Source organism: Pinus tabuliformis, chromosome 1_2 (assembly GCF_031772625.1).
Source record: "Pinus tabuliformis cultivar Carrire ecotype Pingquan chromosome 1_2, CPIR1, whole genome shotgun sequence".
NCBI classification, from domain to species: Eukaryota; Viridiplantae; Streptophyta; class Pinopsida; order Pinales; family Pinaceae; genus Pinus; species Pinus tabuliformis.
The window spans coordinates 210,071,903-210,216,081 of record NC_142298.1 but is presented as its reverse complement, the minus strand read 5'-3'; positions in this window follow the sequence as shown (position 1 = coordinate 210,216,081).

Sequence of the window (144,179 nt, the reverse complement as noted above, 5' to 3'; positions counted from 1 at the left end):
AGACTGCTGAAAAGCTTGGAGGAAAGACTGTCTGCTCTATGTCTAATGGTTTGAAGAAGTGAATTTGGAATTCTTGTGCTGCAACATGACTCAATAAGTTTTCCTATCTCTGTTTTTTCATTAATTTACCATCTAAGTAGCAGAAAGAAAGAATAGTCTAGAACTGGTTTAACTGCCCTCTATGCTCATTTTCTGCTGTTTCTTTATGTTTTCCTCTGGATCAGTCATGAATATGAATTCCCTTCGGCTCATATTTCCCCTAATCCATTCATCTTTGACAATTGTCTAGGAATTCTTAATTGCTCCTAGATAGAGCTCATTCACTTTCCCCCTTTTAAGCTTAATGAGAGATTCTTTGTTGCCTCTCATTCCTTATCCCTCATCCCATCCTTGAAAGCTTTAAGTGTTGTTTCATGAGCAGCTACCTTGCTCCTTATTTCTCTTGTGACCAAGAAAACGCACCAGTAGTCCCAATCCTTGACTCCACGCCCAATGGTTTGAAAACTTACCAGACTATGTCTTGCCTCTCTACTTGAAACATCTTCCTTCCCACCAAAAACAATATAAAACCCCTGTGCATCATACCTAGCCTAAAATCCTTTCAAACAAAGCTAAATCTAAAAGAGAGAGCCCTCTCTGACTGCAGGTAGGCTAGAACCTGCAGTCCAAAGTTGGTTTGTGGTTACCTCGGCCGTATCCTTTTCCAGAGCTTAAAGGACAACCTGAGTGATAACAGAGAGCACAAGCATTGTCCTCAAAGAAAAAGATGCACTCATCAGGGAGCTCCAGATCAACTTAGAGAGATCAAAATACATCATCTCATATTATGAGCAGGAGAATAAGCAACTTCAAGCCAAACATGATGTCACAGAGATTAAGCTCATCAAGGAAAAAAGAGAAGAAATGAAAGCCAAGGCATTACTAGACGAGGCCTATGACAGGTATGGTGAACCTAAAGAAGAGAAAGAACCTAGAAAAATACCTATCACTAGAGGGTTGAAAAGAGCTCTAGAAATAGAGAAACAAAAGGAGGCTGAGCTTGCTAATGAGCTCACATGGAATGAGAAATTTTCCATCTTGATCAATGAGAACCGAGAGCATTGTCTTGATAAGTTCAATCAACATGTAGAGAAGATTCTAGACAAATCTAACCAAAAAAATGAAACTCACAAGAATATGGCAAAACACTACGCCAACAGAGAAAGGAATGCCAGGGAAAAACTCAAGGCTGCAAAGGCAAAAATGGAAGCCCTAACTCACCAAAAAGAGAAGGAGAAGCTTGACATACTTGCAGAGGCTTCACTCCAAGCCTAGCTACACCAAACATCAGCTCCTTGACCAATTTTGAAGTTTCTTAGCATATTTTTGGCAACGATGTGTTTTCTGTGTTTTTTAGGCAAATTGAATATTAGCTGCATGGTCAAATGCCCAGTGCCTAGGGCACTGCGCACTTTTTTGGGACACGTTTTAGAGGAATGGGAGCCATAAATGGATGCATAAGGACTAATAAATCTAGGAAAACCATGTTTCTAGCCCTAGATTGCAAAATTGGCAGATGAAAAGGGCAAAAAATAGCAAAAAATCATGTTTCTGCCCTCTTTTTCAGCTAGGCGCTGCACACTTGACCAGTATTGGAAGAATGAAGTTTTGGAGGGTCAAATCAATCCCATTTTGTAAACTAAAGGCATATTTGGAAACTAGATAGGATAAGGTTTCCAATGAGCTATCCCGGGCTCAATTTTGACATCAGGAAGGTAGGAAAAAGTGGGTCTGACGATGGCATTGCGCACTTGCCACAGACACTGCGCACTTGACAGTTGGCCTAATTTTTCACTGTTCTTCTCCATATTTGATTTTCACCTATGGGAAATCAACATTTTATTGATGTAATTTATATGATAGATGTAATTATGGTTTTTCACTATTACCTAGGGGTAAATGCATTAGGTTAATAGTCTTCATCAAGTCAGATGAATGAGTTTCAATGTAATTAGAAATGAGTCACTTTGACCACCCTACACTCTAGCTATCAGTTTAGATTTTGGTGGAATTGCTCCTCTTCTCATGGATTCGACCCTTGAGGTTGGGAGGATTTTTTTTTGAGGTCTATATCTTCCCTTTCTTCACTTTTCTGAGAGGTTGGACTCCACTGGATGTTGTACTAGTGTTTCAGACTTTCGCATGGAATATATTGGATGAGTTATAGCTATTTTGGTGGGATTCCTGTGGCATGGTATTTTGACATTGTTTCTTCTTCAATTTCATGTGTATGAATGTTTTGTGTTTTCCATGACCCATTTCACTTCTAAATATGTTTGATTTTCAAAGTGTGATAAGCATAATACATCTTCTATGCTCTGTTTTGGGAAAATCATCATAATTTGTTTCATTTCTTCAGTTTAAAAAGAATTCATGATTTCCATGCTCTTTTTATCACCTCATCAGTCTTAACCACTCCATAAATATACTACAAAGTGTTAAAGTACTTGCCTACGTTACCCCATCATATGTCTGCAATTCTGATTTTATTTTTCCCTCACCTAGTTCACTCTCTGACCTAATTCACTCATCCAATGACAACCCCAAATAAATCAAATCAAAGACCTGAGCTACTATATCTATCCTAAAACCCTAATCCATCTAGCCCTCTTGGATGTGATCCTTGGAGAGAGACCTCTCTGGCCTGGTAGGGCTAGCTACCAAGTCAAAATATCGGTCTGTTGTAATTACCTTAGTTGTACTCTTCCTTGGCCTTGGAGATCCGGAGGAGTGATAACATACTGGCGTCATTGCAAGGGAACGAAAGATTCATTTTCCCTGGGTGTACGACAAGTTTTCATTGGAATTTGGTCCTTTGGATGATGGTACTAATTCTCAAAAAGGTTGATTCCATAACTACAGTGTCAAGATTGTAGAGCTGGCTTCAAGGAGACAAATAAGATCCAATTCCACATCTTGATCTAGGTGATTCATTCGAAGATATTCAGAGCTTGTTCAAAAATAAAATAAGTTTATAAATCACAAGTTCAATCAAACCTTATTCCGTTGGCAGTCTCTTGATTGTTACCTGTTAAATTTTTCTATTGAAAGAAACTCCTCGGTGGTGATGTTTGAAGCTTTCTTTGTTCCGCTCAGGTTTGAAATCTTTTACCTTACATAGTCTTTGACCCTGTTAAGATTCTAGCCCCGAAAAGATATACCAAGTCAAAACTTGACCCGAACCCTCCTTCTCATGTTGATGATCTTGAAATATTGTTAAGAAAACCTAAAGTCCCTTTCCCCAAGACTGTAAGCACAAAGTTGGAAAGGACCACTTCCTTGCCAGATCAGATACTGAGTATTGAGGATATTCCTTTTGATATTAAATTCGAGCTATCCCTATTTCGTTCGAAGTTTGAGTCTTGTCTTATAGAGGTAGTGTTTGATCCCATAAAGTTTGATTCATACTTACCCGCCTCAAAATCTTTGTTTAATCAACCTTCTGCTACATCACAGTCTTCAAAACTTGAGCATGAGGTTTGGTCTAATTTTGAGAAACTTCAAAGCCTAGCCGATCAATTACAAATTACTACGGAAAAATCCTATATCCAGTATCAACTTGAAAGATTACCTTCTCCCAAACCCTCTACTACACCTCCAAAAACAACCGTATCATGACCTCCATCTTCATCCCAACCAACTCAACCCCTTGTAATCCCAATATGCCCTCCCCCAGTAGTCATGACGAGATTTGCTCCCTTACAATTACTTGGTCAGTTGGCAGCTTTACCTCAAACCTATGGCCAGAGACTTCCTCTTTTTGATGGCAGCCCGAGAATCACAGCACAACAACATATTGACAAGATGGCTGATTTCATTGATTTAGAGGAGGTTGATGAAGACGATGCCAAAATGAGACTAATGGCTCAAAGTTTTTCTGGAGATGTGAAAAAATGGTTTCGTGGTTTGGCAGCTTGCTCCATTGATACTCCTCAGAGGTTAAATGAGTTTTTCTTAGCCAGGTGGCGGCAAAAGAAGAATCCATTGCAAAACTTAGCAGAATACAATACATTGAAAAGGAATCCTAATGAGATGGTTTAGGACTTCACTATAAGGTTCAATCAGATCTATAATTCCATTCCAGATAACATGAAACCTCCACCTGATTTAGCACTTCAACATTATCTGGATTCTTTTGATCCAGAGATGGCTTATCAACTAAGGGAAAGAGATCTTGCCACTCTGGAAGAAATGCAAAATAATGCAGTAAGTGTGGAAGAAAACTTGATGATTAAAAAGTCTCAATTGAAACATGAGAAACCAGAGAAGAAAGTAACAATCAAATAATAACCCTCTTCTTCCATCAATCTCAAAATAGATGCTCTGATCAGAACCATGGAGAGGATGGTTAACCGAATGATAAATTTGGATAGACAACAGGAGCCATAAGTCAGGAATTCGAATTTTAGAAATCAGCAGTAACCTCAGCACAAGATAAAACAAAGAGAGCAGAAATCTCCTGAGGCATCAACATCTCAGCAGTAAATTCGAACACCCTTGCAGCAAAATTATGCTCAAGGAGAATCAGAGGATGAAACAGACCCAATTGTTGAAGAAAACCACTTCTTTAGGGAAGATTACCATCCCATTTTCTTGACTAAAAATAAGAAGTATGTTGAGAAGACGGAGGAACCTAAATATGAAGACTATATACTAGCAAATGAATATGCATTGGAAACTCAATCAGATGAGTATAAAAGAGGATACTTGAATGCACGCATCTCTCAGCAGAAGCAATATTACTTGAGAAATAGAGATGTCCCTATCACTCCCATCCAGAAAAGGACATCGCAGTAGAAAGATACTCAATGAAAGACAATTCCTCAAGGTAATCAAAGTAAAGGCAAAGAGCTAGCATCAACTACCCAAAACAAAGTAAATCATCCTTCTACAAGCAATCCAAACAAGGACCATGAGAGTCAAAAGAAAGATCAGACATCAAAATATCTGCCCCAGAAAAGAGACATCATCCAAAAAGAGGTAGATAAATCCAGCTCATTCAATTTAGAAACTGAAATTTCAAAGTCGAAAGTGTCAATACCTCTTATTGAACTTGTCAAAAATAGCCATTACAAGTCTGATATAGTTAAAATGATGAAATTTAACCCTATGTCTGACATGGTTAATGTTGAATATGACCAGCCTGAATTGATTTTTGGTCCAACCATAGATGGTCAGTCAGAAGATAGTGAGGTTCCTCTATTTTACCTGATTCTAAGAATCCATCAATACAATCTTCATAACTCCATGCTTGACTCCAGAGCCTCACATAATTTAATGCCAAGTCCATCATGGAAAATTTGGGTCTAGATATAACTCGTGAATACCATGACTTGTATTCTTTTGATTCTGGTAAGGTCCGTTGTCTTGGTCTAATAAAAGATTTAGTAGTATCCCTCGACCAAACCTCAGAAAAGAATGTTTTAATGGATGTGATGGTAGCTGATATACCACCACGGTTTGATATTTTATTTTCAAGGTCCTGGGGAGTGAAACTAAGAGGCACAATGCAGTTAGACTTCTCCTATGCCACTATTTCGGTTTTCGAGCAATTGAGGAAATTGTACCGAGAAACCAAAATGAAATTCATGATAACTAGCAAGGAGAAACCCAATAATCATCTTATAAATGTTGTACATACAGATTTAGAGTCATTTATTTTATATAATGATAGTGGAATGAATGAAGTAGATAGTCAACTTGTGGAAATTAAAGATGTACTAGAGATTTCCAATTATATAAGGACAGTTTCGATCAGGAAAAAGAAAAGCTGCCAAGTTCATATGAACAACCATCAGACAAGGTAGAGAAAGGCTCAGAAAAGCAATCAAAGAAGGTAATGGAAAATTCAGAACAACCTGAAGAGAAAGTTCATAAAATTGACCCAAAGTAGAGACCAGATTTACAACCCTTGGAAGAGGAGCACGGTCTTTGGACCATGGACTTTGATGGTTCTCTCGAGAAAGATGGGGTAGGCATTGGCATTTGGACCTGAAGTCCACATCATCAGCAAGGTGAGGTCCCTCAAAATGTTTGATTATGCTCATACAAGTTAGCTTTTGATTGCACTAACCATGAGGTGGAGTACGAAGTGCTGATCAGAGGCTTAAATATCTTGAAAAGGTTGGGTGCACAAAGAATCTCTGTGTATGGTGATTCAGAACTTGTGATCAATCAAGTTAAAGGTGAATATCAAGCTCACCATCCGTATATGAGACAACATATAAATTTTGTTTCAAATATTTTGAGAATGTTTCCGGAATATACACTTTCAGTTGTACCAAGGAGTCATAATCTTATGGCATATTCTTTGGCTACAACTGCAAGCAATTTCAAAATCCCCATCTTCTCAAACATGAAATTTGAGATTCATGTAAAGCATCGACCCTCTGTTCCTGACAACTTGCAATATTGGCAAGTATTCTGGGATGACAAGCAGGTAAATAAATTTCTCCAGAGTGAATGAGAGTTTGAGAATTGTTCCATGGATTAAGTTTACGATAAGGATGATCAAGTCATCGAGGTAACCCAAGTTGATATAGTACAACTGAAGGAAAACAATATTCCGAAAGGTATTGTACCTTTGGAAGACTTGTTTGATTAAGATGATGTAGCAAGGAAGCCTACATTAGTTCCTATGGAGAAAGGTATCGAAGACGTAAACATTCGAAAAACAGACAAGCCAAAAATGATCAAGCTATCCAAAACATTATCTACAGAGGTAAAAGAAAAATATATTCATTTATTGTCTAAATTTTCTGATGTTTTCGCGTGGGATGATGCAGATTTAAAGGAGTATGACAAGAAAATAATTTAGCATACCATTCCAAATAAACTGGATCAAAATCCCTTTAGAAAAAAGCTAAGAAGTATTAACCCAAGGTTGCTTCCATCCATAGAGAAAGAAATTAATAGACTTTTCAAGGCAGGCATCATTGTTCCCATCAGAGTTTCTGATTGGATATCAAATCTAGTCCTGACAAGAAAGAAGACCGGAGAAATTAGGCTGTGCGTAGACTTCAAAACTTAAACAAAGTATCTCTGGAATATAATTATCCTCTTCCCAAAATGGACCATATCCTTTAGAGAGTTGTTGGCACTACCTGGATGTCACTACTCGATGGCTATTCCGGTTACAATCAGATTTTAGTGCACGAGGATGATCAGGACAAGACAATGTTCACCACACCTTGGGGCACATTCAAATATGCAAAAATGCCATTCAGTCTCAAAAATGCAAGGGCCACTTTTCAGCGTGCCATGGAAATAGCCTTTTCCAATGAAAAATATGTTTTCTTGGTTGTATATTTAGATGATGTAATGATATTTTCACAATCAGATGATGAGAATTTGCATCATTTAAGAGTTATTTTCCAGAGATGTAGAAAGTTCATAATATATCTCAATCCGAAGAAAATTTTGTTTTCTATGGAGGAAGGTGTTGAGGGCCTCGAAATCGGGTCAACAACAAGGGGGATACCCACCCGGTCGGGAACATGGTTGGCGGCTCCTTGCCCGTTTGGTGTAGCGGGTCCGACTGGGGATGATGGGACCAGCTTCCCAATCTAAAAGATGTGTGTGTGTGTGTGTAGATTTTGAAGATACTAATCTAAAGGTAATTTTAAACTAATTTAATTCTAGACTCTAAACTGACTCTATGCTACTGTAATCTAACAAAAACAGCACATCTAATCTATACTAACCCAGGGTAAAATTCTTTCATTATGCGATCTAAAAAGATTTCATACAACAACTGGTAATAAAGATCATTCAACTATCATAAGAATATAAATCAATTAAGATGAACCGTTCTGCATAAAAAGTTAGGCAAAACAGTTGTGAACAGCATATCGCATAATCAGTTATTCATATGTCAAGCACAAACAAATGATTCCACCATACAAAAGTGCCAAATGGTAATCCAGACATTCATACATTAACATATAAACAAATCAGCTGTATATCACTCTAAGAATATGAGCAGAAATTAATCAAGAGATAAAAGTACCATTTATGACTGATTTCACTCACAAACTTCAAGCAATAACGATTTATCTCTACTTACTTCTAACATCTACTAAGAGTACAGAAGTGCAACATTAGTAGCAGACATTAAAATGTAAACATAAATAAATCTCGATCCATCCATTCATCAAAAACCCCCTCCGAGGGTGCAAAAGTGCATGTTCTGAGGACAAGTTTTTTGACAAATTTCCGGACCCCTCTCCAAATGCCATGAGAAGGGTTAAACACTACTAACTAACTAATCTTAATTACACAAATTTAGGGAACGGCTTCAAATGACCGCCCTTTTACTAAAGCAAATTTATTTCTAAAAATTGAATCTAATTTCTAACCGTTTCTGTATCTGCTCCTTAGTGCTGTAAGCAATGTGAGGTTCGCCTGGAAAGAGTCGGCTGGTTGTCTTTTCCTTTTGCTTGGGCGATGAAAGTAGAAATAACAAAAGCTGGCACCTCTTTCTGACAACCTAGAAGATATTTTTGAAAATCTTCCTCTGGTTGGGTGTTTTTTGCTGTGTGTATACTTAGTATAACCCGGATTTCTTTCAAACTGATTGTGCTATTGCTATTTCGGTTTCCGGCCATGTGAATGACTCAATGAGTTAGGGATTTCGTTGCCTGAACCATTTTACGTATTGAAAATTGCTTCCATTCTTTGTTCCAGGCTTTTCTGAAGCATCATCCCTTTTTCAGCGTTTTTCTTTTTGCTTTACCCAATCTGAGCTTCAGGATCTTTTGCAAACATGCTGCTTTTGTGCGCCTTTGACTCTGAGTCTTGGATAGTCTATTTTCATCAGTGTCTGTGGAGTGATACTCTGGACTCCGCGGCTCTGCTGCATGCGGCATTCATTTGCGAAGGCATCTCCTCTCTGTTCTTCAAGTATTGGCGCTTTCCCCTTTTCCTTAGATGTTTCCTGCATATAGATTTATATCAGTTACTACCTTACAGTTTATGCAAAGGAAAAGAAACATGACAAAAATATTGACATAAAAGCTTTAAACTCTAAATGAATGCATAATCATGACACTCATAATGACTTGACTCTTCGAAAAATGCAACACGATCATCTTTGGATACTCAGGCGTGCAATCATTAATTTCCCTTAAGGTGAGCGCTCGATTTTGGGTTTACAGATCATGCCGAAGAAACTTTGTGATGAGTGGTTTCTGCGATTCGTATCGCAGCAATTAATAGTTTCATTCGTCGCAGATCGCAAATCGCAAAATCGCAGTTTGTAGGATCGCAGATCGCAAATCGCAATATCGCAATTTTCATTTGCTCGTTGTGTGCTGCTTTTGCGACGTTTGCGATATGCGACGTCGCATATCGGCCGTCGGCGATTCCTTTTTATTTTCTTTTAAGGGCGCTTTCAAAATATGCGATGCGATGAATTTCGCATCGCTTTCTTTGCAGCTTATTTATGCGCATAGGAAAACTCTTCACTCTCTCTTTGCGATGCGATATAGCTTTTAGGGAGTTAAAATACAAAAATTTGGATAAAAATATTTTTGGGATTTCTTGTTAAGGGTCCCCCTTTGCTTGATATTATTGCTAATACTAAGCAAAGAGGGGGGTTGTTGGTGACCACAACAATGGCGATTCACTGTGAAGAACCAGTTATCTCTGCTTTTCTATTGACATTTCCACTTCCGAAACAGAAAAATTTTCATATGTCTAAATTTTGTTATGGACAGATAGAGTAGATTACCCCTCATCCTGTCAATGATACTTTGTTTCAACCTTTCTTTTATTCCAATTGTCTGCTTCCCTAGGCTTAGTTCTTGCATTCATACCAGACATTACTCGGTCCTTTTTAAAAGATAAAATAAGGTCTTCTCTGCGTGCTGGCTTTAAAATATGCTCATTTGTCGTAGGTAGAGCCTCTGCTGCCTGCAAGCGTCCATAGCCTCGACAGGGTTACCATGTTATCCAGCAATGATCCTTTTTCCTGCTTGAGGTTATTTACAACATTTCAGAGAAAAATCCCTTTTGGCACTTTTTCCTTTTTTACTCTCTAAAGAACAATGTCTTGGTTTGGTGGCCAAATTATGACACAGTCATTCACTTGATTTACACTTTTGCTGAACAAGCTGGCTCGTGATGAGACCCCTTGTCTTTTGATTGCAACAATCTTGAGTCATTGCCCTGTTTTGATAGACAGTATTGGCAAAGTCAGCAAGTTATAATATCTGTGATCATGATAAGCCGGCTCGTGATGAGACCTCTTATTCTTTGGGATATAGTGCTTTCTCGGATTGTTTCTCTGAATGCTGCGGTTTCCTTTGGCAGGGAGGAAGTCATTGTCTTTCCTTAAGAAAGCTCTGGATGGCAATAATAGAGCTTTGAAAATAACAGCTTTGCAGAGAATATTTATTTTATTATTGATGATACCTTTCTTTGTGCCGGGATAAAACAATTTTTAACCAAAGGTTGATTTCATCAAAGTCTTTTTGAAAGGTTGAAACTAATATCATTATTCAGGCTAAAGTTAACTCTATTTGTCAATAATATAAATCAGTTTATTCAAAAAGTTTTTCTATTTGTACAAGTGAAATCAAAATCTGATAGAGAGTTAGTGTGCTCTTTCATGAATCTTATTCAATAATCATTTACAACCGGTTTTATTTTAAAAGAAAAACAAAATAAAAGAAACTAAAACTATCCTACAAAAAATAGAAGAGTGATCTTCTATGGAAAATACATTTTAAGAATCTGTCCATTCACAGGCAAAGAATCTCTTCTGCCTGCCAAATCCTGCAACACAAACGTCGATGGGCCTATGACTTCTACAATCTGAAAAGGACCAAGCCACAGCTTCTAAAATTTTGTATGTTTGCCCTTTTCTTCATGAGCCTTATCCCATTTCAAAACTAAATCTCCCATCTGAATGTTCTTTCTGGTTATGATGGCTGAGTCAAAAGAGGATTTTATTAGCGCTTGGTGGTGAGCATGGGTTTTCTTAGCTTGTTCTCGGCGTTCTTCTAGTTTGATTATTTCCATTTGTCTTAATTGCAAAGAGGAAGTAGATACTTCATCGATGTGTTGTACTAAAGACAAAGAGGGAATGACTAAGTGAGTTGGAAGAACCACTTCTTTCCCATAAACTAAATTAAAGGGAGAAGTGCCGATTGAAGCTTTCTTCGTGATTCTATCTGCCCATAAAGCATTTATCAGCGCTTTATGCCAATTCTTTTGGTTTTGGTCGACTGTTCTTTTGATAATCCTGATTAGGTTTTTGTTCATTGATTCAGCCAACCCATTACCTTGCGGATAGTAATTGGCAGAATATTTCAATTTGAACCCTCTTTTCAATGCAAACTCAGTCATTGCATTTCCAGAAAAGTATGATGCATTATCAAACATTAAGGCCGTTGGCAATCCAAACCTAGTGATGATAAATTGATCTATGAATTCAATAATGTTTTCAGAATTAACTGTCTTGAGAGGAACTGCTTCTACCCATTTAGTAAAATAATCTGTTGCCGTGAGGATATACCTATGCTGCTTAGAAGAGTGAGGAACGATCTCACCTATTATGTCCAAGCCCCATTGGTTGAATGGTTGCTCGATGTTGACCGACTGTAGTGGCATGGATGATTTCCTTTGTTTCCCTGCAGCAGTCTGGCAGATTTGGCATTTCCTTACGTAATTGTATGAGTCTTTGAACAGCATGGGCCAATAATATCCTGTACGTAAGATCTTATGTGCAGTATTCTCTCCAGCATAGTGTCCACCCGCTGGTCCATCGTGGAGTTCCTGCAAAACCTTTTCGGCTTCAGTTTTCTCAAGACACCTAAGAAGTACAGAATCATAATTCCTTTTAAACAGAACATCATTTATGAGCTGGTATTGTTTAGCTTTCAACCTTAGAGCTCTTTTCTTGGTGTGATCCAGGTGTGATGGAGCATACCCATTCTTAAGATAATAAATGGTGTCCGCATATAATGATTCTGCGTCGTTTAGGCTTACCTCATACGTGTGTACCTCTTCAGATGAGTTCTCTGGAATTTGCGATGCTCCAGCTAACATTTTGTAGAAGCCTTGACCTCTTACGATGTTTGCTGGTTTGATCTCAAGATCGTATTCTTGTAGAGCGGTAATCCAATTTGTTCTCTTTTCGCCCACATCCTTCTGTACCAAAAGGTTCCTTACCGCTGGAAATGGTACTATGACTTTGGTATGGGCTTTAAGTAAGAAAGGTCTGAAATATTTGATCGCTTTGAAAACAACATAAGCCTGTTTCTCCATGTCTGAGTAATTGAGTTCAACACCTTGTAAGTTCGAGCTAAAGAATGCGATTGGAGCTTCCGCCTTCTCTTGATTTACTTGAGTCAAAATCGCAGCATAAGATTTCTCTGAGGCAAAAGTGTATAAGATGAAGGATTCTGAAAAATTTGGGGTAGCTAAGGATGGAGCGTTGATGATAGCTTGTTTGATCAAGTTGAATGCTTCGTGCTCATCTATGCCCCATTTAAAATTTGAATTCTTTTTTATCATATTTTGTAAAGGAGAAATAATACGTGAAAAATCGGGGACAAACCTTTTTACAAAATTGATTTGTCCAAGGAAAGATTGCATGGCCTTTTTGTTATGGGGTATGGATATTTCGGAAATTTCTTTGATTCTGTCAGGTTCAATGTGAATACCAGATTTCGACACTATGAATCCGAGCAATTTCCCTTCACTTAATGCGAAAAAAGATTTCTTTGGGTTAAGTGAAATTCCATACCTTAAGCATCTTTGAAAGATCTGTTTCAAATCTTTGAGATGGTCGCTTTGCTTCTTGGAGTACACTGTTATATCATCCAGGTAAATCACTACCGATTTATTGACCAAACCTTTAAACGCGATGTCCATGGCTCTCTGAAAGGTAGCGCCGGCATTGATCAGACCAAATGGCATCTTCCGATATGCGTATGTGCCCCAATTGGTTCGGAATGTGGTTTTCAACTGATCATCGGGATGCACCAGCACTTGATTGTATCCTGAAAATCCATCTAGGAAAGACATTAATTCTGAGCCTGCTACTGCCTGTAGTATTTGCTCCATAGGTGGGAGGGGAAAATTATCCTTCTGACAGGCTTTGTTGAGATTCCGGAAATCAATACAGATTCTAATATCTCCGTTTTTCTTCCTAACAGGCACCATATTGGATACCCATTTGGAGTGTCTGACGGGGAAAATTATTCTGGCTCTCAACAATTTATTTAACTCAGTCTTTATCTGATTTTCTAAGTTGGGGTGAATTTTTCTGAGCTTCTGCTGGACAGGTTTTTCATTGTCAATCATAGGGATAGTGTGTTGAATGATAGAAGTGTTGTATGTTTTCAGCTCATCGTAATTCCACGCAAAAACGTTTTTGAATTGTCTCAGAAGACGGATATATGCTGATTTTTCTTCAGGGGCCAGGCCGTGGCCTAGATTAACGTTTTGCAGCTTCTGATCGGTTCCTAGGTTCACTAATTCATATTTCAGAGTTGAACTGTAGAGTTTAGAATTGGCAGACCTTTTAAACCGACTTTTCAAATCATACAAATCTTCTAACTTAACCACCGATTTAGGTATAGCGTTATCAGTGCTATTTTGCTTAATTTGGTGATCATGATGGTCTTCGTCAATTATTTGATTTGAGTAGGATCCTTCAGAAGTGAGGAAATTTACAATGTCTGGATCGTCGTTGAATACTCTCCAGTTGGTGATGTTGTCAGGGATGGATGGTTTAAAGATTAATTCTATTGAAAACCTATCGGGACTAAAATCTTCGGAGGGAATCATTCTAGAGGCTACGTTAGCTAACAGGTCTGCACTTGCATTTTGGAGTCTTGGGATTGATGAAATATTGAATGCTATGAAATGTGAAGTCAGATCTTGTACTAAAGATTGATAGTGCTTTAAATGACTTGACAGGCAATGTATGGTGTTACGTACCTGTTTGACGACAATTTCGGAATCTCCAAAGACTTGAAGATACTTAACATTCAAGCCGATTGCTTTGTATAGGCCTTGCACCAAGGCTTCGTATTCCGCTGTATTGTTTGTGCAATCGAACTCAAGTCTGCATGTAAGCATGGTCTTGTTCCCATCTGGGTTAACTAGAACGCATCCTGCTCCTGCTCCCTCGTTAGATTTAGAGCCATCAAAATATAATTTCCAAAATAAAGATGTATTTACAGAACTATCTAAAAAATTAAAACACCTTGAATCATCAGTTTGGGAAAAGTTTTCAACTTGGGACACAACTGAATTTTCTAAGTAAGGTGAAGTGTGAGCATTGAAATTGCCGAGGAAAGAATCTACCGAGTAATTGCCTATGATACTGCTGTTGTATGCTATTGCTTCATTCTCTCCTTCCAATTCTGTCACTATGTACTTTTGGTGCAATTCTCGTTCAACCTTTATTTGATTGGGTTTGCCGTTGTAGGTGTTATAGACATTTTTGTGCCTTGCAGCATGAAGCATAAAATGTCCATAATCTAAGGGATCCAAAGTCCCTAAACATGTTGTTCCTACCCCTAGAGGAACAAGGCCAGCAAACCACAGCACTCAACAAAAGTTCTCCACCTGAAAACACTCAAAAACAAGGCAATTCTGGATCATGTCAACTGCTCCACTGAGCATCTGCGCTGAATGTCAACTGCTCCACTGTCTACCTGCGTTGAATGTCAACTGCAAAGAAGGCTACCTGTGCTGGGCGAGTTTGGACATGTGGCACAGTCATTCCTCAAGGTGTCAATGCCCAGGAAGCTTCCAAAATGACACTTGGATCAGGGAATTCGACTGGTGATGAGTAAGAGGTTCTAAATCTCCAAGTGGAAGCAAGAACCTCCAAGTGGACTTAAGAACTGAAGTGGGAGAGGACACTAGTCAGCTTCATGCCAGCCTCAAGCTGACTCATCCTTTCTCCAAAACTCCTATATATAGATCTCTCTCATGAGGTCTAGGGAGGCTGGAATCTTGTGAATGTAAGGAAGTGCTGTTGGTTTGAGTATAGAACTATTGGGTGATTTGCTTTGAAGGAGGTGAAGAGGAGATTTCTTTCTGCTGGGAAGGTGATGCTGGATTGGGCCTCTTATGGTTGTATCACTTCCTGAACTTTACTTCTTCCATTAATAAAGCATTTGAGGTTCTTCTATATGCATGTGTCTCAATGGTGTATTGTTATACTTGTGTATTTGATTTATTCTAATCCTTGAATCAATTATGAATGTATGCTTCTTGTAGTTTCCCTCTCTTGCCATTTTGCAGGATCTTGGTGTAGCTGGGCCAGTGAAAGAGCAAGGAGCTGGGAGCAAGCAGCAAGGAGAGAAGATTGGATCAACCATTAGCGGAAGACATCGGTTAGTGGACCTCTTTCTCCCCTATTTTACTTTCATAAAGAAGAAATCTTAGATAGCTTTGCTTCGATTGTTGCTGAGGTACTATCACCCTTAGAGTGGGATAGGGTCATTCCGTATTGGATACTTTTCCCAACAACAAATTGGCGACTCCACTGGGGATCATATCTTGTTGGTTGTTTGTGTTTTTGCTATTCATTTCCTAAACACAGGGAGTATCGAATCGAACTGCATTTGGATCTTTCAAATGCAAAGTAGAGGGTAGCTACTCTAGCTCAGCTTTTGGGCATGTTTATGATTTGAAGAGCTGATCCACAAGGACTCTGAACAGCTCTTAGTGATAGCTTTTCATCCTCCTTTGAATCATCCTTTAGTGTGTACTAGATTGATAGCTTTGATTTGGCCAAAAACCGTTGATTTTTGAGCAATCTGTAACCCGGAAACCAAGAGAAACGAGAGTTTCTCTCTTCATTGCAGGCACTGTGAAGGCAGCCTGCATTTCATCACAGGTCCCGAAGGGGCTACCTATGCTGAATGTCAAACTGACAGTGTTCTACCTGCGCTGAACCAGTTAGGCCTTGTGCAACTGGGGTTCTCTGCTTTCTGTTGCCCTGTTTTCATCCCTGTTTTTGCAGCCTGTTATCAGTCAATGTACCTATCTGAAACCACCTTTCTTTGCCACTATTACGCCTCGGTTGTATAAAGAAACTGTATTTTTTCTTTGTGTATTTCTTACATCATTTGCAGTTTCCCATAACGAAAGTGAACTAGTCTTGCTGTGGCCTCTTAGATCTAGACCTGTGATAAGTGTCATTCTGATCTTAAGAGTTAGTTTGTTTGCTGTTCATAGCCGATTGAGCTTTTGCTTTCGTCATATGGTTTGAATTTATGTATTTCTAGTGTTGAAACAAGTAAATCTTAATGTGTCTTTTGATTTTGGACAAAAGCTTGTTTGCTTTCACTTGAAATCGAATTCAAAGTTATACAACAGCTTTCTTTTTGTAGTACATCAACATTAAGAAAGAAGAAAAGAAATACCTGCATTGTGCATGTGCATTTTGACAGCTTGCATGTTGATTTAGGAAAAAGTGCATTAGTGTGTGCTCTATGATCTGTGTGAAAAGATGATGTCTTTCTTTTCCCTCAGTAGTTAAGATTTTCATAAGTTGAAAAGATTGAAAAAGCTTGCTTCTCATCTTTAGACTGCATTTAGGAGTTGTACCATACATCTCGTGGTGATCCATAAAGGCAAACTGCTAAACAAGATCAACCTAAAATAAATTGAATTTACATAACAACGCTTTGAAACATAACGCAAACACATAGAGGTCTAAGCTAGAGACGTGTTCTGGCGTCGTTAAACGTGATATCTTAGCGTTGAGTGGTTGGGTGATTCCTCCACGGTGAAGCGATAAGTATCAATACGGACTTGTGCTCCCACGTACCATCGCGTATATATTGGGAGACCCCTATAGGAACAAAGCCTTTATCCATAGGAAACCGTGTCGGCCGCCCTACTGATCGCAATGCAGTGAACACAACATTCACGAAGATCGAACACCTGTACCGTAAAACATATTCTGTGGTTTTGCGAAAAGTTTGGCACACCCTCTGCCTAGAACTCCAGAGTAGTTTCTTTTGGCCTTTTTCAAACTCTATAACTGAAAAAGTCCATCCGAGCATTTGTCACTTCGAGCTCGTTAAAACATCGAAGGAGACTAGAGTCATCTTTAGCTTTTTCTCGACTCTTTAAAAGTGAAAAAGCAAGTTGTGTCTAAGCGTCGTTAAAATTTATTTTAAACGGGATAATCATCACCATTCCCTCGTTGATCTTTGAAGTTAGTCTTTTGGCATCGTAAGTTCTTGTAGAATCGCTACGAAATCTTTTGGATAGACTAGATATGTCTGAACAACCGTCGACATCTAGGACTGTGTCGTCCGACACAGCGGCGGCAAAGCCTCCTGCTGCTACTCCAACGATGTTCGCTGGTATACCATCTGTCCCGGCAAATTGTCAACAACAAGCCGGAGTCCAATCAGGGACGACGACATGGTTAGTTCCTATTTCTTCATCCGGATTATCATCTGGTATTTCTTATGTTGAAACTCAACAAATTGATCCAATGTGTCTTCAAAGGCCAATTTACCCTTTAAGTACTGGATTTCCACCATATGGAGGGCAGTATGCTCTTTCATTGTTCCCTCCCAGAGAACAACCATATGGGAGTTTACAACAAAGTTCAGGTCAAACTGGAATTACATCCAGTGGTTGGGTACCAATACTGCCTCAACAACCAGGGGTTATATATTCAATGCAACCAGTACACCCTATGTCGAATATTCCCACCATACCTGCTATAGTGAATGTGTCGCAAGTACAAGCTCCACCTGTTGTATGTCAACCCCAAGTTTCTCAGGTTGCAATACAACAACCTCTTGTCTCAACGACTCAATCACAATCTCAGGGTAGTGCCTCCTTATCTGGAGCGACTCAGGCTCAAACAAGTACTGTGACTTCTCATCCTGGTCAATCATCCAGTATTGGTCAACAGCAAATGGTCCAACAACCAGAGCTGGTTCAATCTCAACAACCGCCATTCCAGCAATCATATCAAGGACCTGAGCAACAAGTCTTTGTAAGTAATGGGCAACCATACTATAATGGTTATGCCCATCAACCTTGTCAAAGTTGCCAGCATTATGCTGGTTTGCAAAGACCCATTTCTCAGGCGATCCCATCTTATCCTGGGTATGCTTCACCTAACCTGAATCAACAGTTTCCCTTTGTAGCAACTCTAGAATTACCAGATCTAAACCGGCTGACGAATGATCCAATTGCTTATGCCCCTTGGTGGCCAGCGATTCCATATAAACTTCCGTCAGATATTCCTAAATTTAATGGAAATCCGGGTGAAGACCCGTCGAATCATGTGATGACATTCCATCTATGGTGTTCATCGAACACCCTGAATGATGATTCGATAAGACTTCGCCTCTTTTAGAGGACGTTAACGGGTCCAGCGGGAAAATGGTACATTGAATTGCCTAGAGCTTCGTTAGACAACTTCAGTACCTTAGCCACAACCTTTTTAACCCATTTTCAATTACCAATAAGGTATGAAACGGGAACAGAACTCCTTACCAACTTCAAACAGACGACTGCCACCCACATATCTGATCATATACATGAGTGGCGACGTCGTCGTAGGATGGTAAAAACGTACGTTCCCGATCAGCTATTAGCTGAATGGTTTATCAAGTCATTACTTCCTGCCATCACGGAAGATGTGGCAAAGGGGGGAGTCGTAACGGAAGAGCAGGTTATCGCTCGTGCGCAATATCTGGACTTGGTCTATACTCAGTCCGGCATGCTCTACGACAAAATACCTGACGCCCCTAGACCGGAATTCTTAATTCCTCCTCCTCCTAAATCAAACAATGACTCTCACGCCGGCGATGGCGTGATTAGAAAACACAAAATTTCTAGTCAAAATGCAAATGAAGAACTTCTTGCCTCAGAAGTAAATGCCATGTCGACTGACAAGGGCAAACAACTGAAGCAACCAGAGGGCAAGAAGAAAAAGAAAGGGAGAAAAAGGAAACCTCCGGCAGGGTGTCATATATGCGATGAGGATCATTGGACGAAAGATTGTCCACATATAGCTGAAGTTAAGAAACTCTTTAAGAGTTCAAAAACCCCAGCAGTATTGACGGATCCGTTTCCCAACCCGGGTCAAAATCTGGTTGCTAATCAAAATGCTTCTCGATCCCATGTGCTTATGTTGTCTGTCTCGAAGCAGCAAAATGATGCTTTGAAAAGGAATAAAGATTATGGGAATCCACGGCTGTCGAATAACAAGGCTAATGAACAACCTAGAAGTTCAACGACAACTTTAACCAAAGTTGTGGCACCCAACATTCCTGAGCCAATGATAAAGTCGCCAAAGGGAGTAGTACACAAATCGACATTTAATCCTCGTGCCAAAATAGCACAGAATTATAATATAATAGAGGACCTGGCTCAATCGTTGTCCGCTATGTCGACACTTGAGGTACCGCAAAATTGCCCCTCCCAAGAGCAAGCTTTATTATCAGCAATAGGTGGGATTGGCCCAATGGATTCCAATCTTGTGGCCTTTGATCATAAAGGATATGACCCTCAGTTACCAGCTCAACTAGCTTTCCTTATTCAAGTGAAAGCCCTCAACAAAACTGTTCATCGAACAATTATTGATGAGGGGGCATCCACATGTCTTATGTCGATGAGTTGCTGGAAAAATTTAGGCTCACCACCCTTGTCGAAATCATCAACTACATTAAAAGCATTTGATGGACGATCATACACTCCATACGGGATTTTAAGTAACTTGCTAGTTGAACTGGGGGGCAAAACAGTAGGAATTGATGTTGAAGTAATTGATGGAAACCTCGATTACAACATCCTACTGGGAAGGCCCTGGATATATGCCATGGCCGCAGTTGTGTTGACCTACTTCAGGAAAATTGCATTTCCCTTTCAAGGAAAAATTACAGTCGTCGACCAACAAACTTTCCTCCCCGACAGTTCACAAGTTACGGGAAGCATTCCAATGATCCATGGAAGCGATCATTCGCTTCAAAATATTGGGGTAGGCCTCCTAAAAGACCCTTCCTTAATGGGTACTTTCGCCCTACTGCCTCCAAGTAATCTGGCGGGAGTGGCCACGGTGGAAACCTACAAAATGAAATCTTCTTTATCTAATGGATTCAGAAGATTCCTAAATATTTTGTCGGCATGGATCATCGCCCTAATAGAAATACTGTAAATACAGCGGGCTCCGAGGACGGTTCTTACCACGTGTCAACCTCGTTAAAAAATGAAACAAGGAGTCTTGAGGATGGTTCTTTTATTGTGTCAACCTCATTAAAAAATGAAACAAATCCCCTTTCACAAAGGTAAACCTTCATTCCAACCACCGAGTTGAATGCAATGAAGCTTGGGGGGCATGCACCTCGATTTGTGTTATGATGCTGGGGGCATGCAAACTTATCAACCGAGCAGTTTTAGCACATAGTTCATGCTCGTTAAAAAATAAACATAAGATTGAGCAGTGTTTTGGCGCATTCAAGCTCTTTAAAAAAATGAACCCAGTACCGGTAGATAACCATTTGAGACCGTAAATTCATCAGCCATAAAAGCCTTGGTCGTGTTTGCACCGTCACCTCCACTTTTCATTTGGCCGATCATTCACCTCCATATGATTGTTTACCCATTTTCAGGAACAGCTGTGAAGAGTGATTTCACCTAGCCATCCTTGTGACACTGCCATGATTGGAAAATTCCAACCTGTACCTGGAATCAGTTGCTATCACTGTTTATCACTCGTTCCTCAAAATACGAGTCTTCTTTAAGCTCTTTTCAACTGACTCGTAAAATATGAAAAGATTGCCGAGTTTTGGCCTTCCAGCTCGTTAAAATGACCAGAAGAGCTATCCCTCCTCTAGATTTTAATCTTTTTGGACCTGAGGGATTATTGCACAAAAAGATCGAGTGCTTGTCTCGTTCGGATCGATAAAACTATCGAACATTCATCCCTTCTGTATTGTTTTATACTTTTTTGGACTTAAGGGATTAGATGACGAAAAAGGACCTTTGGAGTTAACTTTAAGTACCTTTTCAGACTCTCTAAAAATGAAAAGGGCCGAGTTGTCTTTGTCGCTAGACTCGTTAAAATGCATTAAATAGCAACAAACTTGTCTTTAGACGAGAACGAGTTTCCCTATCGCTAGGCTCGTTAAAACATAGCGATGGGCTTGCCCGAAGGGCAGGTTATAGAACAAGCATATGTTATCCTCCTCAAGCTTGACAAAAATAAAGAGGTACTGGTCAGAAATGACTGGGGAAAATTGGGAGAACCTCAAAGCTTTAATGGTAGCAAGTCGCTCTTGAACATGACACTTTTCCTCCGTACCACATCGGGTTGGGTTGCTTCATTCACCGGTCTCATCACCATGGTCTCGCCAAACCATCCACATTTGGGGTAATGCTACCGATCCATCGAATCAGTGTCGTTATATGTTCAAGAGATGTTGTTCAGAAAGAGTCAACCGTGTCCCATCCACTACCATACATCATCTTTCATCCTTTCATGACCGCCACCCTGAATCATATTTCACAGATCGTTTTCACCTTCATCACAATCATTAGCTCCGTTCCGTGTCACTGATGTGGGATTCATTAAGGCCCTCCTTTGACGGATCGCTTCTTGTCGACTTCAGCTCATTATCCAAGAAGTTGATCTAGGAACACCCCCCTCAGTACTTTGAAGCTTGCATGCCTCAATGGCAAGTTTCTCACTTCCGGCGACAGGTATACATCAATGACCTTCGACCGAAAGATTTTGCGTGGTGTTCGACGCCAAGTCCTTTATTCACACCACGTGAATTGTACTGCCGTACCTTGAGGGTCATCATCATTATCGGTGATTCCTCTCGCGCTTGTTAACAGTTTACATCATTGACTGGTAATCAAGCGATGTCTTTCCATGTTCGACTCCAAGAAATTCTCACATGGATCGACTTGTACTTAGAGTGAAGATCGGACGAGTTTGAAGACCTCGGATCTAGTTTCATCCATCCGGGCTGCGATATATATTCAGGAAATAAAGATATTGACATGTGCAGCAGATGATCATCCTACTCAAAGGATGATAATTTCAGCAGAGAATTATCAGTCTATCATCAGACGATTGTCTGTTCTATGTACAGAAAAATGTATTTATAAAGCTGAGCATGGGAATGCCCGCCTCAGCTAGATCATGAAAGCAGTATGAAAAATAATGTATTGTATTGTATCTTATTACAGGTCACCTCTCAACGATTGAATGAACTTCGGATCCTCCTGATAAAGCATTTCACCCGATAAACGACCTCATACTTTAGGGGGCAACTGTTATAGACATTTTTGTGCCTTACAGCATGAAGCATAAAATTTCCACAATCTAAGGGATCCAAAGTCCCTAAACATGTTGTTCCTACCCCTAGAGGAACAAGGCCAGCAAACCACAGCACTCAACAAAAGTTCTCCACCTGAAAACACTCAAAAACAAGGCAATTCTGGATCATGTCAACTGCTCCACTGAGCATCTGCGCTAAATGTCAACTGCTCCACTGTCTACCTGCGTTGAATGTCAACTGCAAAGAAGGCTACCTACGCTGGGTGAGTTTGGACATGTGGCACAGTCATTCCTCAAGGTGTCAATGCCCAGGAAGCTTCCAAAATGACACTTGGATCAGGGAATTCGACTGGTGATGAGTAAGAGGTTCTAAATCTCCAAGTGGAAGCAAGAACCTCCAAGTGGACTTAAGAACTGAAGTGGGAGAGGACACTAGTCAGCTTCATGCCAGCCTCAAGATGACTCATCCTTTCTCCAAAACTCCTATATATAGATCTCTCTCATGAGGTCTAGGGAGGCTGGAATCTTGTGAATGTAAGGAAGTGCTGTTGGTTTGAGTATAGAACTATTGGGTGATTTGCTTTGAAGGAGGTGAAGAGGAGATTTCTTTCTGCTGGGAAGGTGATGCTGGATTGGGCCTCTTATGGTTGTATCACTTCCTGAACTTTACTTCTTCCATTAATAAAGCATTTGAGGTTCTTCTATATGCATGTGTCTCAATGGTGTATTGTTATACTTGTGTATTTGATTTATTCTAATCCTTGAATCAATTATGAATGTATGCTTCTTGTAGTTTCCCTCTCTTGCCATTTTGCAGGATCTTGGTGTAGCTGGGCCAGTGAAAGAGCAAGGAGCTGGGAGCAAGCAGCAAGGAGAGAAGATTGGATCAACCATTAGCGGAAGACATCGGTTAGTGGACCTCTTTCTCCCCTATTTTACTTTCATAAAGAAGAAATCTTAGATAGCTTTGCTTCGATTGTTGCTGAGGTACTATCACCCTTAGAGTGGGATAGGGTCATTCCGTATTGGATACTTTTCCCAACAACAGTAGGGTAACCACATGTGTGACCAGTCGGTTGAGAAATATCCGTGGAGTTTCTCGGACCAATCCCTGCTAAGAATTAAACCATAGAATTCAGGGATATCAGCTACTAGAATGTCGATAACCTGACATACTTTCGGGTTAGACGACAATCTTATGGTCACCTGGTTCAGTTCACCAATCACTTCGACTTGAGATCGATCAAGTTGAACTATGCGCACTGCAGATTTCTGAGGCTGAACATTCAATTTGGCACATATTGATCTGGGTAGAATATTCGTTGAAGCACCAGAATCAATCAGGCAATTGTGTACGTTTTATTGAAAATTTCATAAGTGAGGAGAAAAGGAGGAGTATGGGATCTTGACCTTCCTCCAATCAAGGCAATGTCATTCGGATCAATCTTATTGATCATGTTGGTTGGAGGTCTTCCCATGTTGTGGGAAGCTACAGCTGTAGGTAAAGATGTAGTAGGCACGGCATGTAATTCCTTCATCATTATTTTCTGTTGATGTTTTAGTTTGCTCAATTCGTAAAGAGTGATATTAGCCCTAGTCTTTTTCATGTCATTGATAATTTTATACTCCATTTCATCCGACACTATCAGTGTTCTTGATGGAGGTGCTTGATCTGATTGGACTGGGCTAAATTGGGTCGCTCTAGCGGTTGTTTTCTTTGTTGCGACCTTATCTTTTGTTGCAGGGCTTGTGCCCTTTTGTTTAGGGGTAGTTCGGGGAGGATCAAGTTGATTTTTGCTTCGTGTGCTAACCGGAAATGCTTCTTGATCCTCTTCTTGTGGGAGGATGAAATCCCACATTCCTTGTAGTTCCACAACTTCTTCATCATCGGTCTGCCCTTCAGTGGTATTCTCTTCTTCTTCTTCTTCTTCTTCAGATTCGACGTTTGAGACAGCATTGGGTGGTTTCACCTCCATGGGAAGGTTTCTTTTAAAAGATCTGTAGGGATTTTTTGAAGAAGTTTCTGCTACTTGCTTTCTTATATCAATCATCTCGTTGGACATGGCCTTTAACACCTTTTGTAATCCTTCCATATCGAAAGGATCTTTCGTTTGCTTCTTCTTGGTGTCTTCTTTGAAAGAGATCTTCTTAGATTTGCGTTCTTCTATTGCAGATCTCTTTTCTAGGGCAACTACGCGTTTTTCTACTGCTAGCGCCTCATTTAAGTTTTCCACTAAGGTCGTCTTTCTTGCCCTATCTACGAAGATAGCCAAGTTAGATGGTAAGGCCGTGATGTACCATTCACATCTTACTTCCTCGCTGGGTTGAGAAGCAGTGGGAATCTTGTTGAGGATCTTATTGAACCGTAAGTTGAAATCTTTAATGGGTTCTCTAGCCTTAGCTTTAAGATTAGATAGGTCATTGATCAATGTCGCTGTTGATCTGTCATCGCCAAACTTGGTGAGGAATTGACTTTGAAAAATGTCCCAACTTGTGATGGACCCGGAAGGTAACGAAAAGTACCATGACCCGACTGTTCCTTGCATTGTGTAAGGAAAAAGTCAGACGACAGCATCTTCGTTGGTAACTCCGTTGAGATTAACAGAAAGCATGAAATTATTGATATGCTCTTCAGCTAGCATGCCTGTTTCTGGATTGAATTTAGGTAGCCACTTCTCAGGATGGGCCGATATTGGGCTCAGGGGTGGAGGCATTAAAACCGCCCCAGGATTGTTCCATGGAGATTGGGCCATTGTTGAGCCGCTAGTTAATGAGAGTGCAGAAGACGGTCCCTGATGCTGAGAAGATGAAGGTATTATGATCGTTGATGATTGAAGAGGAAGTGTGGAAGATGGATGAGTGATTTGGGATGAGGATGTGGGTGGTTGACTTCGCGGTGAGGGTGTTGAAATGGACGAAGTGGATGAAAGAGTCTCATGGTCAGACTCTGGTGGTGCTTTCCTTGCTCTTTTCCTAGTAGGAAGAGGGAGTTCACTTGGTTGAATACCAAATTTTTCACTCTTCAATCTGGTCAGAGGGTGAGCAGGATTGTACTGCGAAGTCACGCTGCTGTTAGATTTATCAAAACTATGAGAAAAGATGGAGAATCCCTGGAGTTTACGAATCAAAGTTTGAATTTCAGGGGGTTCAATAATGAGTTGGTCTGATATATTGGAGTAGGTAGCAGCGGTGGATACTCAAGCGACTTGTAACTCTGGGTTTAACCGTAGTGGAGAAGTCGGGGGAGTTGATGAGGGTGATTTACTCTCAAAATGGCATTTAGATTTTGACTTAGTTGCCATTCATAGTTCGTGCCCTCCTTCTAGCGCCAAATATGTTGAGGGCCCCGAAATCGGGTCAACAACAAGGGGGATACCCACCCGGTCGGGAACCTGGTTGGCAGCTCCTTGCGTGTTTGGTGTAGCGGGTCCGATTGGGGATGATGGGACCAGCTTCCCAATCTAAAAGATGTGTGTGTGTGTGTAGATTTTGAAGATACTAATCTAAAGGTAATTTTAAACTAATTTAATTCTAGACTCTAAACTGACTCTATGCTAATGTAATCTAACAAAAACAGCACATCTAATCTATACTAACCCGGGGTAAAATTCTTTCATTATGCGATCTAAAAAGATTTCATACAACAACTGGTAATAAAGATCATTCAGCTATCATAATAATATAAATCAATTAAGATGAACCGTTCTGCATAAAAAGTTAGGCAAAACAGTTGTGAACAGCATATCGCGTAATCAGTTATTCATATGTCGAGCACAAACAAATGATTCCACCGTACAAAAGTGCCAAATGGTAATCCAGACATTCATACATTAACATATAAACAAATCAGCTGTATATCACTCTAAGAATATGAGCAGAAATTAATCAAGAGATAAAATTACCATTTATGACTGATTTCACTTACAAACTTCAAGCAATAACGATTTATCTCTACTTACTTCTAACATCTACTAAGAGTACAGAAGTGCAACATCAGTAGCAGACATTAAAATGTAAACATAAATAAATCTCGATCCATCCATTCATCAAAAACCCCCTCCGAGGGTGCAAAAGTGCATGTTCTGAGGACAAGTTTTTTGACAAATTTCCGGACCCCTCTCCAAATGCCATGAGAAGGGTTAAATACTACTAACTAACTAATCTTAATTACACAAATTTAGGGAACGGCTTCAAATGACCGCCCTTTTACTAAAGCAAATTTATTTCTAAAAATTGAATCTAATTTCTAACCGTTTCTGTATCTGCTCCTTAGTGCTGTAAGCAATGTGAGGTTCGCCTGGAAAGAGTCGGCTGGTTGTCTTTTCCTTTTGCTCGGGCGATGAAAGTAGAAATAACAAAAGCTGGCACCTATTTCTGACAACCTAGAAGATATTTTTGAAAATCTTCCTCTGGCTGGGTGTTTTTTGCTGTGTGTATACTTAGTATAACCCAGATTTCTTTCAAACTGATTGTGCTGTTGCTATTTCGGTTTCCGGCTATGTGAATGACTCAATGAGTTAGGGATTTTGTTGCCTGAACCATCTTACGTATTGAAAATTGCTTCCATTCTTTGTTCCAGGCTTTTCTGAAGCATCATCCCTTTTCAGTGTTTTTCTTTTTGCTTTACCCAATCTGAGCTTCAGGATCTTTTGCAAACATGCTGCTTTTGTGCGCCTTTGACTCTGAGTCTTGGATAGTCTATTTTCATCAGTGTCTGTGGAGTGATACTCTGGACTCCGCGGCTCTGCTGCATGCGGCATTCATTTGCGAAGGCATCTCCTCTCTGTTCTTCAAGTATTGGCGCTTTCCCCTTTTCCTTAGATGTTTCCTGCATATAGATTTATATCAGTTACTGCCTTACAGTTTACGCAAAGGAAAAGAAACATGACGAAAAGATTGACATGAAAGCTTTAAACTCTAAATGAATGCATAATCATGACACTCATAATGACTTGACTCTTCGAAAAACGCAACACGATCATCTTTGGATACTCAGGCGTGCAATCATTAATTTCCCTTAAGGTGAGCGCTCGATTTTGGGTTTACAGATCATGTCGAAGAAACTTTGCGATGAGTGGTTTCTGCGATTCGTATCGCAACAATTAATAGTTTCATTCGTCGCAGATCGCAAATCACAGTTTGTAGGATCGCAGATCACAAATCACAATATCGCAATTTTCATTTGCTCGTTGTGTGCTGCTTTTGCGACGTTTGCGATATGCGACGTCGCATATCGGCCGTCGGCGATTCCTTTTTATTTTCTTTTAAGGGCGCTTTCAAAATATGCGATGCGATGAATTTCGCATCGCTTTCTTTGCAGCTTATTTATGCGCATAGGAAAACTCTTCACTCTCTCTTTGCAATGCGATATAGCTTTTAGGGAGTTAAAATACAAAAATTTGGATAAAAATATTTTTGTGATTTCTTGTTAAGGGTCCCCCTCTGCTTGATATTATTGCTAATACTAAGCAAAGAGGGGGGTTGTTGGTGACCAAAAAAGAAGGCAAACTTCTTAGCCACATCATCTCAAAGGACGTCATCTGGATAGACCCTTCATGGGTAGAAGCTATTCAACAAATTTATTTCCCTCACAGCAAGAAAGAAATCCAAGCATTCAATGGTAAGATGAATTTCTTACGCAAATTTATTCCTAATTTCGCTGAACATCTTACAGAGATGAAAAATATGTTGAGAAAAGAGAATGATGTAAAGTGGAATGAAGAAGCCTACAAGTCCTTTCATGCAGTAAAACTTGCCCTCACCATTGCCCCTATTTTAATCAGTCCCGATTACTCCAATGATTTTATTATATTCTCTTTTTCTTCGGAACATACCATGGCAACAATATTAATGCAAAAAAAGAGATAAAACCGAGCTGCCAATAGCATTTTTCAGTTGCAATATCAAAGATGCATCCCTTAAGTACAACATCATTGAGAAACAGGCCTTGGATTTGGTAAAGGCGGCGAAAGATTTTAGAGTTTACATTTTACATTCACATACTCTTGCTTATGTGCCTAATGCAGCGGTAAAAGAAGTTCTTGTGCAAAATGAATCGGAAGGTAGAAGAGGTAGATGGATAGCATCATTATTAGAATATGATCTTGAGATCAAGCCTACCAAGCTAATCAAGGGTCAAGTCTTAGCCAAACTTATTGCTGAGTCAAATCTCCATGCTCTAGATATCAACCTTGTAGCAGCATTATCTGACAATCAAGAAGAAGTAGATCTCATTAAGGTATCTGATATATTTTTATCATCTCCATGATATTCTAATATTATTTATGTTTTGAAACATCTAAATCCCCCTCCAGGAATGTATAAATCTAAGAGTAGGTCATTAGAGTTGAAGGCTTCTAAATATTGCGTTATGGACAATGCACTTTATTTGGAAAGATTCTGGAGGTGTGTTGTTTAATTGCTTGACAGAAGATGAGTCTAAAGAAGTAATAAATGACTTCCACAAAGGAGATTGTGGGGGGCACTTGTACTAGAAGACCATGACCGACAAAGTACTGAGAGCGGGTTACTATTGGCCTACACTTTTTGCAGATATCTACAAGGCAGTGATGAGTTGTCACGAGTGTAAAGTTTTCCAAGGTAAAAAAAAAACTTCTTCCTTTGCCTCTACAACCTATATCAGTTCATGCACCTTTTCAGCAGTGGGGCCTAGATTTCATAGGCGAGATTAACCCATCATCATCCACACAACACAAGTGGATATTGACAGCTACAGACTACTTTACTAAGTGGATCGAAGCGATTCCAACCAGGCAAGCAATAGATTTAGTCATCATTTAGTTTTTAGAAACTAATATCCTGTCATGTTTTGGTTGTCCTAATAAGATCATCACAGAAAACGTGGCAACATTCAAGTCTAAAAAGATGACTGAGTTTTGTGACAAATACAACATTAAGTTGGGACATTATATATCATACTATCCACAAGGAAATGATATGGCAGATTCCTCCAATAAATCCTTAATCAACATCATCAAGAAAATGTTGGAGGCCAACAAAAAGAATTGGCACAAAAATATGATCAATGCATTGTGGGAAAATCGAGTGAGTAGTAAGAAATCTCTTGGACTTTCTCCTTTTCAAATTGTGTATGGAGTAGATACTGTTTTTCCTTCATCATTAGCAGTCTCAGTCATGAAATTGTTACAAGAAGCAGGAAGTGAAGAGAATGAGATACATCGTTGGATCAATCAAATGATTCACCTACAACGAACACAGGATGAGGTATTTCAAAACACCTCTAAGTGCCATGAGAGGATAAAGAAAATCTATGACCGGAAAACAAAGGAGGATGATTTCAAAATTGGATATGTGGTGCTTCATTGGGATGAAAACAACGAAGACAAGGGTAAGCATGGTAAATTTGAAAATCCATGGAAAGGCCCTTATCAGATTTCAGCATTCTAAGGACAACATGATTTCTTATTGGATAAGATGAATGGAGAACCATGCTTAGGAGGACCAGTCAATTGTAGGCTCCTTAAGCACTATCTTTTCTGAATTGTCCCGGTTTCATTGTACATAACAATTTAACTTTTTGCAAGTGTGAAGTAGAGAACCACTGGAGTTCGGAGCCCGAAGTGAAGGCCATGGAGCTTCACTGATTTTCTGCCATTTTCAATGTTCAATCGTCAGTTAAGTAAGTCAATTTTGAGTCAGTTTGTGGTATTCAAGTCGTTAGAGTTTAGTCAAGCATTTAAGTTTAAGTTTTGACCATATTGGCCCATATGGTTAAAGCACTTGGTTTACGGTGTTCTTGACACCTCCAAGGAGTTGTCATCCCCAAATAAGGCCGATGTTAGAGTCAGTATTTGCATACTACCATCAGTGATCAAAACTCCTCTTTTATATCATATTAGGGTCCCATTCTGAAATTTTGGTCATTCCACCTTGGTCCTCATTTAAAAATTTACTCACTGATGGTAGCCATATGTCAAAAGCCCTACTCTCTCTCAAAAATAAATATTTTCTGGCCCACCTTCATGTGTCTTACTGAGAATACTTTGAGCATAAAGGCTCATTTCATCATGTTTTGTGTTAGTAAAGTCCATATGGAGTCTTCTCATTCAAGGTCCCATTAAGTCACTAGGTTTCATTCTTTCAAGGTCCAATAATACTCCATTTCACTACATAAAGCTAGCAAAAAGGTATGAGAGTGAGAAAAATAATATCCTTTTGTCATTTGAAAAGGATTGGTAAACATGTGACTATGTTTTCCCAAGTTCTAGTTTTTATTCCAAGTATCAGTTCTATTTTAGAGTATAATTTTATTTCAAAAACAGTTGTAATATTTTTTCTAATTCATGCAATTTTATGTTTATTATATGTAATAAGTTACCTTTCCTAAAGCTGTCAAGTCAAAGAACTATGTGCCAACTTCATCCAAGCAAATTCAAATGTGAAGAGTGCCAAAACTCCATGCATCATCAACCTGCAAAAAGAAAATCAAAGAGTAAAGGGAAATTTGTTAGGTCCCTATACTACTAGTGTAACCCCTTATTGTTATTAGTACAACCCGCTTATTATATTTTTGTGTCCATGTATTCCCCATATTGTTATTATTGTGCCCCATAGAAGCCCACTATTGTTATTATTGTGCCCTTACATTATTATTGTTATGTCGGCTCTAGTTATATTATGACCCCTTAGACTCCTATATATAGAAAGGAGGTCTTGTCATTTGTATCATCCAAGAATTGTTCATTTATGTAATGTAAAGGAGGTTGCCCCCTAAAAGAGGCTTATTTCTAAGACGTTCATCTATATTTTCTATCTTTTTGTGAGCTTGTTTCATAACATTTGGTATCAGAGCTTTGGATTCTAGGGTTTCACTGCTCCAAACAGGTCATCGTGGTATTTTCGCTATAACTTTTTTTTCTACGACATTTCTGAAGCTAAAAAAAAAAATCCATTTGAGAAGAAACTTGCTAAACCATGTGTCCGAATTTAAGATCTTGTCTCGCTATATTTTCGGAGATATGATCTGAGGAAGTTAGGGTTTTTGCAAGCTCCAAAATTTCATCTAAAACAGGTCATCATGGTATTTTCGCTATAACCTTTTTTCTATGAAGTTTCATAAGCTAAAGAAAAAACCCATTTGCAAAGAAATCGTTCTGAATCTTGGGGCCTAATTTTAGATCTTTCCTCACTATATTTTTGGATATATGATCTAAGGAAGTTAGGGATGTTGCAGACTCCCGAATTACATCCTAAATAGGTGAACTTGGGAAAATTGTCTTAACTTTCTATCTGAGCAACAAATTGAAATTTCGTAAGAAGTTACAGAAAGAGGACGGACTGTAGTTTTTTGTGCATAGTTTTCAGATCCAAAGGTTAAAACAGTGACATGTGGCACATTGTACAAGTTCGATCTACTGAAACATTAAATAAGCAGGTCATCTTAGGAGATTGGGCATAACTCTTTCTTGAAAAATCAAATTCTGACCAGACTTACAGGGTTAGAAAGAGGACTCAAAGAGATACTACAGGAGACAATTTCAAAACTTGAGATCTGAAAGTACAAAGTTACAGTCATTTCAAGATCGAGCTCCTGAAATCAAGAAAAGGTGATATGAGGAAGTTTGATGGAAAGGATCCAGTAAATTGGATACTATAGATGGAGAAATATTTTGATCTACACGGTGTACCATTGTTACAAAAGGTATGTATTGCATCTTCATATTTAGAAACGGATCAATTTTTATGGTATAAAGGGCTTTGTTCTCGTAAACAACTTGTTACATGGTCAATTTTCACGGAGGAAATGATAGCACATTATGAGGATACAAAGAGCAAGACCTTCTTTAGAGTAACACCACAATAATTGGAAGAAAAAAGAGAAAAAGGGCTTTGTTACAAAGTGGAAAGAAAAATTATGGCAACAAGGAAGTCTACCCCTCACAACTATAAAGATGGAAGTGTTGTTTCTCATAGCCTTCCACAACCTACAAGGGTTACACCACAACAATTAGAAGAAAAAAGGGAAAAAGGGCTTTGTTACAATTGTGATAACAAATACATTAAAGGTCATAAGTGTGTTGAGAAGAAATGATTTTACATTGATTGTGGAGAGGAGGAAGAAAAGGATCAAGAAACGTCAAAAGAATAGTATATACACCAAGAACCAACACCAGAGAAAGAAGAAATGAATCTGACCATATCTTGTAAAGCATTGGAAATAATTACCACTCCTAAAACTCCCAAGATAGAAGGACATATCAAGAAGAAAAAGGTTCAAGAAGTTGAAGATCACATCGAGAAAGAAGAAATGAATCCGACCATATCTTGTAATGCATTGGACGGAATTACCACTCCTCAAACTATCAATATAGAAGGACATATCAAGAAGAAAAATGTTCAAGAATTGAAAGATCACATCAAGTCTCAAGAATTCAATCCGACCATATCTTGTAATGCATTGGAAGAAATTACCACTCCTCAAACTATCAAGATAGAAGGACATATCAAGAAGAAAAAGGTAAGAGTGTTGATTGATTCAGGCAGTACCCATAATTTTATTGATTGTAAGATAGCCAAGGAATTGAATTGCTTCCTATATCCAGCACCGGAGTGTCAAGTGATGGTTGCAAGTGGAGGAACCATAAATTGCTCTGGAAAGTGCCATAATATCAAGCTATCCATGGGAGAATATGTATTGAATAGCCCAATGCTTTCCATTCCAATGGGTGGTGTTGATGTTTTACTAGGAGTCCAATGGCTACAATCTTTAGGTACGATAGCTTTTAATTTTCAAGAACTTTTCTTGAAATTTTTTTGGGAAGGAAAGGAAGTTGAATTGAGGGGTATCGAAGGAAAACCTGGAAAGATAATCAACTCTAACAACATGACAAAGCTTCTAAATAAAGAACAACGGGGTGTAATTGCACAATTATGTTCACTAGAGGATCCCACATCGAAATCATGTATTTCTCCAGATCTCCAAAACGTTTTGGAAAATCATTCCAAGGTATTTGAGACTCCCAAAGGCCTCCCACCTATTTGTGATCATGATCATGCTATTCATTTGATTCCACGAAGTGTTCCTCCAAACATTAGGCCTTACATATATCCATATGCCCAAAGGAGTGGGAACTCATTCAAAATTTTTAGAAGATACCAGTTCAAACAGTATTGCGAGAACTTGACAAGGAAGGAAAAACCATATTGGAACCTGAAGCAGTCACAGAATCGAGAAATCGAAAGCTACGAAATAGATCAATTTCATAGTATCTCATCAAGAGGAAGAACTTACTCGCTAAAGATTCCACGTGGCAGGACAAGAATATATACAGAAGCATCAAGAACTACTCAAGCATTGAGGACAACACTTTTTGAAGGAGAGGGGCATGTTAGGTCCCTATACTACTAGTGTAACCCCTTATTGTTATTAGTACAACCCCTTTATTATATTTTTGTGCCGATGTAGTCCCCATATTGTTATTATTGTGCCCCATAGAAGCCCACTATTGTTATTATTGTGCCCTTACATTATTATTGTTATGGCGACTCTGATTATATTATGACCCCTTAGACTCCTATATATAGAAAGGAGGTCTTGTCATTTGTATCATCCAAGAATTGTTCATTTGTGTAATGTAAAGGAGGTTTCCCCCTCGAAGAGGCTTATTTCTAAGACGTTCATCTATCTTTTCTATCTTTTTGTGAGCTTGTTTCATAACAAAATTAGCAAGATTTTCAAAAAGAAGAAATGAACCATTAGAAAGTGGGTTTTAAAGCTAAAATATCAAATTAGTTTGAGTATAAAGGCCTTCCTAGAATATAACTCAACTCCATTTTCCTCTTATCATTTCTTGACCAAACCCCAAGAGACAATTTTTCACAATTTTGGGAAAAAATCAGCAAAAACAGAGCAAGCACTATGTGTTCTCTTCTGGTGCTACGCATTCTATTCAGGCACTGTGCCCTTTCCCAACATTGCTCACTTTCCATAGGCACTGCACATTACCTTCAAGCACTGGCACTTGCCAGAGGTGCTTCGCACTTGCCACAAGTGCTGCATGTTTGTCTAGGAGAGCTAAAATTGCTTCCTCAGCTCCACCAAAGTTACATTCAGCCTCCCACAAGTAAGTAACCACTAAATATTACATGTTTCTTCCTCCTAAAATCATTCTCATGGTGTTTTGAAATTTTTTTGAAGACTTGGTGTTATTTTCACATCTAAACCCTAGTATATCCCTAAAAACTACCCTTGCACTCTCAATTCCTAAATTTTAACTTCCGGACACTTTCATACACCCCCTACACCTTCATTCCCTTTCCCTAAACCCTTTTATCCCAAATACTCTCTAAACCTTTGTACCTAAACCATAATTCCTAGGTGCTATAACTACCTAGGCTCCCAAACCCCCTACATTTCAAACAATTTCCCCATCCCAAAAATCTATCATATTATTACCCCATATCCTCCTCCATTACATGCATCCCTTCACCCATCTCCTTCATATTTCCCCTTTCCCATTTCCTATTCCCAAAAAACCACATTCCAACTACCTTATACCTCCCTGGGGTTTTATATTACAACACTATGGAAGAAGAGGAATATAAACCATACAGTGAGGAAGAAGAAATAGAGGGAGAAGAAACAGAGGTCAAGAAAACACACAAAGGAGGCAGGATACTCAGATTTGAGCCAACGGATCTCAGAGAAGTCTTGGCATCTCCTATCGCTGTGACATCCTTCAAATATCTAGGTTGTTATGATTTCTGTGAGCAAGTTTAGGCAATCCAACACCATCCTATGTTAACTAGACTCTTCATATCCAAACTCCAAGACAACCAAGTCACTTTAGCAGGTGTCACTTTTACTTTATCCTCTGCCATTATATCAGCTACCACAAGAACCCCAGATGTTGGGGAGAAATGGTTTAAACAAGGTGAGTTGGAGAGACATTATTATGAGCCTTTCATAAAACAAAGGTATAGAAATGAAATAAAGGGCAATTCTCCTTTTTATCACCTACTAGACAAATATGCTCCCATGATGAAAATTATCATGGAATACTTTTCATGTGAAGGTAGATTTTCTAGGATTTATTCCTATCACATCTAGATTCTAATGCATTTCACTAGGGTAAGAATGCTCAACATACCCTACTTTCTTTTCCAAAGCATTGATAAGATGACCTACATTGTCCAGAAAAGGGAGTATGAACATCAAATGAAAAGTCTCTTTCATCATTCCCTCATTAAAATCATAGTCCTTTATCATCTCAAAGAGCTCAACATTGCATGGAGTACCTTCATATCTAATCCCATATTTTCTTATTCATCTACTCAATATGTTCAAAGTATCCCTTCATCATCTCACCCTTCCACCTCCATTCCTCCATCTCAGCCCATAGATCATTCATCCTCATCTGATCAGTCACCCTCACCATCACCTCCTTCATCACCATTTCATGAGCATATTCATTCACCTAACAGGGATTAAATCATAGAGCAGGAGAAGATTGGACAGGTTGAGGTCATCAAGCCTAAAGGGGTTGATTTGGGCACTTTGACACACATTTATCGAAGAGGCCATAGATAGATTTTTGCCCCACAAATTGTGGGAGGGACCTTGCCTTCTTCATCAGAAAAGAAGGTACAAAAGGGCAAGGAAAAGATGACATAGACAAAGATTTAGCATGAGGAGGAGGACCTCCATGAGACAGAGCAGGATTTTGACTTGGTTGACCTATGTGAGCATGATGACAATGAGAGCACAAGCATTGTCCTCAAAGAAAAAGATGCACTTATCAGGGAGCTCCAGATCAACCTAGAGAGATCAAAATACATCATCTCATATTATGAGCAGGAGGATAAGCAGCTTCAAGACAAACAAGATGTCATGTAGATTAAGCTCATCAAGGAAAAAAGGGAAGTAATGAAAGCCAAGGAATTTCTAGATGAGGCCTATGATAGGTATGGTGAACTTGAAGAAGAGCAAGAACCTAGAAAAAGACCTAGAATTAGAGGGTTGAAAAGAGCTCTAGAACTAGAGAAACAAAAGGAGGCTGAGCTTGCTAATGGGCTCACATGGAATGAGCAATTTTCCACCTTGGTCATTGAGAACAGCATTGGCTTGATAAGGTCAATCATCATCTAGAGAAGCTCCTAGACAAAGCTAACCAACGAAATTAAATTCATAAGAAGATGGAAAAAAATATGCTAATAGAGAAAGGAATGTCAGGGCAAAACTCAAGGCTGCAAAGGCAAAAATTGAAGCCCTAACTCACCAAAAAGAGAAGGAAACACTTGACATACTTGCAAAGGCTTCACTCCAAGCCTAGCTACACCAAACATCATCTCCTTGACCAATTTTGAAGTCTCTTAGCATATTTTGGCAAAGACATGTTTTCTGTGTTTTTTAAGCAAATTAAATATCAGTTGCATGGTCAAACGCGCAGCGCCTAGGGCCCTGTACACTTTTTTTGGGACACTTTTTGGAGGAATGGGAGCCACCAATGGATCCAGAAGGACCAATACATCTAGGAAATCCATGTTTCCAACCCTGGATTGCAAAACTGGCAGGTGAAAAGGGAAAAATACTAGCAAAAAATAATATTTCTACTCTCCTCTTCAGCTAGGTGCTGTGCACTTGACCAGTATTGGGAGACTGAAGTTTTTGAGGGTCAAATCAAGCCAATTTTGAAATCTAAAGAGATTTGGAACTAGGCAGGATAATCTTTCCAATGAGCTATCCCAGACTTAATTTGGACACCGGGAAGGCAAGCAAAAGTGGGTCTGAAGATGGTGCTGCGCACTTGATAGTTGGCCTAATTTTTCATTGTTCTTCTCCAGATTTGATTTTCACCTATGGGAAATCAAAATTTTACTGGCATAATTGATATGATAGATTTAATTATGGTTTTTTACTATTACCTAGGGGTAAATACATTAGGTTAATAGTCTTCATCAAGTCAAATGAATCAATTGCAATGTAATTAGGGACGAGTCACTTTGACCACCCTACACTCTAGCTATAAATTTAGATTTTGGTGGAATTGCTCCTCTTCTCATGGATTCGACCCCTGAGGTTGGGAGGAGTTTGTTTTGAGGTCTATATCTTCCCTTTCTTCACTTTTTTTAGAGGTTGGACTCCATTGGATGTTGTACTATTGTTTCAAACTTTGGCATGGAATATTTTGGGTGAGTTGCAACTATTTTGGTGGGATTCTCGTGGCATGGTAATTTTACATTATTTCTTCTTCAATTACACGTGTATGAATGTTTTGTATTTTCCATGATCCATTTCACTTCTTTATATGTGTGATTTTCAAAGTGTGATAAGCAGAATACATCTTCTATGCTCTGTTTTGGGAAAATCGTCATAATTTGTTTCATTTCTTCAGTTTAAAAAGAACTCATGATTTCCATGCTCTTTTTAGCACATCTTCTGTCTAAAACACTCCATCAATATAATACAAAGTGTTAAAGTAATTTCCTACCTTGCGCCATCAAATGTATGCAATTCTGATTTTCTTTTGCCCTGACCTAGTTCACTCTCCGACCTAATTCACTCATCCAGTGACTACCCCAATCAAATCAAATCAAAACCTCGAGCTACTATATCTAGCATAAAACCCTAATCCATCCAGCCCTCTTGGCTGTGATCCTTTGGAGAGGTCCCTCTCCGACTTGGTAGGGCTAGCTACCAAGTGAAAAGATTCGTTTGTGGTTACCTCAGCTGGACTCTTCCTCATCGTTTGAGATCCGGAGGAGTGATAACACTTTGTAAAACTTATATATGCAGAGCTTGTGCTACATATGAGACTAGATTACACTAGCACCAGATCTAAGTTTTATGGACCCGACTTGGGATGTATCTATGATCGTGTTGGGGCTCATAGGGACCCTACTCATGTAGAATCACTTTCAAGATTATTTCCACGACTGTCTTGGAGTGTGGTATTGTCGACGTAGCTAGAGAAGTCATCATAGCTTGGAATTGAGACCAAGCATACCATTTCATATAACATGTAGAGGACATTGGCCAATGTGCATGTCACATTGCATGGAGAGATGAGCATACCACCTATATTGCCTCGTGACCCACCAATTCCATTAAGATGATTCATATTTTGAGAGTCTAAGGCTTGACCAAATTTTTTCATATGCACATACGTGTCGTGATACCATCCATGACACTTGGAGGGTGGATTATCTATGGGACAAAGACTAGGTACACATATATAGAAATTTTGACTCTTATCGTCAAATTATACATTATTTATATTAATAAGTTTGTATCAGATTTCATTTATATTAATAAGTTCATGATAACTTGTATACACATCCAAGCTACATGGATGACATGTCGAGGTCATCCAAGGGGGAAGTTGATAATCTAGAGCAACCTCCTTCATTGCATGTTTCCATGGCTCAGTCTCCTCCAACTTCAACTCCACCTCCACCACATAACACTCATGTGGAGGAGAGTCACTATGTACAACCACATGTACCAACAATTGAGGTAAACTTTTTTATTCCTAATATTTCAACATTTTTTTTTAATTTACATGTATGCATGCTAATTAATTCATAGACTAATTGTAATTTGTCTTTGCCTTTGTGTACACAACCTCGGATGCAGACAATCATGTAGATGCATGAGTGGGATGTTGGGTATGGAGGCATTGACGATGTGGGTCCATCGACACAAGCCCCAGTCGTTGAGCCACAAGAAGGGGAGAACCAAACCTAGATTGATCAGACCCCCATCCCACCTGACTTCCATTTGCACTTGGTTGAGCCATAGGCAGGGGAGAACTAAACCCAGATTGATCAGACCCCCATCCCACTTGATTTCCATTTGCATTTGACTGAGCCATAGGTAGGGGATTAATTAAATGCACAATTCAAAATCATTTATTTCCATATATTTTTTATTTTTTATTTTGTACAAATATTGTTCTAATTAATTTGAATTTGAATGTGTTATATTACAATATCATATTATGAATGCTTGCTTTGTGCAACGAAACTCACATAAGAGTTTTAGAAGTGATACTTTCTAGAGTCGATCATAGATAATTTGTATATTTTCAGGCCCATTTCATAGGGAACATTCACATGTGATACAAACTTTATATATTTTCATACATGGGCAGTTTAAGGATGCACGAACATTATTTCAGTTTATGGATGCTTATTGTTTTAGATTATGGATGTTCATGCAATGCACATGCAATGTAATCTGTATATATTTTCATGTGAACAATTTATTGATACATTCATTATTTCAACTTATGGATGTTTATTAATTTGTTTATGGATGTTCATTAAATTTTAGTTTATGGATTTGTTAATTACTTCACTAGTTTAAAAAAATATCTATAGTATAACTTTTATTAAAAATATAACAATTTTGATTTATATTTTCATAGACTAAGAAAATAAGTACAATATTAAGCTATGATGCAAGTCATTTTGATACTTGAAATGAACTAAAATATATCATGGTTAAATTAAAAAACAAATAGGATTGAAGTAAGTTTTAAATTCAAATTTCTTCTTTTGAAGTCATCTACAATAGCTTAGTCATAACATGATATAAATCATATGTATTGGAATTTAATATAGCAATAAACAATTAATGATATGTTTCTAGATAACTTTATGTCATTTTATGAACTTTCCTAAATTTACTTGGTTATCCAAATATTTCAATTAATTCCTTATCTTAAGACCTTGAATTAATAACATTCAAGATGCAAAATTTTACAAAATAGCAATTTTGATTTCTAGTTTCATAGACTAAGAAAATAAGTACAATCTTACTATGATGCACTTTGATACTTAAAATGAACTAAAATATATATTGTACATCAATTTAATATTGAACTTATCGAAAGTGTATTTTAGTGCAATCAATGTATGTTAATTTAAACAATTAATGATATGTTTCTCTCTCTCTCTCTCTCTCTCTCTCTCTCTCTCTCTCTATATATATATATATATATATATATATATATATATATAGAGATATATGAACTTTCCTTAAGTTTACTTGGCTATCCAAGTATTTCAAACAATTCCTTATCTCAAGACCTTCAATTAAGAACATTCAAGAAGTAAAATTCTATAAAACTTAACAATTTTGATATTTCTAGTTTCATAGACTAACAAAACAAGTACAATCTTGCTATGATGCAACTCACTTGATACTTAAATGAACTAAAATATATCATGTATCAATTTAATAGTGAACATGGAAAGAATTACAGAAAGCGCCTTTTAGTGCAATCATTGTATGTTAAATTACAATTATTTTAAAAGATGTCAAGATGTAAAATACAAATAAGTTTTATTCGATTTTATTTCTTTTCAGGTTATCTACAAGAGCTTAATAGTCATAACATGATATGTGTGTGTGTGTGTGTGTGTTTCACTTTTTACAATCCAATATGAAGCATGTGTGTAACTCTTTCCATGCTTTATATCAAACTAACACATGGCATTTATTAATAACATAAAAATATTTCAATGTTGTTCATAACCTAGATAGTTGAATTTCCATTTTAAGTAAAATAATATTATATCAACTTGGTTGTTAGATATTGAAATGGATTTTCTAGAACCCATTATGATGTATATCTAGAAGATTTCTTCCATGCTCAACATGAATACTATACATGACATTTAAAAAAAATATATCAAAATTTTTAATTAAATCTCAGCCTAAATCCCTCTTGATTCTAAATTTTAATTAAATTTCAGAACTACAAGGTTCACATAAGGATCCTATCCCTAAAAATAAAACCTCCTTGAAATTTAGAAAACTTTAGAAACTTAAGCACCTCAAGGAAACTAAAGCTTATATATATACACCATTATGAATCCATCCTAGACCAGAGGGAAACATTTATCTATTCAAAATTGCAAGCATTACAAAAGTATTCAGCTTTCACATTTCTAAATCAAAAAAATTGTATGTTGATATCTTATACTAGATTAGATTATGCTTGACTGCTATAGACTTGGCTTTAGGTCTTTCCATTTGCATCATCTATTTATCTGGCCAATGGGTGATATGAATGCAAGTCTCCATAATACGTTCATGGTCAAATTTTATCATCTTCCATCTCCTTGGTTCACCTATCTTTGTTTTGATTTCTATGAGACTGATCTGAGTTGTTATGACTAGATGGTTGTATTGGCAAGATATATATTCAAGCCTAAAATCTCTATAAATGATGTTACCACCCTGTTTTTTAACCTTTACAAAGAAATGACACATCACAACCATGTCACCAATTTGGTATGTGATTTTTCCATTTTCATATGATTGCACCAACCTACTTTTCACCAGTGTGCATATCATCAAGTAGTAGGCTACATTCTCTTCATTTCCCTTGGGGGTGGTGACAACAAAAACATCTTCTACAACCAAAATAAAAAATATATATTAGTTATACACTCAAGTTTTAAATTTAATGATGAAATTGTTAATGATAGAAGCAACATACCTTCCCTTACAACATCAGAGACTCGATCACCTCTCCAACGTGCATTTATTTCCATGTCGAAATTGGATGAGTTCCCTTTGGAATAAGAGGGACATATTTCCATCCTTTCATGTACCCATGTTTTTCACATTGATAAAGTCCATATCGATCAACACCAATGCAAAAATCACAAAAACATGCTAGTTTTCTCATCTTAGTGGCAAATATTTCTCCCATGTCTTTAATTTGCAATGAGTGTAATTCCCTTGTTCCTTCTATAGTATTACAATACAAAGGAATGGATCTATTCACATTTCCAAGTTCAACATTCCAAAAGAACTTATGCACATGCTTAATAGATTCATGGCCTTCTTGTCCTAAATGGGAAATGTGCTATTTGACCACCTCTAGTGATGATTTGAGTCGATCAAATCATGGCTCATTTTCTACCTCCTAAGTGCTCGTTTCACACAAGCACCTACACCATCATTCTCACCATTTCCATGTCCTATTTAAAAATATCTCCAAGTATGCTGAATCTTTTTCTTCTTTTTTCTCCCGAGAAAAAAACGTAATTTTGTATGTAGTCGGCTCAACCAATAAAAACTGTGCGCTGACTTGAACTACCCTACACAACCATCTGACCATATCCAATTCTTTTTGAATGATATGTCATTTTTTTGAATGATTCATAAATCAGGTCAAAGTAATGTAGCATGAACAATGTGTCATTCTCACTATCATCGTTGATATAGAAGTGATACTCCTTAATCACATCACATGACTCGTCAGAGTTATACCTACCATCAACATTCAATTTCTCATGTCTGTACATAACATGTATGAATATGGACACTTGGTCTGAGTGATAGTACTCACTTTGGATCTTTATCTGAGGAGAAAATGTGTAATTCTCGATAAAGTATACCATTGATAAGATTGTTCCTGGCTTGAATAATTCATTAGAATGCTTAAATTTAGAATCTTTCCACCTAGACCTATGCGAGTGTTTGACATATTTATAAATTTGGTTATGAAATTCCCCCATGAATTGTGAAATACGAATCTCGTTCTCAACATAATTGATCCTCTTATGCGCCAAAGTTAAAAAATATGGTTGATTTTCCACGTCATAGCTTCCATGTGATAGTGACATATGACATCCTAGACTGGTTTGGATCAAAAGGAAAGTTCCTATGGAACAATGCCCAATCACCACATTCAGTGCATCTTCTCCCACCTATACATCTTTTCTTGTAAAAAAACTCTTTTGGATCCCTTATGCACAATATCGATGAAACAAAATCACGCAATGTAGGAGGAGGGGGGTCATCTAGATAACTCTTCTTTCAAAATTCCCAAAAATTGTCATAAAGGACCTAGAATTTAACATGATTTTGCAACAACATGTGTCATTTATTGTATTAGGCCTAATAAACCATGGTTTCAATTTCTGAAACATCCTTATGGATATCTTCACATGGTGAATTCTTTCTTGAAATTCCTCAAACGATGCAATTTTTTTCGTTTCTACAATATGCTTACTGTGATATACATACTCAACTTTAGCTATGTGATGTGATACAATATTCTTTCTATCTAGAATATCATGAGAATGGATCTCCCAAAACTCTACCACAAGTGCCCTAATTCCTGTTGTAAGAATGTCTTAGTAGGGTTTCCAGGTGATAAGAGCCCAACAAGCACCTTCATCATTTTCATTTACTCAAACTTTGAATTTGTATGCTTATGCAACGTTTTTCTCGAGACATGGAGAAATTTGACATTGTTTCCAACTTTTATTGTCTTGATGTACTTGGTGCAACAATAGCAGTTGTAATTTCCCTACGAGCAAATCAAACATAAGGTTATGATTTTCCAAACAAAGAGAATGCCTTGGATATATTTTCAGTGACATTGAAAGGTGTCTTCCTACTTTTAGCATCTTGGATACCCAAAATATTTGTGGTATGTTTTAGTTTCTTATGTTTGATTAACCTATGCAATATTTGAGCTTGTGCAACAACTGTTTCTAAAAATATTGTCGAATGATGTTACTGACACGCTCTCTAACAATGCGAGGAGGGATAGGCTCCCCAAGGTCCTTTATTATGCTTGCATCCAAATTTTCTGCAAATCTTCCACCCCTTTTCAAACCACTATAGCTCCTTGTTATCCTGTCAACTTGAGAGGGCGTAGCCCGTTCTTTTGGTGGTTGATCAACTTGATAGGGAACACTTTGTTCCTATAGCAGTTGATCAGCTTGATAGGGCATAACTTGTTCATTGTGTGATTGATCATCTTGATAGGGCACATCTTGTTCCTCATGTGGCTAATTAATTTCCATCCCTCCACAGTGGAATACAAAATATACTTGTAAGTCAAGTGAATCATAAGCATTTAATAGTAGATATACACATGTTTATTTAAGAAATCACTATCGGTGGAAGGTCATGATATTATTAGAAGGGTCTTCCCTTTGTTTATATTTGAATTTAGGGATATTTGATGGCAACTTGGTTAGGTTTGGGGGGGGGGGGAATTGTTGATTATGGGTGATGGGATCATTTGTGAATTTTGTCAAATCTGGTATATTTAAAGAAGTGACAAATTGTATCTTATTGTCCATTTTCCATGATGTAATGATCTTGTGTCTTGGTGTTGGTATTGGTATTGGTGTACCCTGTGGGGTAGTAATGGTTGGGATACCCTGCAGGGTGGGGTTAATTGGAGTATTGCAGGGTAGTGTTTGTAGTTTCCTGAGGGATGGTGGTGGTGGTGCCTTGAGAGGAGCTAGATCCCAAATAAGGGGGCTCCAAGAATGGATGTGCCAAACATGGTGTCTTGGTCCTATCTTCTACGCCAAAATGGTGATAGACCAAGCACTCCTCTCAGTAATGGTGGGAGATCTGATAGGTGCCTAAAGTGACTGGTAACCCTTGGGACCCCTATGGTTCCCTAGTGAGTTTGTGGGAAAATTTAGTGAGGAGGATTTTGTTTAGGAAAACCAAATGAATCATGTACATAAGACAAAGCAAAAAACAAATGGTCAATTTTCCCTTGAATTCTAATTTGCGAAACAATTAAAAAAAATGTTTTGTGAGGTTTTGTGTATGATAAAAATTCTTAAAAATAGCTCGCGTCCTTTTTCTCAAGTAGTAACTGGGCCTTGTTAAGATTTTATAGTAGGGTAATGGGGCAACAACATGAATGTCGTTAGAGACACTTCCAGTGGCAAAAAAAAAACCAAGGTATGGAGATGGTTATAGTGGGGGGTACTAGGGCTACATCTCGAAAGAGTTGGTGATGCTTCTAACAACATGACCATGATCAACTCAAGTTTAACTACTCCTACACCTCAACCTATAGGGAAATATGCCCTAAGATTTGGCCACCAAGTTACCTACATCCAGTGGGAATGGATGAATCTAAGCTTCTAGTTGTCAGCTTTGGACCCAAAACCCTACCACGTGTCAGGGGACAACATGAAGGGTCATGAGAATATGTCACCTAAGCCTTGCCCCCTTCATGGTTTTTTTTCCATGTACCATATTTGTCACTAGATGATGCAGTATTTTAAGCTCCCTAAAAGACAATTTTTTATGTTTCAATATGAAAAACAACTATGATGGCTTATGTGTTTCCTACCCCCATGGTCCTAACTTGAAATATAAAATATCTGGTGGCCCATGTGGGAAATTTAGTTTGTTAAGGTTAAGGTTGTTTTTATAGAGGCTTTACTTCACTTAGGGTGTGCAACGAAATAAAATCTCAAAGAAACTAAGTACAAATATTCCGGAAAGATGATACCATTTATACAAAGTTTAAGTGAGCTTAGTGTGTGGGGGTGAATGTGTGTGAAAGTGAAATTATGAGCATACAAAGTGTGAATTGATGTGGATATATGATGATCCTTTACAATTCTGCTAATTACACTATATATTATGCTTGTTCCTTACAAGAAAAGAAATGATGTGTGGATGATGGGCTACTTACTTCTTTTGTAATTATAATATGTGAGCATATAGGGAGATGAAAGATTTAATGCTTTGAGAAAGGGTTTATATGTCACCACAGGTTCGCCACAAGGATGCAAGGGAGGCAGGGCCTACTTTCTTTCTTTACTAACAACAAGTCTTGGTGATCCAGGTCCGGGTGTGGCGAAGGACCCTTCCAAGACCTTTTACTTTCGTGATGTGTTAAATTTCATTTTTAAAAGAACATAAATCAATACATGTGCATGTTGTAAAGAAGAGGAACATATCAATCATCAACACATAAAAACACAAGTCATTGATAACGGAGTTCGTCCAGGAGGGACTATGTCTCTGGGCCCTGGTGTCAAGATGGTGTAGGCCACTACATTAAGTGCTATCAACAATGATGATGTACACAAGAGATGGTGTCGCGATCATACAAGGAAAATTCCCTCACGCAGGAGTGGCTCTAAGAGATGTTCCACTGTGGGAACTCTCAGTCAAAAGACTCCTATCTGTATGACACAAAACTCATGCATGATGAGCATCCCACCAACATGGCATAAAAGGGACCTCAAAGAAAAAATGCATGGTGTCACAAGTATCCCATCAACATACAACAAAGGGATCTAAAAACACAACATGATGAGTCGTGACAACAAGTACATCACATAGGCGATTTTGCATGACATCAAGCAGGAATCATAAAAATGAGTAAGAAACAAGATCCCACATTAAACATCAATCAAGGACCTGTGCAGCACAATGCATAGAAAAAGAAGTACATGAATACTGCATATACATCACAACCAAGGGTCATCTAAAGAAGTAGATGTCAAACTGCTGAAGCTGTTCAGACCATCAATCTCACAGCATTAATCGCATCACTGCTCACACATGGATGTTGACACCTCATTCCACTTAGAAAAGTGGCTGAAGAATAGAATGAGAGAATGGGAAATCTGAACACGGCATCAGATTTGTGGCGTCAAATAGTGCAAAATCGACTATCCAAAATTTGAATTCTGAGAAGTTGAGAATCTAGGGCTCAAGGAATCTTTTAGATTCCACCTAGATTCCTCAAAGATTTTTCTCCATGGGTGGACTGGAAATCTGCAACTCCAAAGGTGAATCTGACTTCGCCATTGCTATCCCTGCGGAAAACAGTGAAAAACGACTATAAACTTGACTATATTTCGACATGGAGAAAAATCACCTCCTCCGGAAAATTTCATGGATCATGATTCTGCTCCTTGTTTTTGCAACAATCATGGTTCCACCTTCATCCTAAAAATGCATAACTCTGATGGAGACATAGACAATGCCATTGCATTCGTGGTGATGAGAGGTGATGAATCCATATAAAATTTGTCAAAGTCTGAACATGAAATTTCACCCTTCCTGCAAAACGCTGCCTTGAACTGCGTGCACAGTGTCCTATCACGAAATTCGTGCCTACTCCTAGTTCCTCCATCTGCCTTGAAATCCATGCAATTAAGGTTTAAATATTTTGTGTGGGCGAAATACCAATGTAAGTTGGTTAGCACTGGTGGTAAATTTGGGCAATGGTTGAGGAGGTGTCGGGGGATCAAATCCCTCCCCTCCATATATAATTTCAAAAACCAATTCGAACTATGAATGGGGGGCCGGGTCCACATTGGGCGGCCCGCCCCCATACCCTCATACCCAATGGCGCATTAAGTTTTATTTTTTCATTAAATTTTGGGTTGGTGTATTAATGGTTATGTAGTCTAACAAGGCGGAGGAGTTGCCCAAAAAGTAATGGAAATTCTGGTCATATTTAGAGAAAATATGGCAAGGGTTTTTGTAAATCCAAGTTATAGTTGTTAAAATTAAAAAATTTATATGTCCTAGACGTTTTTGATGGTGCTGAATCCATTTCTAGCATCAAAAACACGATTCAAGCACTACCTCTACAAGAGTTTTTGATTTTTTTTGCCTAGATTCCGGCCAGTTTTAGTCGTCCGGGCAATTCCTCCACCTCGTTAGACGACTCCATTAACGGTTATGGGGCCACCCAGTGGGTCAGACCACATGGCCGAGCGGGTTCAACTCCCACCGGCCTCTCGTTTTAATGGTGTGATGGTTACATGGCGGTGGTGGGTTTGGTGGCCCCCACCCCCTTTTATTATATATATATTTTGTTTTTTAATAACAAAATGGGCATTTTTAAGAAATTCAAATTTTAGCAGTAGGAGTGATTTTAACGACCCCACAATTTCGCCCGGAATCCGGCCCAAGTTGGCCGGAATCCTATGGCTGGAAAATTCCACATTGTGGCCTCCTTAAGCCTACTAGTCATAAAAAAATCAACCCAAATTTGACTGCTTCTAACTTTCACATACGGACTCAGATTAATGAACCGTTCACGCTACCGCAATCAGAACGATGAGGTCTACGCTTTGGTCCTAGTTCGAGCTTAATCCAAACACATTGAATTTTGAGCTTTCCTGAGTCCTCCTTGTCCTGTGTGTCTCTGGAGCCACCTGGATCACTTGGACCTGAAAATAAATGAATTAAATAAAAGTTTTAGTAACTAGCAAAACAAGTAAAAAATATTTAAGGATTTAGGGCCACTTACTTTCCTTCTAATTAAGCTAGGTGTGGTGTGAATTGGAATGAGAAAAACAAGTAAAAAATGTGGATTAGGGCCACTTACGTTCCTCCTAGTTTTAAGTTATGTTTGTGTGCAAATTTTCATTTAAGTAAAATCTAAGCAATTATTCTACTTGTAATGGTTATTAAAGCAAATTCGTTAACTATAATGATGGTGTGTGCAAGGTGAATAGTGCACATATACAAAGTGCTTGAATTTCACATACAATTACCCTAATTACACTATCTGATGTTTGTTCCTTGCAAAAGAAAAGATGTGTGGATAATGGGGCACTTATTTTTCTAAATTATGCTATGTGAGCATATAGGAGGATTGAAAATTAGTGATATGGGAAACATTACACTGCCATTACCAACTAATTTGAATTATGTAACTTGATTTAATTAAATCTTCCAAAAGAACCATTCAAATATATGTACATACTTACATACCTAAATTAATATGAATTTTCTTAAAACATAATTATTGTGAACAATAAATAACCTATAACATGTAATTACATTCGCTTCTTCAAAAAGTTTTTTTTTTTTAATTGTTTTTTGAAATATGGTGTTTACAATTTTTAGAAATTTAAATGATTTATATGATTATTTATTTGTTATTATATTAAATATATTATATATTATTTAATGGTGAATTTTATTAGTTATTATCAAATAAAATAATATATTAATAATGATATATTATTTTGACTTTTCTATTAAATAAATTGATCATCGTGAATAACAATATATGTGAATTATTCTCTCCTACTAATAATAACAAGATGCAAGTATTGGTCACTAAATCATTGACAATCCTATCAAGCAAGTTATTAACGAAGGACATAATTATTCATGAAGATGATGGGTAATGATCATTCTCACAAAATTATGATTACAAGAAGTGATTAAGAAATAATTGTGATGATTTAATAAATTTAAAATAATGAAATAATCTATTTGCTAAGATTATTTTTATTTTCAAGGAAAAAGTATTCCTTTCAATAAATATTTTTTTCGCTGAAGCAAGAGTCGTACCTTCATATTCATTAAAACTAAAAATTATTTACATATCATACAACCCTCCATATGGAAACATGGATCTTAGACCAACACTACTTTCTAGATAACCTACGGACACTAGTTAGGTATAAGAGTTCCGATCCTAACCCACAACACTACACCCCCAAGAAGGTAACGAGTATTTCGGCCATAAAAGAATCCCGACAAGACTATTAAATCAAGCGTCCACCAACTGCAGTGGATGATCACACAGCACCAAGAATCCCACCAAATCCTTATGGAAGCGCCAATGAGCGCGCCCGTTCCTAACCATTGATCCACCCAAATCGATCCAACAGTGTAGGAAAGTTTCGCCCGCCTAGACGTCTGCCCTTTAACCTTGTGGCCCCACTGACCATCCCGACAGATCACCACCGTGGATCCGCTGGGCTAGATCCTACGGTGGAGGAACCTATTGCTCCGAACATAATAGCTGCTATTTAACGCCCGATAAAGGTGGAAACCAAAACTGCCCCACCGCCACATGTTGACCGAGGAGTATGATCTCTCCCAAAAATTAAAAACCACTTCCCACCTGGGAGGCCCCCGATATATTGTAAACCACTCCGTTAACGGATTAACAACCTTTAACGACCAAAAAAGAATGTACAGGATGTCGTTGGACTCTGGATTCTGTCCGCTACCACTATCGCTATTGCCACCGTAAGTGATCTTGAAGATCGCACCAACTCTTCCCTCCAACCAACTGTTCTGGTAGCAAACACCTCCCAACAACATGAGAAAAAAATAGAAAAGGGGAAAATAACACCTCATAATTCAACCACATTATTGGACAGAGCTTCCATAGTTCTGGTTCGGTACACTATCATATCCTCGACCGCTTGGATGTCACACTGGTCCATGAAACTCTCCTGAGTCTTCCTATGCCCACCCAACGTCACCCTGTACATGGAACATTTCACTCCTTGATTAGCCAGTAAATTAGCAGGTTTATTGGCCTGCCTTCGAACGTGGTTAAAACTAACCATGCGTAGGCCTTTGAGGTGGAGCTGGATCCTTTGAAATACCTGGATTAGCCTCCAATGATTTGAAACCCTCTCCGGCTCCGAGCCCCAACTAATTTTTTTTACAGAGTTGATAATTATTTCAGAGTCTGCTTCGATAATTACATTCTACCGGTTATCCTGCACCAGGAGATCTAAGCACTGCTCCATAGCCATGGCTTCTGCCATGTTGTTCGTAGCCCTGCCTAAATGTCCATGGAAGATGGAAAGGATATTTCCATTAACATCCCCTAAAACCCCTCCAAAGATCACATTACCCGGGTTGCCTTTAGAAGCCCCATCTATGTTAAACTTCAGAAAGCCCAAAGGGGGAGGATGCCAGAATTCCTGTTTAGAGACCCTAGCCAAAACTCTTCTTTCCAGGCCCTGCGACAAAAGCCCCAGCATTCCCAACGGCCCCAGAACTCTTAAGTCAGCTTCTGAGGGTGGAAGAATAGGGGAATTCCGAACTATGGTGCTCACTGTCTCTGTAAGCTGAGACAAAGTTAGCTTTAAAAGACACTGAAGGGATCTCTTCTCATTTTTGAAAATTCTCTGATTCCTTTCTTTCCAGATATTCCAAATAATGAAGCTAGGTGTAAGAGCCCAAGCTACACCGAGCAATTCATTATCTGAGTAATTATTTCCCCTACTGGTTAAGGTGTTGAAGATGCACCCTCTGTTCCTCTCACTCCTTTGGAAGATATTAGCAAAATAATCCCATAAACTAGAAGTAAAGTTACAATTATTGAGGAGGTGTTCCATAGTTTCTTCTTGGGCTTCACAGAGCTGGAATCTGGAAGGCCCCTACATACCCCTTTTCCTTATATTATCCCAAGTCAGAATTCTCTTATGATAGACAAGCCACATGAAGAGTTTAATCTTCATCCAACCTTGATGCCTCCATAGATTCTACCAAACTCTATCCGGAGCCAGAGAGTCCAAATCGAGGAGTTTGCGTTTAGCCTCCTTCAGATTAAAGGTGCCCTTATTATTGCTTCCCCACCTCAATTGGTCATGCCCCCCTGTTAAGATCTTCCTTTGTTCCAGTGTCCTCATGAGAGCTTCAGATTTAGTTTTCAAGGGGTTATCTTCCCCATAAAACATATTCCTCCACTTTCTCCACTTACTTACATTATTATTGTGGTCCCAAAAATCTTTGACCTGTGATAGCCCCTTAATATCTGTCTCTTTTTTGAGGTCCAGAAATTGCACATTTAGCAGTATTGGTTCTTGTTGCCATTTATCTTCCCAAAAAAGTGCCAAGTCCCCCTCTCTAATTTCCCAGAAGCTATTCCTTTGAACTAAGCCTCTGTTCTCCCATGCCTTATTCCAGATGTATGAGCCCTTTATACTGCCAGACATCCTTATGAGATATTTATTATCCTATTTGCTAGCATATTTCTCTTTCCAGATACTAACCCATTGGGCCTTTGGTTATTTTACCCATCTCCACCATAATTTAGCTCCTAAAGACCTACTTAGAACCTTTGGATCATCCAAACCCAGACCTCCTTGATTTTTAGGTTTACAGGCCCATTTCCTTTTTTTCTCCCCTTTCCCCCAGAGAAAGTCTCTTTGAATGGATTTGAATTATTGTAAGACTCCTTTTGGAATAGGGAGTGCTGAAAGAATAAAAGCTGGGATAGATTGTAAAATAGCCTTTGTAAGCACCAATCTGCCAGCTAAGTTTAAAGATTTGAAGGTCCAATTCCTTATTTTATCCTGCATCTTATTAATCATTGGTTCCCAGATACTTTTATGAAGAGGTTTAGCAGTAAGGGGGACTCCCAAATATTTCAAAGGAAGAGAATCTCTTTGAAAACCTTGAATTCTGGAGATGTTCCTTTGGATGGCAATGTCAGTATTAAAGAAAAAAACATTAGATTTGAAAAGATTAACCTCCATACCTGTGGCTAGACCAAATTCATTTAGAAGTTGTTTGTAAGCCAAAGCTTCCTTGACTGTAGCAACCCCCTGCAACATGGTATCATCCACAAATTGTTGATGAGTCAAGGTCTGTCCATTCTCACACATTTGAAGGCCCTTGATTTTTCCTTCAGATTTTGCTTGCTTAATCGATCTACCAAGTCCTTTCATCATGAGAATAAAGAGAAAGGGAGAGATTGGATCTCCTTGCCTAAGGCCTCTTGTGGGAATAAAATCTTGGAGGGAGGACCATTTACCAAAATTGAAAAACTTGAAGAGGTTACCAAAGCCATGACCTATCTAACCCAATTATGATCAAACCCAAAAGCGATAAGAACCCTCCTTATGTAGGTCCAGTTTAACTTATCATAGGATTTAGCTATGTTCAGCTGCACGATCATTCCCACCTTCCTGTTGCTAGTTAGTGAGTGCACCACTTCCTATGCCTGAATGATGTTATTGAGAATTTGTCTATCTTCTACATAACTAGATTTCTCCCCAAAAACAAGGGTGGGGAGAAGAGGTTTGAGTCTGTTAGCTACAATCTTGGATATAATCTTGTAAACCACATTGTACAATGCTATGGGTCGAAACTTATCTGGAGTAAGAGCATTACCTTGTTTAGGGGTCAGTGAAATGAAGGAGGTATTGAGTGCTTTCATAATAGTTCTGTTCCTCCTGGTATCTTCTACCACCTTCAGCGTGTCTAGTTTTACAATATTCCAGCATGCTTTAAAGAAGTCCACATTAAAGCCATCAGGACCTGGCGCTTTACCATTCTGCATATCCTTGATGACTTCATTGATTTCTTCTTCAGTAACTGGCCAGTTGAGGTTGAGATTGTCCTCTCTGGATGCTAGTCTTGATATATGTCTTATTATATCCTTAATGAAAGGCTCTTTGTTTGGAATATTTTCCTGTGCAATCCCCCTAAAGTGTTGAACTAAAACCACTTCAATTTATTCATGGGTACTAACAAGTTTCCCTTCCTCGTCCTTAATCGAGGAGATTCTATTATGAGCCCGGTTTTCCAAGGTTGATCTGTGGAAAAATCTGGTATTTCTTTCCCCTTCCTTTAACCATTCCACTCTAGATTTTTGTCTCCAAAAAATTTCCTCTTGTTTGCATAAGTTCTCCCATTCATGCTGAAGAGTGGTAGCTCTATTATTGCTGATCTTATCAAAGACAACTTCGATGATGGATTGGTTGAGTATCTGCAATTTGTTTGCAACAACTTTTTTTCCTTCAAAAATGTTGCCAAACTCTCTCTTGTTCCATGCTTTAAGCCTGAGTTTTATGTGTTTTAGTCTTTTGTGAAGAATGAACATACTTGTACCCTGAATATGAAAATCCTCAGACCACCAACCTAAAATTTTGTTGATAAAATCCGAATGGGTGAGCCAGATGTTCTCAAATCTGAAAGGTCTATTCCTGGGAGCACCAATGCCCCTGATCTCTAGTTAAATTGGCCAGTGATCTGAACCTCCTAAGGGAAGAATCCTTGCTCCCATACCAGTATCATTGAGAATAAGGTCCTCTGAAAGGATGAATCTGTCTAACTTTGAGGCCACCAAAGACCCCCCCCTCTCCTATTATTCCAAGTAAAGAGTCCATTACTTGTATCAATGTCGACCAGATTCGAAGTGTCCAAAAAGGATTGAAAAGCTAAAGCATCTTTGGTGAGAGCTCAGGTGCCCCTTTTTTCTCCGATAGTGATTTGATCATGTTGAAATCACCACCCAAAATCCATGGAATCCCAACATATCTATCTCTCAGATCCATAAGAGAATCAAGGAATCTCAATTTGTCATCCATTCTCTAAGGGCCATATACATTCGTTACCAAATAGATCTCCCTATCTCCCTTAGGCTGTATGACCAATGAAAGGTAATTTCTGGAAGCTTCAACATCTATTATGCCAATCTTGAGGGGATTCCAAAGAGTCAGAATACCACCTATTGCGTTTTCTGCCTTGACTTCTAGAAACTCAAAACGACTAAGCCATTTATTATGAAGATCTTTAATTTTTGTATGGAACATTTAGTTTCCTGGACAAAAATGATATCTGGAGCTTCTTGTTTCATCCTGTTACTAAGTAATCTTTGCTTCCTTTTACTACCTAGACCTCTGATATTCCAAGAAGTAAACTTCATCATTAAATATTAGTGAAGGAGTAATTGGTTAGGTATTTCATCTTACCCAAGTTTATCATTAGCTTTCCACATTCCATCAACAGCTCATTCTGCTTTTTTCTTCCTCTTTTCTTTCCAGGGCCTCGAGGTGCTAATCCATGTGTGGTTTTTGAAGATTTCACACCTTCATTGCCTTGTTTTGTTGTGTTGCCTTGCCTTTCCTCCCCACCAGTCTGGGTTTTCCATAAGTACAACTGTTGTACTCTAGAGAACTCTTCTTGAGGTAACGAATCTAACCCTTCCATGGTTCCCTGTTTCAAGAATCCTTCTAAGTCTAGGTGTTCTCTATCTAAAATATCCTGCAGCTCCTGATCATCCATTTCCATATCACTTTGGGTGATTTCCTGGTCCATATCCGTTTCTACATCACTCATGCTGGACTCTTTCTGTATATTATTGTGCTTTGGTTGGTCTTTGTTCTCCTCTATCTCCTTATTCTCTGGATTTACCTCTAATCCCTGATCTTCTTTAATCATCTCTTCTTCCTCCTCGAGCACCTGTAACCTATTCAGCATAACTTGAGACCCTTCGGCTTGATGGTGCCTAAGACCCCTTTGCTGCCTTTTCCTCTGTGACTCACTTTCTGAAAACTCTCTATATCTTTTATAGTATAATCTTTGCTTCTGTTCTCGTTTTTACTGAGAGGGCAATCTCTGAACAGGTGCCCATGCTCATGACATTTACAGCATCTAAAAGGAATATGTTCGTAATCTACTGTTTGCACCCATTCTTCATCCAAAACTTCCAAGATCAGCTCATCCAGTAGAGCTCCAGAGAGGTCCATTTCCACACAGATTCGTGCGAAGGAACTATATTTTCCTCTTCTAGTAGCTTTTTAAGCCTTGACAAAACGTCCCAGTTTATTTGCTATAGCAGTTAACAAATCTATTTGCCAGTAATCAAGAGGAAGGGAATAAAGTCTTACCCAAACCGGTACTGAAGTAAAAGTCTCTCGCTCCGGGACAAAGTTCATCCTCCACGGCCTCATATAGAGGCCATCAACTGCATAGAAGTAGGGCCCTCCTTCAAACACTCTATCTTTATCCTCAATGTTAGCGAAGACCACTGTGAAGAATCCTTTTGACCCCAGACGTAGGTCAATGCTCCCTTTAGGTTTCCATTGATATTTAATCCATGTCTGTAAAGCTTTTTCAGTGGGCCATACTCCCATGAATTTACAAATAATAGCATAAGTGCCCATGTGGTCCCTGTGTGCCTATAGCGCGGGATCATTCAGGACCACCCTGGGTGTAATGTCAGATTTGGGCTTACAAGGACCACTCTGAGCCTTGGTTTTTGATCCCTTTTCCTTGATATTTTATTCTTTATCTCTAGTGCTTTTATTCTCACAATGTTTGACTCCATCCTTCCCTTCTTCCCTGCTTTCTTTCACCTCGTCATTTCTTCTGACTTCCTCCAGTGGCTTCTTACCACGGCTAGTAACCGCTTGCTTGTAGGAGGGAGTAGAGCTCCTTCCCCCATGCCCTGCCATGGAGAACAACGCCTACACAAATTCAACCCTAGCTATTCTACGCTCTTCCGATTTTCTCCTCCCGTCCGCTGCAAATCGACCAACACCTTTCCTTTCAATAAATATAATACATGAGAAGTGATGTTTTTATTATTGTTGTTTTTAATCTAATCTATGCCTTTTTATCTATTATTTTAGTTAATGGTTAGCATTGTATTAATGGGATATAAGTTACAAATTAATAATTGAATGGACAATAGTTACATTAAGTTAGGAGTTAAGCTTTAGAAAATACTAAAAGAATAAAGAGTTATATTGAAGGTTAATATTTAAAGGAAACAAGGCTAGCAAATTATATGTCAAAAATATAAAGTAATTGTGTGAAGCATTTTAAGTGGGTTAGGTTCTAAGTTATTAAGAACTAATAGAGGGTTGGAGCTCAATAAGTGCTATGGCTTATGACATTTGGAGCAAATGGATTAGTGAGTATTTAGATGTTGTGAATTAGTTATTAGTGCAACACAAGTTACAAATATTAATTGGTCACTACATAACTATTGGACTACACTAAAGGTGGTAGATTGTAGATCAATATTTAGTTGAAAGTATTAGATATGGATTATACATTGTGCCTAGTAAATATGAAATATTTTTCAAAAGCTGAAGTAACAACATGGAAATGTTGAAGTGATTATTTGGTCTACTAATGAAAAATCGACAACATTCAACAACTTGTATGGTATCAAATCATTAAGAGGAGAAAAATAATCACTATCATTACCAACTAATTACTTTGTTGGATAATTTATGTAATTATTTCCATTAACAAAAATAATGTAAATGAGTCTATATGACCTATCTACCCTAGAGTATCTGATCTGAATTTGAAACTACTTGAAATTTGTTTGCAAGGTATTCAATTCAGAAATAAACATGTTTAAAAGACTTCCATGTCTTGCAGAAAGGAAACACATGAAATTTCCAGCTGTTCATGACCCATTCAAGCATAGCAGAGTTATTTCCTTTTACTATTTAACACATTAAAATGAATTTGTTCTGCAAAATAAATCAACCACATATGCAAAAGAAGTTGATAAAGCAGTTCACCCCCTCCAGGGCTACGTCTGCTGGGTCCAAAGCTCCCAACCGGGCTTGTCCTTGCTTTTATTAAATGATAAAATTGAAAATACAGCTGAATAGAAGCATCTACAGGAGAAATAGATGGTAGAAATGGATTCAGAACACTTGAAGCCTTCAGGATTGACTATTGGATCACCTCCAATGGATACCTACAACCCTGTACAGTCTTCCCAATACTGGCCCCTGGTGGCTCCTAGAACTTTCACGGCTTCAAAACATATGCAAATGACCTCTGATGGCTGTAAGACCTACACCAATGGCTTCAGAAGGTCGAAAATACCCAAAATCAAAAAACATTCATCCAAAACCGACTTTCTGGGCCAACGTTATGGCCATTTACTCCTGACTGCCAGTTTGGCCTAACAAAACCCCAGTTAACTTTAGTTACGGCCAGTTAGGCCCGCCAAATATGGCGGGACTGCCAAATTTGGCGCTCCGCCAAATCCGCCGCCAACTGAACTGTTGTTACAATAAATGTCTGCCTCGGATTGCGTGCTGACCGTTGGCGGGCTGGCGGGTTGCATAAGCTCCTGGTTCACGCGCTCTGGTCATATGGGTATGGGGGCTGGCCCCCTTTGTTTTCCCGCTGAAACAAATTTAAACCTTAAAAAAGCCATGTTCCGCCCTTTGAACACGTCTGACCCTATGGGCTAACAGTAGCACGTTGGCTTATGAAACTTGAGGTCGGGGGTTCAAAACCCCATCCGACCAAAACCCATTTTAATACACCGCCCACCTATTCTGCTGACGTCATTTGGGGCCACGTGGCGCCCTCCGGGCCTGCCACGTGGCGGCCTGTGATTGGCTACTGTAAGAGAATATTGCCTGGAATATTCCAAGGAATATTCTGCGAAATATTCCTTTTTTAATTTTTTTTTAAAAATTCAAATTTTCTAATGTTTTGGGCAAAATATTCTTTTGGCCATATCTTCCTCATACGACAACCGTTTTTCGAACCGTTTACAGCGCCGAAATCGGGAGGACGAGAAATTTCCAATCATTCAGCTTTGAACTAGTTTTGAGCACTTTGAATTTTGAGCATTTTTACGACACTTAGGACATGAGCACCTGATCACGCCTCCCCATTGGGAAGCTTTTGGACCCCAAAAGCCTTCAACTACCTGTTAAAGAGGTGAGGGTACAGCTCCCTCACTTTGTCCACCTCCATCCACTTTGCCTTGTTCGGTTTGCTGCCTTTGAAACCAACCCGAACATAATCTACACTGCCCCTCCTTGAAGTGCGTGTCCTTCTATCAAGGATTGTATCTTCTTTCAGCTCATCTAAGAATTCTGGCGAGAAATATTCTATAGATGGCAGCTGAACAGTACTTTCATGACCAGCAATCAAAGGAGGTTCATACAAACGTAAGTTCTCCACATTGACAACAGAATACATTTGCATGTAGGAAGGCAAATCTAATTGAAAAGCATTATTTCCAACCTTCTTGAGGATTTTGAATGGACCATAACGAATAGGATTCAGCTTTTTACCTTCTCCTTGCATCCTTTCCTTACTAATGTACAACCATACCTCATTCCCTTCTTGAAACTTGTGATCGACTCTATGCTTGTCGTGTCTTTCCTTGTACTTGCCTTGACTCTTCTCAAGCTGTTCTTGAATTTGCTGATGTATTTGATGAATTCTTTCAATGAATGAACGAGCTTTGTCAATATCACTATGTCCCTCAATGGCAACATCTTTCTCAAGTATGAAATCAAGAGGTGATTTTGGCAAGTAACCAAAACAAGCTTCAAACGGTGAGGTGTTTGTGGAAGAGTGCTTGGCACGGTTGTAAGCATGCTGTATGTAGTGTAAATGTTCATCCCAAAGCTTGGGATGCTTGCTGCAATAACCTCTCAAAAGGTGCACAATGGTTCTGTTCACAACTTCGATTTGTCCATCTGTTTGCGGATGGAAAGCAATACTTTTCTTCAACTTTGTGTCCATCATCTCCCATAGGTTGGACCAAAAATTCCCCACAAATCTGGAATCCATGTCACTAATAATGGAAGTAGGCAAACCAAAGTGAATCCAAACATGATGAAAAAATAATTCAGCAGTTTGTTCAGCAGTTATAGTTTTCTTACAAGGCATAAGTATACACATTTTGCTGAAACGATCAACTACTACATATAAATAATCATGCTGCTTTCTAGATTTTGGCAAACCTCCTACAAAATCCATAGAGATGCTCTCCCATGGTCTAGAAGGTACCGGCAAAGGAGTATACAAACCAAGCTTCCTATTGCTAGGCTTGATTGTAGCACATAATGAACAACCCCTTATGAACCTTGAAACAGAATCTACCATGCGAGGCCAATAGCAATACCTCTGTAGATGTGCAACTGTTTTGCTCACACCAAAATGGCCAGCAATAAGAGAAGAATGAGCTTCTCTTATGACATTTATCCTCTCCCCTGTGGTATACACAACTTGCCCAAATGAAACAACAAATTGTTATGCATGTGATAATCATTTTCCTCTACATGATTCCCTTTACTCAAGTTAGCATACACATCTTTAAAGTCATCATCAGATGCATATTGTTCTATGTAACTATCATGTACAATGGAATCATTCTTAAGTAAAGTAATAGCACCAATAATAGGCCTTGAAAGCATATCAGCAACCTTATTCAAAGTACCTTTCTTGTACCTTATTACCAAATGGAACTGTTGCAAGAAGCCCATCCATCTGAAGTGTCGTGACTGTTGTAACTTGCTTTGTGATTGCAAGTACTGTAAGGGCTGATGGTCGGTATGTATAACAGTTTCTTTGCCCATCAAATAGTGTTTCCACTTTTTGACGCTTTGTACCAACGCATACAACTCCTTATCATATGTAGGATAATTTACAACAGCACCATTAAAAGTTTCAGAATGAAAAGCAATAGGCTTACCATGCTGTAGAAGAACTGCACCCATAGCATAATCACTAGCATCAGTTTGTATCTCAAATGGCTGTCTCAAATCCGGTAATGCAAGGACTGGAGCTGAACTAATCTTCTCTTTCAAAGATTCGAAAGCTTTTTGCTGCTTGCCTCCCCATTGGAAAGCATGCTTCACACTTGTCACTGCATGCATAGGAGCTGCTATAGAAGAGAAGTTAGAGATAAACTTCCTCCAATATTGAGATGCACCCAAAAAACTTCTTACCTCTGTTATGGATTTGGGAGTAGGCCACTTCATAATAGCCTCAATCTTAGTAGGATCAATTCTCAAAGCACCTCCTCCTACTATGTGTCCCAAATAAACCAAAGAAGTCTTTCCAAATTCACACTTTGACATTTTAAGAAACAACTGATTCTTCTTCAAAACATCAAGTACTTTTCTAACATGCATGACATGATCTTCTCTAGAATTGCTGAAAATTAAGATGTCATCTAAGTAGACAATAACGAAATCATCAAGAAAAGGATGCAAGACATCATCCATTACCCGCATGAAAGTTGTAGGTGCATTGCACAGACCAAATGGCATCACAAGCCACTCAAAGAGTCCTTGTTTGGTTTTAAAGGCTGTCTTCCAAATGTCACTTTCTTCAATTCTTACTTGATGATATCCACTACGCAAGTCTAGCTTAGTGAAATATCGAGCATCTTTCAGCTGATCTAGCAAATCATCTATCCTTGGGAGTGGGTAACGATTCTTTACCGTTATCTTGTTCAAGGCCCTGAAATCAACACACATACGCCAAGTGCCATCTTTCTTTGGAATCAATACAATCGGTGACCCACATGGCGAAGTACTTGGCCTTATGAAACCCTTGTCCAACAAGTCCTTGATTTGCTTCTTTATTTCAACATTCTCCATAATAGACATGCGGTACATGCCTATGTTTGGAAGAGGACAATCTGGATGCAAATGGATTTCATGCTGAATCTCCCTCTTAGGAGGCAAACCTGTTGGCTCCTGAAACATCTCATGATATGCATCAACTACATCATATAGATCTGATTTAAGTTTTGGATCACAATTTTCAAATGACTCATGATTCACATCAACCTTGGGCTTAATCATAAGAAGAACAAAATTCTTACTTGAATTGACTAGCCTTTTTACCTGTCCTGCATTCACCATCGCTATATTTGTCTTCTTGCGATGAGCTCTAACAATGAACTCCTTTCCATCTTTGAAAAGATGATATTTGTTTTCATGGCGATGAAAGATAGCTTTCCTGTCAAACAAGTAAGGACTTCCCAAAACAATTCCTGCTATATAAAAAGGTACCACATCAAGTTCAACTGTGTCAATAAAATGTGCAGTAATTGCAAAGCGCAATGTGCACTTTCTTGAAACTTGTAAATTTGCATCCTTGCAAATCCATCCAAGTGGATATGGCTTCAGATGTGGAACGGTCTCAAGTTTAAGCTGCTTGACCAAGTCCTCTGATATAAGGTTTGCTTGTGACCCACTATCAAAAACTGTGTCAATCTTAGTATGTTTTGAAATCACCCTCACATGAAACAATTCAATTCTTTCTTCCTCGTTAGGAGCTTGTACATGGCAGTTTGAGGTACTAGTGCTGGCTTGAGTTTCAATTTCTTTTCCCTTCAAGTTTTTCAAACCCATGGCTGTAATTTTGGTTTCATCACTTGAATCTTCCCCTAAATCTTGTGGTGTAGATGCAGTAGCAACAGTTTTTTGTTTCCCTTTGGATTTGTTAGATTGAGGTCTTTTTTCAGGATGTAATTTCCAACAGTTTTTCTCCTCATGGCCTGGTTTAGAACAGTGTTTACAGATCACTTTCTCACTCTCCTGTTTGACATATGCATTCTTTTTTCCTTTTCCCTTGGAGGTTTTCTCTTTGCTTTTCCCCTTGGGGGGCTTGTTTCTACCTTCTTCAAATGTGTTTTTTCCCCTTGCCTCTAAATGGGCAGCTTGGACACAAACCTCGTCCAGGCTAGTAGGGTTAAACATCAAGATGGTGTGTCTAAGGTAGCTATGCAAGCCACCGATGTATTTCAGCAGGGTTTCTTGGGTCTGTAAATCTACCCCTAACAAGAGAGCTCTTCTCCTGAATTCTTGGGTGTAGTCTTGGACACTCTGACCCTTAAGTTGTCTGAAATATTGCCAGTTCATAATGGCTTTCTGCATGTGAGCAAGAGGATAAAACCGTTTTTTAATGGCTAACAGAAATTCAGGCCATGTTAAGGTAACCTTACCAAATTTCTTGATCTCCTCTTTAGTCTTGGCCTCCCACCAGACCAAGGCTGCTCCATCCATTCTCAAAGAAGCCAACTGAATCTTTGTGGCGTCATCATGCATATTCTGGATCCTCAAGTAAACTTCCAACTGCCTAATCCAGTTGTCAAGCTTTTCTGCATTCACTTCACCATTAAACATAGGTAATTCGAATTTTACATCAAGCTTCAAAAAAGGACTTTTTCCAGAGGATCTATGCTTATGAACAGAAGAAGACGAGGATGAAGAGGAAGAAGGTGAAGATGGGGGTGGTGGATCATGATTACCTCCATGTCCTTTCTTGGAATGATCATCATCCTTCTTACCTCCTGAAGAGCCCTCTCCTTCATGTGGATGTTTGGACCCTTCTCCAGCCAATTTCTCATTTCTTTCTTGGTACAATATCCTCACCATTTCAGTGAGATCTAAGAAAGCCTTTCTGAAGAATCTTTCTTCTACTCTTGGATCTGTCTCTATAGGAATTTCTCCTTCATGTTCAGACATCCTTGAAGCTTCTGCTGAGACTCTTGAGGGTGAAATTGAAGGTGGAGGTGACGGCTCTCTGGCCTTCCTTGACTGAGGATTCTCTCGTTCTCTAGTCAACTGTCCTTCCCCTCTTTTAAGTTTCAACCTGGTAAGCATCAATACTTGCAAGACAATTAGAAGATCTTTGCACAAAAACAATCAAAAGACAACTACACCAGAGATTGACTGAAAAGAGCATTTATCTACTTTGCAATTGTATAACAAGAGCATTTCGAAGGCTTCCTGGTTCATTTCAGGCTCTGTCTATAGCTTATTTGACTGATTTTGATACAAAGAAGCAACAATCTATCTCTGATACCAACTTGATCTGAATTTGAAACTACTTGAAATTTGTTTGCAAGGTATTCAATTCAGAAATAAACATGTTTAAAAGACTTCCATGCCTTGCAGAAAGGAAACACATGAAATTTCCAGCTGTTCATGACCCATTCAAGCATAGCAGAGTTATTTCCTTTTACTGTTTAACACATTAAAATGAATTTGTTCTGCAAAATAAATCAACCACATATGCAAAAAAAGTTGATAAAGTAGTTCACCCCCTCCAGGGCTACGTCTGTTGGGTCCAAAGCTCCCAACCGGGCTTGTCCTTGCTTTTATTAAATGCTCAAATTGAAAATACAGCTGAATAGAAGCATATACAGGAGAAATAGATGGTAGAAATGGATTCAGAACACTTGAATCCTTCAGGATTGACTATTGGATCACCTCCAATGGATACCTGCAACCCTGTACAGTCTTCCCAATACTGGCCCCTGGTGGCTCCTAGAACTTTCACAGCTTCAAAATGTATGTAAATGACCTCTGATGGCTGTAAGACCTACACCAATGACTTCAGAAGGTCGAAAGTACCCAAAAAAAAAAAAAATAAAAAAATTCGTCCAAAACCGACTTTCTGGGCCAAAGTTATGGCCATTTACTCCTGACTGCCAGTTTGGCCTAACAAAACCCCAATTAACTTTAGTTACGGCTACTTAGGCCCGCCAAATATGGCGGGACCGCCAAATTTGGCGCTCCGCCAAATCCGCCGCCAACTGAACTGCTGTTACAATAAATGTCTGCCTCGGATTGCGTGCTGACCGTTGGCGGGCTGGCGGGTTGCATAAGCTCCTGGTTCACGCGCTCTGGTCATATGGGTATGGGGGCTGGCCCTTAGGGGCTGGCCCCCTTTGTTTTCCTGCTGAAACAAATTTAAACCTTAAAAAAACCATGTTCCGCCCTTTGAACACGTCCGACCCTGTGGGCTAACGTTAGCACGTTGGCTTATGAAACTTGAGGTCAGGGGTTCAAAACCCCATCCGACCAAAACCCATTTTAATACACCGCCCACCTATTCTGCTGACGTCATTTGGGGCCACGTTGATGAGCCCCAATTTTTGGTACAATCTGGGCTCATATTGGCCTACTTACCTTGCTCAACCATTCATCTTTTACCACTTATGCATTCATTTCTTAGTATATTCGTGTTGTTTGTAGGAAGAAGGGTAGGTATTATATCTATGTGACTAATACATGATGATTTCAGGTTTTTGGCATTAAAGAGGGCAAAAGACCACGCAAAAGGAGACAAGGAGACAACAAAGGTGACATTGCGGGTTCATAGGGAGGTTGTCCACAGTCTTGATGACCCTCCTCGTGATTTTCACCTTAACTCCGAGCTCTAACAGCTCTCCCCACCGAGCTTAAAGGTAGCCAACACGTTCTACAGGATCAACAGTTTTACAGCAGTTTGACTTTCAGTTGGACAGCCAAGCTCCACGAATGGAGGAAGCCAGCTTGATCTTCATTTTGTATAAATATGAAGGCCGTAGCCTTTGTTAGGAGCTTTTTGAACTTTTGGACTGATATTGTAATTTCTGAGCACAGCTCGGTGTTTGTTCTTGTAAGCCAGTTTTGGCATGACATTAGACTTTCGATTATGAATAAAGGCAAGCAGATTTGGATCTAATTCTGAGCTTTTAAGGGAGCTATAGCTCTCAGGTTAGGGCCCAACCTGAGAGCAATAGATCTCCTCTTCTTGTAGTGTTATTTACCTTTCTTTCCAGCACTTTGTTTCCTTGTTTTGATATGCATTTCAAGAACACAGTCTGCTGATTTGATTTCTGTAATAAGATTGAGTAGGATTAGCTTATGGTTGAATCACTTTCAATTACTTAGATCAGAATAGGAGGTTTGTAATTCACTGGAGCTCCAAGAAAAGGTTGTTAGTGCCTTCACTACCATCTCTGTTTAGGGATTGGGGTGCAGTCTATACCAACCACCAAAAAAACGCAGTCTTTTTCCACTTGTATGCAAGCTGCAACACAGTCGTTTTAATCATGGATCCTTCCATGCATTTTTCTCTTGAGCCATACTCCTTCATTACAATTCCATGCACGATTTTTCTTCATGATTTACATCGTTGTTCATTGGTTTAATAGCACAGGTAGCACTGGTTAATGAATTCTCGTTTTTGGTGCAAGACATAAGCAATTTGTTTTATTTACACTTCTCAGTATCATTCCACTTCGTTCTTCTTCTTCTTAACCTCTCCTCAAGCCACCTACTCGACCTCTGTTAAGCTCGTTTACCTTCCAACTCATCCATTGCCACGTAGCTTCATCTTTTTGACCTTTCGTTGCTGCCATCCTTCTATCCACCAACCAACTCCGTGCACTCTCTCTCCATCTTATTCCTCTGTCCCTGAGTCATCCCAAGCTCCATCTCCACCTTACCTATCCACCCATACCGTTCCATCACTTCACCATCACCCAAAACTTCCACTTACAGCACATCCTGTAGAAGTTAGCAGACTTCCTGTAGAATTCCTTAGTTTCCTGTAGGATCCCCTGCAGACATCCTGTAGAAGCCTGCAAACTTGGTTGCCGAGCATTTGAACGTTGTAGACTTCTGTGGACTGATGCTAGGGACCCTCTGGGACCTCTCCTAGCCCTCCTGACCTTTCCCAAGCTTTCTCTCCCGTCGCACCACCTCTGCACAGCCAAACCCTAATAAGAAGCAAATTCATAATCACTCCATCCACTTAAGCAAAAATACAAAAACAATGTTCTTTTTCATAGAAGTAGTTTGAGTTCATGCATTTCACATCATTAGAAGTAATGGCATCATTTTTAGACATTTGCACTCTCACTATTGCACCATAGAGGTTAAATTAGTCAGATTAGGGTTTACTAGGGTTTCCATGCTTTGGTTGGCTTTCAGTTCATTTTTGCAAAGTAGATCAATTCCCTTGAGATAGCCTTCGTCCATCATTTAGAAAGCTTCTTCTGAGAGCATATAGAAGTTGGCTTGAGCCCTAGCGGACTTGTGCCAGCTGACCAAGTGACAGCTGCGACAAGAGCTAGTACTTGTGCATACAGCACCGTCGCTTCCAAGTTTGTACGAACTACCGGGTTGATAAAATTAGAGATAGGAAGCCCCAGGAGTTGTAGCATTATTGCTACAATACTGGGGCCCACCATCTTTTTGGCGCCGTTGCCGGGGAAGCGTCAGAGTATTAGTAATTGTTGCTTTTCTTCTATTTTCTTACTCTTGCCTTCCGCTAAGTAGTTTATTTCATTTCCATTCTGCAAAAGTAGCATAGACATTTCCTGCTTTCATAGATTAGTATTTCCTGCTTTCATAGATTAACCTTTCATGCTTTCATAGATTAGCATTTCCTGCTTTCATAGACTAGCATTTCATTTCTGCAAGCGTAGACTAGTGTTTCCATTCCTGCAATTTCATTTGAGCAAAGTAGATTAGTTCTTTCCTGCTTTCAGTTTAATTCTGCATCTTTATAGTTAGTTGTAGATCGATCTGTTTTAGTTTTGCAGGTACCAAAGAAAAAAAGCAAAAGCAATCAAAAAAGAAAGTCTTTTCCATTTCATGCCTCGTAGGAACCGAGATAAATCAGGCAAATTCCTACCCAACACCCCCACCACATCACTGAGTCACCCTTCTCTCTTCTTTGGTGACAGTGACCCAGAAGAACCTATAGGTGAACATCCCGAGATATACGAAGATCGTATAGTAGAAGAAGAGTTAGAGACCACTCCATCTGAAGCTATGACTGACAATAGAAGAGAAGATGAGAGAATAGAAGGTGCCTTCCCCATCCGAGAGACCAATGGAGAGATGAAAATGAAGAACATTAGCCCCTCCGCCTTACCTCACTTCCATGGACTGACTACTGAAGATCCTGATACCTTCCTGTTTGAGTTTGCTATCCTTTGTAGAACCTATGACTATACTGAAGATGAGCAAAAGCTGAAACTCTTCCCTTCAACCCTTAAGGATGCAGCATTACGCTGGTTCATGGGCTTACCTGGGAATAGTATCACCACTTGGGCTCAGATGCAGCAAGCTTTCAACACCAAGTACAGGGATTATTGTAGGTCTAAGGAAACCAAGGGAGAAATCTTTCGGATGACCATGGGAAATGATGAGTCCTTAGAAGATTATGAGGAGAGGTTCCAACTTAGCTATAAGCGGGCCAGGTGCACACTTGACCCTGAATCCCTCAAGTTGGTCCTGCTCCGAGGAGTCCCTGAAGACCTCTTAGATACCCTTCACATGTTAGCTGGGGGGGACATTTACCAACTGCCTTATGAGGACATCAAGACTGTGTTTCGAAACCACTCCAGGGCAGCTCGGAAACGAGGTAGGGGAAACCTCCTCTCAACTAGTGTCCCTTTCTCCAAACATGAGCTTGCAAATCAATTAGAAGATCTCAAGAGTGAGGTGAGACAGACCATTGCCATGCAGCTGGACACATTCAGGATCCAGCAGAAGAAAGAAGAAGCTGAGAGAGCCTTGGCTGTCTTCTGCCCTAGGTGCACAAGGAGACACCCTAAGAACGAATGCCCATTGCATTCGGTTGAAGTATGTTTCGTTTGTGAGGAGGACCATCCCACAAATCAGTGTCCAACCTTACCTGGGTTTAAAGCCATGTACCAAGGGACAGAAGCTCCCACTGAACCTCTCTATTATCTCAACCAAAGGAGGCCACAAGGATCTAGACCTTATCAGCAGGGAATGCAAGGGGCACCTCAAGCTTATTACAGCCCCAACCAATCGACTCCTATGCCTTCCTGGGGTCCCCCTGCTCATCCTTCCTGGTCCATGCCTCCTCCATGGTCTTATCCACCTCAGTACCCTACTCAACCTACTTCTCATTCATATCATTCACATGCCCAGCCACAGCCTCAGTGGAATGCACCTCAGTCGGGGTGGAGGCCCCAGTACAATACTCCTCCTGCCATTTTGCCTCCACCACCAGTCCAACCTCAGCCATTACCTCCTGCTCCTCCAAGGCAACCTCAAATGCCTGCTCAACCGAACCCGAACCCCAACAATAGACAGGCCTAGCAGGTATACACTGGGGAAACCTCATGCCCTACCTATGCAGTGGAGATCCAGGAGATCAATCTTCGATCTGGAAAGACTCTACCAGATCGCCAACCTCCTCCCCCAGAGGATGAGGAAGATAAACAGGAAAGTGAACCAAAGGCTATTCCACCCTTTCCTGAGAGACTAACAGCCACCACACAACCCAACCCAGAAGAGGATGAGCTTCTGGGTGAGCTCAAGCAGTTGTGTGTAAAAATACCACTTCTCCAAGCCATCAAGGATGTACCAATATACAACAAACTGGTTAAGGAAAAGTGTTTCAAACACCCAGGCAGGCGGAAGAAAGATGCTTCAACCATCAATGTCATAGGACAACTGTCTGACCTTATGTTAGGACAAGTCATCTGCCCAAAGTACCTAGATCCTGGAAGTCCTGTAGTAGATGTCCACATCAATGGCACCATCATACCTCACACCTAGATTGATCTGGGGGCTGCCATTAATGTGATGACCAGGGACACCATGCTCAAACTCAATCTTCAGGATTCCTTGAGGAAGACCTCGACAGTACTGCAATTAGAAGATCGCTCCACTGTGACTCCCGAAGGGATTGTGGAGGATGTCTTGGTCTCTATCGACTCTTGGGAATACCCTGCAGATTTCTTGGTTCTGCAACCCAAGGCAAAGCTTACTGGATATCCTCTCATTTTGGGAAGGCCTTGGTTAGCCACTGCAGATGCTTACATAAGTTGCCGTGCAGGAAATATGACCATCAAAAATGGTCCTATGTCCAAACAGCTAGTCCTATACCCTCCTGCCCAACCCTCCTTAGAGCATGACTTACCACTCTGGTTAGAAGAAGGAGAGGAAGACGAGGTGTACTCAGCACCTCTGTGCACCTTAGATACCACTAGAAGAGACCCCCCAACCGAGGATGACTTGATTGAGACCTTGATCCAGAATCCACCTTCCAGTACACTATCCTTAGAGAAATTGCTGGAGAATGCCCAAGCTAGCACCTTAGGGGATCTTTGTACAACCAACCTTGTCACTCCCAGAGTCAAGAATGTGGAGTTCGGCCCTGAGAGAACGCTGAAGATCAGCTCCTCCCTATCTCCTTCCCAGGAAAAGGAGCTGTGTAGCCTATTGGCCAGTCACCTAGATGCTTTTGCTTGGAGCTATAAGGAGATGAAAGGAGTCCATCCTTCGGTCTGTACCCATCACATATACATCAAAGAGGATTGTAAGCCGGTTAGGCAACCCCAGAGGAGAATGAATCCAGCCCTTAAGGACATTGTCAAGGAAGAATTGCAAAAACTGTTGGATGCCGGATTCATCTACCCCATCTCAGATAGTGAATGGGTGTCCCCTCTGGTGTTGGTTCCCAAGAAAAATGGGAAATGGAGAATCTGTGTGGACTACCGAGAACTGAACAAAGCTACTAAGAAAGACCATTTCCCTCTACCTTTCATAGATCAAGTGTTGGATGGACTGGCAGGAAAGAAGTTCTTCTTTTTCCTGGATGGGTTTAGCGGGTACAACCAAATCCAAATCAGCCCGGAAGACCAAGATAAGACCACCTTCACTTGTCCTTGGGGCACCTTTGCCTACCGAGTCCTTCCCTTTAGGCTATGCAACGCTCCTGCTACCTTCCAGAGAGCTATCTTAAGCATCTTCTCGGAGCTGGTCCATGATGCAGTGGAAATCTATATGGATGACTTTACTCCTTATGGGGCCAACTTCCAGGAAGCATTGTCCAATCTGGGAAAAGTCCTAACTAAATGCATTGAGATGAACTTGTCCCTTAGTCCTGAAAAATGTGAATTCCTAATGACTGAAGGGACCGTGCTAGGCCATACCATTTCTTGCCAAGGGTTGCAGGTGGATCCTAACAAAATTGCTCTCATCAAGAAGGTTCCACCTCCTCAAAAGGTAAGGGATGTTCGGAGTTTCTTGGGTTTAGCAGGATATTACCGGAGATTCATTAAAGACTTCAGCAAGCTAGCCTCACCATTGTTTGGCATGTTGGCAAAAGATGTGGAGTTTAAATGGACTGACGATTGTCAGAGGGCTTTAAATGAATTGAAGGACAAGTTGGTGTCAGCCCCAATCCTGAGAGGTCCAAACTGGGCCCTACCTTTCCACATCCACACTGATGCCTCGAACAAAGCCATAGGTGCAGCTTTAGGACAAGTTGAGCAAAAACTTCCATATGCCATTTACTTTGTTAGCAAAAACTTGTCCAAAGCTGAGCTCAATTACACTGTAACCGAGAAAGAATTCTTGGCTGTGGTCCATGCACTGAACAAGTTCCGACATTATATTACTGGCTATCAAACCTTTGTACATACGGACCATGCTGCAATTAGATATTTAATGAATAAACCAGATGTGAATGCTCGTATTATTAGATGGTTACTTTTATTGCAGCAGTTTGATTTGACCATTGTTGACAAACCAGGTAGAGAAAATGTTGTTGCTGATTTTTTATCTAGATTGGATTTGTCTGCAGATGAGGATGGAACAGTGGACGACCAGATGCCCGATGAACATCTGTTTGCTATTTCAGTACTCTCTCCATGGTTTGCTGATATAGAAAACTACCTTGTTTCAACACAGTTCCCTCCGCACCTATCTTCAAAAGAGAAGAGCAGAATCATCAGAAAAAGTGCCTCATTTACTTGGATCGGGGGCAATCTGTTCAAGCTTGGCCCCGATCAGATCTTAAGGCGTTGTGTAAGGGAGGAGGAAGTCTTTGATATCCTCCTCACTTGTCATGATGGACCTTGTGGAGGACATTTTGTAGCAAAGAGAACTGCCTTCAAGATCCTGCAGGCAGGCTACTATTGGCCCACACTTCATCAAGATGTCAGAAGATATGTCAGCGAGTGTGACCAATGCCAAAGAATGGGGAAACCGACCCAAAGGGATGAGATGCCTCTCCAACCTCAGGTGACTCTTGAGCCATTTGAGAAGTGGGGTATGGACTTTGTGGGCCCAATCAACCCCCCTTCGAGGCAAATGTCTTACATCATTGTGTGCACTGACTACCTGACAAAGTGGGCAGAGACCAAAGCAATCAAAGCAGCAACAGAAGAAAAGGTGGCCGAGTTCCTAAGAGAAAACATCTTCTATAAGTTTGGCTATCCAAGAGAGCTGATCACTGATCAAGGGAGCCAGTTCACCTCCAACCTGGTTGAAGATCTACTAGCTCATCACAAGATCAAGCATAGGACTTCCACCCCCTATCACCCTCAAGCAAATGGGCAGGTGGAAGTCACCAATAGAGCATTAGAAGGGATCTTGACTAAGGTGGTGAGCAGCAGCATAAAGGACTGGGCAGATCGCCTGGTTGAAGCCACATGGGCTTACAACACCACTTGGAAGACCACCACCGGCTTCACACCTTATGAGCTGGTCTATGGGAAGAAAGCTTTGCTGTCCATTGAGTTTGAATACAACACTTTGAGGATGGCAGCTCAGCTGGACCTAGATCTCAGCCATGCACAACAAGAAAGGCTATTGCAGCTGAATGGACTGGATAAGCACCGAATGCAGGCCCTCCTTCACTCAGAAGTGGTTCAACTTCAGAGAAAGGTGTGGCATGACCAACATCTCCATGACAAGCAATTTCAGCCGGGAGATTGGGCTTTGTTGTATGACTCCAGATACAAAGATTTCAAGGGAAAGCTGAGAACCAGATGGCTAGGGCCATATTCAGTGGAAAAATGTCATGACAATGGATCTGTTCTTAATCGGACCATTGATGAGGAAGCCATCCCCATGCTTGTCAATGGGCATTGATTGAAGATCTACAGGAAGCCTCCCTCAAGACAAGAGTTCATCAAAACTATGGAGAAGGCAGTGTTGGTCATAGAGAAGGGTTCTGCCTCTGCTTTGGGCATACCCTGAAGAATCTAAAAAAATAAAAAATAAAAAATAAAAAAAATAATAAAGATCCTTGGGTGAAAACCTTTCTGAGGCGCCCAAGGCAGGTGGTAGGGGTGAAAACCTCATGGAGGCGCCCCTATTGTCTTTTCAAAAAAAAAAAGAAAAAGAGATTGGAAAAAGATCCTTGAGTGAAAACCTCTTTGAGGCGCTTAAGGCAGATGGCAAAGGTGAAAACCTCAATGAGGCGCCCCTGTTATCTTTCAAAAAAAAGAAAAAAGAAAAAGAAGAAAAAAACACAAGAAAAAACAAGGTCAGCAGATGCATTATGTAAAATTGCATGCAGGTGTTCTATGGAGGAGAGGAAGCCTCTCAACTCAAAGCCAAGGGTCCTCATCATGCAGTCAGGACACCTCACCATCACCTCCTCCAAGAATACTCATTTTCTCCAAGGTATGTGCAATTTTATTACAGCTTGAGTCTTCTACAGGAAGACGCAGATTTTCTACAGGAAAATGCAGAGTTTCTGCAGGAAGATGCAGATTTTCTACAGGAAAATGCAGAGTTTCTACAGGAAGATGCAGATCTTCTACAGGAAGGTGCAGACTCTCTACAGGAACGCATCCTTTCTACAGGAAGCGCTGTATTTCTACAGGAAACTTCATGTAGAAGCTCAGAACGGGCCAGAATTCATTTCATGAGGAGATATAACGGCTAAGGATCGGTTTGGACGCATGCAAGCCACGGTTGTCACCCTTGCACATTGCTGTTATCTTGTTCCACCATCCTTGTTGACATGCAACAAAGCTACCTGCACTAGCAAAGCAGATCGATGAATCTCGAGAAAAAGCAAATTGTAAATGGGAAAAAGCGCTAGAGATCTCACACCATATTCATCACAGTCAGCCAGAAGCTCCGGGAGCATGATCGTGAGGCCATCCATCGTTGTGCAGCATGCACCCAAGGAGGAAAAACGGTTCCAAGACATCCTGCGGGAGTCCTGTAACAGTTAAGCCTGCTAGAGTGGATACCATTCACAGCGCAGGCCCTAAGCAATGAAACGTGGGCGCATGCAACTGAAGCATCCCATCCATCGTCGGCAACTCGTGAGCATGGACCTCCGGGCCTGTGTAAGTTCGCCAGAAGCAGGTAAATCGACTTATCAGCGTCCAAAGAGCCGAAACATCGCGTGCAGCCGCGCAGGTAAGTGTCTCGACCCTTCCTTCCAACAGATTGCATGAATGTTACTTTGATTGATTGCTAAGTGTAAAGGTGAATGGGTTGAGCGGCCGTATGGCCATTCGGCCGGCCACGTCGGCCAGTTAATGGTCTAGTTGGATGTGTGGGTGGCGGCCATGACAAAAAGAATAGTAGCACGCACGTGAGAGCAATCCCGTCGAAAAAAACGAGTTTAACCAAAGAGGCGGCGGCAGATCTGCGGGAATTGATGCAGCAGCAAGTGAACGCGCAGTTGAATGATGGGATGACGTCACCCAACGGTTTGGCGGGGACAGCTCACCCCGCGCCACGGATTCCGCCGAATTCAAAATCTAATCGGCTAGATTGCACTCATGCATGTATCAACCACCGTTTTGAACTCGAGCGGCTATCCTGATCCTTCTGCAGTGTGATACGCCGAGCCTTTGGTTATCAGAACGATTGAGAAGCACACCCAAGGCGTAGACCGACTGCAGTCTCTCCCGAAAATCGCGCGCTGCATTCTACAGGAACGTTGTCATTCTACAGGAACGCTGTCATCCTACAGGAACGCAGTTTTCTACAGGAAAGCGGGTGCCTCACGTAAAAAGGTGGCCAAATCAAAAAGGTAACCCTGAACTCTTCATGCACTGGTTATTAAAGGTGGCAGAATTGTCATCCACAGTCTGGTCATAGAAAAACGGTGAAATTGTTGTCTGTTGTGCCTATACTGTCATTCTACAGGATGTCGAGTAAGTAAACTGTGTTAAGTTCCTCAGGGATAAGTTTTGTGGGTTAGGTGCATGACATTCTACGCTCTGTCTCAGTAAACCAAAAATTTCTTCCACAATCACCACCTCTGGTTAAGGAAACCGTTTTATCATGCCGGGTGGGTTTATAAGACGAGAACCCACTGATTCAACCAAGTTAAGGGAAAACCAGGAAGTGGTAGATTTCTTCACACGGGTTCAATGGATATCTTTTTGTGACAAATTGCAGGGGTACGATGATGAAGTGGCAGAAGAATTTTTGCAAGCTCTGAAGCCGAAATCCAAGACACTGGCCACAGTGAACTTCAGGGGTCTAAGCCTCAAGCTCACCCCGCAATATATCAGCCGAATTACTGAACTTCCGATGGGTTTGCCATGGGATAAGGAAGAAAGGAAGTTGAGCCAGCAGGCCAAGAAAGAATTCTTCCCACCTGAGGAGGAATTCTCGGAGGACAAAAATGGGGTGCGAAGAACTAGTTTGCTGCCACCATGGAACGAAGTCAGCCTGCAAATCATGAAGTATATAACCTGTGAAGGCCGTTTTAGCATCGTGTACGCATATCACTTTCGGGGTCTCACTGAATTGAGGCACCGGATTGATCTTCCTGTAGAGCAGAAACTGAGCATTCCTTATTTCCTGCTACAGTCCCTAATTGAGTGTGCTACAAAATTAAAAGAGGGCATACCAGATCAGGTAGCCCACCATGGGTTGATCAAACTTCTTGTGGAGGATGCGCTTCATTCATATAAGGTTCCCCTCTCATGGGAATCATGCAGGAATTTGACAAGAGATGGAGACATAAAAATGTTGATTGAAGAAACGGGTTCCTCCAGCAGTGAGGAAAAAGAAGCAGTGGCCGAGGGAAAGAAAGAAAAAGGCTAGAAGACCCCAACCACAGTGCAGAAGAAAGAACAAAAGAAGCAGCATGAGGAAAAGGATGACAAAGAAAAAGGTGACACACCCATCTTGTCAGCAAGAGAAAAGAGGTTGAAGAGCAGAACGGACAAAGCTGAGGTGGTCCACATCAGCCCAAGTACCTCATCAGCACCTGCAACCAAAGCAAAAAGAAAAACCCATGCAGCAAAGCAAGCAAAGGTGGTGACACCCGTGTCTACAGGAAAGCAGAAACAGGCTTCTACAGGAAGCCCGAAAACAGAGACAGGGGCTTCTACAGGAAGCCCGAAAATCATTGAAAAAGAGGCTTCTACAGGAAGCCCGAAAATTGGTAAAGAAAGGATCTTCTACAAAAGGCCCGGAAGTGGGTAAAGCAGGGTCTTCTACAGGAAGCCCAAAATCTGAAAAGAAGGGGCCCTCTACAAGGAGCCCTGAGAAAGAAAAACGCAAGAAAGAGAAGGCTGGTATTCTCGAAAAGGAGGCAGCAGCTGCGCTGGCCGCCCTCAGTACACCTCCAAAGCCGAAGGAGAAGAGAGAGAGGGAGATCCCTCTACCTTTTGAAGCCAGGAGAAGTAAGAGAATAAACACGGGCAAGCCGCAACCTCCACCCAGCAGCCAAACCATTTTAGGGGGTGTCCCTACTTCACCCAGTAAAAGATCCCCCTCTAAAACATCGGCCACCCCCGAGAGGGGAAGCCCAAAAATAACTTCCTGGACACGAAGGATAGGCCAATCGGCTTCCGAAGCCCGGCTCAAGGAAACAGGAAAGGGGGAGGAAGCGCCACCCTCGTCACCGCCAGGGGCAGAAAAGGCAGGGCCACCAAGAACAGGAAAGGAAGAGCATGCTCCGGGCCCTAGTTCTCGGCCAAGGACAAGGAGCTGGAGCAAAGTTGCTCAAGGATGAGCAAATATTTTAGTTGGAGGGTGATGATGAGCCCCAATTTTTGGTACAATTTGGGCTCATATTGGCCTACTTACCTTGCTCAACCATTCATCTTTTACCACTTATGCATTCATTTCTTAGTATATTCGTGTTGTTTGTAGGAAGAAGGGCAGGCATTATATCTATGTGACTAATACATGATGATTTCAGGTTTTTGGCATTAAAGAGGGCAAAAGACCACGCAAAAGGAGACAAGGAGACAGCAAAGGTGACATTGCGGGTTCATAGGGAGGTTGTCCACAGTCTTGATGACCCTCCTCATGATTTTCACCTTAACTCCGAGCTCTAACAGCTCTCCCCACCGAGCTTAAAGGAAGCCAACACATTCTACAGGATCAACAGTTTTACAGCAATTTGACTTTCAGTTGGACAGCCAAGCTCCACGAATGGAGGAAGCCAACTTGATCTTCATTTTGTACAAATATGAAGGCCGTAGCCTTGGTTAGGAGCTTTTTGAACTTTTGGACTGATATTGTAATTTCTGAGCACAACTCGGTGTTTGTTCTTGTAAGCCAGTTTTGGCATGACATTAGACTTTCGATTATGAATAAAGGCAAGCAGATTTGGATCTAATTCTGAGCTTTTAAGGGAGCTATAGCTCTCAGGTTAGGGCCCAACCTGAAAACAATAGATCTCATCTTCTTATAGTGTTATTTACCTTTCTTTCCAGCACTTTGTTTCCTTGTTTTGATATGCATTTCAAGAACACAGTCTGCTGATTTGATTTCTGTAATAAGATTGAGTAGGATTAGCTTATGGTTGAATCACTTTCAGTTGCTTAGATCAGAATAGGAGGTTTGTAATTCACTGGAGCTCCAAGAAAAGGTTGTCAGTGCCTTCACTGCCATCTCTGTTTAGGGATTGGGGTGCAGCCTATACCAACCACCAAAAAAACGCAGTCTTTTTCCACTTGTATGCAAGCTGCAACACAGTCGTTTTAATCGTGGATCCTTCCATGCATTTTTCTCTTGAGCCATACTCCTTCATTACAATTCCATGCACGATTTTTCTTCATGATTTACATCGTTGTTCATTGGTTTAATAGCACAGGTAGCACTAGTTAATGAATTCTCGTTTTTGGTGCAAGACATAAGCAATTTGTTTTATTTACACTGCTCAGTATCATTCCACTTCGTTCTTCTTCTTTTTAACCTCTCCTCAAGCCACCTAATCGACCTCTGTTCAGCTCGTTTACCTTCCAACTCATCCATTGCCACGTAGCTTCATCTTTTTGACCTTTCGTTGCTGCCATCCTTCTATCCACCAACCAACTCCGTGCACTCTCTCTCCATCTTATTCCTCTGTCCCTGAGTCATCACAAGCTCCATCTCCACCTTACCTATCCACCCATACCGTTCCATCACTTCACCATCACCCAAAACTTCCACTTACAGCACATCCTGTAGAAGTTAGCAGACTTCCTGTAGAATTCCTTAGTTTCCTGTAGGATCCCCTGCAGACATCCTGTAGAAGCCTGCAAACTTGGTTGCCGAGCATCTGAACGTTGTAGACTTCTGTGGACTGATGCTAGGGACCCTCTGGGACCTCTCCTAGCCCTCCTGACCTTTCCCAAGCTTTCTCTCCCGTCGCACCACCTCTGCACAGCCAAACCCTAATAAGAAGCAAATTCATAATCACTCCATCCACTTAAGCAAAAATACAAAAACAATGTTCTTTTTCATAGAAGTAGTTTGAGTTCATGCATTTCACATCATTAGAAGTAATGGCATCATTTTTAGACATTTGCACTCTCACTATTGCACCATAGAGGTTAAACTAGTCAGATTAGGGTTTACTAGGGTTTCCATGCTTTGGTTGGCTTTCAGTTCATTTTTGCATAGTAGATCAATTTCCCTTGAGATAGCCTTCGTCCATCATTTAGAAAGCTTCTTCTGAGAGCATATAGAAGTTGGCTTGAGCCCTAGCGGACTTGTGCCAGCTGACCAAGTGACAGCTGCGACAAGAGCTAGTACTTGTGCATACAGCACCGTCGCTTCCAAGTTTGTACGAACTACCGGGTTGATAAAATTAGAGATAGGAAGCCCCAGGAGTTGTAGCATTATTGCTACAATACTGGGGCCCACCACACGTGGCGCCCTCCGGGCCTGCCACGTGGCGGCCTGTGATTGGCTGTTGTAAGGGAATATTCCCTGGAATATTCCAAAGAATATTCTGCGAAATATTCTTTTTTTAATTTGTTTTAAAAATTCAAATTTTCTAATGTTTTGGGCAAAATATTCTTTTGGCCATATCTTCCTCATACGGCGACCGTTTTTCGAACCGTTTGCGGTGCCAGAATCAGAAGGACGAGCACTTTCCAGTCGTTCAGCTTTGAACCAGTTCTGAGCACTTTGAATTTTGAGCATTTTTACGACACTTAGGACATGAGCACCTGATCAGTATCATATCATATCTTTAAGAAAACATATCAACAACATATGTACAATTCCTTAAAGCATTGATATGCATAAAACAAAAATACAAGTCTAGTACTTACGGTAACGATCATAAGCTCCATACCATAATAATTAATAATGAAATCAAGATTTAAATAAGAAGAAACAAAACTTGAAAACTATAAACATAGCTAGGAGCATGAGAGAAAATGGGGGCATAATGGGAAACTAATGAAAGAAAGAAGAGCATAATAGAGATTGAATGAATGTGAAATCATGGGTTGAATTTTTCACTTGCGATATCAATGGTAGTTTTCATAGAACAAATATATAAGAAATATAAGAAATTAACAATGATACTGAAAGTTAAAACTATTTTAAATGGAAAAAAATAAATATTCAAATGACTTTAAAATGTCTACTAAAATTACCATAAAACAATAGTAAGAAGGTGGTATAATGTAAATAATAGTAATAACCATGTAAATAATATATGGAATATTGTCGAAATAACAATTATCTTCAATTTGAGTGACAAGCCCGAGTCTTACGAAGGGGGAGGTCTGAGATTTCGGGAGAGAATGGCGAAGGAGGCTAGGGATTAGCAAATATACGACCATCTGTTTCTTGATGCGGAGAGGCAAGGCCCCGTCTCAAACAGTGCTTTTGGTTCATGGTGCGACGATATATCTCAGGACTACCTTGACTACATGGACCGATTTTCCCTCTCACCTTTGTTTTCAATGGATCGACATATGCTTGGATGTCAAGTATGTATGAAATCTGGTGGAGCACGTATAAAAAAAAAAGTGTCAGGAAAACAAAGAGCGAAGGGGATCCACGGATCTCGCGGTGGTGGGTTTTTTTGAGTGGTATGCGGATCACAGAAACCCTAATGATTTTGCCTCGACCCCCCTCTTTGCAACAACAGAGAATGTTGCCCCAATTCCGAAGTAGACAATAAATATCCCCGGCATCTCAAGGAGGATGTGTTAGAACAGATGCGAAGTATTGGGAAGTTCCAAGCGAGGGTTTTCATTATCACAGAACCCTAGAGCGTTCTTACCCTGCGCAACATCAATCAATCCAGACAGGCGAGGGCATAGGGTCTTTACCAGACAACATTCCTCAGGCTAAAAATGTTGATCTCACCGTCTCTCCCTGTATCTTGCGATTTACTAAAGAAAGGGACCTCTGACAAACAAACTATCGCCAGATCTGCATACCTTCATCCAAACATAGACACTAAACCTCTCAATGAGTTATACTCGACGCACCAACCAATTCCTCGCAGAGTTTATACAAAATAGTATTATTGGTCCTCTCAGCATCAGATATATGATTGCTGTTCCAGGGGTGAAATATACATATCGCGGGAGCAACGAGATGGGCGTGGTATTTCCCTTGAATCATAGTAATAAGTGACGGTAGGCCAAGAGTGGCGACCAATTGTGATTAATAAAAAACTAGATCTTGAAGATCAAATACCATATCCACCTGAACGATCTTCGATCCAAATATTTATCAGAACACTGGAAGGGAAATCAATTTGTATGAGAGTCATAATTGGGAGAGAATAAAAACTCTCAAACAAAAGATTCAAGACAAGATGGGTATCCCATCTAGCCTACAAAATATAATATACGCAGGCAAAAATATGCAAGAGGAATATAAGATGCAGGATTACGGAATTAGTCCCAATTCAACAATCATCCTTAATTTGAAACTTCTAGGAGGATGTCCTGCAACCAATTCAAAGGGCCTAATTTCATTCAAAGTTTTAGTCAAGGGGAGGGAAGAGCCACAAAAACAACAAGAACAGTGTCTCACTATTCTTGATCCCTACATTGTGGAGCAGATGAGGCAAGTGCCAACCCTCACAATCAACTTGCTTGAGGTAAATGAGATTCATGATGAATTCCATACTATAGCAGTTATATGCAGATTCAATGGATTCTGGCCCAAATTAGAGGCATCAAACCAATGGATTTATTCTACTTGGACAAAAGGATGTGATATCCATTTATGTTCTAGAGGTTTTTTCATTGTTAAGTTTGATACAACAAAAGTTAAGGATTATACATCAAATGAGGGACCTTGGTTTTGGAGCAACGCGGGTCTATTCATGATACCATGGTTTCTAGAATTTCATGCAAACACCATGGTGGTCTCCAAAATTCTTGTGTGGGTAAGGTTACATAATCTACCATTTCATTTGGGCATCACAAAGTTCTAGTAGGAATTGGGAATTCTCTACAGAAATTTTTAAAAGATAGATGCAGATCGGGACTCAAAGGGAATTTTCACCTTTTCTATAATCTGTGTAGAGGTGGATCTTAGTAAAGGATTACCTGATCACATCCTTCTACTTCACAACAATCAGTAGTGGTCCCAATCTCTTGACTATCAGAATATGACTTTCCACTGTCGTACATGTCTTCATACTAGTCACCTTCAAAGTGCTTGTCCACAACTTAAAAAAGACAGAAAAAAGCAACAACCACAAAAGCCAAAATGATGGTTTTTTACAGAAACTCAAGAAGTAGAAATAGAAGGAGCAGATCCCATAGATAATACCACAAACACAAATGTACAAAAACCTTAGGAAACTGCGTAGAATGACGAGTCCAAGCATAAATCTGCATTAGATACACTGCCTACCAAACAATAACAACAGATTGAGATGATTACATGTGAAAAAAGAAATAAATGGTACTAAACGAATTCATGGATCAGAAAGTTCAGGTTCTAACAAAGAAACCCCAAATGTAAAAGAGAATTAAATGACTATTGTATCATCCACACCCAACTCTAGTGGTTGGCGGAAATTGGAAAAAAATAAAGGTAGGAAAGAGTAGAATAGGGTAACTCTATGATGAGTTTTTTATGGATCTTGAATACCAAGATCTATGCTTTTATGCATATTCTTTACAACATCCACAATATGTAATGTTGTTCAATATGAATAAAATGGCAAATTTTCCTTGGGGAAAAGATATATGGAATATTGCCATGAATTGTAACAATTTTCTTTGGTTAAATCAAATCCTTAGTTTTTGTTGGGTATCTTAAACCATTACCATAATAAGGTGGTTTATAATTTGCATGAACTAAAGTGGATTCAGAAAATTCCAATTCATTACCATTAATCACATCAAGTGATTTTTCTCCATTTTTTTTAGTGTTTTGAATCATATTTCCTAATGCATGCTAATACAGAGCAGGTAATATGAGAAGTGAGACAACTTGAATTAGCTATATTTGCATGAATTTGTTGAATTGCATAATCTTTTTGTTCTCTCAATGTCTGTTGTCTTTTCTCATTGTTTCTTTAGTTATTTCTCACACTTCCTCTATGTTTTGCACTCTCTCTCCTTTTCGAGATTGCAATTTCAGTTTCCCATGTTTGTTGCGAATTCTTGTGTAATTTTTAAGTTTTGTTTTTTTTCTATGAATTAATGTTTTTTGTTATTTTTCTATCCATGCAGATTTTGAATTTGTAGTGTCTCTTTTTTTAGGGTGACAACAACAGCTCAATCGAGCTCCTAACTCTGTATGTCCCCCATAAATATCATCAATATAGTTGGTGGTCGATAGGTTAAGGTTTATGTTTACAGGGGCTTGATTGAGCCGTTGATTAACCACATAAATGGATTGATCGATGGTTTATTAAACCCTCAATTGAGATGATTGAATTATATATTTCTAGCATTCGACCGAGTGCTTAAGTGCCCAATAGTGCCCAATCAAGCTCCTGAGGTCCTTAAAAAAACAGATTTATCACCTTTTCTGCAGATTTCTCTGCAACACCATTTTGTACCCTGGTGGACTTAAGGTAGAATTTGCCCTTAAGTGGCAGAGTTGATCATGTTAGATTCGTGAAGGAATCCTATATCCAATGGCATATGAGTTTGACATTTTTGAATTCATACGATATTTTTCATCTAATTTTTTTTAAACGTAATGCTTGAATTTGTTTTGGACTATTTCAAAGGGCCTCAATAAAAAATCAATAACAAAAAATATACAAGACTAAAAAATTTCAAAAAATACCATCCTCTTCATTTATGAGTCCTCTTCAAATACTCTTGGTTTTTTATTTTTTTTAAATAGGAGAAAAAATATTAAGTGAAACACATGTGTCTGAAAAATGCAATTGAAATATTAATTTGCCAAATTTGAAAAATAATAAAAAATACAATGTTGCATAGAAATATAAAGTCTTAATATGCATACCCTAGTTGTTTCCATGTAGATCATGCTCATATATATATATATATATATATATATATATATATATATTACACATTTTCGACTATGTTATGCTACGTGAACACGCTTACTTGTTAAGATGTGCAAAACTTTGCAATGAAAAGCATTTCATTTAATGGAAAATTGATAGATGATATGACACTAATTTTTTTTGCAAAAAAAATCATTATGACAACACCATAATTCCCCACAAATTGTCTCTTTTTTTTTCTTCGAATCAAAATTCACAACGCTTATATGAATTTTGAGGGCTTAAATTCGATAAAAGAGTAAAATTTAGAAATTTCATCGCCACATTTGGCCCAAAAATGTAGCCCATCTTCATGCATTCACACGCTTTCTATAATCATTGTTTATGAAAACCTCCAAAAGATGAGATTTCTCATTATTGATATGAAGATCATCCGAAATCCTAAGGCTTCTAGTAGTAAGGGTGTTTAAAACACCAAATTTTTGGGTCAGATGATGGTGGTAACTGGCATGGAGATATTTCTCAGTGTGAGTCTTTTTGTGGAAGACTCGATGGTAGATGTAGCCATCTTCCTTCTTGGTGATGAGGACATCAAGAAAAAGGAATGTTGTCATCAGCTTCAATCTCCATAGTGAATTTGATAAATTCAGAAATACTATTAAGATGGTGCTTAAAGATTTCAATCTTTTTCCGACCATGGGGCCAAATGAAAAAGGTATTGTCGACATACCTTTTCCAAAGCTTAGGGCATAAAGGACTAGAAGCCAAGTCTTTAGTCTCAAAATGCTCCATAAAAATATTTGATACAACAGGGGACAGAGGGGAGCCCATAGATACTCAATAGGTCTGCTCATAAATTTCATTTTGAAAGCTGAAGAAGCTAGATTTTAAGAAAATATTGACTAACTAATTTAGTTGAAAAATAATGAAATATGAAGTAAATGATGACTCTCAGAGGAGTTCATAACATGATCAAATGATATTTGTCAATTGGAGGTAAGCAATAATTTATCAAATTTATTTGACTACTTTTCCTTGTAGAGGACCTCAAATCTTTGTGCTTTCAAAGCTGAATAAGCATCAATCCTCATCCATAGATATGGAGAGATGGCATTATCCAAAATGGTATGAAGAATCGGTAATTTCCTAGAGAAAAAATCCAAAGCCCTACGAATATTTCCAATCTCATATTGAAGTAAAGCTAAACTAGTAAAAAGAAAAATATGATCATTTTTGTTATTCCTAAGGGGATGAGAAATCTGAGAAAAATTAGGAATAACAAAAGAATCCTTACAACGCTTAAGAAATGCCAGATTAGATATTTTCTTCGTTACCTATAAGCACAAGTGTTCAAGTAAGAAAAACTCCATAGCAGTATCCCTTCCATATAAGGTTAAAATCTTTGAATGGATGTTTTTGTGAGTAGAATTATTTAAGCATATGTCTTATGGATTCATCACATAAAAGAGTAGATTGTCAACGTGTTTCGAACCAATCAATGTGGTTCATCATCAAGACAATTATTAGATGAAGAGATAATATGATCCAATAAGATTTAAAAAGAGGAAGGAGTCTAAGAACTAAAGGATAGGTCAAAAGTTAAAAAAACTAACTATTAGAAAAAATAATACATTCAATAAAAGCTCATAATTCAACAATAAATATGAATATTTATAATAACGAAATAATAATAATAATACAAATCAAATAAAACTAGGATTAACTAAATATATAACTATTTATAATAGAATTAGGAATAGATATATAATATATTAAAAAGTTATTAAATAAAAAGTCAAAAAAATAAATATAAACCAATTCAAACAACTAAAGGTAAAAGTGAAAAAGATAAAGGTCAAAATTCATCAATAAAATATAAAAATTTGTAATAAGATAATTATATTAATATAATCAAAATACAACCCATACTGGAATTCTATTAATATCCTTAAAATTATCATTGGTGCTTGTAACTCATAATAATATGTCAAATAGACTAATAGAGGTGCTGAGGGGTTATCTCTTGTTAAGCATGCAATTCCTATATTTGTTTTCATGTTACAATCTCTCCACATCTTTAAACTCCATGAATTGATCAATTTTCAAGCATTTTTTTATTTTTTTATTTGCTTTTCTACAGTCCCAATAATGTGGCTTTCTTTGGGTGCACCACTTATCCTTGCAACCCACTCTTTGAATAATCTTGATGGTATCTAGTAATAGGCCTTGAAATCATTCTAAGCTTCACTTTTTATTAACAAACTTGAACTTCATATTAAATTAACATTTATTACACATTAAGTCCTTTGGGGAAGTTGTGCATCCTAAAAGCATGAAATCTTGAATCTATTTAGGTTCATGGAACCAAAATATTATGCAGTCTCTAAAGGCTCAATTTCTTTTGCTAACTTGGAATTATTGGCATTGCTTTTTCATGTGGCAATACATGATTGACTAATACCCCTAGTTAGATGACATTGTTGATGTCACCATTAATGACATGGTAATGAGTAGACTTTGACGTGGAATTTATTAATTGGTCCAAGTGATACAACCCTTAGTAATGTTTTCATATAAGCATTCAACTTATTATTCATTATGGGTGCCATCTGGCACAATCCTCCAGATCTAGATTAAAATATGTACTTGTGGAATCCTTGTTATAGCCCCTTAAATATACCCAAATTTCTCATGGACTTGAAATGTTATGAAATTGAGCTTTGAGATGTTGGTAGGCTCACAAAAATAATTGTAAATAGGAGATTTTGGTTGATCAGAGGTCTTTGGGGAGAGTTATGTGACTAATAGGACACCATGATCCTAGTTAGATCAATATCCCAAGCCCAAAACTTTTAGAGGATCCAATGAAGATTAGATTGATATATGGAAAAGGCTTAGGAAAATTTTAACAAAAAAGATCCATTGGCTTGCCTTCAAACATGAATAACATACCCACATGCCATCCTTTATAGTTTCAACATGTCCCTTTGAGTTTATTTAGAAAATGTTAGCATGTTCACACTGCATATTTTTAATCTTCTACATGTTTCTTTGATTTTCCTTGAATATATGCCACATGAAAATGTTCTACATCTAGGGGCATTCTCTCTCTCTCTCTCTCTCAAATATGCATGCATTTTACAAACAAAAGACTGTCAAATAAACACCACAAGACATGACCAAAAGGGAAAAAAACCTAACTAACCAAAATTGGCCACACAAGGTCACCAAAATTAAATTGTCATAAAAATCCTTAATGCCTGAGATAGCCAACAATAAATAATGAATTATCATGTTGCTAATTTAAAACGAGTAAATAAAATAATACATTATAAAAATCAATCCAATATTAAAAGAAAGGACTATGTCCTCAAAATAACACCCACATTATGTGATTCTAAGTTCAAGATCAACCGCTATAAACTCTCATTTATTATTTACCTACTTGAATTCCACATGACATAACCATTATGCAAAAAAAAACTTAACCAACCAAAATTAACCACATAAGATCACCAAAATTAAAGTGTCATAAAAAAAAACCTTTATACCAAATATAAAAAACAATAAATAAAAAATTAAAAGAATTAACATATTGCTAACATAAAACAAGTAAAAAAAAAAATACATTATAAAAATCAAACCAATATTAAGGACTTTCTCCTTAAAAAAACACCCACATTATTTAATTATAATCTCAAGATCAACCACTATAAAGTCCTATTTATTATTAACCTACTTGAATTCTTTAAAATGAATTGAAAATGCTCTGATCTTAATTGTTTAAAAACAAACATAAAAAATATCTCAAAGTGAAATGCTCTAATCCTAAATTGGTTAAAAGAAATCATAAAAAATTCTGAAAGTGAGAAATCTATGGGACTCTCATTGATGGCCAACTCCTCCATTTCTCCTCCCACTAACTCTTATAATTTCACCTCTCACATGATCACAATCTTCACCACTTGCTTCCTCAATGGGAATGTTCGAAAACCCGCATCTCTTAAATGATTATAGTTTAGAAATTCAAGAGTCTCCACTACTTTCTCCCTCAATGGGAATGTCTTTTAAATGATAACACAAACTTAATCCGTGATGTATTAAACTAGGAATTGCACCAAATGTTGCAAAGGTAATTCCATAAGGCAATATCGTATAGCATTAATTGATACTTCTTTGAAAATTGTTGAAAACTAAAGACAAAGACCATGCTACAATGAAATATTACTACAATACTAATTCGTTGAGCCTTACAAATCATGAGTCTTATGTTCAAGTTAAAGACCTTGTTTGATTATGCCAACGTGAATGCCTCATAAATAAAGAAATAAATCATTTGTTTTAATACATTTTTTTATATTTCTTCTTGATGGTGATCTTCGCTACCAAAAGAAAACCAATATATGGTCGTCATGAAGCACACTTGCTTCAGGTTCCAATAGTCATTGCCTGAACAATGGGGCATTTGCCTCCTATCCCTCTGTGTGCATTTCAAAATAGTATGGTGATTGACGAGAATCATGATAGATCAATGATAGATTTCATTTCATCTGATCCTTGAGAGATTTCAATCTATCATGGATCACAATTCAACATGGTTGGAATATCCCTCTTCTAGGTCCGGTTATACTCCCACCTATCTCTCTACCTAACACCTATTCCTTTCCACAAACCTCCCCGATTATCTATCTTCCCTGACTTGGGCCCATTTTGAGAATAATAAATTGAGGGGGTCAGTCAACATGAATGCCCCATAAATAAAGAAATAAATCATTTGTTTTAGTACAATTTCTCTATATTTATTCTTGATCACTTCATCTTGCTATAGAGAACCTTAATCAGTACAAAGCAATTTTTTTATAGTTTGAAACATGTGTCTACAAAGGACTATAACAATTTTGTAATAAATTTGAATTTCCATGTGAATTTGGCCCATTTTGAGAATAATAAATTGAGGGCATCGGGAAACATGAATGGCTCATAAATAAAGAAATAAATAATTTGTTTTAGTACAATTTCTCTATATTTCTTCATGATCACTTCATCTTGCTATAGAGAATCTTAATAAGTACAAAGCAATTTTTTTATAGTTTGAAACATGTGTCTATAAACGACCAACAATTTTGTAAATAAATTTTGAATTTCCATGTGAATTAAGATCCACCCTTACAAAACTACACATATCTCCTATTTGGAAATTGAACCTAAGAATAGCATCAAATACACCTCTTCTTGAGAAAATTGCATGTGTTCCTCTTCTGATTGTTGACTTATCTCTATATTATTTCATTCATTATCATTAAAATTATTGAAATGATCAGATTTCTCTTTACCACTAATCTCCCTGGTGTCTGCCATGTTCTTTTTTTAATCCAATAAATTATGCTCAAGAAAATCTAACGCATGTCATGTAGTTGAAAATAATTTAGGTAAAGGTTTTGCTTCCTTCCTTTGAGTGTTGGGATAGAGTAAGTCATATCGTATTTGAAATATTTTATAGCATACCATATTTTTTAGAGAAATGGACATCCATACAAACTAACAACATCAATATACTTCCATTTTGTTTTTGAAGTTTGTCACTAAATTACTAGAATAGAGTATTACAAAGAGTAACATGCTTTCCTACCAACCTACCCAGTGGAAATCCGACCCAGTAGCAAATGTTTAATGTCTTAAGATTACAAAAGTTCTATATGTTATCTACTAACCAAAAACTTATGCCATAATAAACATTAGACAACCGTGGCCTGATGGTCAAGGTCTCATTATAGTGTACATACAACCAAATGCAAAAAAATATGTGTACTATGCAAATATTTCATTCAATAGAACTACCCACTTGGCATTCCTAACCATAGCCTAAAGATTTGGTTAGCACCTACCACAAACCACCAACCACAATACTCCAACCGTGCGCAAAAGACCTCCATCCTTACCATTGCAAGTGCTATAGCAATGCACAATATCCTAGAATTGATCCTTAAAATCGTTGTGTAGAATGAAGTGCCAAAATATCTTTGAACTCCTCTCTTCCTCTACACACATGTAATCCAATGTCCTAATTTTCCTACACATGCAATGATCCTGATGGAAGGCCCTCACAGTTCTATATGTTATCTACTAACCAAAAATGTATGCCATAATAAACATTAGACAACATTGGCCTAATGGATGAAGTCTCATTACAATGTTCACCTTGCTAGTGTACATACAACCAAATGCAAAAAAATATGTGTACTATGCAAATCTTTCATTCAAGAGAACTACTCGCTTGGCATTCCTAACCACAATCTAAAGATTTTGTTAGCACCCACCAAAAACCACCAACCATATACCATCAGCCACAATACTCCAACCATGGGAAAAAGACCTCCATCCTTACCATTGCAAGTGGTAGAGCAATGTACAATATCCCAAAAGTGATCCTTAAAACCGTTGTGTATCCTAGAATTGATCCTTAAAACCATTTGTAGAATGGAGTGCCAAAATATCTTTGAACTCCTCTCTTCCTCTACACGCATGCAATCCAATGTCTTGATTTTCCTACACATGTAGTGATCTCGATGGAAGGCCCTCACAGTTCCAAATTTCTACTCAGAGTTGCAAAATAGAGCACCAACCATGAGCAAAATACCTCCATCCTTACCATTGCAAGTGCTAGAGCAATGCACAATATCCCATAATTGATCCTTAAAACCGTTGCGTAGACTGGAGTGTCAAAATATATTTGAAATCCTCTCTTCCTCTACACACATGCAATCCAATGTCCTGATTTTCCTACACATGTAGTGATCCTGATGGAAGGCCCTCACAATTCCAAATTTCTGCTTAGAGTTTTAAAATAGAGCGCCCTCCTCGTGACACATGTAGACTGGAGTGCCAAAATATCTTTGAACTTCTCTCTTCCTCTACACGCATGCAATCCATTGTCTTGATATTCCTACACATGCAGTGATCCTAATGGAAGGCCCTCACAGTTCCAAATTTCTGCTCAAGTTGCAAAATAGAGCACCCTCCTCGTGATGCTCGCCATACCGTGTTATGGCTCCTTGCTAAGAGAACAAGTAGAATTCTAATTTATATTTATGCTAGTATACTTATTTAACACCATTCCTTTTAAGTAGAATTCTAATATATAGTTATGATAAAAAAAACACTGGAAAAACAATATTATTACTTCACTCGTATATCAAAATTAATTTCGTCTAACCAACTATTAAATTTAACAACATTCCTTTTAAGGAATTCTAATTCACTCCTTTATCAAAATTAATTTCTTCTAACCAACCATTATATTTAACAACATTCCTTTTAAGGAATTCTAATTCACTCCTATATCAAAATTAATTTCTTCTAACCAACCATTAAATTTAACAACATTCCTTTTAAGGAATTCTAATTCACTCCTATATCAAAATTAATTTCTTCTAACCAACCATTAAATTTAACAACATTCCTTTTAATTAGAATTCTAATATATATTTATACTAAAAATATATTTATACTAGAAAAACATTATTCTTACTTCACTCCTATACGAAAATTAATTTATATATTCTTACACACTCCGATATCAAAATTAATTTCTTCTAACCAACCATTAATGACCTGTTTTAAATTGGTGACAAAATCAATATTCTTACTTCACTCCTGTATCAAAATTAATTTCTATATTTTTACTTCACTCCCATATCAAAATTAATTTCTTCTAACCAACCATTAATGACTGGTGACAAAATCAATATTCTTACTTCACTCCTATATCAAAATTAATTTATATATTCTTACTTCACTCCTATATCAAAATTAATTTCTTCTGACCAACCATTAATGACTTGTTTTAAATTGGTGACAAAATCAACATTCTTACTTCACTCCTATATCAAAATTAATTTCTTCTAACCAACCATTAATGACCTGTTTTAAATTGGTGACAAAATCAATATTCTTACTTCACTCCTGTATCAAAATTAATTTCTATATTTTTACTTCACTCCCATATCAAAATTAATTTCTTCTAACCAACCATTAATGACTGGTGACAAAATCAATATTCTTACTTCACTCCTATATCAAAATTAATTTCTTCTAACAAACCATTAATGCCCTGTTTTAAATTGGTGACAAAATCAATATTCTTACTTCACTCCTATATCAAAATGCAGTTGTCTATAAGGCGATTTTTTTTGAAAGCCTTTCCGGTGGGTTTTTCTGGTCGAAATCCGGCAGGAATTTGAAAGCGTCCCAGGGTTTTCCAGGGTGCTGAATCCAAATATGCAGTTAAAAAACCATTTTAACTGCAACAAATCAAGATTTAACCTGCGTCCCAGGGTTTTCCAGGGTGCTGAATCCAAATATGCAGTTAAAAAACCATTTTAACTGCAACAAATCAAGATTTAACCTCAATTTCTTCCACTGGATTCCGTCACCGGAATCTCCAAAAAGTCGCATTATAGACAACTCCTATCAAAATTAATTTCTTCTAACCAACCATTAATGACCTGTTTTAAATTGGTGACAAAATCAATATTCTAACTTCACTCCTATATCAAAATTAATTTCTTTTAACAAATCATTAATGACCATTACTATTTTAAATTGGTGACGAAATCAAAATTCTTACTTCACTCTTATATCAAAATTAATTTATTTCAACCAACCATTATTGATCAGTTTTAAATTGGTGACAAAATCAATATTCTTACTTCACTCCTATATCAAAATTAATTTCTTCTAACAAACCCTTATGACCGTTTTAAATTGGTAACAAAATTTCTAAAACTAAAAAATAACTCAAATATATTCTAATTACTTTCAAAATTTGTTTTGAAGAATTATATAAATTTTCCCAAAAAACGAATGAAGCAATATAAGAGGCTTCCTTTACTACTTAGGAACTTAATTAATGTTCCGTAATAACTTTGGAAACCAATTTATCTTTTAACTCTCATTGTGGTCTCTTTGTCACAAGTTAATATTATATTCTAACCTTAATACACAAATTATCCGTGCGAAAACTAATCATGATGATCCTACAAATTGAGGTGTTAGTTTTTCACCATTTTTGAGGTGTTAGTTTTTCACCATTTTTGAAAATAAACCATTAATAAATGCATGCATAATTATTAGATGAAATGATTGTTACTATAAGAAATAAGACTAGCAATTGTCTCAAAAAGTACAAAGAAAGGCGAATAGGATTATTAAAGTGGAATTGTTGAATTTTTCTAGAAGAGTTAATTGGTTTGTGGAAAACCTTATTGATTTCAAAGACCAGAAACCAAAATTAGTAATAAGACCTGCTTTCCTATTGTTTATATCCTCCTCCAAAACACATTAAAAAATACAACACAGCACAACACATTGATGAAATTGCAACATGGCACATTGATGGAGCGCTCCACCACTTAGACCCATCTTAGCTTTCAATGAGACTGTCTGATACAGCTTTACACTAGACTACCTGAGAGAAAAAGAGAACTAATAAGCTACCAGAGTCAAGATATCCCTGTTTAACCTGCTCTATAAACAGAAAAACCTTTTTTTTTCATATCACCCCATATATCTCAAGAATGAATTACAAAAAACAAACAAATTAAGGAAATAGAAAATTACCAAACAGATGGTTTATTAGCCATCAGTGTCCATAAGTGATTAAATTGAGAGGTTGAAAAACAAATTGTAGCACTGTTAAATCAAGATTCTCATAAAAGCTCCTCTCATAAGCTCGACCTTAGCGGGCTTCTCCTTCACAGTGTTCCACATGAAATAGCGAAACTGTCATCTACACTCGTCAAGCTTGACCTTTCTAATAATAACTTACAGGTACATTGTTTCAAGACTATTATTTATTAGCAGTCGGCCAGAATCTCTCACCTCAAACTGACGCTGATTCAATTGTTTATTGCAAGACTATTATTTATTAGCAGTCGGTCAGAATCTCTCACCTCAAACTGACGCTGATTCAATTGTTTATTGCAGGTTTTGCCTGATTCTGTGACAAGTCTCGTGAATCTTACTCATTTGGACATTCAGTCAAACCAGCTTACATCACTACCGGATTCCATCGGGCATCTTGTGAATCTTAAGGTTTTCAATGCTTCTGGGAATTCTCTTGCTGCGCTTCCTGATAGTATTGAAAGCTGCCGATAGGCTAATCAAAGCATCTCAGAGTTGTTACCCCTGCCATTTTTGTGATTTTTGACCGGTGATTTTGCTGCGCTTCCTGATAGTATTGAAAGCTGCCGGTAGGCTAATCAAAGCATCTCAGAGTTGTCTTTGTAATTTCTTTTCACTCAAACCCCCGCCATTTTTTGTGATTTTTGACCGGTGACATTTAATTTTTATTTCAGTTCACTGGAAGAATTGATGGCCAATTTCAACCAACTCATACGGCTGCCTGAGGGGCTGGGGTTCGAACTGCTGAACCTCCGGAAGTTGTGTGTTCATTCCAACAAGCTCACACATCTTCCCTACTCCACCTCCCACATGATGTCTCTCCGCTTTCTGGATGTCCACACGAACAGGCTTGGAGGCCTTCTAGAAGATCTTGAGAACTTGATGAACCTCGAGTACCTGGATCTCAGCAGCAATTTTAACTATATGGTGTCTCTCTCGGAATCGATCAGGGGTCTCATGTCTCTCATCGAGTTAAATATCAGTTACAATCAAATCACTGCATTTCCTGCGTCTATTGGGCGCTTGGAAAAGTTGCAGTTTCTTAAGGTGGAAGGGAATCCTCTGGTTGTGCCCCCTCCCCAAGTGGTAGATCGGGGTCTGGACGCTATTAAAGAGTACATCTGGCAGACCAAAGAAAAGAAGGCACCGCTGTAAAAACAAGAGATATTACAAATAAAGTTATGACAACAAACGAAGAAAAAGCCATTTTCAATCTAATATAATAATAACTTCTTTTGTTTTTCTCTAACAGATAAATGAATGGTTATGCACACGGCTTGAGGCATGTATTGCCAATGTGATGTCTTGATCTCCATGTCAAGAAATATCTTGCCCAATATGTTGTAATCACTGTTTCCAATTAGAGTGAGTGAAGTGTAGATATTTTTAATACGGGAATTCAATTCTGGTAGAGAATGAAAGGAATGTTTCCAATTTTATTGTTGCAAGTAAACATAGTTCTAAGATCAGATATTTCTTATAGGAATGTTTCCAACTTTATTGTTGCATGTATGCAAACTGCAAAACCAATTAATATTTGGAAAAAACAGTCACACTTCAAATGAAACGGAGTAGGGTAAAAGTGTTGATACATAGAAAGACCTATCAACTTAAATATAATTACCGATTTTTCAAATTTATGCTGAGTGATCATTTAATGCTTTTAGCTTTTCCCTTTGTTAAATCATCAACCCCAAACTCAATATCACTCTTCTCTTTATTATCATTGTTCTTTTTGCTAAATGATGAACTCCAAACTCACTCACTATCATTGATAATAGAAGAATTATGCATGGTTAAAATTCCTTTAATTTAGATCATTGTAAGACGTATAAAAAACAATTATGGTACCAGAGAATTATGCATTGTTAAAATTCCTTTAATTTAGATCATTCTAAGATGTATAAAAAAGATTATGGTATCAGTTCCAATTGTTCACAGAAACGTTGCATGGTTCGTGATTTTTCGAATTTATGTTGAGTGATCATTGATGCATTTAGCTTTTCTCTTTGTTAAATCATCAACCCCAAGCTCAATATCATTGTTCTCTTTGTTAAATGATGAACCTAAACTGAGTATAATTGATGATAGAAGAACTATGCATTGTTAAAAAAAAATTATGTATGAGTTATTATGCATTGTTAATTTTTTCTTTAATTTAGATCATTGTAAGATTTAAAAAAGCAATTGTGTGAGTTCCAATTGTTCACAGAAACGTTACATGGTTCGTGATTCTTCCTATGTTTTTGGACAATTGAGTTTAGAAATATTTAAAAGCTCTTTTCGATTTTTATGTACATGCTATTTCTTTATTTTAACTAAAGTTATACACTAGGTTCGTATGCTATTTCTTTATTTTAACTAAAGTTATACACTAGGTTCGTTTCACTTTACTATAGGGTTCATTTTAAGCATTTTTGATATGAAAATTGAGAGTTTTGGGTTCATTTTAAGCATTTTTGATATGAAAATTGAGAGTTTTGGTTTAAAAATAATGGTGTAAGTAATGAGTATTATTATTATCAATAAATGAGACTTACAATTCTTTATTAAAGTGATTGATAAAATCATACTTTAATTTATTTTATTTAATATTAAATCATTATTTATTGATTACATCTAATTAATTAAATATAATAAATTAAAAATGGAGTGGGTGGTTTAACATCTAACCTCTTAAAAAATTACATCTTTAACTTTAGTAGGTTTAATGATTGAAACATGTATTTTTTCAAAAGATATAGCAGTTTCAAAAATATATTATGGGTAAATAATAATTTTGTTTTAAATTTATAATTAAATCAAATATTAAACTAGTGTTGAAATATTTTTATATATGAAAACAACTATTTATAATAAAATCTGATCTCAAGTGGTTTTGTTATATTCATAGTATTTAAACTTAAAAAAAAATCTAAAATTAAATTTGGTTGAGTTATTTCAAAAATATATTATGTGTAAATAATAATTTTATTTTAAATTTATAACTAAATCAAATATTAAATTAGCTCTGGATACATTTTTATATATAAAAGCAATTATTTATTATAAAACTTAGGTTAAAAACAAATCTGATCTCAAATGGTTTTGTTATATTCTAAGTATTTAAATTCAAAAAAAGTTCTAAAATTAAATTTGGTTCGGTTACATTCAAATTACTATTAAAAAAAAGCAATCAACAACAACATCCATTGATAAAGAAAATCAAAAGAAAATTATCATCCATTGATAAAGAAAATCAAAAGAAAATGCAGTTCGAAGAAGCCCTAAGAAAACCCAAAATTTACGCTAAAACATTGCATAATTGATAAAGAAAATAAAATGATAAACTAGTAAGAATAAGCAAAAAGAGTTATCAATCTTTCGAATGAAAAAACAATCATCAACAACATCCATAGATAAAGACAATCAAAAGAAAATGAGCATCCATTGATAAAGAAAATAAAAAGAAAATGTAGTCCAAAAAGCCCAAAAAAACCCAAAATTTACACTAAAAATTTGTATAAATTGATAAAGAAAATAAAAGATAAACTAGTAAAAAGAAACAAAAAGAGTTACCAATTTTTTGAATGATGCCTTTAGCTTTTCTCTTTATTAAATAATCAACCCCAAACTTAGTATCATTATTCTCTTTGTTAAATGATGAACCCTATCAACCTCAAACCCGATATCATTGTTCTCTTTGTTAAATGATGAACCCTATCAACCTCAAACCCGATATCATTGTTCTCTTTGTTAAATGATGAACCCCAAACTTAGTATCATTGATGATAGAAGAATTATGCATTGTTAAAATTCTTTTAATTTAGATCTGAATTGTAAGATTTATAAAATAAAAAAATTATGGTATGAGTTCCAATTGTTCACATAAACGTTTTGGACAATGAAATTTAGAAATATTTAAAAGTGTTTTGGTTTAAAAATAATGGTGTAAGTCACTGGTATTATTATTATCAATAAATGGGGTTTACAACTCTTTATTAAAGTGATTGATGAGCAATTGAGTTTAGAAATATTTAAAAGTTTTTATTTTTATTTTTATTTTATTTACTTATTTTAATTAAAATTATACATTAGGTTAGTTTTACTTTACTATAGGGTTCATTTTAAGCATTCTTGGTATGAAAATTGAGAGTTTTGGTTTAAAAATAATGGTGTAAGTCATCGGTATTATTATTATCTCTTTTTTTGGGTGTGGTTCATGAACACCTTTGGATGGACACCTTTGGGCAGTGGGTGGCGCTACGTCCACGAGGAATATCTAGGGCTGGCACCTTTGGGGAGTGGGTAGCGCTATGTCCATGGGGAATATCTAGGGCTGGCGCCCCTCAACCTATAACAAGACCTAACCCCAAAAGCTTTTGGGAATTGACCCTATGACCTCCCAAACAGCGAGGCCCCGACTTGACCAATTAAACCTTGGGGCTCAGTATTATTATTATCAATAAATGAGACTTACAATTCTTTATTAGAGTGATTGATAAAATTGTACTTTATTTTATTTTATTTAATATTGAATCATTATTTATTGATTACATCTAATTGATTAAATATAATTAATTAAAAAGGTTGTGGGTGATTTAATATCTAATCTCTTAAAAATTTACATCTTTAACTTTAGCAGGCTTAATGATTGAAACATGTATTTTTCAGAAGATATGGCAATTTCAAAATATATATTATGGGTAGATAATAATTTTATTTTAAATTTATAATTAAATTAGTGTTTGATACATTTCTATATATGAAAACAACTATTTATAATAAAATCTGATCTGAAGTGTTTTGTTATGTTCTTAGTATTTAAACTCAAAAAAAATTATAAAATTAAATTTGGTTGAGTTATTTCAAAAATATAGTAGGTGTAAATAATAATTTTATTTTAAATTTATAATTAAATCAAATATTAAATTAGTGTTTGATACATTTGTATATATAAAAACAACTATTTATAAGAAAACTTAGGTTAATAAAAAAAACCTTATCTCAAATGGTTTTGTTATATTTTTAGTATTTAAACTTAAAAAAATCTAAAATTAAATTTGGTTGGTTTACATTCAAGTTACTATTAAAAAAAAACAATCAGCAACAACATTTATTGATAAAGAAAATGTAGTTCGAAGAAGCCAAAAGAAAACCAAAAATTTACACTAAAAATTTGCATAAATTGATAAAGAAGATAAAAAGATAAACTAGTAAGAAGAAGCAAAAAAGCTTACCAATTTTTTTAGACATAAATGAAAAGACCTGATATAAGAGATATGAAAATATGATGGTTTTTTTTTAACTTAAAAAAAGAAAGAGTGTGTTCCCAAATATCACAGATGGATAAAAACACTAAAAAGAAAACGCAAGGAAGAGTTTGATATCCAGGTTGGTTCAGTCGTTTATCCATTTGATCGAATCTAAGCAGCTACCCAGATCCACCCGTTGAAGTGAATCCCGCCTGTCGTTCACTGCCTAGGCCGTTGGGGATGTAGAATGTGGGAATGAAGGAGATCAAGGAGGAGGCATAGATCACCATGGCTTTTTCCATTCTATATTTCTATCATACTTCCATCATAGATTAGATTTGAGATTTGAGATGTTTGCGGCGAGTAAACTCTCCCGTAGAAAAAGTATCTAAACAATTCAATGTTTCTAAACTTTTCACACAACAAGGGCGGGTTTCTGTAATGAAAGTACACTCAGTGGAAGTATAAAACGAATAAAACATATAAATATTTTAATGCCAGAGTACAAGTCAATTATGATGTTATGGATTTTTAGCACCGACATCGTGGATGAAACTAGGTGAATGATCAAAGCGAGAAATTATTAAACAATATGAGATGAGATTGAAGAAATAAATGAGGAATGTCAATGTGTTGATTACCTTTTAAAAACAAACACTGTAACTTTACTGGAAGCTATAAGATATAATGGAAAGTGAAGTATCTTTGGGGAGGATGACATGAGCATCGAAAAAATATGAATGATTCTATTGATTTACTAAGTCATGATTATCAAAAATTTTCTTTAGGGAGGATGACGGGAGCATCGACGAAGTAATGAAATGCGGTAATAAAAGTTGTGGATTTTTTTATTTTTTTTTTTGTGCTGTGGTTCACGGACATCTTGGTCAACGGGTGGTCGCTACGTCCACAGGAAAATCTGAGCTGCGCTGATCGACCCCGAAGGGAATCTAGCCCCGCAGCCCACTAGCAAGGCCTAACTCCAAGGGCTTGGGGTAGAATGGACCTTGTGACCTCTCGAACAATGAGGCACTGATTTTGACCAAGTGAGCTAACCCTTGAGGCTAATAAAAGTTGTGGAATTATTTCTTGGGTGAGCAAATAATTGTCGAGATTTATAACAGATATTTTTTTTTTCCAGTACGAAAAAGGTTTGATATCTATTATATTGGTAATATATATACATGTAGCATATTTATCAAATGCCATTTTGGGCAAAACAACAAAATATAGAGCGCATGATTTCAATAGTTTACTGTGACCCTGAAAGAATTCGAGAGTCATATACATCAAGTCACATATAGATAACATAAAGTGCATGATACAATTTTGTGGAGATATGATAGAAAAGAGCATATATCCGCATCAAATGTCTATGGAGTAGACAAAAAAACATCAGCGGTCGCTGTATTGTTGACTTGCATTCCAATTGAAATAGATAGTCCCCCCTCTCGAGAAAAATCTGTAGCAACGGAAGGACCTGTAGCATATGAAACCAATCCAAAGGAGAAAAAGTGGTATCAAATATAATACAGCTTGATCAACATAGAGATGAAACAGAAACTTTTGTTTTGTAATGACACCATCTAACGAGGAGGCTCAAAAAACGTCCCTCGTAGAGGACACTGTTTTTGCCCAGTGGCCAGGTAGACAACTTTAAAATTTTCAAAAGAGAGCATTTATGCATCCCTGCAAAACTAACACAACAATTTTAATAACAGTTGATCAGCCTTTTTAGGGAACTTGCTAAGTGTTCATTCTCCTGAAGAGAAGTCATGGGAAAATTGTACATTATAAACCTAGATAGCAATAATTTACACAAAAAAAACTTTGAGAGGGTTGCTTAGAGGAGGTTAACTCGGTTTTGGAAGGTTCTCCATGTCATATATGATCTGCTCCCATGTAATCTCTAGATATCATTCATCACCGCTTCCCTATAATCCTCTTTTCGATAATTTGTCTGCATCCTTGTTGAAACGTCTTCCAATGTATTGGATTGTGTATTTGTCTTAAGATTTCCATAAAAGTTCGATTCTTTCCATCCATCCTTGTAGTCTAGGATTGTTGATGGATGCCCTCCCCACGACTAGGTCGATTATGATTCTCAAATCACTCTATATATGTAGCTCGGGGTTGCCAAGGAAACTGTTGAACCATAGGAGTCCCCAGAGAGCTACCACTTCAGCTTTAGTATTAGTACCAACACCGCAATTCCAGTGCATCCTGTATATCAATTCAGCATTTATTGCAATCAAAAAGCCACAGGCACAGTTGTTTCCCTGCGCTGCTCCATCAAAAAAACCCATAGGATAAGATAATTGTAAGTCATTCTTCATTTTGGAATCCTCTTTAGAGAGTAAAGGTTGTGCAGAATAGAAAGAGAGATTTGTGATTATTTTTTCTATTATTTTAGAGAAATCTTCTCTACTGTTATGGAAGATGCTTCTATTCCTCCACTTCCAGATTTCCCAGAAAAGGAAAAGAGGTATTATTCGCCAGGCAGGTTTTTGAGTGCTCCACCATTATAAGGAATCTCTAACACAAGAATGTTTAATATAAGGGAAGCCAATGATGGAAGAAATTTTTTTCCAAACCCAAGTAGTGAGGAGGCATTGTAAAAAAATGTGGTCATTTTCTTCTGAGTGGTTTTTGCATATGCATCATATTCCGAGCCCATATCAATTCCTTTTTTGCAAGTTTTCCCAAACAAGGTTTCTATTATGGTAAACAAGCCAGCTGAAGATTATAACTTTGTTTGGAGTTTTTGTTTTCCAGAAAGCATAAAGGGTATGGTTCTCCTCTTTCTTCACAACTTGTTTTGTTAATGTCTGGTAGGCGTCTGCTACAACTATGTTGTCAGAAAACATTTTGCCTAACCATATAATTTTATCCTGAGTCCCTGTTCAACATATGCCTAATTGTTTCATATATGTGATGATATGATTCCATTCTTCTTGTAAGTGACCGATTAATCCCAGTTCATAAGCATTTTTCCAAACAGGGAGATTTCTCTACCAGCCATTTATGACTTGGCCCCAAAAAAAGAAGCCATGAGCATTTAGGAACTGCATGATATTGCTTGAGATGGAGAAGCTCGGTTCAACACCCATAATTAGGTCAAAACCAATCAGGATATTATTTCTAGTCTGGAATTTCCATGTCAGAAATTGAATGAAGTGTTTCTCAATTTTCAGGAAACTTGACCATATTGCTGAACCTTGTTTTTTCCCAATTGAACCAAAGCGGTACCAAAAAATGAAATCTTTGTTTTTTTGATATTTGTGTTGTATAACCTTACTCCAATTACTTGCTCCAAATAAACCCCTCTAGAGCGACTTGGTGAGTAAAGCCTCGCCAAAACAACGAAGGTTTAAAATTCCCCATCTACCCATGTATTTTGGGAGAGTTATATTTGAAAGCTTGCTCAGATGGAATTTTTTCCTACTGTGTGCAACCGCCCAGATGAAATTAGCCATGAGATGGTTTATATCATTTATAATGGAGGAAGGGATATGAAAAAGATGTGCCCAATATACTCCTAGCTGTGTTAGAACGGTTTGTGACAGTATGGCCCTACCCCCTATGGATAGACATCTAAATTCCCATCCAGAAATTCTTTTATAGAACTTTTCAGTGAGCCATTTCCAATCAGATATTCTATAACATGATGGTTTAAGTCTATATCCTAAATACTTCAGACCATTTTGCATAGGTTTGGCTATGATTCCAAATAGGTCTTTTATATATGTTATAGTTATCATATCAGATTGACTATAATAAAGAATTGATTTGTTGGAATTCATGCACATTCCCGAAGCATTTGCAAATCTGCTGAAAATATTAAAAAGATAATACCAAGAGAAATGGCATAACATACCCATTATGAGGATGTCATCGACAAAGAGATTGTGTGAAATGTTTATATTGTTGCCCAACTTCAGTGGTTTGAAATGCCCCTCTATCACCGCTCTTTTGATATGCAGACTCAAACAATCCATTACCAGGATGAATAATAATGGAGATAAAGAGCATCCCTGACAAAGACCTCTTTTGGACCAGAAGAATCTTGTTGGAAGACCGTTGATGATGATAGCATAATTTACATTTTCCACACAATGATGCCATGATCTAGTTTGTACACCTTGGTTGTAGACCGATCTTGTTGAGAATTAGTCTAAGGAATCCCCAATCCAAATAGTCATAAGCTTTACAGAGATATACCTGTAGAATAGTCGCATCCATGTTCTTTGTGTGGATACAGTGCATACTTTCTTGTGCATTTGTCACCACATCGTGTATGATTCTCCCAGGAAGGAAACCATGTTGTTAAGGGGATATGAACTGTGAAAGGGTATTTCGAAATCTCCCCGCAATAGTCTTTGATATAATACTATATATGATGTTGCACAAGGAGATGGGTCTGTAGTCCGAGAAGTTCTCAGCGTATTTGTTTTTTAGAATCAGAGCGATGTATGTTGAGGAGATCTTTTGTTGAATATAGCCCATATTTCTTGATTCTTCGATTATACCCAGTAGGTCCATCTTGATAATATCAAAGAAATGAGAAAATAGTTCAATTGTCCATCCATAAGGCCCAAGACTTTTGTCACTTTTAAAAGACTTGAGAACCCCTAGCAACTCTTCCTCGAAGACTTCCTTTATAAAATCCTCATTTTTCTCCTGATCAAACATATTGGAATATGGATCAATACCCCATATCATATCTTCCACAGAGGCATCTTCATTCCTTCTATAATCATTTTGAAAGTGGTTTACAATAGCATCACTTATTTCTTCTTGTGTGTGGAGTACTCGTCCATCTGTGTCAGATATTTTCCATATGGAATTTATATTCCGACAAATTTTTTTGTATTTGTGGAAGAATTTAGTGTTTCGGTCTCCCTCATTTAACCAGAGAGCTCTGCGCTTTAGTTTCCATGTCACTTCTTCCATCATTGGAATTTCCTTCTTTCTATGTTCCAATTTTTGAATGTTGGCTCAGATATTATCTGGAAGGAAATGTGCAGACGTGGAGACCTGAAGATAGTCTAGTTGTTCTTGGATTTTTACAATTTCTTTTCTGTTTTCTCTAATTTTCTTTTTCTGCCATAATTTTACTGATCCTTGGAGGGAATCAAGTTTCTCTAGGATATTGTTCATAGGAGAAGAACCCGTAATATTAATATTTTCCCAAGTGTCATGTACCATCTTATTGAAATCAGGGTCCTGCAGTAATGTTCTATTGAATTTGAAAGGGAGTCCCGAGCGGGGTACTCTTTCTCTCCATTGTAGAGTGATAGGTCTATGATCTGATATAAAGTTATTGATGGTATTTACTCGGACATCTCCCAATCGATCCATTAATTTTTCATGTATTAAGAATCGATCCAGTCTTTTGGCCACATATGCAGAGCCCGAGCGACCATTGTCCCATGTCGGAGAGATTTTGTAGGGGCATATATCTACAAAATTGTTCATGATAATGGCATTTTGGATTTTCCCCACTAGAGGATCAGTTTTCCTGAAACAACCCCAAGTTTCATCCAAGCTGATAGTGCATTTTAGATCCCCTGCGATAATAAGAGTCTATAGTTCCATTATGCCAAATGATATGAATAGGTTCCAAAATTCCCCTCTTTCTCTGTATGGGGCATATATATTTAAGATATGAACATAACCCAGCATGCCACAGATATTTCCTTTCAGGATAATACCAGCAAAACATTTGAAAGCTTTCATGTTAATCCATCTTGGATCCCATAAGGCCACCAGACCTCCGGAGAGACCCATAGCAGTTGTTGAAGTTATATGCCAAGTTGGGAACATTTTCCGGAAGTATCCAATAGCATCAGGAACATTGTGCATCATTTCTTGAATGAGAATAATGAACAGATGTAGATATAACATCAAGTTTTTGAGGGCTAGATATTTAGGGGTAGTCCCCAGACCATGAATATTAAGGGAGATGATGCACATCATCGTAGGTCTTTTTTAGGCATCCGTGCTCTAAGGGCCTGTGAGGGGGAGACGTCATCTATGGGGATGTCAACGAGAAATCTGTCCATAAGAGAAGAGAAAGGATTTTTATTGGGACGACCCCGGAAGTGGCAACTGCCACGGTCTTTTTTCCTGCGGACTGTGATGTTCTCCGCCAAGTTTGGGCTGATAAGGGGAGATGAACTATCCATTGGTTTATGGATGGTGAGGGTATGGAGGTCAAGGGTCTTCCTTTGTAGAAGGAGGTCAAGGTCACTCACCACTGAATTTGTCGGCGAAACAGTTGGAAATTTGGTGGAGTAAAACTGAGTCAAGGTCCTTTATCTTTTGATTATTGGCGTGGCGGAGCTAGAGGGAAACATATGCTATTTGTGAGGTCGATGGAATATCTGGGTAAGGATGAGGAGCTGTCAAAGGGATAGGGATGTCTTGGAAGTTTACAGGCTCTGGAGGTGGATGAGACATAAAGGCTGGTGGGTTGTCAGTCGATGGAAAATCTGATTTGGCTGAATTTATCGGAGATGAGAGAATAGTAATGGGCAGGCTATGGAGGTGGATGAGACATAAAGGCTGGTGGGCTGTCAGTCGATGGAAAATCCGATTTGGCCGAATTTATCGGAGATGAGAGAATAGTAATGGGCGAAGAGACAATTGATCCAAAAGCATGTGGAAGGTGAGAGTTATGGTGAGATTGTGTACCTAATTGCTGTAGTGGAAACTTATGTGTCATGTTCACTTTTCCTTTTTGATTCTGACGAACTTTTCGACCCGTTTCTGAGAGAGGTCCCAAGGTTCCGTTATAACATCTTTTTCCATGGAAACGACTGCCCAGATGGAAAGGGCATTGTTGTCGCATGTGACCGGTTCTGTGGCAGAAAGAGCATCTGAATGGAACCCCCAATAATCCAATCTTTGTTGTAGGAATATGTCACCCTAGTGTAGCTCAATATGATCAGGGAAACCCGCTCTGTAATCCTTTTCAATAAGAATCCAGGCGATCCTTTTTCCCTGTGCACCTAGGCAGCGTGGGTCCACGTATATAAATTTTCCAATGGCGTTTTCGATCTCAGTAAAGGCCTGTGAGACATATAGTTAATACTAAGTTGGTAACGAGTTCAGTCACTTGATAACCAGCTCCAATATCCTGCTCTAGTAAGCTAACCATCATTTGTTCAATATCTAAGTGTAAATAACCACCAGAATTGTTTATCAGCTCTAGTCTTTTTTTCCCTCATCATATCCGGCTCCAATATCCTGCTCTAGTAAGCTAACCATCATTTGTTTACCTGCTCTAGTCTTTTTTTCCCTCATCATATCCGGCTCCAATATCCTGCTCTAGTAAGCTAACCATCATTTGTTCAATATCTAAGTGTAAATAACCACCAGAATTGTTTATCAGCTCATAACTATGACACAGAAAAACATTAAAAACATTATGCTTGACCTGTATTAAGCTACTTTACCCCAGATCCAAACTCTGACACAGAAAAACATTGAAAACATTATGCGTGTTCTGTATTAAGCTAGTTTACCTGATAGACAGATGGTGCATGACCAAGTCAGCGACACATTCAATGAAAAACTTCTAAAATACTGTTTCTTGCTCTCATCCAACATAGTGTCTCTCACTCTCATCCATGAAAGGGCTTCTAAAACAATGTCACTCATTCTCGTACGTCCATCACAGTGTCTCTCGTCCGTCCAGCACATTGTCTCACTCTCATCGATGAAAAGACTTATAAAACAATGTCGCCCATTCTCATCCAACAAAAAGGGCAGCCACTGCCCCATTTAAGAGACTCAAACTAAAAACCAACTGTTCAACCGTTCCAGAGCAGTTACTCAAACCAAAATCTAACTAAAAGTCAACCATAATAAATTATAATTGATTTGGCATCAGCTTAATGCCAAAGAAGTGTGACAGTTATGTTGTGGGATCCAACAATCCAAGAATTTTTAATTGTCTAACATTTTATCCAACACTGCAGACCTATACACAGTGGCAACTGGGGGTGTTGTTTTCAAATAAAAACGCCTTATGGCGTAACTAACCTTTCACCTTTCAAGGGGATGGGCAAAGAGCACTTTAACCACTTAATTCCCATCTTTTTTCTATTATAAATTAATGATGACATATCATAACCATTGGGAATGTAACCTCTATAATTTCTTTTCTTCACCTTGGTAAATGGATCTCGTAATTGCTCTCTAATTTATCTGAAACAAATCAGATAACGATCTTACATAATCTAGAATGGTGTGTTTTAAACAGGTTATATTTTAGATTTTTTTGGTTGGAATCTGACCAATTTTTTCTATTAAATTTTATTTTTTGTTGTTTAAAATACGATTTTATCTACATATATGGATTCTGCATTCTGAAAATTTTTGGATACTCAGATTATGGAGAGTTTTCATCTCAAATTTGTGATTCCAATAAATATTTGATAGATTTTTAACAAATTAAACCCGAAAATATACTGAAAAACCTTCCAAAACGTAGCACATGTAAACTACAACATCTATAATAGTTAAGCAGATTTGAAAAATACAAAATTATTTGAATAACTTTTAGGAAAATAAAATTCTATTATTATATATATATATATATATCTTTAGGTTTGTTCTAACTAGAACAGAGGTGAGTTGAATATGTGAGCATTGATTAATGAACAGGGAGGAAACATTGTTGGCTTGCCCATTCTTCATTTTTGTAATTCTCTCTCACAAATACATACATGTATCTTGTAGCAATGAAAAACAAACTTGAGTTGAGTAGTGTAGGGGTGAACACTATCTAATACCACTTCCAAGTAGTATGGGTGAACACGTTTGTCAAAATCATGTTGTCTGCAAAGTGATTCTTATATCCACATTTATTATTTGTATGCCATCTAAACAAGTCATAGCCTTAAGTGCGTGAGAACATTCAAGATATTTTTAATGTCTTTTTTTTTAACTTCATTATGATGAAATTATGCAAATTGTTTGTTGAAAATAATTTCATTTATACTAGAATTTTGCTTGCAATAACAATATCTAGTTAGTTAACCCCCATCAATTATTTGTGGTTGGTTATTTATGAAACTTTTGTAGGAGGGTCCTAAAAATAAGATAAATAATACCCAGAATTGTATCATTTTCCTAAAAATAGGATAAGCAATGGCAATAATTGTATCATTTTTCTAGTAAGTTAGAGAGAATAGGTCAATTATTTAAAATTGGGCAATTCTCCGTTCTTTTTCATAATTTTAGAATGTGAAGTCTTCAAAGACAACAAGGAAAGTTATGCAGATATGCTGGCCACTAGCTCTTGCGATAATCTATTTAGCGAGGGGTTTGTCGAGAAACTGAAAGCATTTATTTTGAAGTTTCATAGAAAAAGGGTCTTTCTTCTTTCTTTATTTGATGTTGCCACTTTTTAACAATATTGGTTTCCTTAAAAAAAATCAATAATATTCGAAACTTGTCTTACTCATTTTTTACATATGTTAAAAATCTATTGATTGCATTCTTTCCATATGGTTTGTAGAAGAAATTTTGTAAGAGAATTATAAAGTTTATTGTTGACTAGGTTTTTTTTTTTTTTTTTTTTATGTTAAAAACTCATTGATTGCATTCTTTTCCTATGGTATATATAATAAATTTTGGAAAAGAAAAGAATTATAGATTTTATTGATGACTAAGTTTTTGAAAGTGGTCATTGTACTATTTTTACTTTTACAATGTCAATGATTCCTTTTACTTGTCCCTATCAAGTAAATGAAAGATTTTTTCTCCTTTGTCTTAGAGGTTGTAGACCACCAAGTAGTGAGTAAAGAGATTTTATATGGTTTCCTACTCATAAGTAGCTCATACGAATTATTGAGAAACCAACCAGCGCATGCTTTTCAACATTGTCCCATGCCAAAATTATTTTTTAATAAATTTGTTTTGTTCCTTTACTTTATTTTAGTTCTTTTAGTTTTAGTTTTTATTTCATTATTATAATTATTAGCTATTATTTTATTGTTTACTTAATTAATTGTTATCATTATTAAAATTTTATGGGTAAGAGTAATAAGAAAGTGTTAATATTTGGCCATATGTCAATATTCTATGATCAAATTATGTTAGCCTCTATTGATGTCTTTTATTGCTAGGGAAAAGAGTCAACTTCCAAGAGCTTGTTTTTAGATTTCCTCTGCATTTTTATAAAGGTGCTACTCCTTTTCTCACTCACATATTCAAAATAACTTAAATATTAAAATATAAACATTCAATGCATGCACCTGAGAGTGGATTACAAAGATTAGAAATAATGCATTTTTCATGATTCATTTCACTACATTCATCCATTCACATATCATGAGGGGACACACTTAAAGAAAATTCAATAGAAAAAAAGAAAAAAAATATGGTCCAAATATCAGAGAGCTATAAAATGATCTCAAACCTTTAAATTCATAAGAGCATATGAAAACATTCACAAGAATCCTACTATTTATTTAAAAGCCTTAGGACCACAACTAAAATGCTCTCGTGAAAACAACTCTTTGCGAGAGTTAAAGAATAAGTTTGCAGATCTAAATAAAGTTAAGTGCCTATAGAACTTGACAAAATCTTGATAGTTAATGAAAATGCAAAGGCATTTGTCCCTAAGGGAACGGGATTGGGCTCCCATGGACTAGTTGACATAAGGTACCTATAAGAGAAAAATAAATTGTTGTTGGGGATTGGTTTTAGAAACATATAAGAAAATCCATAAAGTTGGATAATCAAAGTCTAGGAAGAATGGGAATTGCTTCAAAATAAATAAAGAACACTCACAAAATTGTAGAAGGATAATGTGCAGAATGAACTAATGATCATGTCCCTTGCAACTGTTGTAGAATCATGTATATATGTGGCTTTCAAAAGCTTGTTATCTAACCACTCAGGTAGATTCTCATGATTAATGATTTCATTAAGGGACAACCACACTTGAATGTAATCCTTCATCTAAAGGACCGTTATATCTTCTTTAAATATTAATGTAAAAATTTCTTCCTCCAAGTCTTGCACATCTCACCATAGTTTCTCCATTGTAGCCAATTTTTCCTCATTATCATTAGCAAATGTGACCAACCATTTCTTGATTTGAGGTTCCAGAAACTCGGCTAAGTTGTTGAAGTCAACACCCAATGAGACTTTAATAATATCCCATTCTTCTTTCAATACATTTTTGGGGATTAACATTGAGTCTGTAATCATTCATGGGCCATACAAGACTTCAAAAACTTTAATGGATCTTAGGAAGGTGCCACTCCTATGGTCATCAATACTCGAGCACTTTGTGATAACATCCTGTAACATTTTTATTCTTTCAATCCAACATGCCTTGATATGATTAATCATTTTTCCTCTAGGGAAGCCTTGTTGGGTTCTTTGGAAGTCACTCAGTGTATTACTTTACTAATGAAGGTTGAAAAAACATTATCATCAAATTGTTGAACATGTTTAACATATTTCTTTAGATATTCAGTGAAAGAATGAATTCTTTGAGAGTATTTTCTCAAATGTAGAGAAACCTCCCATGCTTATTTAATAATTTCCAGCTGCTTATTAATATTTGATGTGCGATAGGATCTAATGCTTATTAGTAATTTTTCTTCTTTTCTTAATTTTGAGTTATTTTGGGTGTAATTTCTGCAAATTTAGGTGCTTGGATAGCCAGAGGGGTCATGAACAGGGGAGTGGACTAAGAGCCTCTTCACATTCATATGTTCTTCTTTTCAACTTTAGATTCTCTACCTCTTACTCAGTGATAGAGTGAGAAAGATCATCCCCTATAGTTTGATGCAATTTCAGGAGTTATATAGGTCCAAATCCTAAAATTTTCACCTCATACTTCCATTGATTGAGAATATTCTAATTACACATGTGTATCTTCTCAAAATCCAACTTCTTGGTATTTATATCATAGCGAGTATTGTGGATGGTTAAAGACTAGTCCGCAAAAGTGATTGGATCTTCAACATACAATTATTTAACTAATTTTTGAGTCTTGTCCATGCATGATACCACCCAATTTGGTGTAGTGGCACTGCCCACTTCCATAGCTATGATTCCTTCTACGAACTCAGAGCCCCTTTTGTTTGAATTTTTTCTCTTTGATGAATTAAGAACATGGAACCTTTCTAAGGTGATTCATGGGAGTGGTTCTTCTCCATCTTCTCCATAAAAATGTCGATCATTACTCTCTCATCGAATTGTTATAATATCATTTCTTTGAATCAAGGAGGAACTCTGGCAAAGTTGTGGAGTTGAAGACAATCGAGTACTAGTTGGCTTATTTCCTCTTTCCTTAATTCTCCCTTTAGCACCGATGCTTATTTATGTAACTATATAATCAAAAAGTTTGTGTGCCTCATTCTCTTTAGATGGGCCATTGAGACTTTCTCCACTTTCTTTAGAAACTTTGGTAAAAAAAGTCCATATCTAATTGATTCTAAGTGTTTCAAAAATATTGAACCTTCATGGTCGAATCCTTGAGTGGATTTGGCTTCAACTAAATTAAAGAGCTTCAATAACTCATCGAATTACACAAGGTGGGAAAAATTCTTCATAGTAATATCTTCAGTGGTAAATGGAAGTGTTATAAAATTCTTTTAGTTTTTCTCTCAAATAAAATAAACTAGGGGTGATTTTGTTTGCAAACCTTGGCAACAAAATATATTTCTAGAACAAAACTAGGTAGTAACAAAGGTTTATCTTGATACCATACAATCTAACAAAAATATGGTGTTCATTTTCTCCATGTATCCCATTTCCCCATAAGAAATTCTAGGCTTTGGAAGATATCCTCTTGGGCTCCTTCCATGTTACTAGATGGTTGAATTCTTTGAAAAATAGATCATAAACTTGACAAAAATGAAAGGGGGTTTTATGCCCCCATGGAATTGGATACCAGAATTATATTGGCTCTATGTCAGGATTCAATTACTTTTAAGGGGTGTCCATGTAATCAATTGTACACTCAAAGGAGCTTGGCCCTACTAGTCTAACGTGGAAAAATAAAAGTTTTGCAATCAAACTTTCCAAACCAATCCTTCAATATTAGCTCCAATAACTTAGCAAGATGTGGTTGAACATATATAGACTCATATAAGGAACTTCATATGCAAGTGGACCTTTACTCATACAATTTACATTGTTACATGATGGTACCAAAATAAACACAGTTAGACATGACCAAATTTCATTAGTTTCAACTCCTCTACGTTGTTACAACTCCAGCTACAAAACTACGACATAAGCTACAACTTCATAATAGGTGTTGTGATTCCCTATTGATGCTACAACAATGCTATTAGCCAACATAGTTGCTACAATTACATATATACAAATGGGTACAAGTGTTGTGGCTCCCCCATGTTGTTGTAACTTGGGTGTAACACATAGTTGTCGTAACTCCAGCTATTGCACATAGTTGCTACAACTCCAACCGACCAAATGGGTGCAAGTGTTGTGAATCCACCGTGTTACCACAACTTCAATTATTGTTGTTGTTACACCAAAGATCACACTAAGAGGGGGGTGAATCAGTGTCATCGAAAACTTATTATTTCAAAACATTTCATCAATAAATAACTATGTAGTAGTGTACCATAACAATTTTCATCATAACAATAAGTGAACCCATGCATCAAGAAGCCATCAACACATGAGGACATAATCTTTTACACGGAAACCCTTGTGGGAGAAAACCACAAAATATTCTCTTCTATTCTTCTTTAATTCATTTACATAGATTTGAAGGCATCGATCTATTAGAGGAACCCAATATGTGCAAGAAACTACTTGCAATAGGCTATAGCCTTATTGATGCACCAACCTCGAAAATGTGCAAGAACCCACTTACAGTACGTTACAACCTAATTGAGGAACCAACCTCAGAAATGTGCAAGTTTTGACATGATTTAAGCTTCAAACTGATTAAGTAACCAACCTTAGTGGAGGCACCAATATCCTTCTTCAACTTCATATGGACGACTTGTCATAATATTTCAAAGTAGATCCACATGCTCTCCAAAAAATATTGGTCTTTAAAATTTGATCATGTTGTTTTTGTCACAATGTTGCCATACCTTGTTATAATCCATTCATCAACCTAGTCACATAAATTTTTTCCTGAAATTTGTTCTATCCATATAAATAATACTTGTTTCAACCTACACATAAGCCTCTAAAACACATAAAAATAATTATGGGCATCAAATCATCAAGACTTTTCACACCTTAAGAAATGTTCACAACTGAATATTAATCATCATGCTTCTTTTGAAATAAAAATTTGGCTTCATATGAGTCCAAAAACCATATAAACCAAAAAATAAATTAATGGATCAACAAAATAGCACAATCTAGGCATGCTCTAAAAAATGAACAAAGTTGATAGACATTCTACAAAAAGGTTGTCATTGATTAGCTTGACCATTCGACAAAATGCATTTCCATTGGAAAAATACAAATAATAAAATAATCAACCATTTTTTGGTTTGAAACCTTGACCTCACTGGAGAAAAACAATGTTCCAACCAATTGTGTTATACCATACCTCGTGTAGGTAAGGATCACTGACTCTATTTTGATTGCTTATCCACGTCACTAGGGCCAAGTCACCCATGTCACAATGCCACAATCACAACATCGGGTAAATAAGCCAATCAACAATTGTTCCTTTGACACACTCTAGATCAATGTCACAGTGACGCAATCTCAAGGTAGAGCGAATAAGCCAATCAATAGTGGTTCCTTTGGCACACTTTAGATCCACATCATAGTATCACAGTCTCGGGTTCGAGCTAATAAATAGTTGTTCCTTCAGAACATTCCAAATCCATGTCACAGTGAAATGTCAAGCTAGTAAGCCAATAGATAATTAATAATTGTGCCTTCAACACACTTCAGGTCCACGTCACAGTACAACATCAAACTAATAAATGAATCAACTTCAAATCCAATTCATAATATAGCATCGAATTCAAATCCAAATCATAGTATGACATCAAACCAATAAACCAATAAAAAATTGTGCCTTTGGCACACTCTACATCCACATCAAAGTACAACAATCTCAATGTCAATCCAATAATCCAATCGACAGTTTTTCCTTCAGCACACTTCAGATCCACATCATGGTGCAACATCAATCCAACAAGTGAATCAATAATCGTGCCTTCAACACATTTCAAATTTTCAACCTTGTGACCTGCTAAACATACTCAACTCAGACTAGACACAAGGATCAAGCTCTCACATTGCGCTCTACTTTCAAAACCAATGTCCTTAAACCACAACTCGAACCATATATATAGTCTTTAGGCCAACTCATAAAATCATGCCATAAAACTCAAGGGCTAAAATTTATTGGTAATTTTTTTCTAACGTCATCATGACATTGTATTCGCCACATGGATCATTTTGATTGGGCCACATGTCATATAGATTCACTCTTATTGGCCAAACAAGAGATCCTTGTTATCATGCCACATGGCAAGGTTTCACTTCATTAATATTATTCCATCTCATCCTACATTTCCATGTAGACCTGTCACGAGATGCCACTTGTCCTGGTGCTGCACTTGGATCTGCCACTTGTATACGCATTGGTCATCTGCCATGAGTCATCATCTTGATGGTCCATTGGGGAATGTTAAATGCCATGGAATCTTTGTTCATCATCCAAAATTCATGATTTTGATCACCGTTAGATCAATTAAAAGATGCACATTGTTTAACGATGTTAAATAGTGCATAAGTTCAAATAACCAAAGCCATTGATCAATGTTGGATCCGCTGTCAACAGTTGTGTTATTTAACAAATTTGGTGACTTTACATAAATTTGGTGTTTTTTCTCCTTACTACAGCTTCCAAATTTAAACAATCATAACTTCTCATATGGGAGGAGTTTTTCCAAGTGTGATATATCGTTAGAAAGGTCTTGGAGAGGACTATCCAACCATACCATCCGTATACACATTAGGGAATCATAAATTTGCCACCAAATATATAATAATAATAATAATAATAATAATAATAATAATAATAATAGTAAATATTGTCATCACCTGGTGATGACATTCAAGTGATACGACAATCATATTGCTACCTGGTGATGACATTCAAGTGATAGGACAATCATATTGATTCCTTTGATTCATGAGTGCCATTGTTTCTTTCTTGGGCATCCCCTTTGACATCAATGACCTAACATGTTGTTGGGGACTCAATTCCCTCTGATTGGTTGTGAATATTCTCCCTACTTGTTTCTCTCCTTTCTTATCTTCTTCAATTATCAATATTTGCATTATCTGCCCCTTTGAAATTAATTTCAAAGGAACATGATTACCTACCAATGTTTCATGAATGTTCCTAAACTTTACCAAGGACCTAACCCTGTTGATAATGGAATCTCCCCCTTAGACCATGCATCCTACTATGTAAGCCTCTCTATCAATACATTCTAGTGTACATCTCCCTTTAACAAAATTGTTATTTTTCTTTCAGATTACTTGTTCAAATGGTCAACCTACTCTGCCTATGTATAGGCTCTTCACCTGTAAATGCATGTTGTCATACTGTAGTCATAGCCCCGTTGTGATTGTTTGTTGTCATACTCCTCCTCTGAGTGGGCTACAATTCAACCCTTTAATTCTTTTTCATTTGAGATATCACCTTATCCAATACAAGTGTTTGATAGTTCATTGCTTAACTTCCCTTGATCTGCTCAACTACTCTTTCTAATATATGCTCCTTAAATTTCTTGTGGTCTTGATTGATCCATGTGGCTCCATAAATGCTCAGAATTTAGTAGTGGCCATGGAAAATCTCAAAAATAAAATTCACTGGATTAAAGTGGAACTAGGGTTAGATTGAATATCCGAGTGCAAGCTTCCCAACAATGTGAATGACACCTCAATCTGATTTCGTATGTGAAAGTTATGGCCGGTCAAAGTTTTGGTAAAACTGGGCCTATTGGTAGCCACTAACGAGGCAACAATTTGGCATTTACTTGTGCATGGATTTTGGCCATCAGAATAGGATATTTGTACCTCTTTAATTTGTCCAATAACCCTTAAAAACTGCCACCGAATTTTTAACTATTCTATGTAAAAATATAAAAGGGTTGGCGAACGGTCAAACCTTGCCAGCTCTCATTGTTTATATATATATAGATATATATAGATGGGTTAGGGTCCACGGCTTTGACCCGTGACCTCGCCCACCGAACAACAATGGTCTAAAGAAAATGTGGGACTGGAGGGGTTTGAACCTGTGCCAGCTAGGTGGCTGATCCAAAATGGAACCAGTTTTGCCTCGAGATCAAAATCTTCAAATGCAGTTGAAAGTAGAATCAAGTCGAATTGCTCGTCGATATGATTCCAATGATGTGAACGACGCATAAATCCGAGTCTGGATGAAGAAGATAGGGCCAGTCAACATTTTTGGGAAAATTAGGGCAAAAGTAAAAAAATGAAAGGTCAACAATCAATAGTTAATCAAGTCAATGCTTACATCAGCAAGGACACATGTCAACCCAAGAATGATCCACGAGTCCTAGATGATGTCAGAAGAGGAGGTGACGTGGAATATTCTGATTGGTTGATATGGGCCAATCCGGTGCTGACATGTGGCAGCCCGGATTTTGCTCAATATCACCTATTTTCCAAAATTTTGGGGATTATGGAGGATCGAACCCCTGACCTCCCAGAAGACTAAGTTTTCACCGGAGGGGCCGCACCGGACAGGCTACGATGGTTCTTGTTAAGATTACAGATGACTTTGTATTTATGGTTGCGGGATTGGAGGTGTCGGAGAAAAGGGCCGATGACTGGGGTCAACTCCACGGCCGCCGGGCCCCTTATCTTGTTTTTGGCATTATCCCACATCCACCGCAATAGAAAACCACATATGGTATATATAACCATATATCCCATGTATAACCCAACGGAGCGCAGAGAGATATGCCACCAAAGTTTCATGGGAATATATGTTGTTGTGTATGAATATTAATCCATATCAAAATGTTGGAGTGTCGGGCGGGGATTTTGACCTGCCAACCTCCAACATTATATACCAACACCTTCACACCTTCAGGCTAACCACAATGCGAAGGTCAAAACTTGGTAAACCAAGCCACCAAAACTTTGTTTAAGGGTTATGCAAGTGCCGAACCAGTCAAACCACCAACGCACAGACCGTGATGGTATTGTGCAGACATAAGTGGTTTTCCAGAGGGTAGAGGCGGTTTTGGATTTCTCCAAGGGGTCTAGAGGTCACAGAGGCCAAATATGGCCAAGTTTATACTTGTTTGACTTGAAATTTTGAGTTGAATGCAATGGTTGGATCCTTTTTCTCATTTGAGTCTTTGTTTTTGAGCTCATTTCTGTAAAAGCATTTTGAAGACTAATAAAGTAGTCACACTAGAAGCTAAGGACACGAAGAGGTAGCCAGGAAGTCAGGTATACTCCATTATCAAATTGTTGTTGTGTTGATATGTTTGACTATGTTTCAATTGCTTATGTGTTTATGTTATTTGCAATCTTTTCGATCCATTGCACTAAGTAACATAAGCAAACTTCACATAAAATCTATAATACCTTTTTCATTAATGGATCAAGTGGTATCAGAGCAGCAAGGTTTTTAAGGTCTGACAAGATTGTGTGAAGATTTGAATGCTTACTAGGTTAAGGCTCAAACAAGGTGAAGGTGAACTTTTTGAGGCGAATCCAGAGATTGGAAGGGTTCTTTCACAAAGAAGGATGATGGATGAAACCCCACTTGGGTCAGAATCTCAATTTCTGGATAGTTTCATGACAATACACGCAATGGTGGAAGAGATGTATCACGAGTTTAAGAAGAACAAAGAAGAAGGCACTTCATCACCTAAATATCAAGAAGATAAGGGAAAGGGAGAAATGCTTCCTCCACCATCTCCTCCATCATCACCATCATCGTCATCATCATCATCATCTTCTCATAAATCTAGTCCTTCTAAGAAGAAAAAGAAGAAATCCTCTTTGATCAAATTAGATGTAAAATTTGATTTTCCGATTTACGATGGAGAACTTAACACTGAAAATCTTGATAATTGGATAAGACAAATTGAAGTGTATTGCAGGGTGCAGAAAGTTGTTTCAGAAAGGAAGAAGATCCAGCTTGCCAGCCTTTGACTTGGAGGAACCGCACTTGTATGGTGGGAAGGTAAGACACAAGCAGATCTCAAAAATCATGGTAAAATCATTTCAACTTGGAATGAATTTGTTTCTGATATTAAAAAGCAATTTTATCCTTTGGCTTATATGCAAAAAGCAATGATGAGTTGGAAAACACTACGTCAATTAAAAGGTCAAAGTGTTCAAAGTTATACTCAAGAATTCCATAAGAGAGCTTTAAAATTAGGCATATCATTGGACTCACTAGAGACATTGTTGAAATACATAGGTGGCCTACATAATTATTTGAGGCATACTATACTTATGTTTAATCCAACTAGCTTAGATGATGTATTGGTCCAAGCAACTCATCTAGAAGATAGAGGCAAAAATGTAACCCATGACGGTTGAAAATCCTCCAAACCTATTGAAAGCAAGAATAAAGACAAGAAGAAACCTAAATGGAAGGAGAAGAAAATGAACACTGTGAAGAAAGATAAACCTTCATGCACTCATTGTAAGAAGGAAGGCCACGATGAGACACACTACTGGTCATTGCATCCGGAATTTAAGCCTAAGAAGTTTGGGAGTAAGGAGCAGAAGAATGTTGCTACTATTCAAAAGGACTTGGGATCAGATTCAGGTGACGAGACAATGGTTACAACTACAGGTATAAAAGGTAAAGATTCTAAAGCATCTACAAGTACTTCTTCGCATTCTGTTGATAATGATAATGATGAGAGGAAAAGAAATGAACTATTTCACATTAGAGTCATTTCCAAGCATACTAAAATTGATACTTTATTTGATAGTGGTTCACAAGTTAATTTGATTTCTAAAGCAATTGTAAAGAAGTTGGGTCTAGAAACAAAACCTCATAAAAATCCACATCCATTAGGTTGGGTGTCTGATAAAACTAAGCTACAAGTTACGAAACGATGTAAACTTCGTTTTGCTATTGGGTCAAAGTTTGTAGATGAGGTTGAGTTAGACATAGTCCCATTGGACATATGTGGAATTGTATTAGGAAGTCCATGCTTGTACGATAGAAATGCTATCTTCTATCGAATTGGAAATAAGTATCATCTCACTAAGGATGGAATTGAATATATTGTAAGAGCTCATAAACTCAAAGATAACATCTCTCATAAATTTATGACAAATGAAAAGAATTCTAAATTCAAGTAAACAATTTTTACTTATGATCGTAAAAGCCAAGGATATTGATAAATCCGATGCGTTCCAAGGCTGTAATCCTAAACAGAAAGCAGATCTAGTTAAAATTGTTTCCGATTATGATATTCTGTTTCAAGAGCCTAAAGGGCTTCCACCCAAGCGAGAGATAGAACATAAGATTTATTTGCAGCAAGATGCTCCATTACCTATCATTGAAATGTACAGGTTATCAGCTCTAGAGAATGCAGAGATAAAGAAGCGGGTACATGAGTTACTCAATCAAGGGTTTATTTGACCAAGCACATCACCGTGTGGATCACCTATTGTGTTAGTGCAAAAGAAAGACTGTTCGTGGAGAATGTGTATTGATTTTATAGCATTAAATAAAATCACAATAAAGAATCGGTATCCTCTTCCTCGTATTGATGATTTGTTAGATCAGTTAAAAGATGTAGTTTACTTCTCTAAATTGGACTTGGGAAGCGGCTATCATTAGATCAGAGTTGCAGAACAAGATGTATGGAAGATTGCTTTCAAAACAAAGCAATGAATCTATGAATGGATGGTTATGCCTTTTGGCCTAACTAATGCTCCAACTACATTCATATGAGTCATGAATGATGTATTTATACCATTCATTGATGACTATGTAAAACTGTCAACATGTGAATTTGGCAGAACATCTTTAAATTATTTGGGTTATATTGTAGGGGGTGGTGAATTGAAGATAGATCCATTTAAGGTAAAAGAAATTCTAAATTGGCATAAGCCCAATACTGCTACAGAAGTTAGAAGTTTCTTAGGGGCATCACAATATTGGAGAAAGTTTATTCTAACTTTTGCTTGATTGCAGCTCCTTTACATGATTTGACAAGTGTGAAATAGGTGTTTCAGTGGGGAGGCAAACAACATAAAGCCTTCGACACATTAAAAGAAAGGATTAGTACAGCGCAAGTACTAGCACTGCCAGATCTTCAGCATCCATTTGAGATCGAGACAGATGCAAGTGAATATGCCATGGGGGCAGTGTTGATGCAGCACATAAAGCCTATATTCTTTCATTCTGAGACATTCACATCAGTAGTAGTTAACTATCCTACATATGATAAATAATTATATGCATTTGTTCAAAGTGTTAAAAAGTGGAAACATTACATAATGGGTAAAGAAACAATCATACACGTAGATCATCAACCACTTCAATATTGACACTCAAAAACTAAATTGCAACAATCAAGACACTATCGATGGATGGGTTTTCTACAACAATTTCATCTTGTTATCAGATCTAAAAGGGCATACATAATATGGTTGCAGACATGTTATCAATACCAATTATAAATCCATCCACAATACTTAAGCATAATTCAGTAATTCATGAAAGTTACATTGAACAATATGCTCAAGGCACAAATTTTAAAGATGTATATGCAACTTTAAGTCATGACAAGCAGGTAGAAGAATTGGATTATTTCATAAAGGACAAACTCTTATATCATTTGGGAAAGTCATGCATTCTACAAACTAAAAGAGTTAATATAATTCGAGAAGCACATACTTCTCTCATATTAGGTCATTTTGGTGTAAGTAAAACAGTTGCACAATTACAAAGATTCTTCTACTGGCCACGAATGAATGAGACAATTTCTAGATATATTAAAGGATGTACTATGTGTGCTACAAGAAAGCCAAGTAATAGAAAATTAGGCTTGTATACTCCACTTCCAATTCCTTCTCGTCCTTGGGAAAGTGTTTCCATGGATTTTGTTGGGGGATTGACAAAGTCTAGAAAAGGTCATGATTATTTGTATGTAGTTGTGGATAGGTTTAGTAAGATGTGTATTTTGACACCATGTAATAAACATGTCACAGTTGAACAAACTGCAAAGTTTTTCTTTCAAAATGTATGGGTTCATTTTGGGTTTCCCACTTCTATTGTATCAGATCGAGATTTTCGATTTGTCAGGAAATTTTGGTCAAGTCTATGGGAGTTAACAGACACAAAGTTGAAGAAGAGCACGACATTTCATCCGCAAACAGATGGTCAGACAGAAGTGGTCAACAGGACAATGATACAGTTGCTTCAAGGATATTGCAGTAAGCATCCCAAACTTTGGGATGAGCATTTGTATTATGTGCAACATGATTACAACCATGCAAAACATTATTCTACTCAAAAATCTCCTTTTGAGACTTGTTTTGGTTTTATACTAAAGTCTCCCTTGGATTTTGTCTTTCGTAAAGACATAGTAGTTGATGGACACAGTGATTTGGACAAAGCAACCAAGTTCATTGAACAAATCCAAGAAATTCACCAGGCAGTATAGGAACAGATGGAAAGAAGCCAAGCAAAGTATAAGGCGCGACATGACAAGCATCGAGTTGAGCATAGTTTTCAAGTTGGTGATCAAGTCTGGCTGTACATCAGCAAAGAAAGACTGCAAGGGGAAGGTAAGAAGTTGAAACCAATTAGATATGGTCCTTTCAAAATACTTAAAAAAATTGGTGAAAATTCTTTCTGCTTAGATCTACCAGCTTATGTGCAGATCTATTCCGTCATAAATGTTGAAAGCTTGTGATTGTATGAGCCTTCATTGATTGAAGATCCCGAAGAGCAAGGTCAGTTTCCTTCCATTGAAGATTTTTTGCCCGAGTATCTCAATGAGCTACAAGAGGATACAGTTCTTGACAAGAGGATAAGGACTTCACGACAAGGAAGTGTTGATTATATTCGAGTGGGACTCAAAGGTACAAATCCAAGTAAAGCATGATGGATAGAGATTGGAAAAGTGAGGGAAGCATATCCTCACTTGTTTAACAACTAAAACCAACTTTTGGTGGTCCAAAAGCTTCCAGTTGGGAGGAGTGATCCAAAATGGATATAGTTTTGCCTCCAGATCAAAGTCTTCAAATGTAGTTGAAAGTAGAATCAAGTTGAAGTGCTCGTCGATATGATTCAAACAGTGTGTAAATCTGATTCCGGATGAAGAAGATAGGGCCAGTCAAAGTTTTTGGGAAAATTAGGGAAAAAGTAAAAAAATCAAAGGTCAATGGTCAATAGTCAACCAAGTCAACGCTTATGTCAGCAAGGACACATGTCAACCCGATAGTGAGCCATGGGTCCTGGATGATGTTAGTAGAGGAGGTGACATGGCAGATTCTGATTGGTTGATATGGGCCAATCTGGTGCTGACACGTGGCAGCCCAAATTTTTCCCAATATCAACTATTTTCCAAAATTTTGGGGATGAGGGAGGATCGAACCACTGACCTCCCGAAAGACTAAGTTTTTTCCGGAGGGGCCGCACTAGATGGGCTACAATGGTTTTTGTTAATATTGTGGATGACTATGTATTTATGGTTGCAGGATTGGAGACACTGGAAAAAAGGGCCGACAACTAGAGTCAACCCCACGGCCACCGGACCCCTTAGTTTGTTTCGGAATTATCCCACATCCATCGCAATAGACAACCACATATGGTATATATTGTTGGAAATAATACTGAGAGGGGGGGTGAATCAGTATTATTAAAACTTTTCAATATACCATCCAAATTTATACTTCAACTTATTCTTCAGATATTGATGATTAACTTATGCATAATAATGAACAAGAACATGAAAAACAGATAGTCACACCATAGAACACCAGATATAAGGTGGAAACCCAATGTGGGTGAAAACCACCTGCTGCAATATGTCTCTATCTTCTTTCAATTAGAAACTTCTTTTACAATGATTTTGTACTGGTGCAGTCCTTTACCAGTACGCAGGCTACAACCTGTGGAGAGCTACAACTCTCCCTAGTTTTCCAGTTTCTCCTGGAAGGGAGCTACAACCCCCTACTTCATTTCATTCAAGGACCACTTTTCATTAATTTTCAGACTGGATCTAAGAACATCAAATAAACATCAAGTACATGTGAATCAACCAATCTCCAATGAGCCACCCGAACTTCTCAGAATGCTGTAAACAGAAAAACCAGTATCCTAAACCCAGAAAACAACAGCAAATAGAAAACAGGCAACCAACAAATATTTCAAAAGCAGGTCCGCAACTTCACAAATATAAACCTGCGGATACTCGCACTTCACCTTCAGCTGTTCTGTGTATACCCGCACTTCGTCTTCTTTTGTACTACGTACCCCGCACTGTGCCTTTAGCTGTGCTGCGTATACCCGCACTGCGCCTTCTTCTGTACTGCGTACCCCGCACTACGCCTTTAGCTATGCTGCGTATATCCGCACTGCGCCTTCTTCTGTACTGCATACCCCCGCACTCTCGCTTTAGATTGCCTGCGAACCTCTGATTAGGGTCAAATTAACAGTCCTCCAATGTACTACAGACAGTCAGATCCATAGATCTGATCATGCGCCTGAGAGATCATGACTTGGAAAATATTCGCCTTCAAATTTTACTTTGATTTAGATCTAGCTTTTAAAACTGATAACCCAAAATTTCAGATCTTAAGATATTCAACTTTCAAAGATACATTGGCCAAGAGATATCCTTCCCTATTTATACTCAAGCCCTTATTCACACCATGGGACAAAACCATCAATAAACAATACAAGGGATCCAAACCGGGGCTAAATTAGATCCTATACCATGGGCCAAAACCATAGAATCAAGAACGGCGGGCTAAATACCACGAGCCAAACATAAGAAACCCCATGTGAGCGCGCTTCTCTGCCTTGAAGTTAGTGAACTGGGGGTCCGCACCTCATGAACAGGTAACCTGCGGATATGAACGCACTTCCTGGCCGGCGTACCTGCGGGTCTGCACTTTTTGAACCATTCACCTGCGTACCTCTTAATTTCCAACATTTTGAGAGCCTGAACAAAGCATTTCCACTTGAGTGAGTTGCCATCAAGTACAACACCTGTAACATAGAGCCATACCAGAATCATAATGCCAACAATCTCCCCCTTTGGACTTGATGGCAACCTCAAGATCCTCAATGTCATTCTCCCCCTTTGACATCAAGGGCAAAGGGTTATGCTCCCCCTAAGAGCATACTCCCCCTGACTATAAACCAGTTCTGCAAAGAAGCACCATAATCCAACAAAACACCATAAATGACCATGAAAGAGATAGAGACATATTGCAGCAATATTCAGACCAACATCCATGATCTCCTTCTGTACTTCCTTCATAATGCCAACAATGCATTATATGCTCCCCCTGAACCTGTGCAATTCGATCTTCGACCAATCCGCAACCCAGCATATGTATGCATATACCCCAGATGAACCTTGCGTACAATCAGAAGAGATTCAATCAACAAGATGATGCATCAACAACCCCCAGCTTTTGCCTGTGGTATTCAAAGGTCTCCCTGGGCAATGGTTTGGTGAGTATATCAGCAACTTGTTCCTTAGAAGGAACATACTCCAACTTGACCTTTTGTTCAAGTACTTGTTCCCGGAGAAAATGATACTTGATCGGTATGTGCTTGATCTTTGAATGCATGAATGGGTTCTTTGAAATGCTGATTGCACTTGTATTATCACATAAGATGGAGATGGGTGGTATACAAGTGATTTGAAAATCCTGCAAGGTCTGCATCATCCAAAGGAGTTGAGTGCAGCAAGATGCAATAGCAACATATTCCGCTTCAGCTGTAGACAAGGCAATCGAACTCTGTTTCTTGCTGAACCAAGATACTAATCTGGAACCCATAAAGAATGCACCACCACTTGTGCTTTTCTTTTCATCCACGCTTCCGGCCCAATCTGCATCTGTATAAGCATGAAGTGTGAGATCTGTATCTCTAGGATACCATAAGCCATAATTTTGAGTCCCTTGAAGATATTTGAAAATTCTCTTCACTGCCTGAAGATGAGTTTCTTTTGGATTTTCCTGAAATCTTCCAACTATTCCCACTGCATGCATGATGTCTGGTCGGGTACCTGTCAAATAAAGTAGACTTCCAATCATAGACCTGTAGGTTGGTTGATGCACTGTTGCTGATTCATCATTTGCACTGAGGCTACATCCTGTGACCATGGGTGTACATACTGGTTTTGCATCTTCCATGCCATATTTCTTCAAAATCTGCTTGAGATACTTGGTTTGAGACAAGAAGATTCCTCCTTCCTTTTGTTGGATTTGCAAACCAAGAAAATATGTCAATTCTCCAAGCAAGGACATTTCGAATTCTTTCTGCATCACTGAGGCAAAGCTTTAGCTCATAGATTCTTCATTGCTGCCAAAGATAATGTCATCTCACACTAATACCTCTTCATTCAGATCTCTTCGGTGAATTCGGTGAATTGCCTGCGGGTCTTCAGATCTCTTCGGTGAATTCGGTGAATTGCCTGCGGTTCTTCAGATCTCTTCGATCAATTCGGTGAATTGCCTGCGGTGAATTCGGTGAATTACCACTATACGACGGCTGGGTTATCACTTCAGATCTCTTCGGTGAATTTCCTGCGGCTCTTTTTCGATGATCAGATCTTTCTCTTCGATGATCAGATCTTCAGATCTCTAGATCTGGTGCAGATCTGTGGTATAGATCTGCTCGCATTTACAGTTTATTTCACGGCTAGGTTTTAGATCTGAGGCTAGATCTAGGTGGCTAATTTCTGCGGTCAGATCTAGATCTAATCTTATCTTCTGTCTTATTTGTCTGCGGCTGGGTTCTACGAGCAAGTAAAATATGGCTCCGAGCTTCGCAAAAATAACTGGTGGCTCATCCGCCTCTGGAGTGCAATCTCCTGCCCATATCGTGAGTGAAGCCCCAGCTCCCACTATCCAAGTGGTCCAGGACTCACTCGATGAAGCTTTGAAGTTCTCCGAAAGTGCCCTAATTTGCCGGTTCAATGGTTTTTGGCCGCGGATGATAGCACTCCACAATTGGATCTCGGAGGTATGGAAGCCTATCATTTCTGATGAAATTAATATCTACCCCTGTGCTAGAGGTTTCTTTATAGTAGATTTCGAAAATCCTGAAAGCAGACAATGTATTCTAGATTCCGGCCCTTGGTTTTGGGAAAAATCAGGCCTATTCATGAAGCCATGGAACCCATCATTCGATCCCTCTACAGCAGTGATAACCTCAGCACCAGTTTGGGTGAGATTGCCAAGCCTACCCTTGCATCTCTGGAATCTCTCCTCGCTAAAAGCCATCGGAAATGCAATTGGGAAATTTTACTGCAGGTGCCCAGAAACAGAGGAATATGCCAGAACCACCTATGCACGCATCTGTGTGGAAATGGATTTCAGCACCGGATTCCCAGCTGAAATAAACCTAACAAGTAAAGACTATGTGTGGAACCAGAAGATTGATTATGAAAGCGTCCTCTTCAGATGTCGATCGTGCTTTGAGACGGGGCATCTAGCCAAAAATTGCCCAAAAGCCTCTGAGAAAAATTTTGCTAGAAAAAACCACCACAGATCTACATGGTGGGAAGGAGCACAAAAAGAACACTACACTGTCATCAAAGAAGAAGAATATTCTAGAGAAAATGAGTCACAAGAAATCAAGGAAGAAGGAAACAACTCTCAAAACAAGCAAGGAGAAAGCCCGTCCCAACAAATCAACAGTTGTGAGGATTTGAATACCGCGGAAAACAAATCTTCATTTAACAGCAAAGCAGATCTCCTAAACCAAACTTCTTCTCCGACTATTTTCAAAAGAACGAACACAATATATCGCGAAGCTAAGACACCAATGTCCCAAGAACCAGAAGAGATGAAGGAGATGCAAGACAAAGGAAGTTGGAAGACCGTAGAGAAAAGAAAGAAAGCTACAACACCAATCTCGCCAAGAAAGACGAGGAGCCAGACAAGTAAAAATTAAGAAAATTGTAGGTTCGATAGACCAATTTGGTGTCAGTGGACGTTAACCATCATCATCATCATCATCTACATACACAATAAGTATTAGCAATTTGTCATTTTCAATTTTTATATAAAGATTGCTATCTGCTGATCCTTTTGAAAAACCTTGTTGATGAAGATATTTGTCCAACCGATAGTACCAAGCCCTTGGAGCTTGTTTAAGACCATAGAGAGCCTTCTTTAGTCTGCATACAAGATTTGGATCATTTCCAAGAATGAAACCATCTGGCTGCTCAATGTATACTTCTTCTTCTAAATCTCCATTCAGAAAGGCTGATTTCACATCCATTTGAAATACTTTGAACTTTTGAAAGCTTGAGAGAGAAAGGAACATTCGGATGGCCTCAAGTCTTGCAACAGGAGCAAAAGTTTCTTCAAAATCTATTCCTTCTTGTTGTGCATACCCTTTACAAACAAGTCTGGCCTTGTTTCTAATTACTTCCCCATTTTCATTCAACTTATTTTTGAAGACCCATTTTGTCCCTATAACATTCTTATCCTTTGGTCTAGGAACCAACTCCCAAGTTTTGTTCTTTTCGATCTGCTCAAGTTCTTCATCCATTGCTTTGACCCAACATTCATCTTTTCATGCTTCTTTCACATTTTGTGGTTCAGTGGAAGAGAGTAATGCCAGATAGCTTGAAGCTTCTGCAATTGTTCTTCTTATTTGTACACTTGCTTCTTTCTCCCCCAAAATCTGAGATTCTGGATGATTCTTCTGAACATACCTGGATGGAGTCTTCTCTCCTATCCTTGTCTGTTCCTCTGGTGCTTCTTGAGGTTCTTCTTCTTCATCATTCTGTCTTTGAGGGTAGTCTTCATCTTCTTCGATATTTTCATGATTTACTTGCCTAGGAATGTATCCCTTTTCATCAACCACTACATCAATGCTGTCAATAATTCTTCCAAGTATTTTATTGTAGCACTTATATGCTTTGCTATGTGGAGAATAACCAAGAAGAATGCCTTCATCTGCTCTAGGTTAAAGTTTGCCAAGTTGCTCATCAGTATTCCTAATATAGCATTTGCTCCCAAAGATTTTAAAGTGCTTTACCGAAGGAGTCTCACCATACCAGAGCTCATGAGGAGTTTGAGTGCTATTTACTCGGACATTTGTTTTGTTGAGAATAACAACCGCAGCATATGCAGCTTCACCCCAGAAAGTTGCGGGAGTTCCAGACTCATCAAGCATAGCACGAGCCATTTGTTGGACTGTTCTGTTCATCCTTTCCACCACTCCATTTTGCTGAGGAGTTCTAGCTGTAGAGAATTCTCTTCTTATCCCATGTTCTTCACAGAAATCGAAGAATTCATTTGAGGTAAACTCCCCACCTCTGTCGGACCTGAGGCACTTAATTTTGTGACCTGATTCATTTTCAACCAAGGCTTTGAAGGATTTGAATTTTTCGAATGCTTCATCTTTGTGCTTCATAAGTCCTAACCAAACAAACCTGGAGAAATCATCAATGAATAATATCAAGTATTCTTCTCCTTGAGGTGTCCTTTTCCTAAATCGACCACATACATCTGTATGGACTAGCTCAAGAGGCATGCTGGCTGATCCTTCCTTCTCTGGAAAGTTAGTTCTGGTTTGCTTTCCAAACTGACATGATTTGCATATGGTGTTGTCTGGAATTTTGATATCTGGAAGACCACGAACTGCCTGATATTTGCATGCTTTCCTTATTTTTGAAAAGCTTAGATTCCCCAACCTCCAATGCCATAACCAGTGTTCATCATCCTTGCTCAAATAGCATTTTGTTGTCCTTCTTCAAATATGTATAGATTATTTGGAGTTCTTCTACCTTTGATCATTGTTTCACCTGTATTAAGATCACGAACACGACATCCATTTGATCTAAATATTACCTCGGTTCCTTGATCACACATCTGGCTGACACTCAGAAGATTATGCTTCAGTCCATCAACATACAAAACATTTCCAGCTTTGACCTTTTCTTTTAACTGAGCAGTGCCTTTTCCTTTTATAGCTGCAGGAGTATCATTTCCAAAAGAAACTTTCTTACCCTTTTCTAAAGCAGAATATGATTCAAGTTTTTGTTTATCACCTGTCATATGCTTCGAACATCCACTGTCGATGTACCATAGATTTTCTTGTCCTTCTGCATAAAATGATATCCCACATCTTTCTGTTTGTGGTTCCTTTATTCTCCATGTTTTGGTGCTTGAGGCTTGTTCCTTTGTCTGCTGAAACCTGCCCCTGCATTCAGAATCTTCATGAACAAAGTTATTGCAAATAGAACATTCAAATTCATTTTCAAGAGCCGAAAAGTTGTTATAGGTCCTTTTTGTAAACCCGGTCATACTTCTTTGTTTTTGAGCTTCTCTAGTCACGATTGTTTTATATGCAACACATTGAGCTGCTTTGTGACCATAGTTATGGCAAGAGAAACATTTTCCATTGAAGAAACTTCTGCGATTATCAAGTCTACCGGCCAAATGATTGTAATTTCTATTGTCATCCATTTTTGAAGCAAACTGAGAAATTTTACCTGTGGCTGGTTGTAGCTTTTGTTCACCCTTAAGATGAATTGCCCCTGGTTTACCTGATAGTCTTTGTTTGTTCTCGATGTAATTCGTCCCTGCTTTACCTGGTGATCTCCATTGTGCTTTTTCTCATTCCTTCTTGCTACATCAAGATAATTCTTTGAGGTGGATGCTTGAGATGTTTCTCCATTATATCCCAGACCTGCCTTGTTTAGTGGAGAACGCTGTACATTGATGATCTCATCCAGAGTTTCAGATCCTTTGACAAACTTAAGATTAATAGCCTTTGTTTTCTCAATTTCTTTTCTAAGGCCAACAATTTCACATTCTAACTTTTCAAGAAGTTTTTCTTTTCCATCAATTTGAAATTGTAGGGTATCAATTATCACATTCTTTTCTTCTATACATGTCTTGAGTCTAGAAATCTCTTCATAAAAGCTATCCACATCTATAGCATCCATGTAATCATCATCTTCAAATGCCATTAAAATTTTATAGTCATTACTTCGTTCATCTTCATCACTATTTGATAGACCATCACTGTCTTCATGAGTGTAGTAGGTTTTCTTATTTGTATTCTGTTTCTTGTTCCATCTAGCAGGTTCCTTTCCTTTATCAATCTTATGCTTATGAGGACATTTGGCAGCATAATGACCTACTCTTCCACAAGCAAAACATTTAAAAGGTAACTTACCTCTGAACCTTCCAGTACCCCGTTGAAGATTTCTGACAAAATTTGATTCTTCTTCTTCTTCTTGCACGTGACTTGCTTCATAGTAGTCTCCTTTGCCTGAAGCCTTAAAGGCAGCTTCTCTCCTGTCTGATGGACCTCCTTTTCTCATTTCATAGGCAGTTAGAATTCCGTGTAGCTGAGACATAGTAAGAGTTCATAGATTTTCCTTTTCTTCTATTGCAGACACTTTAGATTCAAACTTGGGGGACAATGATCTTAGAACTTTTTCAACCACAATAGCCTCTTTTATTTCTTCACCCAAGTTTTTCATGCAATTAACAATCTCGTCTACCAGAAGGAAATAGTTAGCCACACTTTCATCATTATACATTCTGAGATTCTCATACTGAATCCTGAGGGTTTGAAGTTTAGCACGCTTTACCTGTTCATCTCCTTCGTAGCTCAAGACAATCTTGTCCCATATTTCTTTTGCGGATTTATATTGCATAACTTTCACGAATTCTGTTTGAGATAAGCATCCCAGCAGAGTATTGACTGCTTTAGCATTTGTTTCATATTTCTTCTTCTCGGCTGGATCTGTAGGAGTAGCTGAAGGAAAAGTGTAGCCTGTACCTATGATATCCCAAACTTTTGTACCAAGAGATTGAAGATAGGCAGTAACTCTTACCTTCCAATAATTGAAGTTTGTCCCATCAAAAATTGGTGGCCTGATTGATGCTTCCCTCTCGTAGTTGCTCATGATGAATGATCTTCCTTCAAGCGATCAAGCTTCTCTGAAGGACCTGCTCTGATACCAATTGTTGGAAATAATACTGAGAGGGGGGGTGAATTAGTATTATTAAAACTTTTCAATATACCATCCAAATTTATACTTCAGCTTATTCTTCAGATATTGATGATTAACTTATGCATAATAATGAACAAGAACATGAAAAACAGATAGTCACACCATAGAACACCAGATATAAGGTGGAAACCCAATGTGGGTGAAAACCACCTACTGCAATATGTCTCTATCTTCTTTCAATTAGAAACTTCTTTTACAATGATTTTGTACTGGTGCAGTCCTTTACCAGTACGCAGGCTACAACCTGCGGAGAGCTACAACTCTCTCTAGTTTTCCAGTTTCTCCTGGAAGGGAGCTACAACCCCCTACTTCTTTTCATTCAAGGACCACTTTTCATTAATTTTCAGACTGGATCCAAGAACATCAAATAAACATCAAGTACATGTGAATCAACCAATCTCCAATGAGCCACCCAAACTTCTCAGAATGCTGTAAACAGAAAAACCAGTATCCTAAACCCAAAACACAACAGCAAATAGAAAACAGGCAGCCAACAAATATTTCAAAAACAGGTCCGCAATTTCACAAATATAATCCTGCGGATACCCGCACTTCACCTTCAGCTGTTCTGTGTATACCCGCACTTAGTCTTCTTTTGTACTGTGTACCCCACACTATGCCTTTAGCTGCGCTGCGTATACCCGCACTGCGCCTTTTTCTGTACTGCGTACCCCGCACTGCGCCTTCTTCTGTACTACGTACCCCGCACTGCGCCTTTAGCTGCGCTGCGTATATATGCACTGCGCCTTCTTCTGTACTGCGTACCCCCGCACTCTCACTTTAGATCGCCTGCGAACCTCTGATTAGGGCCAAATTAACAGTCCTCCAATGTACTACAGACAGTCAGATCCATAGATCTGATCATGCGCCCAAGAGATCACGACTTGGCAAAGTTTCTCCTTCAAATTTTACCTTGATTTAGATCTAGCTTTTAAAACCGATAACCCAAAATTTCAGATCTTATGATATTCAACTTTCAAAGATACATTAGCTAAGAGATCTCCTTCCCTATTTATAGTCAAGCCCTTATTCACACCATGGGACAAAACCATCAATAACTAATACAATGGATCCAAATCGGGGCTAAATTAGATCCTATACCAAGGGCCAAAACCATAGAATCAAGAACAGCGGGCTAAATACCACGAGCCAAACATAAGAAACCCCACGTGAGCGCACTTCTCTGCCTTGAAGTTAGTGAACTGGGGGTCCGCACCTCATGAACGGGTAACCTGCGGATATGAACGTACTTCTTGGCCGGCGTATCTGCGGGTCCACACTTTTTGAGCCATTCACCTGCGTACCTCTTAATTTCCAACATTTTGAGAGCCTGAACAGAGCATTGCCACTTGAGTGAGTTGCCATCAAGTACAACACCTGTAACATAGAGCCATACCAGAATCATAATGCCAACAATCTCCCCCTTTGGACTTGATGGCAACCTCAAGATCCTCAACATCATTCTCCCCCTTTGACATCAAGGGCAAAGGGTTATGCTCCCCCTAAGAGCATACTCCCCCTGACTATAAACCAGATCTGCAAAGAAGCACCATAATCCACCAAAACACCATAAATGACCATGAAAGAGATAGAGACATATTGCAGCAATTTTCATACCAGCATCCATGATCTCCTTCTGTACTTCCTTCATAATGCCAACAATTCATTATATGCTCCCCCTGAACCTGTGCAATTCAATCTTCGACCAATCCGCAACCCAGCATATGTACGCATATACCCCAGATGAACCTTGCGTACAATCAAAAGAGATTCAATCAACAAGATGATGCATCAACAACCCCCAGCTTTTTCCTGTGGTATTCAAAGGTCTCCCTGGGCAATGGTTTGGTGAGTATATCAGCAACTTGTTCCTTAGAAGGAACATACTCCAACTTGACCTTTTGTTCAAGTACTTGTTCCCGGAGAAAATGATACTTGATCGGTATGTGCTTGGTCTTTGAATGCATGACTGGGTTCTTTGAAATGCTGATTGCACTTGTATTATCACATAAGATGGAGATGGGTGGTATACAAGTGATTTGAAAATCCTGCAAGGTCTGCATCATCCAAAGGAGTTGAGTGCAGCAAGATGCAGCAGCAACATATTCCGCTTCAGCTGTAGACAAGGCAATCGAACTCTGTTTCTTGCTGAACCAAGATACTAATCTGGAACCCATAAATAATGCACCACCACTTGTGCTCTTCCTGTCATCCACGCTTTCGGCCCAATCTGCATCTGTATAAGCATGAAGTGTGAGATCTTTATCTCTAGGATACCATAAGCCATAATTTTGAGTCCCTTGAAGATATTTGAAAATTCTCTTCACTGCCTGAAGATGAGTTTCTTTTGGATTTGCCTGAAATCTTCCAACTATTCCCACTGCATGCATGATGTCTGGTCGGGTACCTGTCAAATAAAGTAGACTTCCAATCATAGACCTGTAGGTTGGTTGATGCACTGTTGCTGATTCATCATTTGCACTGAGGCTACATCCTGTGACCATGGGTGTACATACTAGTTTTGCATCTTCCATGCCATATTTCTTCAAAATCTGCTTGAGATACTTGGTTTGAGACAAGAAGATTCCTCCTTCCTTTTGTTGGATTTGCAAACCAAGAAAATATGTCAATTCTCCAAGCAAGGACATTTCGAATTCTTTCTGCATCACTGAGGCAAAGCTTTGGCTCATAGATTCTTCATTGCTGCCAAAGATAATGTCATCTACATACACAATAAGTATTAGCAATTTGTCATTTTCAATTTTTATATAAAGATTGCTATCTGCTGATCCTTTTGAAAAACCTTGTTGATGAAGATATTTGTCCAACCGAGAGTACCAAGCCCTTGGAGCTTTTTTAAGACCATAGAGAGCCTTCTTCAGTATGCATACAAGATTTGGATCATTTCCAAGAATGAAACCATCTGGCTGCTCAATGTATACTTCTTCTTCTAAGTCTCCATTCAGAAAGGCTGATTTCACATCCATTTGAAATACTTTGAACTTTTGAAAGATTGAGAGAGCAAGGAACATTCGGATGGCCTCAAGTCTTGCAACAGGAGAAAAAGTTTCTTCAAAATCTATTCCTTCTTGCTGCGCATACCCTTTACAAACAAGTCTGGCCTTGTTTCTAATTACTTCCCCATTTTCATTCAACTTATTTTTGAAGACCCATTTTGTCCCTATAACATTCTTATCCTTTGGTCTAGGAACAAACTCCCAAGTGTTGTTCTTTTCGATCTGCTCAAGTTCTTCATCCATTGCTTTGACCCAACATTCATCTTTGCATGCTTCTTTCACATTTTGTGGTTCAGTGGAAGAGAGTAATGCCAGATAGCTTGAAGCTTCTGCAATTGTTCTTCTTTTTTGTACACCTGCTTCTTTCTCCCCCAAAATCCGAGATTCTGGATGATTCTTCTGAACATACCTGGATGGAGTCTTCTCTTCTATCCTTGTCTGTTCCTCTGGTGCTTCTTGAGTTTCTTCTTCTTCATCATTCTGTCTTTGAGGGTAGTCTTCATCTTCTTCGATATTTTCATGATTTACTTGCCTAGGAATGTATCCCTTTTCATCAACCACTACATCAATGCTGTCAATGATTCTTGCAAGTCTTTTATTGTAGCACTTATATGCTTTGCTGTGTGGAGAATAACCAAGAAGAATGCCTTCATCTGCTCTAGGTTCAAGTTTGCCAAGTTGCTCATCAATATTCTTAATATAGCATTTGCTCCCAAAGATTTTGAAGTGCTTTACCGAAGGAGTCTCACCATACCAGAGCTCATGAGGAGTTTGAGTGTTGTTTACTCGGACATTTGTTTTGTTGAGAATAAAAACCGCAACATATGCAGCTTCACCCCAGAAAGTTGCGGGAGTTCCAGGCTCATCAAGCATAGCACGAGCCATTTGTTGGACTGTTCTGTTCATCCTTTCCACCACTCCATTTTGCTGAGGAGTTCTAGCTGTAGAGAATTCTCTTCTTATCCCATGTTCTTCACAAAAATCGAAGAATTCATTTGAGGTAAACTCCCCACCTCTGTCGGACCTGAGGCACTTAATTTTGTGACTTGATTCATTTTCAACCAAGGCTTTGAATTTTTCGAATGCTTCGTCTTTGTGCTTCATAAGTCCTAACCAAACAAACCTGGAGAAATCATCAATGAATAATATCAAGTATTCTTCTCCTCGAGGTGTCCTTTTCCTAAATCGACCACATACATCTGTATGGACTAGCTCAAGAGGCATGCTGGCTAATCCTTCCTTCTCCGGAAAGTTGGTTTTGGTTTGCTTTCCAAACTGACATGATTTGCATATGGTGTTGTCTGGAATTTTGATATCTGGAAGACCACGAACTGCCTGATATTTGCATGCTTTCTTTATTTGTGAAAAGCTTAGATGCCCCAACCTCCGGTGCCATAACCAGTGTTCATCATCCTTGCTCAAATAGCATTGTTGTTGTCCTTCTTCAAATATGTATAGATTATTTGGAGTTCTTCTACCTTTTGTCACTGTTTCACCTGTATTAAGATCACGAACACGACATCCATTTGATCTAAATATTACCTCGGTTCCTTGATCACACATCTGGCTGACACTTAGAAGATTATGCTTCAGTCCATCAACATACAAAACATTTCCAGCTTTGACCTTTTCTTTTAACTAAGCAGTGCCTTTTCCTTTTATAGCTGCAGGAGTATCATTTCCAAAAGAAACTTTCTTACCCTTTTCTAAAGCAGAATATGATTCAAGTTTTTCTTTATCACCTGTCATATGCTTCGAACATCCACTGTCGATGTACCATAGAGTTTCTTGTCCTTCTGCATAAAATGCTATCCCACATCTTTCTGTTTGTGGTTCCTTTATTCTCCATGTTTTGGTGCTTGAGGCTTGTTCCTTTGTCTGCTGAAACCTGCTCCTGCATTCAGAATATTCATGACCAAAGTTATTGCAAATAGAACATTCAACTTCATTTTCAAGAGCCGAAAAGTTGTTATAGGTCCTTTTTGTAAACTCGGTCATACTTCTTTGTTTTTGAGCTTCTCTAGTCATGATTGTTTTATATGCAACACATTGAGCTACTTTGTGACCAAAGTTATGGCAAGAGAAACATTGTCCATTGAAGAAACTTCTGCGATTATCAAGTCTACCAGCCAAATTATTGTAATTTCTATTGTCATCCATTTTTGAAGAAAACTGAGAAGATTTTACCTGTCGCTGGTTGTAGCTTTTGTTCACCCTTAAGATGAATTGCCCCTGGTTTACCTGATAGTCTTTGTTTGTTCTCGATGTAATTCATCCCTGCTTTACCTGGTGATCTCCATTGTGCTTTTTCTCATTCCTTCTTGCTGCATCAGATAATTCTTTGAGGTGGATGCTTGAGATGTTTCTCCATTATATCCCAGACCTGTCTTGTTTAGTGGAGAACGCTGTACATTGATGATCTCATCCAGAGTTTCAGATCCTTTGACAAACTTAAGATTAATAGCCTTTGTTTTCTCAATTTATTTTCTAAGGCCAACAATTTCACATTCTAACTTTTCAAGAAGTTTTTCTTTTCCATCAATTTGAAATTGTAGGGTATCAATTATCACATTCTTTTCTTCTATACATGTCTTGAGTCTAGAAATCTCTTCATAAAAGCTATCCACATCTATAGCATCCATGTAATCATCATCTTCAAATGCCATTAAAATTTTATAGTCATTACTTCGTTCATCTTCATCACTATTTGATAGACCATCATTGTCTTCATGAGTGTAGTAGCTTTTCTTATTTGTATTCTGTTTCTTGTTCCATCTAGCAGGTTCCTTTCCTTTATCAATCTTATCCTTATGAGGACATTTGGAAGCATAATGACCTACTCTTCCACAAGCAAAACATTTAAAAGGTAACTTACCTCTAAACCTTCTAGTACCCCGTTGAAGATTTCTGACAAAATTTGGTTCTTCTTCTTCTTCTGGCATGTGACTTGCTTCATAGTAGTCTCCTTTGCCTGAAGCCTTAAAGGTAGCTTCTCTCCTGTCTGATGGACCTCCTTTTCTCATTTCATAGGCAGTTAGAATTCCTTGTAGCTGAGACATAGTAAGAGTTCGTAGATTTTCCTTTTCTTCTATTGCAGACACTTTAGATTCAAACTTGGGGGACAATGATCTTAGAACTTTTTCAACCACAATAGCCTCTTTTATTTCTTCACCCAAGTTTTTCATGCAATTAAAAATCTCGTCTACCTGAAGGAAATAGTTAGCCACACTTTCATCATTATACATTCTGAGATTCTCATACTGAATCCTGAGGGTTTGAAGTTTAGCACGCTTTACCTGTTCATCTCCTTCGTAGCTCAAGACAATCTTGTCCCATATTTCTTTTGCGGATTTATATTGCATAACTTTCATGAATTCTGTTTGAGATAAGCATCCCAGCAGAGTATTGACTGCTTTAGCATTTGTTTCATATTTCTTCTTCTCGGCCGGATCTGTAGGAGTAGCTGAAGGAAAAGTGTAGCCTGTATCTATGATATCCCAAACTTTTGTACCAAGAGATTGAAGATAGGCAGTAACTCTTACCTTCCAATAATTGAAGTTTGTCCCATCAAAAATTGGTGGCCTGATTGATGCTTCCCTCTCGTAGTTCCTCATGATGAATGATCTTCCTTCAAGCGATCAAGCTTCTCTGAAGGACCTGCTCTGATACCAATTGTTGGAAATAATACTGAGGAGGGGGGGGGGGGTGAATCAGTATTATTAAAACTTTTCAATATACCATCCAAATTTATACTTCAACTTATTCTTCAAATATTGATGATTAACTTATGCATAATAATGAACAAGAACATGAAAAATAGATAGTCACACCATAGAACACCAGATATAAGGTGGAAACCCAATGTGGGTGAAAACCACCTACTGCAATATGTCTCTATCTTCTTTCAATTAGAAACTTCTTTTACAATGATTTTGTACTGGTGCAGTCCTTTACCAGTACGCAGGCTACAACCTGCGGAGAGCTACAACTCTCTCTATTTTTCCAGTTTCTCCTGGAAGGGAGCTACAACCCCCTACTTCTTTTCATTCAAGGACCACTTTTCATTAATTTTCAGACTGGATCCAAGAATATCAAATAAACATCAAGTACATGTGAATCAACCAATCTCCAATGAGCCACCCGAACTTCTCAGAATGCTGTAAAAAGAAAAACCAGTATCCTAAACCCAGAACAAAGCAGCAAATAGAAAACAGGCAGCCAACAAATATTTCAAAAACAGGTCTGCAACTTCACCAATATAAACCTGCGGATACCCGCACTTCACCTTCAGCTGTTCTGCATATACCCGCACTTCGTCTTCTTTTGTACTGCGTACCCCGCACTGTGCCTTTATCTGCGCTGCGTATACCCGCACTGCGCCTTCTTTTGTACTGCGTACCCCGCACTGTGCCTTTAGTTGCGCTGCGTATATCTACACTGCGCCTTCTTCTGTACTGCGTACCCCCACACTCTCGCTTTAGATCGCCTGCGAACCTCTGATTAGGGCCAAATTAACAGTCCTCCAATGTACTACAGACAGTCAGATGCACAGATCTGATCATGCGCTCGAGAGATCACGACTTGGCAAAGATTCGCCTTCAAATTTTACCTTGATTTAGATCTAGCTTTTAAAACCGATAACCCAAAATTTCAGATCTTAAGATATTCAACTTTCAAAGATACATTAGCCAAGAGATCTCCTTCCCTATTTATAGTCAAGCCCTTATTCACACCATGGGACAAAACCATCAATAACCAATACAAGGGATCCAAACCGGGGCTAAATTAGATCCTATACCACGGGCCAAAACCATAGAATCAAGAACGGCGGGCTAAATACCACGAGCCAAACATAAGAAACCCCACGTGAGTGCGCTTCTCTGCCTTGAAGTTAGTGAACTAGGGGTCTGCACCTCATGAACGGGTAACTTGCGGATATGAACGCACTTCCTGGCCGGCGTACCTGCGGGTCCGCACTTTTTGAACCATTCACCTGTGTACCTCTTAATTTCCAACATTTTGAGAGCCTAAATAGAGCATTGCCACTTGAGTGAGTTGCCATCAAGTACAACACCTGTAACATAGAGCCATACCAGAATCATAATGCCAACATATATAACCATATATTCCATGTATAAGCCAACGGAGCATAGAGATATATGCTACCAAAGTTTCATGCGAATATATGTTTCTATGTATGAATATTAATCCATATCAAAACGTGGAGTGTTGGGCGAGGGTTTCGACCTGCTGACCTCCAACATTATATACCAACACCTTCACGCCTTTGGGCTAACCACAATATGAAGGGCGGAGCTCGGTAAACCAAGCCACCAAAACTTTGTTTAAGGTTTATGTAGGTGCCGAACCAGTCAAACCACCAATGCGTAGACCGAGGTGGTCTTGTGCAGACAGAAGTGGTTTTGTAGAGGGTAGAGGTAGTTTTGGATTTCTCCAAGGGGTTTGGAGGTCACAAAGACCAAATATGGGCAAGTTTATACGTGTTTGACTCAAAATTTCGAGCTAAAAACAATGGTGAGATCCTTTTTCTCATTTCAGTCTCTGTTTTTGAGCTTATGTTTGTAAAAGAATTTTGGAGATTAATAAAGCGGTCACACTGGAAGCTAGGGACCCAGAGAGGTAGCCAGGAAGTCTAGTGAACTCCGTTATCAAATTGTTATTGTGTTGATATATTTGATTATGTTTCAATTTGCTTATGTGTTTATGTTATTTTCAATCTTTTCAATCCATTGCACTAAGTAACATAAGGAAACTTCTTATAAAGTCTATAATACGTTTTTCATTAACGGATCAGTGGCTGACCGCCCAATGCGGTGGTCCCATAACAAACCACCAACCATATATAACCGCCCAAATTACAAAGCACCAAATAAAAATATCTGTCGCTCAAAATTTAACAGAATGCCAACTTGGGAGCCATAGGTTTGAACCCAAGTGGCCCATGTAACGAACGTTTAATTTAGCCAATGACCCAATGGCCTTACATTGAAAACTCCTCCTTAGCTTTGTCATTCGATCGGGGATAGAGGGGAGGAGGAGAGGAGAAGTGCGCATGGAACCCAACCCAGGCGAGGCATGATTTTTGAGGTAGGAACATTTTGCCAGGGAATATTCTAAGGATATTTCTTTTTACAGAATGTGAAGAATCTTTAGATTCCCTTGGATGCTGATTTTTAATAGACGCAAAATGATGTTTACTTTATAGTCATTTTTCTCATAATTTCGCAAGGAACGCAACAGTGTGGTTAGTTTCCTCATCCGAGTAATAAAATTTCAGGCAATCAACAATAAGGATTTTTTGGGGAATCTTTGAGATTCTGAGGGTCTAGATTTTGACCGTGTCAGAAAGGGGTCGAGTTTACAATCATTCGACACGATTTCACCCCATGAATTCAATGGTGCAGTCCATTTCAATAGCATGGCTGCATATTTTTAGGCCATCCTCGGAAGTGGAGGTATATGATGTAGTGATGCCATGTCTTTCCTTTGATTTGCTGAGATGCTGAATTTTTTGTTGAGATCCTTGTTACCATTATGTTGAAGGATACTTGTTTTCCACATCATGTGAGAATTCATTATCTTGTCATGCTGAAGGAGGGCCCATGTGAGTGAGAGTTCCTATAGGAGAACATCCCGTGGAGATACAAGCCACTTTGGTTGAGGGAATTTATCCTTGTAATGACAAGGAATGTACCATGTACTCATCATCATCTTGAAACATCTAATGAAGCGCCCTCCCCACTCTTAACACTGGGCCCGAAGACGTAACCCACACTGGGTGAACTCCATTATCAATGTGTGTGTTTCCTTTGATTTGATGGTCGTCATTATGTTTCTTCTTCTTTAAAGTATGCACATGTGGTTTTTCATACTCTTTTACATGAAATTATACTAACATCATAGAAGTACAAGATCTTGGGTAATTTTGGTAGTAGAGAGATCCAGATCAAGTTTGGTATCAAAGCGGTCTTCTCACTAATGTGAATTGCGAGTGTGAATGATAATTAAATATTGAATGTGCAACTAGAAAGAAAATGGAGGATGAAAAATATCTCTACGAGGCCTTCTACAAGATGTAAAAAATGGTAGATTTAATGTATGCATATTATGAGGAGAAGATGTAAAGTGGGGAACGAGAAAAAGAAAGAGCAGAGGATGATGCTCCATATAACCCCTCAAGTGAAAATTCTTCTTCTTCATCGTCTTCTCATCATTCAAATGAGGAGATCAATCAGAGCCTTCAAGCAGAGAATGTTGAATTGAGGAGACTTCTACAAGAAGAAAGATAGGAGAAGTAGAGAATTCAACTTCAACTATGAGTCATGGAAGAGGCCTTGGAAGTGTTGAAGCACAACGAAGGCTTAGTGAAGCCATCATCACCTACCTCAGAATCAACAACTGAGGTAAACAATGTTGATCATTCTTCAATTTTGTTTTCACATGACGTTATTTATGTTGGAAGCCTTGAGGTACCCATTTCAGGAACCGACTTGAGACTCCTTAACGAGATGGGATACACTGAAGGAGAGTGCTCGAAGGTAACGAAAGATTCCAAGGCATTGTCAAAACCATCAAGGAAAGAGGATAATTGGAACACATCATAATCCTTACATGATAGTGCACGTTGCAGAGGAAGAGTTAAGGCAAGCTCTCATCGCTAAGATTGCACCAGAGACAACCAAGAGAGAAAACCATGTAGTTTTTGTGGCTTGCATAACCACATAGTTGCCAAATGTCGGAAGAGAATGGCAGTAAGAAATAGGACGAGACGTGAAAGGCATTCTCCACATTAGGGAAGTAAGAAGGTTAAGTAGGTCTCGAGGAACAAGAATTTTTGCAATCATTGCAACATAGGTGGACATCAAAGAGCCACATGTTGGAGAATCCATCAGAGAAAAATCTTAAAGACAAAGCGATCATGTAGGAACTAGTTGAAAATTTTGTTCAACAAGTGAATTTTCCACAGGGAGATGACCCATTCAATTTGTTGTAAGATATGGTTTTACTAGATATAGTAGCTTGTCATTGCCACATTTTGTAAATCATGTGTTAAAATATAATTGTAAAAGTGATGACGTGTTTTCCATCGCTTATTAAAGCAACGATGATGTTTTGGAATTTATTGATCGCTGAGGTATTAGTTTCTATTAAGATGTACACTTGATCAAAGAGTGTGTATTATAAACTCTTGGCAAGTATGGGGATGCTTGGGACATGACTAGTCATGTAATTGGACATGTAGTTTGCAAAGATTGTCTTAGAAGTTTGAAGAGGATGCAGGTGTCGGCTCATCACTTTTGTATTCAAATAATAAGGGTGAAGGAGAAGGAAGTATGGCCTATCAGGACACTTGTTATGCAGACAATGTAACACAACAGTTACAGATTATGTTCATGCTTTTGGAGGACTAAAAGCTCCTCAGTGGAGAGGAATGATCCAAGTGGCTCCAAAAATGCTCAGAATTCAACAATGGCTATGGAAAAGATAAAAAATTAAAGTTACTGAATTGAAGTGGAACCAGGGTCAAATAGAAGATTTCAGTGCAAGCTTCCTAGTGACGTGAACAACACCTCAATCTGAGTTCATATGTGAAAGTTATGGAAGGTCAAAGTTTTGGTCATACTAGGCCCAGTGGCAGCCATTAACAAGGCAACAATTTTGCATTTACCGGCACATGAATTTCGACCGCTTGAACAGGTGAATTTGTCACCTCTTTAATTTTTCCAATAACCCTTAAAAACCTCCAACGAAATTTTAACTATTCTATGCAACAATAAAAATAAATAAATAAATAAATAATATATATATATATATATATATATATATATATATATATATATATATATATATATATATATATATATCTAGATATAGATATATATATAAAAGGGCTGGCAGGTGGTCAAACCCCACCAACGCTCATTGTTTATATATATATATATATATATATATATATATATGGGCCAGGGCCCATGGATCTGAGATGGGACCCCACCCACCATATAACAACAGTCCAAACAAAACGCAGGACCGACATGGGTTTGAACCTATGTCGGCCAGGCTGTCGACCCACCCAACACGATGGTCCCATAACAAACCACCAACCATATATAACCGCACAAATAAAAGAGTGTCATATAAAAATATCCACCGCTCCAACTTTAACAACACACTAACTTGGGAGACACGGGGTTTGAACCTGGGTGGCCCATGCAACAAACGTTTAATTTAGCCAATGGCCCAATAAGCCTTATGTTGAAAACTTTGTCAAGAATTTATATATAATCCAAATTTTCCATTCGATGGGGAACAGAAGGGAGGCGAAAAAGAATAGTGCGAAAAAACCCAACCCAGGCGGGGCATGATTTTTGAGTTAGGAATATTCCACTTGGGAATATTCCAAGGAATATTCTTTTTTGCAGAATGTGAAAAATATTTAGATTCCCTTAGAGGTTGATTTTTGTCAAAGGAAGAATAATGCCGACTTAATATTCATTTTTCTCAAAATTTCACAAGGAACACGATGATATGGTCAATTTCCTCATCTAGATAGAAAAATTTTAGGTAGTCAATAGTAACAAATATTTGGGGAATCTTCGAGATTTCCGAGGGTCCAGATTTTGACACTATAAAAAATGGGTCGAGTTTACAATCATTCAACACGATTTCACACCAAGAATTCAATAGTGTAGTCCATTTCATCAGCAGAGATGCACATTTTTAGGCCATCCCCGGTAGTGGAGGTATACGATGCAGTGATGCCATGTCTTTCTTTTGATTTGCTGAGATGCTGATTTTTTTTTTTAGATCCTTGTTACCATTATGCTGAAGGATACTTGTTTGCTTCGTCACATGAAAATTTATTATCTTTTCATGTTGAAGGAGGGCCCATATGAGTGATATTTTTTTATAGGAGAATGTCTCATAGAGAGACATGCCATTTTGGTTGAAGGAATTTATCCTTGTAATGACAAAAAATGTACCTTGTACTCGTCATCATATTGCAACATTTAATGAATCGACCTCCCTACTCTTGACACCAGGCTTTGATACGTAACCCACACTGGGTGAACTTCGTTATCAATGTGTGTCTGTCCTTTGATTTGATGGTCATCATTATGTTTCTTCTTCTTTAAAGTATGCACATGTGGGTTTTCATACTCTTTTATATACAATTATGCTAACATCATAGAAGTAAAAGATCTTGGTTAATTACGGTAGTGGAGAGATCCGATCATTGATGCACATGGAATATCATTGTGAATCTTCCCCTATCATTTTCCATTAATTTCTTCAGTTATCATGTTGTTTCCCTCGTACGAATAATTTTGTTCCTACAAATGGTCATCTTGTCTACATAGTATTTCTCTTTCAAGTTTCAATGCAAACAATTATGATCTTGAAGAAGCCTTCACCAAGCGATTGGATTTGAGTAGTTAGATCTAACCTTGGTTCCTCTTGTTTCATTCTCCACCCCATAGTGTTCATTATTGAGTTAAAAGAGAGTCCCTCTCTTGTGCCATCTCAAGCTGAGTTTGTAGTCATGTGTTATGTGTCCTTCATTGTGACATATGTACATTAAATATGAAGCTTCATAATTGGCAGAAATGACCCATATGATCTTATAATTTGATCCATATGCCTCAACCTAGAGACTTGATCATATCATTTATACCTAATAACATCATTGATTTTGAAATATTGTGCTTTGCGTCCAAATTTATGCATGAAAAACAATGACCAAAACACTTATTTTTATACTTGGTGGCATAAGGAGGTCTTAAAGAGACATATCTTTTGAAGTTGTTCATTGGAAGAGTTTCACCCCCTTGTTGATTTCCAATTCTTTCTCTTTTGTTTCTTGTGGGTCCTTTGTGAAGATTTGTTTTTATCATGGGAGGTTACATACTTTCATTTTGGTTCCTTTATTTTTGTGAACTAGATGTATCATGTTGATTACTGCTATCATTGTGAATATTATTAGAAATGTTGAAATGAACATGATTGGGCTGTTTCATCACTTGTTTAGGGTCTTCAAATGATTTGTCATTACATGCAATTAATGTTTGATCAAGCTTCTTGGGATGATCATCATTTGATGTTCTTGAAAGAGTTTTAACTTTAGATGTATTGCAATCTTCCTGGTAACCAAGGCTTGTTTTAATGAGAGGATATCTTTGAATGTTGAGAATATGATTTAGAGATTTAGACCCTTTGTGAAGCTTTAAGTTGTGTTTGATATCCTACAATTATTATTTCAAAAGTGCAACTTCTTCTTCTAATATTTCAAAAATTTGTTCCTCCTCATTTAATTGTTATGACAAAACTCCTTTATTATTTTGGCTTCTTCTAGCTCAACCTTTAGAGCGAGAACGAACTCTTCATTTATATCTTTGT